Consider the following 140678-nt stretch of genomic DNA (forward strand, 5'->3'; position numbering starts at 1 on the left):
CCTTCTGTACTCACACCATGAATGTGAAGAACACGACTCCAACCCCATCATTCTTCCCTGGCCTGGAGGACCAGAGAGATGGTCCCTTCCACCAATCACCCTCTGCCCATCAAGCTACCCTAGTGTTGTTAATGTGCATTTCCTGAACACCCACCATGGCCAAGCCCAGCTGCTCCTAGCCAATGAACATCAAGCATCTCCTCCTGGGCCCCCAAATCCCTTCCACCTGGCCACTTTCACAGATACCCCTTCCAGGGTACTGCCCTTGCTCAGCTGCACAGAGGAGTTTTCATCCCCTTTTCCTGCCTGTCACTGCCCAGCAGCCCTCTGGCACCATTCCTGAGGGTCACCCTGCCTCACTCTCTTCCTGCCATATTGGGTCCACCAATAACTCATGTAGGAGAGACAGTTCCCATCCTTCATTGTTAAAGGTCAGGCCAGCCAACTAGGGGCAGATGCCCACAGTATCTTTTCTATTGCAGAGCCCAAGCTCAGGGACTTACCATGGGTGCAGGCACAACTGTGCTCCCAGAAAACAAGCCACCAGTGCACAAAGAAGGATGAGAGGACCTACCAAAGCCTGGGATTGAACCAGGAACCTTTAGCTCTTCAAGTATCAGAGGGGTAGCCGTGTTAGTCTGGTTCTGTAAAAGCAACAAAGAATCCTGTGGCACCTTATAGACTAACAGATGTTTTGCAGCATGAGCTTTCGTGGGTGAATACCCACTTCTTCGGATGCAACTGAACAAGCAGCTCCCTCCTTCCAGCCCTGGACACACTCACACTCCCCCTCCTCCCCCCACCCAGGCTAGAGAAGGAACAGAACCCAGGAGTCCGGACTTCTCCTGGGAAACCATTCCCCACTTCAAAGTCCCTCGGCATAGCAAGGCCAGGGCCCCCTCGTTTCCCATTGATTTCCATGCTCAGCAGCTCCCCGGGTCTGGCCCAGCTCAGAGACTCTCAGCCTGGGGAACAGTCTCCCACAAGGGAAGGGCTGGGAGCCCCATTGCTGGGGCCTTGCCAAACACACTGGAGACGGCTCTGGAGAAGCCCCTCCCCGGTCTGAGAGCGAGGGGCTCCTGGGGGCTGTTTGCAAATCCAATCTCCTTTGGGAGAGATTCTCTCCCCCTCTTTCTGCCTCTCCCCAGACAGACAGGGGACGCCACCGAGGAACCCTAATGCCACTCACTTGCTCTGGTGACGGAGCGATGGATGGAGGATGTTCAGGGTCATCCCTCGTCCTTCTCCTCACTCTCCAAGCCCAAGGCAGGCTGGAGGGTGGGGGGGGGGGGGTGACCTGAGGAGTTACCCTGCCCAGCCAGCAGGCAGGGTGATGACACCGGGTGATCGGCTGGCTGGGAAAACAAGAGTCTGTCTTATTGCCAGGGAAAGGAGAAACTTGGCCAGCAGCAGGGGGTGCAGAACATCACCCTAGTGCGGGGGTGACAGCGCTCCGGGATCCTGACATCCCAGCACTTTACACACCTTCCTGGAGCCTCCCAACCCCCCTGGGATGTCAGGACTGCGCCCCCAACCCTACTGATGAGAAACAGGCCTGGGGAGGGGAAGCTAGTGGCTCAGGGTCACACCAAGTGTCAGAAGGATGGATGGGACCCAGCAGTCCTTCTCTCCAGGCCCCTTCGCTAACCACTCCCACAGCTGGCAATTACAAGCAGCCCTCATGGCCGCTCCCCCTGCCTTTGAGAGGGAGTGTGCTCCGCTGGAGTGACCGGGCCAGGGGATTGGGAGTCAGGACTCCTGAGTTCCATTGCTGGGTCTCCTATTGGTTCCACTGCTGGTTGTTTTCCTTTTCCTGTGGGACTTTGGGCAGGTTGCTCCCCCCTCTAGGGCTCTGTCCCCAGCAGTCAAATGGGGATTTCCTACTTTCCCGCTAGTGGAAAGTGCTGGGAGAATCCCCCAGCCAAAGCTGCTCTGACAGCGCTAAGCAGCATCTGAGCATTCCAGGGCGGAGCGCACGGCCCAGGAGGGGGAGGGTTTGGCTCTGGGGTTTCACTTCAGCCCAGTCTAGAGAGAGGAGCCCAGCCATGGAGTTTGGCTCAAGAAGACCAATTCTCCAATTTGTTAAGGGCGTTTTGAATTCCAGTCCTGTGCTCCAAAGTGCTTGGTGTCAGTTGCACATTTTAGCAGCATGCTCTCCACTCCATCTTCCAAATCATTCATGAAAATATTGACTAGTACCGGACCCTGGACTGATCCCTGCCGGACCCACAAGGTGCACCCTCTCCGTTGGACAGCCAGACATGGAGAAGGGCTCTTGGAGTCTGGGCTTTCAACCAGCTCTGCACCCACATGACACTGATTGCATCTAGACCGCATTTCCCTCCTTTGCTTGTGAGAATGTCCTACGGGACTGTGTCAAAAGCCTTAGCAACACCGAGATAGATCCCATCTACTGTTTACCCACCTCCACTAGGCCCGGAACCCTGCCAAAGAAGGAAAGAGGATTGGTTTGGAATGATTTGTTCTTGACAAATCCATGCTCACTAGTCCTAAGAACCAAAGTGTCCTGGAGGTGCTGCTGACAAAGTGATTGTTTAAGAATGTATTCCAGGATCTCCCCAGCTGTGGAAGTGAGGCTAGCTAGTCTGTAAGTCCCAGGGGTCTCTTTGTTCTCATTTTAAAGGTAGGTCCTGTCTTGTTCATGGATGGGAGGATTTTTTTTCCAGGGATCTCAGACGAGAACTGGGGCACAACACCTGGTTTGTTAAAGCCACAAAAATGGAGGCAGGAACCTCTTCTCTCCTGCTGGCAAAGAACCCCAGGTACCTAAAAGACAGGGACTCACATACCTGAATGGGCTTTAAAAAAGGCAGTGGTTAAAAAGTTTGGCCCCGACCATTTCTTGTTTCCGCAGACTAGACATTTTAGCAAACTTTAGAATTCCTTGGTGCTAAACTCTGTGAAACTCCCCTTTCTCCTTCACAGAGGGCTTTAATGCCCCTTATCTCACTCAGGCTCAAAACTGCCCAGAGTTCGAGAATTGTCCCTGTTCCCATTGGGCAGACGAGGAGGAGCCTGAGGTACAGAGAAGGGAAGTGACCTACCCAGCAAGGTGGTGACAGAGCCAGAAAGAGAAGCCACCGGTCCTGACTCCTGTTCTAACAGACAAACACCCCACCACCACCCCGAGGCAGGGATAAAGCCCAGGAATAGAGATGGTGGGGAAATTTCATTGAAACCGTTTCTGTCAGAAAAGCCCATTCAGACTAAACCAGTTTGTTTCTCAAAATCATAACAAGTGGGATGAAAGTTCTTTGCAAAAATATGTTGTTGCAAAACAAAAGCATCTCCTGTTTGTCACAGTGTGTTAAATTGTCTCCTCACACACAAAGAGACACCTAGATCTCAAACATTAGATAATATGCTTCAGTCTGAGCTAAGTAGTTGCTGCTCTTCACAATTTCAAAATAAAAGAATACAAATGAAATAGACTATTTCAGCTATTCTATTATGTGTTAATCTGCTCTGAGTAAATGTGATAGGACACCTCATATTATACACTACTCCTAGTGACGCTCTCCAATGGATCTGCATCCTCCACCCACCGTGAGGTAGGTAGGAGCGGATCATTATTATCCTTATTTGAAAGAGGAGAAGCTAAGGCTGAGAAAGGAGAATTGACTTGTCTTAGGTCACACAGCCAGTCAGTGGCAGAGTTGGGAATAGGACCCAAGAGCCCTGATTTTCAAAGTAACCATCAGATCTTGAATTTCAGACACTGAAGGAACTGAATAAAGTGCTCTCAGATGAGCTCCAGACCAACAACAGTGCACAGTAATTATTCAGCAAGTATTTGAGAACTGCAATGTTAGAGAGAATCATGAACTGCTCAGAGACCATTAATGCAGAAAGCAGCAAAATTTGTCAAACATATGACGGTTATGACTTATTTCCTTGGTCTTAAAAGAGAAGAACAAGGACCTGAGTCTCCTCCTGTCAATAACCCCCTGCTCAGCCAATCAGGGTAGAGACTGAGGACGGGAGGCTGAGGGTTCTCACCAGAGAGCCCAAAGGATGGCCCAGGTCACCGGTGGGGATCACTGCCCGAGCACTATTTCAGCCCCACATTTTTGGGTGGACCACCCACAGTGGGAGCTGCCTGTAGATTGCCATGGACTCGCAGGGGCAAAAGAAAATGCAGGCCTGTTAATTACCAGGCTGTACGTGGCAACAGACTATGTCGGTAAGGGATGCAAGGAGAGTATGGGTCACGATGCAAACTGCAGACACACACACACACTAAAATTAATCAATTTAAATTTTATTGGGGATAATTACAAGGGGTAAGGGAGGAGCGTATGATTAGCTAATAGAGTTAATGAAACTTAAAACACACAATGACTAAAATATCTACTAACAATATTTATAAACAAAGGTGCAGCATTTAATAATAACTGATACTTATAAATACAAACCAACGCATAACGACCGGCAAACGTAGAAGCTCTGTTTGAAACACGTGAGCTGAGAGAGAGGCTTCGAGGTGATCAGGCTCGGTTACGGGTGTACACAGGATTTGTTTTTCTTTCTCCTCTCCCTGCCTGCACATGGCAGGCAGGCGTAAAGTACTAACTATGACATCATAGAAGCAGGGGCGGCTCTATAAAATACCAGACCCCAAGCAGGGCGCCGTGCTGCGCCGCCCTTCCCTGGTCCTGCGGCCGGGGCAGAAGTGTCTGCGGCGGGTGTGGTGGTCCCGCAGCTCCGGTGGAGCATCCGCAGGCATGCCTGCGGGATCTCCCTCCGAGCCGCGGGACCAGCGCACCCACTGCAGTAATGCCTGCGGGAGCTCAAGCGGAGCCGCGGGAAGAGGGGACCTGCCGCAGTCATGCCTGCGGCAGGTCCGCTCATCCCGGGCTCCGGTGGACCTCCCACAGGCATGACTGCGGAAGGTCCGCCGGAGCCAAATGCCGCCCTGCCCCAACAACGCCGCCCCACGCACCTGCTTGGCGCGCCGGGCTCTGGAGCCGGCCCTGCATAGAAGTGTCATAGGGGACGGTGCCCAAAACCTGTTTGTGTCCGTTTCTGATTGGCACAAGCAAAGTTTACACCAAGTAGGGGAGCAGGTGCCTTAAAGTCTGGCTTCGCCCCCAAAAGGTGAGGAAATGCATATTGTCTTAGAATGCGTTCAACACTGAATGACAAAAGAAGAGGCCAGGGCAATACCGGTATGGGCAAGTTTTACAGGATGCAGACAGGAACTCATCTCAACACTGCCAAGCACTCCCCCGCAAAACACACACAGCCCGCTCCTGGTGTTGGGAGCGGAACAGGAGAAAGGACAAAAGAAGCAAGAGACAAAGAGAAAGGAGGGAGGGACGGATGAAGGAAAAGATGAAACAAAAAGGACAAACCCTAATGACCCCAGTGATTCTAAGGGACAAAACCCCAGGTGTAGAATAAAATTCGACCCCCTTAAACTCATGTTTTCCATGCGTAGAATTCAACTGTCACCAGATGGATCAGACTGAACAGGTTTCAAACCTCGAGGAGGCTCTTACCTTCTAAACAGGGACAGTTCTTTTCTAGTAAAATCAGGAAAAGGGAAGGGGAAAACTCGAAAAAGGTTCCTCCTGGCGCTCACGTCCGTGAACCCGAATACTCTCTCAGTCCTCAAAGAGAGACCTGGAGAAGGAGAGTTGCTGAAGCAAAGCCACAGGGGTCTCTGAGGTTTCCCTGGCCCCTCGCCCCTGTACTGCCTGGCTGATGTCAGCATCTCTCTGTGAGGTCACCACCTCCCCACCACCTTTGACCAATAGTCGGAGGTCCTGCAAAAATTCTTTGTGATGTCACTGCCACACCCCTCCCTTGCTGTGCTAATGTCCTGCCCCTGGCCAGGAACTTTGGAGGTTTGAGCTACTCCCTGTGGATCACCCCACTCAAGGAGCATTCGTTCTAGGAAGCGAGCCGGCTAGACAGGAAAACATCAGACACTGCTCCCAATGCTACACTCAGTTTTTCAGAAATTAGTCAACTTTATGGCCAGAAGAGACCATTAGAGCATCTAATCTGACCCCCTGCATATCACAGGCCTCCTGTATGACACAATAGCTACTTTTGGGGCAAATACATTCCAGAAAGGCATCTAGTCTTCATTAAATGACATCAGGAGATGGCAAATCCATCACTTTCCTTGGTAGTTTGTTCCTGTGGTGAATCATCCTCGCTGTTGAATATTTGTGCCTTAGTTGTAATATGAATTTGTCTTTTTTCACCTTCCAGCCATTGGGTCTTGTTATGCCTTTCTCTGCTAGATTAAAGAGCCCTTTAATACCCAATCTTTTGTCTCCATTAAGGCCCTTAAACACTTCAATGAAGTCACCTTTCAATCTTCTTTTGATAAGCGAAACAGGTTGAGCTCGTTCAATAGCTCGCTAGAAGGCATTTTTCTCCAGCCCTCAGAACATTTGTTGGCTCTTTGGTCATCAGACTCCTGAACTGCAGCTGGATGTGGTTCTTGTTCTTCTGCACAGCACAGCCCCTGGAGAAGAGGGATCTGCAAATGTACATTCATATGATCCCTTTGTTTAATTGATGAAAACATAAACTAGACACTTAGAGGATTGGACTGATTTCAGCTGATGGACAGCTTTGCTAGGGTTTTATGCATTTGGACAGCAAAATGTTGAGTGTTTACATTCATATTAAGCATCCACATATAGTGGAGCTCCTGAACATAATGGAGAATGGAAATGAAAATGTTTTCCTTTTTTTAAAAGAAAGTTATAAGAGAGCACTGTGGTTTGAACCAAGTACCACTTGATCAATAGTAAAGTACACTACCACTGAGCTATACCCCCATCACATCAATAAAGTGGAATCGTGATCTCCAGGACTTTGAAGGACAGACCCTGCTTCATCGAGCACCTTTGCCATTCCCAGAACACAGGTGGTTTTAAAAATGGGGTTTGATTAAACTTCTTAAATGTGGCAAACACCACAGCTTGCACACCCACCGATATAGCTTCTCCCACTGACATAGCTGCCACCTCTTGGGGAAGTGGATTAACTGCACCCACATGAAAACTCTCTCCCCTCAGTATAGAGGAGTGGTTCTCAAACTGTGAGTCAGGACCCCAAAGTGGGTCATAACCCTGTTTTAATGGGGTTGCCAGGGCTGGCATTAGACTTCTTGGTGCCTGGGGCTGAAGCCAAAAGTCTGAGCCCCACCAGCCAGAGCTGAATCCTTCAAGCTCTGGTTTTGTCCTCCCCTAACTGGGGCAGGGCTCAGGCTTTGTCTCCCCTGCCTCTGCTCAGTGTGGAGGGGCTTGGTCCCTCTTTCCAGGGCCATGTAGTAAGTATTTTTTTGGCAGAAGGGGGTTGCGGTGAAAGGAAGTTTGAGAAACCCTGGCATAGAGCCTCTGAGTATGTCTAGACTTGGGTCCCTGTGGCACTGTGGGTGATCAGACACTGAAAGTACAGCCGTGGAGACACCACACACCAGCCATGCCTAGCAGGTAAGAATCAAACCTCCACAGAAAGACACCCAGTTGCTTTTCCTAAGCACTCAGCCACCACCACTTAACCAAAAGGCTTTTCTACACTATGGTTCTGGTCTCACTGAAGGGTCATTTCCAATTGTTTGCTCAGACCAGCATTAGGGAAAATGGTGCCCTTGGCAGCTTGTACTTTGGCACTTCCCCATTGCCCCTGGATGATCCCCACTCCCCCCTTTACCGCTAGCTCCTGCACTCCCACCCCTTGCACCTCCTTCACCCCTAACTCCTGCCCCCTCCTGTGCCCCCTTTGCCCTTAACTCCCTGGGCCACCAGCCATTGCCCCTCTCCTGCAGCCCCTTCACATGGCTCCAGTGCTGGGGGCCCACACTTGTTCTCCCTTTCCCTGGGCTTTGGCATCACTAGCCCCTGCTTAGCGAGTAGGGTTCAGTGGTTCCCAAAATGTGGGGCATGACTCCTAGGGGGACACAGAGGAACATTCATGGGGGCACCTCAGGGCCTGAGCCAGCCCCCATGGAGGGAGCAGCACTCAGCCCCACTCTGCCCAGCTATTCCCCAGCCCCACCCTCAGCCTGGGCCTCTGGCTCCTAGCTCGGCCTCGACCCCCTTTCCCCTGTCTGCACCCCTCTCCCCAGCAAGCAACAGCCCCACTCCCACCCTCGGTTCTTGACTGCGGCTTCCGAGGGGTCACAGCCATGGATAAGAGGGCACAGTGTGAAATGTTTGGGGAATCACTGGTTTAGGGTGATGTTCTCAATCACTTCTATGCAGTCCAATAAAAGCTATTCCTCACCCACCCACCCCTCCATCAGGACAGACTAGGTATGTTCTGCTGCCCTTCACTCACGCAGGAAGGATAATAACATTTCATTCCACTCAATCCTAAAGTGATTTGTAACCCACCACCAGCCAAAACTGGTCATTTTGGGAAAGCAGCCCCATCCTGCTGCATAGCTAGGCAGAGTAGGTGTGTCTGTGCAAACACGGTCTGTTCCTGAAGTCTTTCCCCCAGCTCCTCATTAGATGTGAGGGGGAGCTCATTCAGCCCTGCTTCCGCTTAGTATTTAAGTATTTAAGGTGATGGATTGCTAATCCATTGTGCTCTGCATGCATGGGTTCAAATCCCATCCTCATCAGATGCATTTAGTCATCACCTCTCCTTTGTAGACAACCATGTCCCCTTTTGGTACAGTGACAGATCAAACAATGTTGCTTCTTGCAAACAGAAACTCAGAACTCCCTTGCTTTAAATAAAATGTCTAAATCCCAGATTTCTTTAAAAAAAATTCTCTAGTGCTGTATTTCTTAGTTTTTTTCTCCAAAGGGAACATCCTCATCATCTCCCCCAAACACCCTGGGACCTGCCCAAATTATTAAAATACCCTCAACCCATGCAAGGCCAGAGCAGTGAACCAGAGCTAGTGTCCAGGCCAAGCTTTTCTGAAGGAGGCAACTCAAACGTTTTCTCCCTGCTTCCCTTGGCAAGGTCTGACTGAGAAAACAAAATTCCTCAAACTGAAAATTTTCTGCTGAAAAACCAATACTAGTCTGGTTGGGGACTTTGGTTTGCAAGTATTATTGTTATTATTCTCTTCTGATTTCTGAGTCAGTTCAGTTCAGTCTTTGTCCTCCAGGTGTGTTTCCAGCTGCTGAGTTGTGGGGGAGAGAGGCCAAGTCATGATGTCTCTTCCCCTCTTTCATAGTTTCTTCTAACTTGCTAGGAAGCTCCTTTGCTACGATGTGAGTCAAGCAGTGTCCATTGTCGCTGTGCTATCTCGGAGAAGTCTGCATTGTACACGGTTCCTGGGATAGTCCTTGGGAGTGTGGATCCCGTCAATGGGCCAGCCCCGAGTCTGGCTCCTCCCTTGTCACACCTGAAAGGCTGGTGGGGGGCATTTCCCAACCTCATAACATATCTCAGTAACACACACAGAGCAAAACTTCATAACTTCCCAACCAATGCTACACACACAATCCAACACGATATTAATGTTCAACAGATCAAGACTTTTGAAATCATACCTCACCAGGCAGACTTTGTACAAACCATCTCATCATTATATGAGAGTGGTGAATATGGGGCTTGCAGGGTGCTGCTTTGAGCACAGCGTGCCACACCTGGGCTGACACTGCAATGGAGACGTACCCTTAGAGTCCATCTCTCCTGGGATAAAGATGGCAGCAGGGCTGGCCTCGGTCATCAGACTTGGGCTCCTGGACGTAAAGCTGAGGGGCTAAAAACTGTGGTGCAGATATTTTTGTTCATGCTGAAGCCTGGGTTCAGAAAACCTCCCCCCCTCGTGGGGTCTCAGAGGCTGGGCTCAAGCCCGTTTGTCTGCACTGTAATTTTATAGTCTTGCAGCCCGATCCCCATAACCCTGAGTCAGCTGACCCAGGCTTTGAGACAGGTGCCCTGGGTGTGTTAATCACAGTGTAGACATAACATTAGGCTACGTCTCCAATGCAATGAAACACCCTCCTGAGGTTTCTTTCAACCCTAATCTTCTATGATTCTACGTAGCTGCAAATGTCTCTTTGTGTTCACATCTGTAAAGCACCATGGGGACTCTAAGATTCCCATTCACTGAGCTGCTTGATGAGGAAGGACTGGAGAGAAGGATCCCATCAGGGCTCTCTGAGACACAGGGAGGTTTTGCTGTTCATGGATCCATGTAAAGGAAATTGTGTTTCTGTGTGAAAATGGGGAGGGAAATGAAACGCCCACATGGTGGTGCCTAAGGCAGAAGGGACCCCTATAGGATTAGAACAGGACACGTTCTCAAGCAGCATGTTTCTTACTTTGCCCATCTGTCAATTTTGATTATTATTGATGGAAATATTTTGCCATTGGGTCGTGTGTTTACACAGAAATTGACATTCACCAACAAATACGTAATTCTTCCAGTCCTGCCGAGTCTGCTGATGGTGAGTTTAGAGGGACAGAGTCACTCTTCCCACTCCCCATGCCAGGCCTGTGCTCTCCCACACAGCTGGGATCCTTCCCTGATCTCCCTTCAGACGTCTGCCCCCCATCCCCACTTCTGGGATCCCCTCTGAACACTGTCCAACTCCCCTGCTGGCAGGATCCCTTCCCATTCCTTTCATTTCCTGCCTCCCCTCTGAGCAAAAGCTCTGGACTTTTCCCACACTGGGAATTGAACCCAGGCCACCTGGGTAAAAAACAAGAACCCTGACCACTAGACCATATGGGACTTGCACAAGCAATAATCCATTTACACATTCACTAACACATTCACATTCATTAACATTTAAAAGTAGCCTTTCAAAAAACTTCAAAAACAGACTTCAAAGAGAATTTGCAGAGTTACAATTTATTTGCAAACTTAACACCATTAATTTGAGCTTGAATAGAGACTGGGAGTGGCTGGATCACTACAAAAGCAATTTTCCCTCTCTTGGTATTGACACCTCCCCATCAATTATTGGCAGTGGACCACATCCACCCTGACTGAATTGGCCTTCAACACTGGTTCTCCCCTTGTAAGGTCCCTTCATGTCATGTTCCAATAAATATTTATGTCTGTATCTGCAGTTTTCACTCCATGCATCTGAAGAAGTGGGTTTTTGACCCATGAACGCTTATGCCCAAATAAATCTCTTAGTCCTTACGGTGCCACCAGACTCCTCACTGTTTTGGTGAAATAAAACAAAACACATTCTAAGCTGATCTTAACCCTTTCAGTGCCCTTACAAACTTAGATGCTTCTCACCACAGGCTGGCTGGTTGCTTTTCAGCCGGGGTCTCCCCTTTGATCAGCTCCTCAGTCGCTTGGTGTGGTGGTGTCTGTAGGTGGAGGTGGAAGAGAGAGATAAAGCATGGCGAATGTCTCTCCTTTTATCATGTCCTTCCTTCCCCATTGGCTTTGTGGCCCTCTTCAGAGTCAGGTGAGCATCACTGCATCTCTCCAAGCAAGGTTGAGCAATTCCCCTCCTGTGGTCTCATGCAGGTGATGGCTGATTCCCCCAACTTACAGCGTAGTGACAACCATACTACACAATTCTCGTAACTTCATATGCATGAATGGTATACATAGATGGGTAGAGAAATGACTATCAGCAGATCATATCCTTTCCTCTGATACCATACAAGCCATGCTCTATATGTAAGATCATGATTATATGAAAATGAGGAATATGGGGGTTACAGCCCGCTCCCCCAAAGGTCTAGAATGTCACACTAAGATTCTATTTTCATTTACGTAACCAACTTTGACCTCTCTGCCTAACACTTATAATCACTTACAATCTATCTTTCTGTAGTTAATCATTCATTCATTCATGCCCGTCACCCCAACCGGTATGGGCGCCAACCACAGATCTCCATAGTCTTCTATCCTGGGCCATTCGCCTAGCTGGTTCCAGGTATAGCCCATTTTTTGCTATCAACCTGAAGGTCGCGTCGCCAGGTATTTCTTGGGCGGCCTCTTTTCCGCTTGCCTTGGGGGTTCCACTGCAGTGCCTGTCTGGTGATGTTGGTTGGCTGCTTGCGTAGTGTATGTCCTATCCAGCCCCACCTTCTCCTTCTAATTTCTTCCTCTGCTGGGAGTTGATGGGTCCTCTCCAAGAGGTGGATGTTACTGATGGTGTCTGGCCAGCGGATCTGGAGAATCCTTCTGAGGCAGCTATTAATGAAGGTCTGGATCTTCCTGGTGGTTGTTTTGGTTGTCCTCCAGGTTTCAGCTCCATACAGTAAGACTGATTTCACGTTGGAGTTGAACAGTCGAATCTTTATTGCCAAAGACAGCTCTCTGGAGCTCCAGATGTTCTTGAGCTGTAAGAAGGCTGCTCTTGCCTTACCAATCCTTACTTTGATGTCTGCGTCTGTGCCACCCTGCTGGTCGATGATGCTACCTAGGTAGGTGAAGGACTGCACTTCTTCCAGGGGGCTTCCATTCAGTGTGACTGGGTCGTTGCTGATGGAATTGATCCTAAGGATCTTGGTCTTGTCCTTGTGGATGTTGAGGCCAACCTGTGATGACGTGGCTGCCATTACGCTGGTCTTCTCTTGCATCTGCTGTTTACTGTGCGAAAGGAGTGCAAGGTCGTCGGCAAAGTCCAGGTCATCAAGCTGGGTCCACAATGACCATTGATTCCATTCCTACGCTTGTAAGTGGATGTCTTCATAATCCAATTGATGACGAGAAGAAAGAGAAGTGATGACAACAAGCATCCTTGTCTGACTCGTTCGCACCTGGAAGCTGTTTGTGAGCTGCCCTCCATGGATCACTCTACAGTGTATGCCGTCGTATGAATTCTTGATCAGGTTGACCACCTTTGCTGGTATGCCATAGTGCCGAAGGAGCTTCCATGGGGTCTCTCGATCCACGCTATCGAATGCTTTCTCATAGTCAACAAAGTTGATGTACAACGAGGAGTTCCACTCCATAGACTGCTCGACTATGATGCGGAGCGTTGCTATCTGGTCCGTGCATGATCTGTTCTGCCGGAAACCTGCCTGTTCATCTCGTAGCTGTGGATCGACGGCATCCTTCATTCTCTCTAAGAGGACTCGGTTGAAGACCTTCCCTGGCACCGACAGGAGTGTGATTCCTCTATAGTTGGCACAGTTGTTGAGGTCTCCTTTCTTGGGGATTTTGATGAGATATCCTCTTTCCAGTCAGCCGGAATCACTTCTTCTTCCCATATTTTCTCAAAGAGGGGGTACAGCATTTCCACTGAAGCATCCAGGTCTGCTTTCAAGGCCTCTGCTGGGATATCGTCAGGTCCAGCCGCCTTCCTGTTCTTCATCATGGTGATGGCTTTTCTGATCTCGTCTCTGGTTGGTTTATCACAATTGATTGGGAGGTCCTCGTTGGCTGGGTCGATGTCTGGTGGATTTGGTGGTGCTGGTCTGTTCAGGAGTTCCTCAAAGTGCTCCGCCCATCTGTTCATCTGTAGTTCTATTCCTGTTATAGACTTTCCCTGCTTGTCTTTAACGGGACGTTCTGGCTTGCTGAACTTTCCAGACAGTCGCTTGGTAGTATCGCACAGCTGTTTCATGTTACCGCTGTATGCTGCCTGCTCTGCTTCTGCTGCCAGTCCATCCACATAATCTCTCTTGTCCTTCCTAATATTCCTCTTCACTGCTCTGTGGGCTTCAGCATACTCTTTTGAGCTTTGGCCTTTGCTGCTCTAGTCCTGCTGTTGTTGACTGCTGCCTTCTTCTTCTTTCTGTCTTCTATCTTTGTCAAGGACTCTGCTGTGATCCACTCTTTCTGCTGGTGTTTCTTAATTCCAAGCACTTCCCTGGCATGCTGACCTAAGTGTGTCTCTCACTTTCTGCCATCTGTTGAGTACACTGTCTTCCTCTTCTTCAGACCGATCCTGTAGTACTGAAGACTTATTCTTCAGCGTCAATCCAAAATCTTCCTTGGTCTTATGGTCCTTCAGAAGGTTGACGTTGTACTTCGCTCTTCTGTCTGACGCGTCTATCCAGTTCTTCTTCAGCTTCAGCTTCAATCTGGCCACCACTAAGTGATGGTCGGACGCCACGTCTGCTCCTCTTCTAACTCTAACGTCCTGCAAGGATCTTCTGAACTTCTTGCTAATGCAGACATGGTCAATCTGGTTTTCTGTCATGCCTGCTGGCGATACCCAGGTACTCTTGTGGATCCGTTTGTGAGGAAAGATGCTGCCTCCTATGACCAGGTTGTTAAGTGCACACAGATCCACAAATCTCTCTCCATTCTCACTCATCTCTCCCAGAGCATGGGTCCCCATGACTTGTTCGTATCCTGTGTTATCAGGTCCAATTTTGGCATTAAAGTCTCCCATAAAGATGGTAATGTCTTTGTCTGGGAGAGACTCTAATATTTTCTGGAGTCTGTTGTAAAAGTAGTCTTTGTCCTCCTCTTCACTGTCATTGGTTGGAGCGTAGCACTGAACAACATTCATCTTAATCCTCTTCATTTTAGTTCTGAAGGATGCTGTGATGATCCTGGGACCATGTGCCTCCCAACCAATCAGTGCTCTCTGTGCCTGCTTGGACAACATGAAGCCTACTCCCTGTGTGTGGTGTGCGTCGCTCTCTTCATGTCCTGAATACAGCAACAGCTCTCCTGTCAACAGTCGTCTCTGTCCAGCTTGCGTCCATCTTGTCTCGCTAATGCCTAGTAGGGTCAGGTTGTTGCTCCTCATCTCTGCTGCAACCTGCGCCGTCTTTCCTGACTCGTACATGGTCCTCACGTTCCATGTGCCGATGGTAATCCTCCTGGCTGCAAGAAGGGTGATCGGCTTAGTGGCTTCCTCGCGGCTTTCACCACCCAGTGTCATGCATCTTCGAGTTGAAGACCCTTCTTTTTCTAGGCTAAAAGTCTCTGTTAACTCTATTGTTGGCGTTTCTGTAGCAAGCTGATTTTTACAGGGTGGAGTTGCTAGCCCCACGCCCAACCCTCCTCCTTTACCCTGACTTGGGACAGGCAGATGGCCCCAAAGGACCTCTCTGGTGGAGTTCTGTAGTTAATAAACTTATTTTAATGTTTTAAACTTACTTGTGAAATTGTCCAAAGTTCTTGGGAAAGCTGCTCAGATTAAAAAGGCTGGTGCATGTTCACTTTCTTTTTGAGGAAGGGGTGAATTAATTAATGAGCTTGCACTTTTCAAGAGTTTTTGAGCAGTGTAAGATGGTACATTTCTGAGGTGCAAGGCTGAGGGCTGGGGAGATATGCTGGTATCTCTCTACGTATAATTGAGGAGTGGCTTATAGAGCATTCATGCAACTTAGTTGGGTGCATTGCTGCATGTTGTTGGCTGAGTGATCACAGCACATGGAGGGGGTTTTGCTGCTTGTCACTAGTGCAGCATTGTAAGACACAGCCCAGGCTGGAGAGATAAGAGGACAGAGCAGTTCCACAGTTTGGGATTGTACCCTGCGGATCCCACCACACAGATCCTGCTGTGACCAGCCGTGGTAATACTGTGCTTAGTGCTCTGCCTTGTAGCTTCAACAGCTGCACATGCAAGATGAGTTACAGTGACCTTGACCTTGTTTCCATGTTTATCCAAAGCCTCCTTTTGACAGTTGTCAGCAAAAAGACCCGTTTCTTTTGCAAGCATTTGTATGGCTAGCCAGAGTCGGGCTTCTCCGTTAACAAAAAAGATTGACCAAAATGTGACAAGAGGAGGCACGTTCAGCAAGGCAGCACTGGATGCTGGATCCTGAATCTGCTCTTTATCCAGCAGCTCTCTTGGCAAGCTCTGCCATGGTGCCACGCTCTGGGACTTCTCCCCGAACTGCTCCATTTTTCATCAACAATAACATGAAAAGTGAAAGGACAGTCATTCTCCATTTCCTGCAAGCCCTGCAGAGAACCCTCTAGAAGGGGCTCTGTGCACAGATATCCCCAGTGAATTGCATGGCCGCACAACACAGGGTCTCCTGTCACAGCAAATTGCAGCAGAAGCAACCTCCTTGCCAATGCCAATAGCCTTTTCATCAACACCAGACTGAGGATTTGATTCTCTCCAATGCTCCGTTGGAAAGAAGCCTTTTTCTTCACAAGCAATTACTTGGATTGTCAAGGGAGGTCTCTTCTGTTTCCTAGGAAGACACAGGAAAATGTGAGCAGAGGAGACAAAAGCTATAGAACAAGGCACCACTGGGAGTTGAACCCAGGATCTCCTGTTTACTAGACAGGCGCTTTAGCCTACTAAGCCATGGTGCCTTCCCCAACAGGCTGTTTGCAACCACTCCACTTGATGGTCCAAGACTACACCTTCAAATTCCAAAGTAAAAATGTGCCCCATTTCCCTCAAGACTTGCAGACCTTGAGCAGGCTGGCTCAGTGCACAGAAAGCCACAGCTGAGCTGACAGAGGGTTTCTAACATGCACTTCTCCCACAAGCTGCTGTGATCAGATACTGATTAGTGCTCTGTGTTTCAGTCACAGCAGCTTCAGCTCAACTCTGAGTCATGGTAACCTTTCCATCAGCTCCAGACGTACCACTTAATGCTTTCCAAGACTTAGCTGCAAGGAAGGGTCTCTGTGTCTTGAACAAGCACTTACAAGGATTGTGCAGTGAGGTCTTTTCTTTTCATTAGAAGAAATAAAATAAAAGAAAGGAGCCTGAAAAAAAAGCCAGGTTCAGCAAGGAAGAACTGTCAGGCCAAGCCAGGATCTCCTGGTGGGTAGGAAGGCTCTTCAGCCAGCTCTGCCCAAAGATCACTATCCAGAGGCCACTTCCCACAGAGTCCAGTTATGATTACAGACTGATCCTGAAATTAGAGCAGGATATTTTAAAGCTTATTCTCACAGTAAAGTAACACAATTCAGCCATGTCGGCACAGAGGAGAAAGCACTCCTTCATTTCACAGTTATTGCGACTGATCTCACTGACAAACTTCCTTTTCTCAGGGCTGCTCACAGGACTTTAGGGAGTTTTCCTCTTCTCCCTTCCAGCTGTGGTGATGGGACTGCAGCAGCTCCCCAGATGGCCAGCTTTGCTCTTTCACTTATATCCTTCTCTTCTTTGGCTGAAGCTGTGTTTGCCACCAGTTTAATCCATAACTGAGACCTCAGGTACAAGCAGCTAGTTACAAAGGCTCAATTCCCATCACCATCAGTGGGAGGTTATCCAGGGCTGCAGGATTTGGCCCATGGACAGTCAAGGTGCTACAGCAGTTACATTCTTACGTGGTGAGTCCTGCAGCCTATTACCAAACTGCTCTGCCATAGTCTGCAGGGGCCTGACTTTTGAGAATCTGGCAGAAGAGAGACCCTGGAGCAGAGAAGGAAAATGTCCTCAGCAGTCACAGCCGGCAGGAGCAGCAAAGACTGAGTATCAGACACACTTTTTCACCAGGACAATAAATGTGCACGACCCCCTGATATATTCTCAGTTCACTCCCCCTCCCAAGGAAGCCCTATTCTGCTCTATTACACTCTCATGGGATGAGAGGGAAGGTCCTCTCATGGGTAAATAACTGGTTACAAGGTAGGAATAAATGGTCAGTTTTCAAAATGGAGAGAGGTCAATAGTGGTGCCCCCCAGGGCCTCTGGGATAAGAGCTATTCAACATATTCATAAATGATCTGGAAAAAGGGGCAAACAGCGAGGTGGCTAAATTTGCAGATGATCCAAAAATACTCAGGAAAGTTAAGTCCAAAGCAGCCTGTGAAGAGTTACAAAAAGATCTCACAAAACTGGGTGAAAGGGCAACAAAATGACAGATTTGTTGATAAATGCAAAGTGATGCACATTGGAAAACATAATCCCAACTATACATATAAAATGACGAGGCCAAAAATAGTTGTTGCCACTCAAGTGAGGGATTTTGGAGTCACTGCGGATAGTTCTCTGAAAACATCCACTCAGTGTGCAACGACGGGCAAAAAAGCAAAGAGAATCTTGGGAATCATTAAGAAAGGGATAGAGAATAAGACAGAAAATATCATATTGCTTATGGCCGACCACATGCATTGGCCTCCCCTCAGGCAGGGGACTTATAGGCCCTTCTGCCAGTTGGTGTTGGCAGCAGCAAGGGCTGGGTTCAATGTCTAGGGGAGGAGAGCAGCAGAGAGGGAGGAGGAGAGAGAGTCCCAAGAGCAGAGTGCAAACCAACCAGCTGAGGGTCTCACAGGAGTCCTGAAATAACAGCAGCTCCAGGTCCCATCAGGGCTGCCCAGATGGTGGAGTAAGTGGGGCAATTTGCCCTGGTCCCCGCAGGGGCCCCCACAAGAGTTTTTTGGGGCTCCTGGAGCAGGGTCCCTTCACTAACTCCGGGAGCTCTGGAAAACTCTTGTGGGGTCCGGGCCTCCGGAGATACTTCCACTCTGGGTCTTCGGCAGCAATTTGGCGGCGGGGGGTCCTTCATGAATGAAAAGTGACTTCATTGAAGTGTTGAAGGGCCTTAATGGAGAGAAAAGATTGGGTATGAAAGGGCTCTTTAATCTCGCAGAGAAAGGCATAACAAGACCCAATGGCTGGAAGGTGAAAAGAGACAAATTCATATTACAACTAAGGCACAAATATTCAACAGCGAGGATGATTCACCACAGGAACAAGCTACCAAGGAAAGTGGTGGATTCTCCATCTCTTGACGTCAATCAATGAAGACTAGCTGCCTTTCTGGAATGTGTTGCCTCCAACACATTCCAGAAAGGCATCTGAAGAAGTGGGTATTCACCCACGAAAGCTCATGCTGCAGAACGTCTGTTAGTCTATAAGGTGCCACAGGATTCTTTGTTGCTTTTGCCTCCAAAAGTAGCTCTGGTGTCATACAGGAGGCCTGTGATATGCAGGGGGTCAGATTAGCTGCTCTAATGGTCTCTTCTGGCCATAAAGTCGACTAATTTCTGAAAAACTGAGTGTAGCATTGGGAGCAGCGTCTGATGTTTTCCTGTCTAGCCGGCTTGCTGCCTAGAACGAATGCTCCTTGAGTGGGGTGATCTACAGGGAGTAGCTCAAACCTCCAAAGTTCCTGGCCAGGGGCAGGACATTAGCACAGCAAGGGAGGGGTGTGGCAGTGACATCACAAAGGCCTTTTGCAGGACCTCAGACTATTGGTCAAAGGTGGTGGGGAGGTGGTGACCTCACAGAGAGATGCTGACATCAGCCAGGCAGGACAGGGGCGAGGGGCCAGGGAAACCTCAGAGACCCCTGTGGCTTTGCTTCAGCAAGTCTCCTTCTCCAGGTCTCTCTTTGAGGACTGAGAGAGTATTCGGGTAAACGGACGTGAGCACCAGGAGGAACCTCTTTCGAGTTTTCTTCTTCCCTTTTAGTGATTTTACAAGAAAACAGCCGTCTCTGTTTAGAAGGTAAGAGCCTCCTCGAGGGAAGGGGTGTCATGGGGGCATCACAGTTCGGATGCCGGTGCCCCCCCCCCCACAATGTATGGAAGTTCCCGCCACCCTGCTCTGTGTTCGCAGGGCGGGAGAGAGCAGCATCCACGGCAGTGATTTGCTCCTGGCTGCCGGAGCAGAGCAGCAGGCTCAGCTGTCAGAACTTCCCAGCGCGATTAAAGGGGAGGGGCCCATGGCTCTGTAGCAGGAATACAGGGCAGGCGAGTTCACGGCCGGCATTGTGGGATACTGGAGGAGGCCAGTTATGGTGATATAATGAACAGCAGCGTCTACTCTGTCACTTTAAGTTTGCTGCAAAAAGCTCTAGACCTCTCATCAAAGTCGTTTTATTTTGTCACCAAAACAGGGCAGTTTTGTCGCCAGACGTGGCATTGCAGTGTGTGCACCAGCCACAAGCTGCCGACCGAGGGAGTTTTCACACACCTGAGCAATATTATTCTGCTGAAACAACTTTGTAGTGCAGACCTGGCCCCCACACACACACCTTGCAAGGAAAACCTCACCTGCTCCTCTGCTTTGCAGAATCCAAACACAAGCAAAGCTTGTCAGGCCCCAGTGGGGATGGCAGTGAGTCAGGTGTGGGCAGACACTGGGCTGTTGTCACAGGCAGGCACCATGGCGTAGCTAGCTAAAGCACCTGTCTTGTAAACAGGAGATCCTGGGTTCAACTCCCAGTGGTGCCTTATTGATCACCTTTTGGGGCACCTGGTATTGGCTACTGTCGGAGGACAAAACACAGAGCTAGATGGGCCTTTGGTCCAGCCCAGTCTGGCTGTTTAAATTACACTGATAACAGAATTACTGAAAGTTTGGGTGTTAAGAGCTGATAGGTCAGTGTTCCAGCCTGTCACAGATGACCCCTCCTCTGGGACAGGGGCAGGTCTGGGCTCTCACACCAAATGGCTCATTGTGGCTGCCAGAACCTGTGGGCAGCTCATTTGGCTGATGGCAGGGAGTCAGGTGTGGGCAGGGCCGGCTCTGGCTTTTTTGCCGCCCCAAGAAAAAAAAATGGGGTGGGGCCACCGGAGCAACAAAACGGGGGAAAAACGGCAGGGGTGGAGCGGCAAAGTGGGGGTGTGGGGGGGGATACAGCGCGACTGAAGCGGCAAAGCGGGGGGGGACACGACGTGGCTGGAGTGGCAAAGTTGGGGGGGACAACACAAAAACGGTGGGGCTGGAGCAGCAAAGCAGGGGGGTCGGGGGAAAAACAACGGCGCGGCCAGCAAAGCAGGGGAAAAACAAAAAAAACCCTAGCCAAGGGACTCCCTGTGCTGCAGAGTGCGCGCCCGGTCTAGTGGGGGAAGGGGAGGGAGCGGAGGGAGAGAGAAGGGGGGTGGCCAGCGCTTCAGCGGGACACTCACCACATGGCCCCGACCGCCACACTGCCTGGTACCCTCACTCCTTCTCTAGATTAGCCAGTCCTAATATACTGTAACATGGTTATATTCCACCTCCTTCACTGGTTACACCCAACAAAATTAATTATACAGCAGACAGAAACAATCACAGACCCAGACAGAGACCATGCAAATAAACATACAAAACAATACAGAAGGGAGGATTTCACAACTACATCTGTACAACCATAAGGGTTTTCCAGCTGTGTCTATTGATAAGTGAGTTCTTGCCAGACAGGATGCTACCAAACTAAGTTTCCCTTTCTCTGGAGGTGATGGAATATCAGGACAGGATTGTATTCCTCACAGCCCAATAGCACCTTATTTCAATGTGACTAGTTGGGAATGTGTGAATGTGACCATACACTTCCCAGCTTATGGCTGCCTTTGCTGCTTAGCCGAAGAACCAGGCCTCAGACTGTCACAGTAAGAGAAGGCCATTACACAGACAGACAGTGATTTTTTATTCTCTCTTTTATATCTTTATAACTAGCTAAGTGATAAAAATACACCTAAATTCTTAAAGTACAGGCCTTTGCAGACAGGCCTGAATCTCTGTATCCTAACAGTCCTCGAGGTCAGGCAGCCTCTGGGTAAGGGGGTGGGGACTCAGATCCTTCCACAGGCCAATTCCACCAGGGTCATGTATAAACCAGGGAAGTTTGCCACAATAGCCAGACCAGATGCCCCCTTTACACTTGTGCTCTGTTCTCATTGCTTCTCTCTCTCCCTTCCCCCCACCTCTGCTGCTCCCCCTCTGGGCTTTCTCAGCACCTGGCCCCACAGCACTTCCTGCCACCCAGAGACTGCATGTTCTAGGCCTGCTTCTGTGGATGTGGCCTCTCTCCTGATTGCTAAGGAAAGGAACCTTTCCAGGAAATGGCCACAGCTTCTGGGAATCCCTGTGTGGCTGTGAACAGCGTTTGGCTCCTGGCACACAAGGCAACTTAAAAGCTGAGCACCCAGACAGGGGCTTGAACCCTGGACCCTCAGATTAAGAGCCTGATGCTCTACCAACTGAGCTACCTGGGCTTGTTAGGAAACATCTTCACCATTCACCACAAGAGTGATTATCCCAGTGTGCAGGCAAGAGCGAGCAGGCAGGCAAAAGAGAGGCAAAAAAAGTCCCAGGAACCCCTCCTCTTTTTCTGCACAGCCACTGCCTGTCAGCAGGATTCCTCCTCCTCCTCAGGGAGACTAAATCTCTGTGCCTAGACAGCCGGTCCATCCGCTGCACCTCAATCCCCAATGCCCGAGCCTCCCTGCCAAAGCCCTGCACCTGGCTCCATACAGTTAAGTCTCACTTGTCGCTGGGAACTTAATTTCTTGTGCCCAGAGAGTCTCGGCTCCCTCAGCAGATGACCTGAGAAACATCAGCAGCCGCCCTGCATGCCGGTCTGTGGGTGGCCTTCAGTGGGGTTCAGCACAGCAGGGAGCAGGCTGGCCCTGTGGCTGTCTGCTGGCCACACATAGGCATGGTCCTCTCCTCCTCTTGCCCTGGCCTCTGTGGCTTTTAAGCCTTCCCTTGGAGCTGTCAGCACCAGCCGCCTCTGCTCTAGGTGCGCAGAGGAGGAGAGGTGCTGGGCTCCCACCTGCCCAGCCCTGCTTCCTTCAAGCACAGTGGCAAGTGCCAGACTTGTGGGCACCAGGTGAAGCCGTGAGAATCCCAACCCTCAGGTGCCAGTTCTAGAGCCCTGACCCATCCAGCAGGAGGGGAAAAAATGGCTCTTGCAGAGCTAGAGACAGGGAAGTGGAGCAGTGTGAGCTCCAGGGCTTTACCACAAGGCCCCACTGAGATTTGAACTCAGATTGCAGGATTTAGAGTCCTGAGTGCTGCCCATTACACCATGGGACCAGCTCATGCTGCCTTCTCTGGCCATCAGTGACCCTCATGGGGCCGGCTCATGTAAGGGACTGTTGGCCCCTTACTAAAACTTAGTGGGGGTTTTGGTTGGCTAGTTCCCAGTCCCAGTAGAAGGGGGAAGGGCCAATGGGAAATCAGGACCCTGAGACTGACAGTCCCCAGGGGCAATGGGGAGAGGCCAAAGCTCCAAGTTAGCCGCACTGACAGGCCAGGCAGTGTAATGAGGGAGTCACCAGGCCAGGGGGTCCCATCGTCCGTGGGAGCTGGAACTGCCTGGGCCAGAGTGGGGCAGAGCTAAGGAGAGAGCAGGAGCCCGAGAAGAGCCGGGGAGCAGAGCTGCACAGGTGTAGTGCCAGAAACTGCTCCCTGTAGGACTTTGCTACCTGCAGCAGTTACTGAAAACTGAGGTTGTTCTTATTTGCTGACTTGTCCTAATTGGCTAAAACTTGACAGTGGTGGGGGATGGAAGCATAAAGGCTTCATCCTCCAAACGACCCTGCCTGGTGTCCATCTGTATCTATTACCTCTTAACACCGGATTGTAAAAAATAGAGTGAGGTCATTTAAACATCATTTATTTTGCAGCTTCATTTACTGTGCTAACAATGTAGCATCCTGACACCGATACTTCTGCCCACGTGCCCTGTGGGTTGGATTCATTTTAGTGGGACGCGGGACATGTGGAGGATAATTTAAACTCTTAATTTCCTTAGGGTTTCCCTTTAATATACTTCTCTGCTGGTGCAATTTCTGACCATTGCACGTCTATTGTATTTATTACAATAGCACAAGTAAGTCACACAAGTGACATAGTCTAGGGGCTTGGCTACACTTGCAAGTTAGAGCCCATTAAAGCAGCCCCGGGTGCCCTAACTCCTGAGGTGTCCACACTCGCAAGGCACATGGAGCACCTGGGCTCTGCAGCTGGAGCGCTCCTGGTAATCCAACTCCATGAGAAGCATAAAGCTCGCTGAGCCCTGCTGAAATACCCGGGCATCAGTGTGGACGACGTGTTGCATCACTGCACTGTGTTTGGCCTCAGGAAATGTCCCATAATCCCCTGAAGTCAAGTGCCCACTCTGGTCATTGTTTTGAAATCGGTTGCAGGCATGCGGATATCCCCTTTCAAAGCTCCGTTTCTGACAGCCGGCTGCTTATCTGCTCTGGGACAAAGCAACCATTAGTGTGGAATGCTGCTGCTGTTGTGAGTGTGTATGAGGGGAGGTGGGGGTCTGCTGCTCTCTGAACACACAAGACAGCATGCTGACACACTCTCAGCCCCCCAAACACACTGTCGCTCCCCCCACGTACACACAACACACTCCCTGTCACACTCCACCCCGGCCCCCCATTTGAAAAGCACGTTGCAGCCACTTGCACACTGGGATAGCTAACACACTGCACTGCTCTCTGTGGCATTGCCAGAGCTGCTAATGTGGCCACTCCAGTGCGCTTGCAGCTGTCCGTGTGAACACACGGCAGCGGTTTCTGCTGTGGTTTAACTCCCAGTGCTCTACCTCTGCAAGTGTAGCCAAGCCCTAAATTTGCCAGACCAACCGAACTCAGTAACTGCCCCACCCCACCATGTGCAGGGAGTAGGGACACCGTGGAGCACACGCCGCACTTACTGGCTCAGCCTTGTGCATGCTGGGGTGGCCACCTCCCCGTTGATGAGACCTGGTCCCACCATCTCCGCGAGCTCCAGTCTGCCCTGCTGCCATCCCTGTCTGTGTTGTCTTCTCTAGCAGTTGACTGGAAGGTGAGCACTGGCCGCATGCCATGTAGCCATGTTGTCTCGAATGGCGAAAGCAGGAGGAATGATGCCTTCATAGCCCACCCAATATTCCATAACATAGTTAAGGAAAATATTTCTCAATGAACTCTCAGTAAAAGATCAGAAGCAGCCAGTGTCCGCATCAGTCTACGAGCATTGGTATTTTCTTGAAATTTGTCAGACCAACCTATCTAACACCTAACACACATTTGAAGTTCTTCTTTTCACACTGTTGCTCATTCTCAGGTTCTGCTTTGTCTCCAGACAGATCCATTCTCTTTCAGGACAGCCTTGCTCTTTCTGTCTGTGTCACTCACTGAGGTGTCAGAGTAAACACTCCCCTTCCTTCTATTCTCAGACAAACACTAGTATTAAGTGTTTGCTACTGATGGGTCTAGAAAGCATTTGTCATAGTAGAAGATGCCATTTCTGGGGGATTGCTCCCAAGATCCAGTACTTTGGATTCAAACGCCTCCCAGCTTCCTTGGGGAAAATAACACCAAGGCTTCTTTGCAATATAGAACAAAGGAGTTTTACAGTGCTCCTTCCAAGCATATGGACTGGTTAGGGTGGATGTGGGCTCCCACATACCGAATCCTGCCGGGTCCATGGGGAGGATGCATATGGGACTAAATTATTCACCGAGGCATCTGGGAAATTAAACCATTGAGTATGCCTACCTGAGTTATAGTCAGTGCCCCGATCCCTTAGTTGTTAAATGAGCAAGGTTCCACTCTTTTGTCCATGCATTCATTCCTGGGTTGGGGGTGACTAAGCTTAAAAGAGCAGTTGTAAATATTTCTGCAGAGCTTCATTGCTTTTTGGCCTCAAAGTGTGAGAAAACTCAGCCAAAAGGTTTGGTGAGTATTCTCAAAGGGGGGAGTTGTTGGAAAATCATAGTGCTAATGAAGCCTGTTTGTATTAGGCCTGAGTAAACTAAAGTTATGTTATGCTTGTCCAAACTGTGTTGGAAAGCTTACAGAACTCATTAGACTGAAGGCCGTGTATCTACCTAAGTCAGCTATTTCGCTTATCCGTTTTGTTTGGCTCCCCAAGTATATGTTGGCTCCCCAAGTGTATGCAGCTGCGTTCACATGTATGCATCCAAAGTATCTAGTACAAAGGGTCAACGGATGTATCTTGTGTCCCCTTCAGAATGACAAATGTATCCTCAACAGATGTATCTTGTAGCCCCCACAAAATGATATATGTATCCTGCGTATCCAATTATCCCCTAATAGATGCATGTACAGGTTCTACAGGTCAACCAAATGACGTAGACAAACGTAGGCTAAGTTGTTTGTTTCGGGGTATAAAGGTAGGCCCATCTGGCCATGTAAGGTGTGTCTCTTTCTCTGGCACTAGCCGAGAGGAACACCCGCTCAGCTGACCGATCAATAAAGGGTGTGGTACTCGTCTTCCTGTCTCCGTGCCTCCTTGGTGTAATTAGGTAAGCTCCAGGGAGAACGAGCCCTTTTGGCTAACAACTTGACCCCAGGGTTATAAGGCCGACATAATGACCCCCTTACTGGCCTCGGTGACCCCCAAACCCTTGTTACTAAGGGCATCAAGGAGTCTCTGTCCCTTAATAACTTCTGGGAGCTCTGTCAGCCGCCTCCTGCCTCACAGGTTAGACTCTTGGCGCTGTGCCAGCCGCCCCCTCGCTTGCAGGCCCAGTGTAAGAAGCAGGAGGCCTGGTGCTGGCAGAAGAGGGTTTTGATTAATCCACCTCTGTGTGATGGGCACAGGACACTTCCACTCAGTAGCACAGCTGGGGGGGAGCAGGGGGAGCAGCTAAGGGCGTCGGGGTCCTCCGGTGGGGGTGTGGAGCAGCCGTTCGTTTTCCTGTTCACACTCCTCTGCGGTGTGAAAATCGGGGAGGGGAGGCAGAAGCCCCACTTCCCTCCCGAAATGACGCCCAGTGGGGGAAGCCAGGACAACAGGGTGGGGGGTGGGGGGCAAGTGGTGGCCAGACTCTCACCGCCAGGGTCTAGTCTAGCTCAGGGTCCAGCTTAACCTCCTCCCTGTGCCACTGGCCCCCAGTCCCCTTCCACCACCAGGTCAACCCGGGCACTAGGGCAGGAACGGGGTGAGGCAGCAAGTCAAGCTGAGCAAGGCAGGCAAAAGCGAGTCTTGTCTTCATGGGCCGCTCCCAATGACGTCCTTTTTGTGTGCAACTGCGGCAAAAACCTCCTGGATAGAGAAGCATCATACACAGAAATCTTGTTCAGTTGCATGACAATCTAAAGGTCCCTGGTTCAATCCCAGGGTTTGACAGGTACTTTTATCCCTCTTCGTGCAGGGGCAGCTTGTCCTCTGGAAGCTCCTTTACCTGAGGCAAGTACCTGGCTTTGAGCTCCCCAGCAGGACAACAGCGTGGGGGCTTCTGGCCCACCTGCAGGGCCGGCTCCAGGCTTTCTGCCGCCCCAAGCAAAAAAAAAATTTTTGGCTGCCCTCCACCCCAGCCCTGGGCTCTCACCCCCCTCCCACCTGTGCCCCCCCACACCCTCTGCTGCCCCAGTGCTGGGCTCTCCCCCCGACCCCACCCACACCCACACCCACACCCACACCCCTACTGCCCCGGCCCTGGGCACCCCCCCACCAGTGCTGACTGCCCGCTCCCCCCTCGCCTCCAGCTGGTCGGGTGCTGGCAGGGTCGGGGTAAGCAGTGGGGCTCCCGGGCCAGGCCTCAGCCCAGGGTCCCTCCAGCCAGGGCTCCCGCCTCCAGGACCGGCTGGGACCTGGGAGGGCAGAGCCGGGGGACTGTCCCGGCAGGAGGCTGAGGAGCTGGGGCAGGGTAGCTCCAGAGGGAGCACAGCCCCAGAGAGTGGGACACGGGCCCCGCATGGCAGCGCCCCGCCCCCTATAACTCCGCTGCTGCTGCTGCTTTTGGCCGCCCGGCTGTGGTGTTGGGGGGCAACCGCCCTGCAGCACCTGGTGTCCCCTGCTTGGAGCCTGCCCGGGCAAGCCACAAGTGTTGGACAGACAAAGCTACACAGGATCTTTTCAGGGGGCAAGACAAAGATGCCACAATTATTATGATAACAATTTGATTTATGACCAATAACTAATATTTTAATCCGTACACACACACATTATACCTAATACCTGTACACACACACACACACAAACACCCATCAGATGTTCTGCAGCTGCTGCATAGTTACCAGTCCCGAAGACAGCTTGAGTTTGCAGCTTGGGTTCGTAGCTTGTGGCAGTAACTGGCCAGGAAAGCCGGGCACAAGGACGAGCTGGGTCTCTGTTGGGCCTGCACCGATGTCCTTCCATGTTGGCAACAGAATGTTACCCTCCAAAGTCTCCCCTCTCACCCATCCTTTTTGTAGGCTTTAGTTTGAATCCAGAGTCTGTAGGTCTTGCTGTGTCACTGCCTCTGGGTTTGGTGATTGATCACCGGTCAATTGCAGGCATGACTTTCAGCCCGGGACCTGGCATTGATCTTCCTTCTATTGGACCTTTTCTTTTTAGGGTGGCCTCTTCTTACTTTGTTAGGTCTCTTGTCTGCATCTTCAGCCAGCGGGGTTTGAACTTTATTTCATCAGGACAGGCTGGGGCTGGAGGTTGATTCCATCATCCATACATACTTCAGTCACACATCTAAACTAAACTAATAAGATTACAGCAGGGTTTGCAAAAATGAAGGTTGGCGGAAGCTATTACAAAATGGAGTGAGCGTTTTAAAACGGGGTTTGAATTACAATATGGCAAACAGTGAACAGAAGTTACAATATAGACAAGTGTAGTGAATGGTGAACAGAAGTTACATTGATAAAGTGAACAATTAAAAACAATTTCATTCATCAGTTTTACAGGGGTTGCAGGTCAGGAGTGAGGGTCATCAGTAGAGCTCTCAATCTGGAGGTCAGGACTGGGATAGCAGGGGCTGCGGGTCGGGATTGAGGGTCACCACCAGCGCAGTGACTGGGAAGCTCAGCGAGGAGCCCAGGGGGCTGCGGGTCAGAAGTGAGGGGCACCAGCAAAGCTGCGAGTCTGGAGGTCAGGACTGGGATAGCAGGGGCTGCGGGTCGGGAGTGAGGGGCACCAGCAAAGCTGTGAGTCTGGAGGTCAGGACTGGGATAGCAGGGGCTGCGGGTCGGGAGTGAGGGGCACCAGCAAAGCTGTGAGTCTGGAGGTCAGGACTGGGATAGCAGGAGCTGCGGGTCGGGAGTGAGGGGCACCAGCAGAGCTGTGAATCTGGAGGTCAGGACTGGGATAGCAGGGGCTGCGGGTTGGTAGTGAGGGGCACCGCTAGAGCTGGGGGGAACCCAGGGGGCTGCGGGTTGGGAGTGAGGGGCACCAGCAGAGCTGTGAGTCTGGAGGTCAGAACTGGGATAGGACGATGGGCAGAGGGTGATTGGAGGAAGGGCCCATCTCTCTGGTCCTCCGGGCCAGGGAAGAATGATGGGGTTGGAGTCTTGTTCTTCACATTCATGGTGCGAGTACAGAAGGTGCTGGAGCTCTGACCAGGGAGGGCATTAGGAACCCATTACCCTGCAGGGAAACATTCAACCGCTGATCTATACTCTCAACAAGGAGTGTCATGTGTAGCCTAGAGCAGGAACAGTTTTTAATCTGGGGGTTAGTAAACTTTATCTCTGTACAAACACCACAGCTTACAAACTCCCCACCCCCGCTCTGTGTCACCAGAGCACAACAACAACTCTCCTTGGGGCACACACAGCTCCCCAGCTCCCTGCCCGTCAGTCTCTCCAGCATTGCTCCAATCCCTTAAAGCAGGGTCTCAACCTCAATTTACCTTAGGCCAGGCCAGTCCTCCAGTCCTCCCAGTGGGCCAATAATATCACTCATACCACCTAGAACCCGCCCCCAAACCTCTGCCCCACATCTGCCTACGGTTCTGGGAGGGAGTTTGGGTGGGGGGAGGAGGTCTAGGGTGCAGGCCCTGGGCTGGGGATTGGGGTGCAGGCTCTGGGGGGAGTTTGGGTGCAGATGGGGTGAGAGTTTGGGCTCGGGGAGGGTTTTTCAGTGGGGGAGGGGTTCTGGGGTGCAGGCTCTGGGATGTAGTTTGGGTGCTGGGTGCTGGCTCTGGGATGGGGCTGGGGGTAGCGGGGACAGGAAGAGGGGTGGGGTGCAGGCTCTGGGTGGGAGACTGGGGCAGGCAGGACGGGGCATGTGGGAAGGAGAGGGGTGCAGGCTCTGGGAGGGAGTTTGGGGGCTGGGGTATGGAGGAGAGGGGTGCAGGCTCTGGGAGGGAGTTGGGGCAGGGGTGTGTGTAGGGGATCAGGCCTGGAAAGGAGTTTGGGAGTGGGAAGGGGTATGTGGGCAGGGGAGGGTGCAGGCCTGGGAGGAGTCAGGAGTGTGGCGCTACCTGGGGCTCCAAGGCGGGTGGGCTGGGGCCTCCATGTGCTGCTGCCCCCAGACACTGCCCCTGCATCATCTCATTGGCTGCAGGGGCTCGGGGCGGGGGCAGCACATGGAGGCACAGACCCACCCTGCCCTGCCATGGGGAGGGGCCGGCAGCCACTGGAGCGAGCAGGCAGATGCTGCTCAGCTCCACTGCACTGCCGGGGCCCCTGGGGGGGGGAGCGCCTGGGGGCAGCAGGTGGGGCCAAGGGAGTGACCTGGTCCCAAAACTGCTGGAGCCCCACGGGCGAGACCTGGGAACCAGGACTGCCAGCCAGACAAACACCTTTAAGAGGAGGCGTCCCTCTGCCTGTCAAAATCTGATCTTCCTCCTTCAGTTCAGTGTCAGCCTGAATTGTTCCTTATCCCGGCAGAGCCAGAGGACTGAAAGCAGCAACATCAAACCCCTGTGTAGCTCGCAGGAATGGACATAAACACTCCCTGGTATCTGAGGAGATGTTCAGCTTTGCCCTTGGTCAACTACAAGGCTAAAGGGAAAGGAGGTGGCGCCAGGTATAAAGAGTGAAACACGACACATCATAGTTATGCCCAAGGTGGCTGCAAAAAATTTTTATGTCCTTCTTCTTATCAGCAGTGTATTGTTTTCTCTGGAGCCTAGGCCTTGACCAAGAAATTTGTACCTTGATAAAATAATCGACTGCCCCTGGTGAAGGCAATGGACTTGCACCCACTGGGGTGTCCCTACACAGGTACAAGTACTAACAACAGTTGCTGCCTTTTAGCCATAGATTTTAATCAGGGCAATAAATTGATACAAACCCCTGTTAAATCATTTCTCAGCCCGAGTCCTTCACCCACATTCCCTAGAGCATTGGGCCACCATGTGGACGTTTCATTTCTGACCTCAGTTTCACACAGAGACAAAATTTCCTTTGCACTGATCCTTGAACAGTGAAACCTCCCTGTGTCTCTGGTCTGAGCCAGGACATTCGATTCCAGTGAATCCTTCTCTCCTGCAATGTGATGGTCAGACAGAGGGGACGTGGCACCTGCATCCCTGCCAGGGAGATATTGGCTCGGCTCTTTGTTTCTGCTGCTGTTGTTAGTCCATGAAACATCAAGGGTGGAATGCAAGGCTGAGTTCACGCGCCAGCCCCCTGAAAAAATTTCAGTGCCACAGAGAAATCCTGCCCCCTGCTATTGGAACGATGTGCTGGAGATTTGACTAGGAAAGGGACTGTCTGAATTGTCGGAGTGGGGAATGAACAACAATCTACAGCAATGTCATTCACACAAACACACTCTCATCCTGCTCCAGCTGGAAGGGAAATGGGCAGGAATTCTCGCTGTTCAGCCAAGGACACACTTACACTGATGCGCAGTCATGAGTGTGCTGGGGAAGCTGGTCTGAGCAATTTGAAGTGGCAATTCAGTGAGAACAGAATCATCATGTAGGGAAATGGGTGTATGTCAAGTAGTTGTGGCCGAGTGGTTAAGGTGATGTACTAGAAATCCATTGGGGTCTCCCTGTGCAGGTTCAAATCCTGCCAACTACGCAAGCTCTGCACTGTTGTTATGATTACTGTAGTCTTAGTACCTGAGCATCCACAGTGCAAACTGGAGCCAGATCTACTTTCACTCTGTCAACACTTAAAATGCTGCTGTGGCACTGCTATAGCACTTTGGAGTAGACAGTGACTGGAGAGGTTTTCCCATCCCTGTAATAGCTGCATGGACAGAACAATTCTTCCTTTTCTTTAGCACTAACTAACCAGGGCTTAGATCACCTTAACTCTAAGGGTTTGGGGGGAGGGGGGATTCACACCCTGAGAGACGTCGCTCTGCCAGTTCAGTGCCCAGCGTACACCAGCCCTTAGATCCCTCTTGGCATTTCAATGCAGGCACTGACCTGTGAGAGGAAAACATCAGCTCACAAACACAGAGACTGAATTCCCCACATTTAATCTCGCTGCACTTTCCAGAAAGTCACAACATTCAATTCATTCTTGCTAGGACAGAGAAAAAATAAGTGACATTAAGTTTTTGGCTCAGTTAAATAAAATTAAGTGTTTAATCAATATAGTAAAAAAATCTGTCCTGATTCCTCTAACTAACACCACAGCGTGAAATAGGAACAGAGACAAAGCTTGTCAGTGACGACTAATTTTGCAAATGATCTTCCCATTATTAATTTCCACGCTGCCCCTATTGGAGGTCTGGGCATCTCCAGTGTCATTGCTCTGCATTCACCTGCCCCTAGAATTGTTCTCGGACATTCGCCTTCCTCTGCAGCGTGGGGCACGGAGTCACTTGCTGGAGGATTCCCTGCACCTTGAAGTCTTTAAGCCACGATTTGAGGATTTCAGTAACTCAGACATAGGTTAGGGGTTTGTTACAGGAGTGGGTGGGTGAGATTCTGGGGCCTGCATTGTGCAGGAGGTCAGACTAGATGATCATAATGGTCCCTTCTGACCTTAAGGCTATGAATCTATTCCCAAACTTTAGTCCTGCTTTGGGACAGTGTCTCTCATGCAAGAAACTGTCCAGTCTGCGCTAGCAGTGAGGCTCCCTCACTAACAACTGAAATCAGGGAGAGCTGTGTGACGTGCAGGGCCCCAGGGGTGCCTGACCAGGGGGGAACAACACCCCAGGGCTTTTAAAAATGGGAAGGCTCTGAAAGGGGAGGGGCCCAGCCTCTGTAGCAGGACTGCAGGGCAGGCGAGTTCACAGCAGGCATTATGGGATACTGGTAGAAGCCAGTTATAATGATATAATGACCAGCAGCATTTACACTGACAATTTGTCACTTTAAGTTTGCTGCAAAAAGCTCTAGGCCTCTCGTCGAGGTGGTTTTATTTTGTCACCAAAACAGGGCAGTTTTGTCGCCAGACGTGGTATTGCAGTGTGTGCACCAGCCAAAAGCTACCGACCGAGGGAGCGTTGTGTGTTTTTCACACACCTGAGCAATATAATGATGCTGAAATAACTTTGCAGTGCAGACCTGGCCAAAGATTCTCTCTCACACACACACACACACACACACACACACACACACACACACACACACACAGAATATCCCTAAGGAATTAGAATCACCTGCTGCCTTCCCCTGTCCTGCTGGATCCCCAAATGAAGATGCTCTTCAGCCTAAACCCATGTCCCCTCTTTTCCCAGTGCCCCTCAGACCCAACCCTCAGTCCCTCCTATGCTCACTGCTCCTCACTCCCTTACCAGAGCCTGCTCCTCTTCACCCTTCTCCTCAATCCCAATTTAAACAGCCACAGTGGGCTGGACCAAAGGCCCACCTAGCTCTGTGTTTTGTCCTCTGTCAGTAGCCAATACCAGGTGCCCTAAAAGTTAAGCAACAAGGCACCACCGGGAGTTGAATCCAGCATCTTCTGTTTACAAGACAGGCGCTTTAACCAGCTAAGCCATGGTGCCTGCCTGTGGCAACAGCCCACTGTCTGCCCACACCTGACTCCCTGCCATCCCCACTGGGGCCTGACAAGCTTTGCTTGTGTTTGGATTCTGCAAAGCAGAGGAGCAGGTGAGGTTTTCCTTGCAAGCTGTGTGTGTGTGTGTGTGTGTGTGTGTGTGTGTGTGCGTGCGCAAGGGAGGAATATGCTCTATGCCCAGAGGCCTTTATTCCTCCAGGCTGCAAGGACAGAGGGGCTGTCAGGAAGTTGCCCCTTCAAACCCACACACAAAAAGGGCCTTCTGAGGAAAGGGAAAATCCTGAAGAGAGAAAGTAACATCAAAGAGGACTCCAGCACGACAGTGTAAGATCTTGGTGAGTAGTTTATCACCTGACCAGGGACTTGAACCCTGGACCCTCAGATTAAAAGTCTGATGCTCTGCCAACTGAGCTAGCCAGGCTCAGAAACCAAAAGAGCAAGTTGGTGCAGAGGAGAAACTAGTCAAGAAAATGAGCAGGAAACAATAGGGGAAACCTGCTGCTTTCTCTGGCCTGGTCAACACTACGAGTTTATATTGAATTTAGCAGCGTTAAATCACATTAACCCTGCACCAATCCACACAACGAAGCCCTTTATATCAATATAAAGGGCTCTTAATACCGGTATCTGTACTCCTCCCCAACGAGGGGAGTAGCACTGAAATCGGTATTGCCATGTCGGATTAGGGTTAGTGTGGCCACAATTCAATGGTATTGGCCTCCAGGCGCCATCCCACAGTGCACCATTGTGACCGCTCTGGACAGCAATCTGAACTCAGATGCATTGGCCAGGTTTACTGGAAAAGCCCCGCGAACTTTTGAATTTAATTTCCTGTTTGCCCAGCATGGAGCGCTGGATCAGCACAGGTGAGCATGCAGTCCCAGAATCAAAAAAGAGCTCCAGCAGGGACTGTACGGGAGATACTGAAGCTGATCTCTGTATGGGGAGATGAATCTGTTCTATCAGAACTCCGTTCCAAAAGACAAAATGCCAAAGCACTTGAAAAAATTTCCAAGGCCATGATAGTCAGAAGCCACAGCAGGGACTCAACACAGTGCTGAAACTTAAGGAGCTGAGACAAGCGTACCAGAAGGCCAAAGAATGAAATGGATGCTCACGGAGGGAGGGGCGACTGACGTCTGTAGCTATCCCACAGTTCCTGCACTCTCTGAAAACCATTTGAATTCTTGGCTGAGTTCCCAAAGTCTGAAGGGTCAAAAATATTGTCGCGGGTGGTTCAGGGTATATCTCGCCCCCCGCCCCCCGAAAGCAAATGGAAAAAAATTGTTTCTCGCCTTTTTTCAATGTCAACGTATGTCTACTGGATTCTGCTGGCAGACGCGGTGCAGCAGCATCCCCTTCCCTTCCGGACGGCAGACGGTACAGTAGGACTGGTATCTGTCATTGTCGTCCCGCGAGTGCTCCTGGCTGGCCTCAGTGAGGTCGGACAGGGATGCCAGGGCAAAAACGGGAATGACTCCCAGGTCATTCTCTTCTTTAAGCTTTGTCTCCTGGAGATTCAGTCCTGCCTGGAATATCATAGTAGCTGGAGGCTGCCCTCCCTTCCCCCCTTTGAGCTCTACTTGCAGAGGCAATAAAGTCAGTGTTGTTTCAAATCCATGCATTCTTTATTACTTCATCACACAAATGGGGGATAACGGTAGACCAGGAGAGGTGGGAGAGAAGGGAAGCAATGGGTGGGGTTGTTGCAGGGGCACCCCCTAGAATGGCATGCAGCTCATCATTTCTGCTGGATGTCTGGGGCTCTGACCTGAGCCACCATTTGCCTGTCTGGGTCTTTAATTGGCTTACCTGATAGTCTAGACAGGACTGACTCTCTATTAGACAAAACTTAAAGAAGGAAATGACCTGGGGAGTCATTCCCATTTTTGTCCATGCGCCCCCAGCTGATCTCACTGAGGCTGGCCAAGAGCACCCATGACAGCAGCTGATAGTACAGTATAACTTGTAACTGTCATTGTCAATTTGCAAAGCAGCAGACAGTACAGTGTGGCTGGCAACTATCTTTGCTAATTTGCAAAAGGCAAGGGGATGCTACTGTGTAGCACTGCAGTACCATGTCTGTCAGCACCATCCAGTAGACATACAGTGACGGTGAAAAAGGCTGAACGGGCTCCATGATTGCTGTGCTATGGCGTCTGCCCGGGCAATCCAGGGAAAAGGGCGCAAAATGATTGTCTGCCGTTGATTTCATGGAGGGAGGATTGAGTGATGACATTTACTCAGAATTACCCATGACACTGTTTTTGCCCCATCATGCACTGGTATCTCAACCCAGAATTCCAATGGGCGGTGAGACTGCAGGAATTATGGGATAGCTACCCACAGTGCAATGCTCTGAAATTGATACTAGCCTTGGTACATGGACGACACTGCCAAATTAATGTGTTTAGTGTGGCCACGTTCACTTGACTTTATATAATCTGTTTCCAAAAACTGGTTTCTGTAAAATCGGAATAATCCCATAGTGTAGACATACCCTGAGACAGCTTTAGAACCCTCTACCCACTATACGGCCAAGAGACAGCAACTCTCAGATCCTGTGTGGATTGTCTGATGGGCTTAGCCAAGAGCAACTGCACTTCTGCCAGAGCAGGAGAAGTAAAAATAGGAGCTTCCTGAAAATGGGAAGGGAAGAAGAGAGAAGCGGAGGAGCAAGTGGTAAAGGAAGAGAACGTGCAGACACAGGACCCTACCTAAATTCTTAAATAGATTACAAGAAATAAAGAGAGAGAGCAGCATAAAGAAATTTTAAAAAATCTTTCAGTAAGTATTGAATTAGAAACCTTTAAAATATCATTTTCACACTACCTTTACTTTTCTTCTAAATTCTACCAAAACAAACTAAGACTTGCCCCTAAACAGAACTGCACAAAAGCTTTAAATAAATTCAGATAACAGAAAAAAAACCCAAAACATTTATTTTTAAACTTGTTTTATAAGGACTAACCAGTCAGTCTGTGTTCTCTTCCCCTCAGCTTCCCAAAAGAAAAGCAAGAACACTCATCAATAGCAGATACATTAAAGCACCACTATCCACTCACTTCATGCTCAGAAGAGAACACTTTAACTCCTCATCGTGGTTAGCAAGGTCAGACACTTTCAACCACACTTCTCTAGTATCAGAGGGGTAGCCGTGTTAGTCTGGTTCTGTAAAAGCAGCAAAGAATCCTGTGGCACCTTATAGACTAACAGACGTTTTGCAGCATGAGCTTTCGTGGGTGAATACCCACTTCTTCAGATGCAAGTGGTGGAAATTTCCTGGGGCAGGTATATATAAGCAAGCAAGAAGCAAGCTAGAGATAACGAGGTCAGATCAATCAGGGAGGATGAGGCCCTGTTCTAGCAGTTGAAGTGTGAAACCAAGGGAGGAGAAACTGGTTCTGTAATTGGCAAGCCATTCACAGTCTTTGTTTAGTCCTGAGCTGATGGTGTCAAATTTGCAGATGAACTGGAGCTCAGCAGTTTCTCTTTGGAGTCTGGTCCTAAAGTCTTTTTGCTGTAGGATGGCCACCTTAAAATCTGCTATTGTGTGGCCAGGGAGGTTGAAGTGTTCTCCTACAGGTTTTTGTATATTGCCATTCCTAATTTCTGATTTGTGTCCATTTATCCTTTTCCTTAGAGACTGTCCAGCGGAAGAAGCAGCGGCATCAGCGCCAGACAGCAGCTGCATTCAAGCAATCCCGCCTATTCGTGCCGGATTGGAAGAAAACATGGTAAAAATCGTCCTCCAACAATCCCTTTGGCAAGCACGCCTCTAGCTAAGCGCCGCCATTTCTCCTGCAAAGACACCTCCCTGCTGCCAATCCCGGCTACCCTGATTAACGCCGTAATGACTCGTTTTTTAAAACAAGGGGTCACGAAAGAAAATGGATCGGACCTTTGCAAACAGCCTTTTGTCAACAGATGGCCACGTTCTTCACAGCAGTGGGGAGCACACTTTGTAGTTTGTACAGGTCGAGTTTATTGCCCGCCCCGAGGCTCCCAGCACCCTCAATTCCCTCCCGCAAGCTCCCTATGTGCCCTCTCCCATCCCACTCTTTTTAGGGACTCCCTGAAATTCCCCCAATCTCATCCCTTACCAGAGAATCTCCTCACCCTTATTCTCCCCATACCAAGTTCCCCACACTTCTTCCCACACCAATGGCTCTGTTCTCACCCCCATTCCCACTTCCCCATGGCAGGGACTCTGTGTTCCCTCTATTCCCCCATGCCAGGGTCTTTGTGTACCCTCCCTTCCCCCCATGCCAGGTTCTTCTAATCTCCATAGGACGAGGGGTTCTGTGTACCTCCACTTATCCCCTCGCTTCATTTCAGGGCCCCCATTCTCTCCACCACTGTAGAGACTGTGTGCACCCCTATTTGCCTCTTCTCCCCCATTCCTCCCTCCTTCCCAAGTCAAGCTCTCCCAGTCCCCTTACCTGCCAGGGGTTCTGTGGGTCCCATTTTCTCCTCCCCCACTTCCACCTTACGCACTGTATTAAGGGCTCAGAGAGGCTCCGAGAAAGTTGCATACCAACAAACTGGCAGAGCATTAGGGGTAGAAATAGGGGCTACTCGAAACGGGGGAGAGGGTGGAGAAAAGAAGAAAAAGTGGAAAGTGGAGAGAACTTGCAGAATTAATATGCATGAGTCTATAAGTTTAAACTAGAACGAGGGAGGACAAAAGAGAGGGACACTGCATAAAAAGGTGGACTTAGAAGTTTAAGCAATTAGAGGTTCAACTAAGCAACTGTTTACATAAAAAACTGTTGTATTTTTACACTGCATTTTCTTCTCTCATGCTATTAGAAAACTCACTGAAAACACCCACATCCTCCCACAATACAGAAGCAATACATATACTAAAAATTAGTTACAATCACTACATCCCTTCTCTAAATATACACATCAGAAACAGAAGTTAAACACCAACTTCCAAAAAATGTTTTTTAATGTAGTTTATACAGACTAACCACTCAGTCTGTGTTCTTTCCCTTCTACTTCCCCAGAGAGAAGAAAGAAAAATCATCAATAACAGACAACAACTGCATCAAAGCAATACTGCTTACTTGCTTTACACTCAGGCAAAAGCACTTTAACTCATCCTCCTACTTGTCCCTGCCAGCAGGTAGGGATCTTGGGGGGCAATTACTGCACTGGTGGGGTGCAAAATCAACTTTATTAAGAAAATGCAAAAACAGGGAAAATTCACTAGTGAGGGGGGTGGGGTGTGTTATGGTAGACCATTGGGGAGGGGTTTCTTTTGGTGAACAGTAGGGGGGTTTCAATAGTGGGGTACAATACAGTAGGATACAACACGGTGGGTAACCAATTAACACAGAAATATAAATGTAACAGGTAGCTAACAATTTCTATGTAAAGGGTGTGTCACAGCAGCATATAACCAACTAACAGGTTTCAGAGTAGCAGCCGTGTTAGTCTGTATCCGTAAAAAGAACAGGAGTACTTGTGGCACCTTAAAGACTAACAAATTTTTTTTAGCATGAGTTGTGAGCTACAGCTCATTCTGATGCATAGAATGGAACACACACATAAATATCTCCTGTCTGTGTGTTCCATTCTATGCATCCGAAGAAGTGAGCTGCAGCTCACGAAAGCTCATGCTAAAATAAATTTGTTAGTCTTTAAGGTGCCACAAGTACTCCTAACCAACTAACAGTTATGGATAAAATATGTTAAATAGGAAACAATTCTAGGTAAAAATGTGTCACAGTGGTGTAAATGTAGAATGTGAGGTGTATCAGAGGGAAAAAAAGTAACCAATGGGGTTTTATGCTAGATTGGGAGGGGGGACGAGGAGCACAAGGCAAAGGCACTATGGAGGGAGATTTAAACTTAGAGAGACACAGAGAACAAACAGACTGTAAGTGACTGGGAAGCCTGGGGAGGGGGGCTGACAGTGGGAAGACAGACTTAATCACAATTATACAGAACACAGCAAAATCTTATCTATGATCTAACTTAACCAAGACTACACAAATTAGCAAGTAACAAACACAATGCAACAATTCTCTAAGCCTAACTTAACCACAGCTATGCAAAATGAAATTACAATTTATCTAGACTAAAGGCTAAACCTAACCTAATGGGTGCACCTTATACTAGGGGTAGTTCCAGAGGGCACAGTGGTGTGTGCCCAGTGGTGGCTGCAGCAGTGGGGCGGCTGCAAGCAGGCTTATTTCTAGCAGCAAAGGCGCTGTGGAGCTAGAAGCAGATTACAGATACAGACCAAGGAGTTAGCTTGGGTTTGTCTGCTGGGGAAACAAGGCCAGCAGCTAAAATAATAAAATAAAAGTATAGAAAGTTTCTCAGAAGGATTCTTACCAGTCCCCAAGGCAGCAGCAAAGGCAGAGACAGGAACAGCAGCAGCATCAGAGGACACAGAGAGGACTCAATTCGCTTACAATAATCAGGAGATTTCCAGGCAAAATTCATTGTTCGTGGGAGGGGAGTTAAAAATGGGGGTATGCTCAAAAATAAAATGAGAGCGGAGAAAGGACCCCCCAGGACCCCTGGCTGATCAGACCAGGCAGCAATGCAGAAACCTTTCTGAGGTCTGATCAGAAAATGTCTGGTTATAAAGGCAAACTTAGGCAGTTTCCCACCAGTAATCCTGATAGGCTCCCTCTGTCACAGGGGAGGAGACACAGGGAAAAACTGCAGATAGGCACATGACATGCCTGGGCAAGTTCTGAGCTCACAGATATGACTCATATGCTCAGCTATGTGGCCACTTTAGGTCTTGCAGCTCTGGACATTGCCTACCCTACACCAAGCCCAGGTTTAACAAGGTGATAACAGGACTAACCCTTTGAACAGGGCAGTGGTCCCACTTAGCACGCAGCACAAGTGGCCATTCCTTTGAGAAGGGCAATGGCTCTTGGCAACAACTTAAGGGGCCCTCCTTTGAGAAGGGCAGTGGCCCTGGTAAACAACTTAACAGCCAGGAGGGGCGGCCACAGGAGGAGAACAAAACAAAATGGAGTAAGGGGACAGCTGTAAGAAACAAAATGGAATAGGGGGATAGCTGTAACAGACAAAATGGAATAGGGGGATAGCTGTAACAGACACTACTTAGGGAGACCAATCACTTTGTGTTAAAACAACCTCCCACGGCTATAGTCTAACGTCTAGAGTGCCTATATTTAGTGGTTACAGAGTGTAATTTAATACATCAAATCTCACTATGATCACAGAGACAGCGAGACTGACAAACAGCACACTGTATGCATGTCTCATTGTGGCACCTAACATATGAAGAAACTTTTTAAAATGCCTTTTAGGTTCTGTTACAAATAAACGTCTTCTCGAATTTCACCAATCACTTCTTCTAACTAAGAGAGGAACACCTCTTCAGCCAATCAGATATTTCTTCCATAGCTTGTACTCACAGAGGCGGACTAACAAACTGGAACTGGCTACGTTGGAATGACGATCGGAACAGTTACGCACAAGAAGCACACATTGCAAGAGCCAAAGGTGCTAACGTGCTTCAGAAGAGATGTACACACTAAGCAATCTGCTCTAAAGCAATGACGCCTGTTCCCCAGAGATCCCTGTTAGGCCTGCTCTACACTACGCTTATACCAAATTTAGCAGTGTTAAACTGAATTAACCCTGCACCCTTCCACACACCAAAGCCCTTTACCCCCAATCGGGGCTATTGCAGATTGTGTATTCCTTAGGCCACCCGATCTTAAACCGGCTGCCCAGCTCCCAATGGGGTCCAAACTCCAAATAGATCCCTTTTACCCTCTATAAGCTGTAAAATCCTGTGACCAGGGCAGCTGCCTAGCAGCCTGCGCATCTGCCTGCCAGCACGAGAGCTCGTAAGGCACTAATCCGGATAGTGGTGGCTGGGGGGTAAGAGGATGAAAAGCTAGCAGAGTGGTGCAGTGGAAGTGTGCTGGGCCCAGAGGTCAGTGGAGCAAAACCATCCTCTACTACCTGTGTGCTCATTTGTTTTCCCTCTGGGCCTTCCAGTGAGCCGGTGACCAGCAGAGCCCCAAGAGCCTAGGCCGTGAGGCAAGAGGTGGCTGAGGCAAAGCGGTGGCCTGCCAGGGAGCTCCCCGGCACCTCTGGCTGCCTGGGCTGAAGGCAAGAGGCAGGCCTGGGCGTGGCGAGGGCCTCCTGTCCTGGCCTGAGGCTGCAGTGCTTCCTGGTCCCCTTTTCCCACCACCCGGCAGGCGGCTGCTGTGGGAGAACACGAGGGATGCTCTGGGGGCGCTAGGCAGCGCTGTGTGTGTGGCTGTCAGGGGAAAGAGCCGAGGCTCCCGACTCGACCTGCCATTGACTCGCGTGGCTCTGCGCGGCCGTCAGCCGGGGCGGGGCGGGCTGCGGACGTGACTCAGGCTTGGGCCGCATGGCCGTGCTTTCCTGACGAGGCATGAGGCAGGCCAAGAGCTTTGTACAGCGTACAGGGAAGTGGGAGGGAGGTGTCTTTGAGCCGGAGTGTATCCTCCGCTTCTCCCTTGCTGCTTGGGCGGAGGCGGAAGGAGTGAAACGCTCCCGGCTGAAGGTTTTGCGCTCGGCCTTGAGGATTAAACCTGAGGCTCTGGCATGGCTGCTGGGAGATGCGCTTTTGCAGCGCGGCCCCCACACTCTTGTAGGCAGCAGGTGACCCCACTGTGTCCAAGAGGGAGCCTTTGAGGCGGCAAAAGGGGAACATCACGGCTCCCAGCAGACCTTGAGGAGCCCACAAGGAGCCTTCAGTGGCATCCCTGGGGGAGCATAACCCCCCCTCCTTTCCATTAACAGCTGAACTCACTGACCCATGATACCACAGAGACACCTACCAGCAGCTGGTTTGCCAGGGCCGCTGCCCAGCACCCTGCAGCGCTTCCTGCCAGTGCCAGAGCTCACCAGGCACTAGCCTGGAGCCAGGGCCGCTAGGCGCTGCTGAAGAAAAGCCAGCAGCGGGACACAGTGGAAGTGTCCTGTGCCCATAACACAGAGCTCGATTAATAAAAACCCTCTTCTGCCAGCACCGGGCCTCCTGCTTCTTACACTGGGCCTGCAAGCGAGGGGGCGGCTGGCACAGCACCAAGAGTCTGACCTGTGTGGCAGGAGGCAGCTGACGCCCGCAGCCTGCTGGGAGCTCCCAGAAGTTATTAAGGGACAGAGACTCCTCAATGCCCTTAGTGACAAGGGTTTGGGGTTCCCCAAGGCCAGTAAGGGGGTCACTATGTCTGTCTTATAACCCTGGGTGTCAGGTCGCAAGTCTAGGGGCTTGGCTACACTTGCAAGTTAGAGCCCATTAAAGCAGCCCCGGGTGCCCTAACTCCTGAGTTGTCCACACTGGCAAGGCATGGAGCGCCTGGGCTCTGCAGCTGGAGCGCTCCTGGTAATCCACCTCCATGAGAAGCATAAAGTTCACTTTGCCTCGGCTGAAATGCCCAGGTGTGAGTGTGACGACGTGTTGTATTACTGCACTGTGACTGGCCTCTGAAAACGTTCCATAATCCCCTGAAGTCAAGTGCCCACTGTGGTCATTGTTTTGAAATCGGCATGCGGATATTCCCTTTCAAAGCTCTGTTTCCGACAGCCGGCTGCTTATCTGCTCCGGGACAAAGCAACCATTACTGGGGAATGCTGCTGCCGATGATGCAGGGTGTGTGTGTGAGAGAGAGAGGTGGGGGAGGGGTGGTCTGCTGCTCTCTGAACTTACAAGACAGCATGCTGACACTCTCAGTCCCCCAAACACACTGTGTCTCCCCACATACACACTCCACCCCGCCCCATTTGAAAACACATTGCAGCCACTTACACACTGGGATAGCTACCACAATGCACTGCTCTCTGTGGCATTTGCAAGAGCTGCTAGTGTGGCCATTCCAGTGCGCTTGCAGCTGTCAGAGTAAACACACAGCAGCATTTTCCCTGCTGTGGTCTCCGAGGGCTGGTTTAACTCCCAGCGCTCTACATCTGCAAGTGTAGCCAAGCGCTAAATTTGCCAGGCCAACCTACATAACACCTAACATATTTGAACCTCTTCTTTTCACACGGTTGCTCAGTCTCATGGGCTGCTTTGTCTCCAGACAGATCCATTCTCTTTCAGAACAGCCTTGCTCTTTCTGTCTGTGTCAGAGTAAACACTCCCCTTCACTCTATTCTCAGACAAACACTAGTATTAACTGTTTGCTACTGATGGGTTTAGAAAGCATTTGTCAAATGGAAGATGCTGTTCCTGGAGGACTGTTCTGAAGATCCAGTACTTTATACCAGAAGAGAGGAGTTTTTCACCCCAGAGGGGGCTTGAACCCACAATATCTGGATTAGGAAGCTAATGTTTTCGCCATTAGGCCACTGAAGAGCAGTAGAAAGATAGATGGAAATTCCCTCTCATCATTGCACATTTCTCACATTCACTCAGAAGCCAAATACCCATTTAATGGCCTTACAGAAACGTCTGCATCCCCTGGCAGTGAGGCACCTGGGCAGGTCGCTGACAGAGCTGAGCACCACCTTTCTGCCAGCCATCGTTAGAGAAGAACCCCACCCTGAGTCACCCCTCCTTCCTTCAGCACCTCCACGGCTGTGGCTCTGAGTGGCAGTAGGATGATTAGGGGGTGAATCCGGGGCTGGAAGGGGGGTAAGGTCGGCCTGTAAGGAGTAACCAGGTGGGGCAGACCCAGGGGGAGGCTGTGGGCTGCTGGTCAGTTTAGATCAAAGCTGCACAGCGACCTGACACCCAGGGTTCTACCTCGTCAGGAAAGCACGGCCATGCGGCCCAAGCCTGAGTCACGTCCGCAGCCTGGCCCACCCCGCCCCGGCTGACGGCCGCGCAGAGCCACGCGAGTCAATGGCAGGTCGAGTCGGGAGCCTCGGCTCTTTCCCCTGACAGCCACACACACAGCGCTGCCTAACGCCCCGAGAGCCTCCCTCGTGTTCTCCCGCAGCCGCCGCCTGCCGGGGTGGTGGGAAAAGGGGACCAGGAAGCACTGCAGCCTCATGCCCGGACAGGAGGCCCTCACCACGCCTAGGCCTGCCTCTTGCCTTCAGCCCAGGCAGCCAGAGGTGCCAGGGAGCTCCCTGGCAGGCCGCCGCCTCAGCCAGGAAATAAGGAAAAGGGGATGAATGAAGAAGTCAGGGCTGCCAGAGAACAAGCTGCCCCCCTTTACAAAGAGAATGAAAGAACCTGTCAAAGCCTGGGATTGAAGCAGGAACCTTTAGATCTTCAGTCTAACGCTCTCCCAACTAAGCTACTTTGGCAGCTGTATAGCAGCATTTTGGCCTGTTGCTTCTCTGCCTGGGAGGTTTTTGCAGCAGTTGCACACAAAAAGGACGTCATTGGGAGCGGCCCATGAAGACAAGACTCGCTTTTGCCTGCCTTGCTCAGCTTGACTTGCTGCCTCACCCCATTCCTGCCCTAGTGGCCGGGTTGACCTGGTGGTGGAAGGGGACTGGGGGCCAGTGACATGGGGAGGAGGTTGAGCTGGACCCTGAGCTAGACTAGACCCTGGAGGCGAGAGTCTGGCCACCACTTGCCGCCCCACCCTGTTGTCCTGGCTTCCCCCACTGGGCGTCAGTTCGGGAGGGAAATGGGGCTTCTGCCTCCCCTCCCCGATTTTCACACCGCAGAGGAGTGCGAACAGGAAAACGAACGGCTGCTCCACACCCCCACCGGAGGAACCCGGTGCCCTTAGCTGTGGGGAGTAAGAACTAAGAAGTGGCTGTTGGCTGACAGGGCCTGTCCTCGAGGAGTTGGAACAGCAGCTGCCGCCTCCCTCGGCTCCAGGCTGTGGGAAATGCTCATTGCCTGGCTGCATGGGCGGCTGCTGCCCGTGCTCTGGAGAGCGTCTGTATTGCTCTGTCAACCCCGTCTTCACTGAGCCAGTCTGGTAAGGTCCCAAGTGCCCCTCCGGCCTGGCAGCTGAGAGTCTGTGCAGACATCAGCCCCCCTGCCAGCCCCACAGGCAGCAGCAGCACCAGCCCCCCCAGCACCACAGGGGCACTCGATGCACTTCCTGTGGGGAAATGGCTCCTTGGCGTCCAGCTGCTAGAGTGAGAGCCAGGAGAGAGCAGTGTCTGGCTCAGCTTGGGGGAGAGAAGAGACCTGGTGAGTGCAGATCTCCCTCAGCCTCCCCCGCAAGGCTGCTCAGTTTTATTGTCACTGTGATAGTCGGTGCTTCCTTCAGGGCCGGCCCTAGAGGGATCCGGGTATGGGACAAATCCCCTTTCCTCCCCAGGCCCTGCCCCACTCCACCCCTTCCCCAAGCCCCCACCCCTGTCCCATCTCTTCCCGCCCTGCACCTTCCTGCCCCATTCCTCTCCCTCTCCCACTCTCCCTGCTCCTCCCCCGCCAGCGCCTCCTGCACCCCACTGAACAGCTGATCACTGGCAAGTGTGAGGAGCTTGTCAGCAAGGCCTGTAGTGGGGGGGGGGGGGAGCTGGCTGCCAGTGGGCACTGAGCACCTTTTTTTCTCTCTGTTGGTTCTGCAGCCCCGTAGCTCCCATGGAGTCGCTGACTCAGCTCCTTTCACACTCTAGAGAGGAGCAGAACCAGGGCTATGGCTGATCTATGGGGCACCAGGTGAGTGGCAGAGGCTTCAGGCACTGAGAGTTTGCCCAACCCCTCAACAACACAGTGTGAGGTGGTGTCCCAGGCATCTCGATGAAAGGAGCAGAACAGGATTTACTTGGGGTGGGGAGAGAATTGAGAGTGTCTCAGGGAGTTGTACAGAGGTATTGCCCGGGTGAGAGACTGGCTAAAACACAGGCCTCGCTGTGAGCAGGATTTGACCCTGCGCAGGGGAACCCTATTGGATTTCAAGTCCAACGCCTTAACCACTCGGCCATCACAGCTGTGAGCACAAAACTGCCCCAATGCCAGAGAAACTGGTAAAGAATCCCAATGCCCAGGCGTGAAGTCATCTGAACTACAGGATTCCCACAGCAAACCTGGCTCCCAAAGCACAGGGGGGATTTGGGGTTTGTTCTGTTTGCTTAGCCAGGTGCCACAGGAGTCTTTGCTGCTTTTACAAATCCAGACTAACACGGCCCCTCTGATACTCCTAGTGACACTCTCCAATGGATCCCCATCCTCCACCCACCTTGAGCTAGGTAGGAGTGGATCATCATTATCCCTACTTGAGAGAGGGAGAAGCTAAGGCTGAGAAAGGAGAATTGACTTGTCTTAGGTCACACAGCCAGCCAGTGGCAGAGTTGGGAATAGGACCCAAGAGCCCTGATTTTGAAACTAACCATCAGATCGTGAATTTCAAACACTGAATGACCTGAATAAAGTGCTCTCAGATGAGCTCCAGACCAACAACAGTTCACAGTAATTATTCAGCAAGTATTTGAGGAGACCTGCAATGTTAGAGAGAATCATGAACTGCTCAGAGACCATTAATGCAGCAAAGCAGCAAAATTTGTCAACATATAACAGGTTATGACTTATTTCCTTGGTCTTAAAAGAGAACAACAAGGACCTGAATCTCCTCCCTGTCAATAACCCCCTGCTCAGCCAATCAGGGTAGAGACTGAGGACGGGAGGCTGAGGGTTCTCACCAGAGAGCCCAAAGGATGGCCCAGGTCACTGGTGGGGATCACTGCCTGAGCACTATTTCAGCCCCACATTTTTGGGTGGACCTCCCACAGTGGGAGCTGCAGAGCACTCCCCCACAACACACACATACACACACACACACACACACACACCGCTCCTGGTGTTGGGAGGGGAACAGGTGAAAGGACAAAAGAAGCAAGAGACAAAGAGAAAGGAGGGAGGGATGGATGGAGGAAAAGGTGAAACAGAAAGGACAAACCCTAATGACCACAGTGATTCTATGGGACAAAATCCCAGGTGCGGAATAAAATTCTGCCTCCTTAAGCTCGTGTTTTCCATGCCTAGAATTCAACTGTCACCAGATGGATCAGACCGAACAGGTTTCAAACCTCGAGGAGGCTCTTACCTTCTAAACAGGGATGGCTGTTTTCTAGTAAAATCACTAAAAGGGAAGGAGAAAACTCGAAAGAGGTTCCTCCTGGCGCTCACATCTGTGAACCCGAATACTCTCTCAGTCCTCAAAGAGAGACCTGGAGAAGGAGACTTGCTGAAGCAAAGCCACAGGGTCTCTGAGGTTTCCTGGCCCCTCGCCCCTGTCCTGCCTGGCTGATGTCAGCATCTCTCTGTGAGGTCACCACCTCCCCACCACCTTTGACCAATAGTCTGAGGTCCTGCAAAAGGCCTTTGTGATGTCACTGCCACACCCTCCCTTGCTGTGCTAATGTCCTGCCCTGGCCAGGCACTTTGGAGGTTTGAGCTACTCCTGTGGATCACCCCACCAAGGAGCGTTCGTTCTAGGCAGCAAGCCGGTTAGGCAGGGAAACATCAGATGCTGCTCCCAATGCTACACTCAGCTTTTCAGAAATTAGTCGCCTTTATGGCCAGAAGAGACGATTAGAGCATCTAATCTGACCACTTGAGGATCACTTGAGCTGCAGTCAAGCACTCTACCGCTGAGCTATACCCCCACAATGACCTGAGTAGGGAATCGTGATTTTCAGGACTTTGAAGGACAAACCCTGATTCATCAAGCTCCTTTGCCATTCCCAGACCACAGGTGGTTTTAAAATGGGGTTTGATTAAACTTCTTAAATGTGGCAAACACCACAGCTTGCACACCCACCGATATAGCTTCTCCCACTGACATAGCTGCCACCTCTTGCAAAGTGGATTAACTACACCCACAGGAAAACTCTCTCCCATCAGCATAGAGCAGTGGTTCTCAAGCTGTGGGTCAGGCCCCCAAAGTGGGTCATAACCCTGTTTTAATGGGGTTGCCAGGGCTGGCATTAGACTTGTTGGTGCCTGGGGCTGAAGCCAAATTTCTGAGCCCCACCACCCAGGGCTGAATCCTTCAAGCTCTGGTTTTGCCCCCTAACTGGGGCAGGGCTCAGGCTTTGTCTCCCCTGCCTCTGCCCAGTGTGGAGGGGCCTGGTCCATCTTTCCAGGGCCATGGAGTAAGTTTTTTTGGGGCAGAAGGGGGTTGCAGTGAAAGGAAATTTGAGAAACGCTGGCATAGAGCCTCTGAATATGTCTAGACTTGGCTCCCTGTGGCAGATCAGACACTGAAAGTACAGCCATGGAGACACCACACACCAGCCTTGCCTAACAGGCAAGAATCAAACCTCCACAGAAAGACACCTGTTGTTTTCTAACCCATCTCCCTAAGCCCTCAGCCACCACCACTTAACAAAGGGGCTTTTCTACACGATGGTTCTGGTCTCACTGAAGGGTCATTTCCAATTGTTTGCTCAGACCAGCATTAGGGAAATGGTGCCCTGGGCAAAGCTTGTACTTTGGCACTTCCCATTGCCCTGGACGATCCCCACTCCCCTTTACCGCTAGCTCCCGCACTCCCACCCCTTGCACCTCCTTCACCCCTAACTCCTGCCCCCTCCTGTGCCCCCTTTGCCCTTAACTTCCTGTGCCACCAGCCATTGCCCCTCTCCTGCAGCCCCTTCACATGGCTCCAGTGCTGGGGGCCCCACACTTGTTCTCCCTTTCCCTGGGCTTTGGCATCACTAGCCCCTGCTTAGCGAGTAGGGTTCAGTGGTTCCCAAAATGTGGGGCATGACTCCTAGGGGACACAGAGGAACATTCATGGGGCACCTCAGGGCCTGAGCCAGCCCCATGGAGGAGCAGCACTCAGCCCCACTCTGCCCCAGCTCTTCCCCAACCCCAACGTCAGCCTGGGGCTCTGGCTCCCAGCTCAGCCTCGACCCCTTACCCCTGTCTGCACCCCTCTCCCAGCAAGCCACAGCCCCACTCCCAGCTCAGTTCTGACTGCGGCTTCCAAAGGGCCACAGCCATGGCTAAGAGGGCACAGAGTGAAATGTTTGGGGACCACTGGTTTAGGTGATGTTCTCAATCACTTCTATGAAGTCCAATAAAAGCTATTCCTCACCCACCCACCCTCCATCAGGACAGTCTAGGTATGTTCTGCTGCCCTTCACTCATGCAGGAAGGATAATAACATTTCATTCCATTGAATCCTAAAGTGATTTGTAACCCACCACCAGCCGAAACTGGTCATTTTGGGAAAGCAGCCCCATCATGCTGCATACCTAGGCAGAGTAGGTGTGTCTGTGCAAACACGCCTGTTCCTGAAGTCTTTCCCAGCTCCTCACTAGATGTGAGGGGGAGCTCATTCAGCCCCTGCTTCTGCGTAGTATTTAAAAACTCCTTATTGTCCCTAGCTCTGCTGGCCTTAGATTTCTCCTCCTGTCCCTTTTAACAGCTCAGATGAGGTGGCTGAGTGGTTAAGGTGATGGACTGCTAATCCATTGTGCTCTGCACGCATGGGTTCAAATCCCATCCTCATCAGATGCATTTAGTTTTCACCCTCCTTTGTAGACAACCATCTCCCCTTTGGTACAATGACAGCTCAAACGATCTTGCTCCTTGCAAACAAAAACCTTCTCGGAAACTCAGAACTCCCTTGCTTTAAATAAAATGTCTAAATCCCATATTTCTTTAAAAAGAAATTTCTAGTGCTGTATTTCTTAGTTTTTATCTCAAGAGGTAACATCCTCATCTTCTCCCCAAACACCCTGGGACCTGCCCAAATTATTAAAATACCTCAACCTGAGCAAGGCCAGAGCAGTGAACCAGAGCTAGTGTCTAGGCCAAGCTGTTCTGAAGGAGGCAACTCAAACATTTTCTCCCTGCTTCCCTTGGCAAGGTCTGACTGAGAAAACAAAATTCCCCAAACTGAAAATTTTCTGCTGAAAACCAATAATAGTCTGTTTGGGGACTTTGGTTTGCAAGTATTATTGTTATTATTCTCTTCTGATTTCTGAGTCAGTTCAGTTCAGTCTTTGTCCTCCAGGTGTGTTTCCAGCTGCTGAGTTGTGGGGGAGAGAGGCCAAGTCATGATGTCTCTTCCCCTCTTTCATAGTTTCTTCCAACTTGCTAGGAAGCTCCTTTGTTACCATGTGACTCAAGCAGTGTCCATTGTCTCTGTGCTATCTCGGAGAAGTCTGCATTGTACACGGTTCCTGGATAGTCCTTGGGAGTGTGGATCCCTTCAATGGGCCAGCAGCGAGTCTGGCTCCTTCCTTGTCACACCTGAAAGGCTGGTGGGGGGCATTTCTCAACCTCATAACATATTTCAGTAACACACACAGAGCAAAACTTCATAACTTCCCAACCAATGCGAGCACACACAATCCAACACGATATTAATGTTCAACAGATCAAGACTTTTGAAATGATACGTCACAAGGCAGACTTTGAACAAACCATATAATCATTATATGAGAGTGGTGAATATGGGGCTTCCAGGTGCTGCTCTGAGCACAGCCTGCCACACCTGGGCTGACATTGCAATGGAGACGTACCCTTAGAGTCCATCTCTCCTGGGATAAAGATGGCCAACACCTGACTCTCTGCCAATCCCCACTGGGCCCTGACAAGTGTTGTTTGTGTTTGTATTCTATACAGCAGAGGAGCAGATGAAGTTTTGCTCCCAGGTGTGTGTGTGATTCTTTGACAGGTCTACACTACAAAATTAGGTTGGTGTAATTACATGGCTTAGGCTGGCAATGCAGTTCTATCAAGCTAATCCCGGTTAGATAGTGGCTCAGCTGTCAGAACTTTCTGGAGCTATGAAAGGGGAGGGGCCCATGGCTCTGTAGCAGGAATGCAGGTCAGGCGAGTTCACGGCAGGCATGGTGGGATACTGGAGGAGGCCAGTTATGGTGATATAATGAACAGCAGCGTCTACTCTGACATTTGTCACTTTAAGTTTGCTGCAAAAAGCACTAGGCCTCTCTTAGAGGTGGTTTTATTTTGTCACCAAAACAGGGCAATTTTGTCCCAGACGTGGCATTGCAGTGTGTGCACCAGCCACAAGCTGCTGACCGAGGGAGCGTTGTGTGTTTTTCACACAGCTGAGCAATATAATGATGCTGAAATAACCTTGTAGTGCAGACCTGGCCAAAGATTCTCTCTCTCTCTCACACACACACACACACGCACACACACACACGCACACACCTTGCAAGGAAAACCTCACCTGCTCCTCTGCTTTGCAGAATCCAAACACAAGCAAAGCTTGTCAGGCCCCAGTGGGGATGGCAGGGAGTCAGGTGTGGGCAGACACTGTGCTGTTGCCACAGGCAGGCACCATGGCTTAGCTGGCTAAAGCACCTGTCTTGTAAACAGGAGATCCTGGGTTCAATTCCCAGTGGTGCCTTATTAACTAGCTCTTGGGCAACCTGGTATTGGCTACTGTGGGAGGACAGAGCTCTTTGGTCTGGTCCAGTATAGTTGTTTAAATTATACTCACAGGCACTGATAACAGACTTACTGAAAGTTTGGGAGTTAAGAGCTGATAGGTCAGTGGTTCAGCCTGTCACAGATGTCCCCCTCCCTCTGGGACAGGGGCAGGTCTGGGTTAACAAACCAAATGGCTCATTGTGGCTGCTAGAACCTGTGGGCAGCTCATTTAGTTTGCACCGAGGGATGAGTCCTGCTTTGTGCACCGTGTGTGAGAATGAAAATCCTAAACCGCCCTTTGAAATAACAAATGCAGCAGGACGTGTTATTGTCCCTGCCCCAAAGCAGACAGACCAATGGAGAAATGCCATTGAGTCCAGGGTAATACTCCACTGCCATTTTACCTTTTTTGCTTGCTAAACTCCCTCCCAACCTTGAGGGCTCCCAGAGCCCAGTATTGACCCTGAGCCGAGATGTCTACGCTGCAAATTTACCACCTCATGGCCCTTGCCTGGGATCCTGAACTGGCATGGGACACCCGTGGGTGTTTCATCGCAGGGCGGACATAGCCTAGCATTATGTCTACACTGCCATTAACACACCCAAGTCACTATTCTCAAACCCTTGGTCAGTTGATTCAGGCTTGTGGGGCTTGTGCTGCAGGGTTATAAAATGACAGTGTAGACACTTGGGCTTCAGCCCAGCCTCCGAGACCCCACGAGGGGTGAGGGGCTCAAGCCTGGGCTCCAGTCTGAACCCAAATGTCTACGCTGTAGTTTTTAGCTCCACAATCTGAGCCCATAGGAGCCCAAATCAGACCATCCAGGCCAGCGGGATTTTGTCACAGTATAGATGCCCTCTCAGGGTATGTCTACACTGCAATGTAAGCCCAGGGTTAGCAGAAGTCATGTCAGCAGCCCCAACACATAAACATAAACCACGAGGGAAAGACCCACCCCCCAGATAAGCTGGACAGTGTCCTTCTCCCTACGGTTCGTAAGTCCAGCAACCAAAAGTCCTTTAACATGAGCCATCCCCTCTCTGCACCCCACTCACAGCTGTTGTCCTTAGTCAGAGCAAGCCCAGAGGTGCCTCTGTAGAGTTCACCTGCCATCCTGGGTGGAAAGGGGGGGGAAATAAGAAGGCACCGTACTCACTATGTTGTCTAGGGACTCACTCATCCCTCTACAGCCACCCTGTCCTAACGTTGGTCTGATACCTACATTTTAGTACCCGTCCCCTGCCTAGCAAGTGCTATTGAATTGAGGGTGAGTCCCTCAGTCGGGGTCTGCCAAGCACAGTTGTGCTGCCCTCGATTCACACAACAAGGATAACAACCCTTTATTTCTCCTGCCCCTATAACATGGAGACTGGGAGTCCAACACCAACCACAAGTGATCATTTCGGCAAGCAACCCAACCTATTTCCAACATACTGTAAAATCCACATGCAGACTCATACACGAAACCTTGCAAGAAAATCTTCCTGAGGGGGTCTGAAGCACCTGCTGCTGGAGGGAAGGAGGGAGCCGTGGATTGGGATTGAGGAGCAGCATGAGGAGAAGGAGCCTGTGGGTTGGGACAGAGGAGAAGGGTGAAGAGGAGCAGGCTCCGGTTGGGAGTGAGGAGCAGTGAGCATAGGAGGGACTGAGGGTTGGGTCTGAGGGGCACTGGGAAAAGAGGCGACATGGGTTTAGGCTGAAGAGCATCTTCATTTGGGGATCCAACAGGACAGGGGAAGGCAGCAGGTGATTCTAATTCCTTAGGGATATTCTCTGTGTGTGTGTGTGTGTGTGTGTGTGTGTGTGTGTGTGTGTGTGTGTGTGTGTGTGTGTGTGTGTGTGTGTGTGCGTGCAGGGGAGGAACATGCTCTATGCCCAGAGGCCTTTATTCCTCCAGGCTGCAAGGACAGAGGGGCTGTCAGGAAGTTGCCCCTTCAAACCACACACAAAAGGGCCCTTCTGAGGAAAGGGAAAATCCTGAAGAGAAAAAGTAACATCAAAGAGGACTCCAGCAAGACAGTGTGAGATCTTGGTGAGCTGTTTATCACCTGACCAGGACTTGAAATCTGGACCCTCATATTAAAAGTTTGATGCTCTGCCCACTGAGCTAGCCTGGCTCACAAAGAAAAACAGCAAGTTGGTGCAGATGAGAAACTAGTCAAGAAAACAAGAGTGGGAAACAATATGGGAAACCTGCTCTCTCTGGCCTGGTCAACACTACGAGTTTATATCAAATTTAGCAGCGTTAAATTGTATTAACCCTGCACCCATCCACACAACAAAGCCCTTTATATCGATATAAAGGTCTCTTAATACCGTATTCGTACTCCTCCCCGACGAGGAGTAGCGTTGAAATCGGCATTGCCATGTCGGATTAGGTTAATGTGGCCACAATTCGACGGTATTGGCCTCCGGTGCTATCCCACAGTGCACCATTGTGACCGCTCTGACAGCAATCTGAACTCGGATGCACTGGCCAGGTTGACAGGAAAAGCCCCATGAACTTTTGAATTTCATTTCCTGTTTGCCCAGCGTGGAGCGCCGATCAACACAGGTGACCATGCAGTCCCAGAATCAAAAAAGAGCTCCAGCATTGACTGTAGGGGAGATACTGAAGCTGAACTTTGTATGGGGAGATGAATCTGTTCTATCAGAACTCCGTTCCAAAAGACAAAATGCCAAAGCATTTAAAAAAAATCTCCAAGGCCATGATAGATAGAGGCCGCAACAGAGACTCAACACAGTGCTGAAACTTAAGCGTACCAGAAAGCCAAAGAATGAAATGGACGCTCACGGAGGGAGGGGCGACTGACAAGTGTAGCTATCCCACAGTTCTCGCACTCACCAAAACCATTTGAATTCTTGGCTGAGTTCCCAAAGCCTGAAGGGTCAAAAACATTGTCACGGGTGGTTCAGGGTATATGTCATCACTACCCCCATGAACGCAAAGGGGAAAAATCATTTTTTGATTTATGTCGACTGGATGCTGCTGGCAGATGTGGTGCTGCAGCGCTACACAGCAGCATCCCCTTCCCTTCCATTCTGGCCGGCAGACGGTACAGTAGGACTGTTATCCGTCATCGTTGTCCCGTGAGTGCTCCTGGCTGGCCTCCGTGAGGTCGCCCGGGGGCACCTGGGCAAAATGGGAATGACCATTTACTCTCTGGTTCTTTAGTAGGTTTGCCCGATAGTCCAGACAGGACTGACTCTCCCATTAGACAATACTTAAGGAAGGGAATGACCTGGGGAGTCATTCCCATTTTTGTCCCTGTGACCCCAGTTGACCTCACCAAGGCCGGCCAGGAGCACCCATGACAGCAGCAGACGGTACAGTATAACTGGGAACTGTTATTGTCAACTTGCAAGGCAGCAGACAGGACAGTATGGCTGGTAACCGTCTCTGCTAACTTGCAAAAGGCAAGGGATGCTGCTGTGTAGCACTGCAGTACCACGTCTGTCAGCACCATCCAGTAGAGATACGGTGACAGTGAAAAGAGGCTGAATGGGCTCCATGGTTGCCGTGCTATGGCGCCTGCCCGGCAATCCAGGGAAAAGGGTGTGAAATGATTGTCTGCCGCTGCTTTCACGGAGGGAGGATTGAGTGACAACATTTACCCAGAATCACCCACGACACTGTTTTTGCCCCATCAGGCACTGGGATCTCAACCCAGAATTCCAATGGGCAGGAGAGACTGCGGATCTATGGGATAGCTATAGCATAGCTACCCATAGTGCAATGCTCCGAAATCAACGCCAGCCTCGATACATGGACACACACGGCCGAATTAATGTGCTTACTGGGGCTCCGTGCACTCGACTTTATACAATCTGTTTCAAAAACAGTTTCTGTAAAATCGGAATAATCCCATAGTGTAGACATACCCTGTGGTTAACAACTTTGGTGGCTAATTGAAAGGCTGATGGTTCAAACCCAAGTGAAGATGGAGGTGGTTTTTTTTTAGTGATGAGAATCCAGTACATTTTAACAGGCAGAAAATCTTCTCAATGCTGCTCTAGCCTCATTGGGCAAGCATAAGTATTGCTTTTCTTAGATGCATTGGTGGTATAGTAGCGAGCATAGCTGCCTTCCAAGCAGCTGACTTGGGCTCGATTCCCAGCCAATGCAGGGATGTGATGTTTTCTCTCCTGGGAATTGGTTTAATTTCAGTCACATTGTATCAGTTTATCAATGGAATGACAAAATCCATGTGCTGCAGGTCATTCAACACACAATGGAGGAAGAAAGGGGCAGGACTATACAATGAGCTGTTGGAGTTATCCTGGTATTACAATGTTAGGTTTTTTTTTTTTTTTTAAATCCTTTACTTCCCTCTCCCTTTTAGACTCAGATCCTTTAAGGTCAGAAGGGACCAATGTGATCATCTAGTCCAACCTGCTGCACCTTGCAGGCCAAAAGACCCCACCCACCCACTCCTGTAATAGACCCGGGAGCGGAGGCAGCTCTGTGCACTGCCCCTACCCCAGGCAGCACATGGAGGCCCTCTGCTCCCCTCCCCATGGGTGTGCAGAGATGTGCCAGCAGCACTGAGGTGGCTCCCTGCCCACTCTGCCTCCGTCACACTGTGCCGCTTCCAGAAATGGCCAGCATGTCCCAGCATCCCCTGGTGTGGGGGGAGTGTCTCCATTCACTGCCCCTGCCCTGGTACTAACTCCGCAGCGCCCATTGGCCAGGAACTGCAGCCAATGGGAGCTCTGGTTGCGGCGCCTGCAGGCAGCGGCACACGGAGACCCCCTGGCCCCACCCACCTACGAGCTGCTTATGCAGGGTTGTGTGTACCAGTCACTTTGGGAGCTGCAGTGCCCAGGGTAAGCGTCACCCATCCTGCACTCCAACCCCCTCCCCCAGCACAGAGCCCACACCCCGCACCCAAATTTCCTCCCAGAGCTTTGCTTGTCTTCCTTTCACCCAGAACCGCCCTTCTTCTCCTGAGCTGCAAGTAGCCATCCCTGGGAAGCCAAGAGGCAGGCACAGGATTCTACCTCCCAGCAGCCAACCGCACCTCCCCAGGCTTTGCAGAACGAATGGTGATGCTCTACTAACCCTACTTAGCCGCACTGAGGCGCTTAGCTTCTGCCCTGCCTTCCTCAGCTCGACTTTCCTCTTTTGCCCCATTCTTGCCTCACTCCCTCCTTTGGCAAGTCACGCAGAGGAGGCAGCAGGAAGAGCCGGCCGCCATAGGCCAACCTCCAAGGGCAGAGGAGACCAAGCCACAAGGCTTCAAAAGGTGACTGGCCAAGATCCTCTAGCTTTCCCCTGCTGATGCCAAGGCTTTTTCCTCAGCTCATTTCACCACCCTCTGCCATGCAGGGGTTGGGGTTTATCGCAGGTGTTACCCGAAATTGGGCCAGCTAGTCAGCGTAGGGAGGACTAATGACCCACCAGAGTTTGGCAGAAAGCAGCACATTTGTTATAATGACAGCTAAGCTCAAAATAAGCGGGGGAGGGGGTCACACTCGCATACTCACGCTCCCAGGACTGGCAGGGAACTGGAGATGTCAGGATTCTGCAAGGTAAGTGTCCCACAGCACAGCTATGGATGGTGCGATGAAGGTAACTCTCCCTGAGGCACAATGAAATACAATGCAGAGAACCACTGGCCAGGCGGTCCGGGCAAAGGGCATTCACTGGAGGTACAAGCCAGAGTGCTCTCCTGAGCACAGGGCCCCCCCTTTAAGGGCCTGCACCTCATGGCCTGCGACTAGAGATGACTTGGCTGCATCTGGTTGGTCACACTCCACCTTGGGCAGTGTCCATGCTCTGGGTGTGTGATCGCTGCCCAATTAGAGTCCCAGACACCTTGTCTACCTGGGAGCTCTTCTGCTCTTCAACCAGAACATTCATCCCAGGAGCATTCCAGGAGGGAGCAGGAGGGGGAAAACCACTTCACAGGCATTCAGAGAGGAGAGGAGACAAAAGTGGGAGCAGGGGAAGTATAAGAGACCTTCATGCATAGAAATCACTCCTGCTCTTACAACAGCAGAGATAGGCCAGTAGGAGCTGGGAAAATTAAGCCATTGTGTTTCTGTCTGGTTTCAAACCAGGGACCTTTGCGTGTTAGGCAAACATGATAACCACTACACTACAGAAACTCTGTCACAGGGTTTTGCCTCTCCCTTCATAAGAGCATAAGAATGGCCATACTGGGTCAGACCAAAGGTCCATCCAACCCCATATCCTATCTGCCAACAGTGGCCAATGCCAGGTGCCCCAGAGGGACTGAACAGGTAATGATCAAGTGATTTCTCTCCTACCATCCATCTCCACCTCTGACAAACAGAGGCTAGGGATACCATTCCTTACCCATCCTGGCTAATAGCCATTCATGGACTTAATCTCCATTAATTTATCTGCAAAAAGAACAAGGAGTACTTGTGGCACCTTAGAGACTAACACATTTATTTGAGCATAAGCTTTGCTGGGCTAAAACCCATTTAATCGGATGCATGCAGTGGAAATAAAGCAGTAAGATATATATATATACACAGAGAACATGAAAAAAATGGGTGTTGCCATACACACTCTAACAAGAATGAGCAGTTAAGGTGAGCTATTAGCAGCAGGAGAAAAACCTTTGTAGTGATAATCAGGATGGCCCATTTCCAACAGTTGACAGGAAGGTGTGAGTAACAGTAGGGGGACAAATAAACATGGGGAAATAGTTTGACTTTGTGTAATGACCCATCCACTCCCAGTCTTTATTCAAGCCTAATTTAATGGTGTCCACTTTGCAAATTAATTCCAATTCAGCAGTCTCTCATTGGAGTCTGTTGTTGAAGGTTTTTTGTTGTAATATTGCGACTTTTAGGTCTGTAATCGAGTGACCAGGGAGATTGAAGTGTTCTCCGACTGGTTTTTGAATGTTATAATTCTTGACATGTGATTTGTGTCCATTTATTATTTTACATGGAGACTGTCTGGTTTGGCCAATGTACAGGGCAGAGGGGCATTGCTGGTACATGATGGCATATATCACATTGGTAGATATGCAGGTGAATGAGCCTCTGATAGTGTGGCTGATGTGATTAGGTCCTATGATGGTGTCCCCTGAATAGATATGTGGACAGAGTTGGCAACAGGCTTTGTTGCAAGGATAGGTTCCTGGGTTAGTGTTTTTGTTGTGTCATTGCTGGTAAGTATTTGCTTCAGGTTGGGGGGCTGTCTGTAAGCAAGGACTGGCCTGTCTCCCAAGATCTGTGAGAGTGAGGGATCGTCCTTCAGGATAGGTTGTAGATCCTTGATGATGCGCTGGAGAGGTTTCAGTTGGGGGCTGAAGGTGATGGCTAGTGGGGTTCTGTTCCTTTCTTTGTTGGGCCTGTCCTGTAGTAGGTGACTTCTGGGTACTCTTCTGGCTCTGTCAATCTGTTTCTTCACTTCAGCTGGTGGGTAGTGTACTTGTAAGAACGCTCGATAGAGATCTTGTAGGTGTTTGTCTCTCTGAGGGTTTGGAGCATATATGTGGTTGTATCTTAGAGCTTGGCTGTAGACAATGGACTGTGTGATGTGGTCTGGGTGAAAGCTGGAGGCATGTAGGAAATTATAGCGGTCAGTAGGTTTCCGGTATAGGGTGGTGTTTATGTGACCATCTCTTATTAGCACTGTAGTGTCCAGGAAGTGGATTTCTTGTGTGGACTGGTCCAGGCTGAGGTTGATGGTGGGATGGAAATTGTTGAAATCCTGGTGGAATTCCTCAAGGGTTTTGCTTCCATGGGTCCAGATGATGAAGATGTCATCAGTGTAGCGCAAGTAGAGTAGGGGCATTAGGGATGAGAGCTGAGGAAGCGTTGTTCTAAGTCAGCCACAAAATGTTGGCATACTGTGGGGCCATGGTACCATAGCAGTGCCCTGACTTGAAGGTATACATTGTCCCCAAATCTGAAATAGTTATGGGTGAGGACAAAGTCACAAAGTTCAGCCACCAGGTTTGCTGTGATAGTATCGGGGATACTGTTCCTGACGGCTTGTAGTCCATCTGTGTGTGGAATGTTAGTGTAGAGGGCTTCTACCTCTATAGTGGCCAGGATGGTGTTTTCTGGAAGATCACCAAAGGACTGTAGTTTTCAGGAAGTCAGTGGTGTCTCGAAGATAGCTAGGAGTGCTGGTAGCGTAGGGCCTGAGAAGGAGTCTACACAGCCAGACAATCCTGCTGTCAGGTGCCATTGCCTGAAATGATGGGGCATCCAGGATTTCCAGGTTTATGGATCTTGGGTAGCAGACAGAATACCCCTGCTGCTTTTTTGGCCTGCTGCTTCTCTGTCTGGGATGTTTTTGTCAGCACTGGCACCCAAAGAGGACATCATTGCGAGCGCCCATGAAGGCAAGATGAATTTTTCCTGCCTTGCTCAGCTTGACTTGCTTCCTCACCCCATTCCTGCCTTAGATCCTGGGTCACCTGGTGGCTGAAGATGGTCCATTGTCTCTAGCGGTGCCAGAGCCTGACACAGTGCCCCGGGAAGCCTTTGCTTTGCACATGCCGGCCGTGCACATTTGCAAATACTTTAAAACTCCTGTCAGTAAGTTCTGGGCACAGTTGCTCACCTTCAGAGGAAGCTCCTTAAAATTGGCCTGTCTCACCCAGTGGTACATTGATCTCTGTTCAGACTGAGCCGAAGGGGGGGCCTTGCTGTTGTGGCTGCCACTGCTGTGAGGGTGGCCCTGCTGCGGATGAAGCCATCCTACAAGCACCTTCCACCTAGCCACCCACTGAAAATCCTGTAGGATGTAAGGTGGGAATAGAAGAACACTGGGGAGGGGAGGTTTCTAATCTCCTCCCCTTCTGCCACCATCGGCCATCCCATACCTGGTGCTGCACCCAGTGGGGTAAAAAAATACAGCCATATTGGAAGAGTCGGTTGTGTTCTTCGTGGTTGCCCCACCATTCCCCTCGGGCCTGACCTGCCCTCCAGCTCAGCCACCCCCTGAAAATTGAAAAACATAAAATTAGAGCCGTAAAAGTCTTCAAAGCCCACCCGGCCCAACCCTCTTCTAATACAACAGAAAAGCCGCACTTCTGACTAGGTAGGGACGTCCTATGGCCCCACAAGAAGTGGAAGGTCATCGTGTTCGGTCTCAGCAGCACTCGTGGAGCAGGGGGAAATACCTGGCTGAAGATATTCCCCACAGATGGGTCTTGAGCATCACAACTTTGTAGGCTAATGACAAGGTCCACCTACATCACTGGCTGAGTCATTCCTCACAGGCCAGCAACCATTTCTCCCAGTTCGTGTTCCCCACGTCATCCCCAACCGAATGCTAGAAGGCCCAGCTCATCAACCTGCCCACTCTTGCAGCCCTTCTCTTCCGCCTGACTGATGGCGGGGTATTGAGCGTCCTCCCTTAGGCCCTTCAACATCCCTGGGGAAAGACAACACCGCCCGAGTGACTTTGGGCCAGTAGGTCAACCAATAGGGCTGCCTCCTAGGCCAGGCTGCAGTCCAGCTTCAGGACTCAGAGGAAATGGAGCTCGCATCCCTACCTACAGGACTCCAGTCACGGCCAGGCTTCTGGATCAAACATCCCCTCTTGTGCTCAAGTCACAACAGCTAGCGGGTGAAAGACAGGCATTCATGGCATTGGAGAGAGCAAGACAGAGCCTTGGAAGACCCAGCAGGGTTTGTGGCACAGGAATTGTCCTCAGATCCCACTGAGACTTCAACTCAGATTGCAGGATTCAAAGTCCCGAGTGCTGGCCCTTACACCATGGGACCAATAGGAAACACCCAGACCTCTGGTGAGGATGACCCTGTGCAGGCAGCCCTGCATTTGCTCACCAAGTTGTCATGCAGCAGTTTGCTGCAGCTACCAGAGGCCTTTCTTAATCCTGACTGAGAGGCCAGTGGGCATGTGAGGAAGTTGCCTCTTCAGTCCCAGGCAGTACATGACCCTTCCTAGTGAAAAGCCAAGTACTGGGGAAAAAAAGGTGATGCCGAATAACATCCTGGAGAGACACTTTCTTCCATTTTGAGGGGAAGGGGTCCTTCTTCACCTGACCAGGGACTTGAACCCTGGACCCTCAGATTAAAAGTCTGATGCTCTACCAACTGAGCTAGTCAGGCTCACATATAAACAAAAACAAATTTCATGCAGAAGAGAAACTAGTCATGAAAATGAGGGCAGGAAACAATACAGAAAACCTGCTACTCTCGCTCTCTTAGCAGTCCTAGCCCCAGCCTGCTCCTCCATCCAGCGCCCTGAGGCCTTATTGATTTTTTAGTTAAATATCAAATCCAGGAGAAAACACAGTTATACAAAGCAAAACGAAATCACAAACAGAAATGTCATTGGAAATAAAAAACTAAAAAAGGACAATGCAATCCCCATCACTTTATCTTGTCAGGGCCATTCCTGTATCAAGAGCACCTGCTAAGGTCCCTGTGTGCTTACGAGAAACCTGGAGGAACTCATACCACAGCCTGAACATGAAACTCAACTGCTCCCAGGTGCTGCAGTAAAACCCTTTCCCTGCTGTGACGTTGATGATTTTATGAAACTATGCTAATGAGTGTGAATATAATAGGAGTACTTATGGCACCTTAGAGACTAACAAATTTATTTCAGCATAAGCTTTCATGGGCTGCAGATCACTTTAGATGCATCCAAGAAGTGAGCTGTGGCCATGAAAGCTTATGCTAAAATAAATTTCTTATTCTCTAAGGTGCCACAAGTACTCCTGTTTTTTTTGCGGATACAGACTAACACAGCTGCTACTCTGAAACCTGTGAATATAATGTAACTGGAACATGCTTCATGCAAAAGGTCTCTTGTACAGTATCATTACAAAGCTTATTATCTATTGTGTGTGTTCATCCTATTTGTATGACTGAATCATTCTTGTATCTGAAACTAGAAATATGAACTATAACTCTGAGGTCCTGTTGTAATGATGCAAAGTGTGGGCCATTAGTAGTGGTTTGGACTCTTGATGGCTCCCATTAACCAGGACAACTGACTGGAGATGGCTCTGTCCTGCACCATCTGTGAGTCAGGCCAGGAAGAATGAAGGCTTGGGGTCTCACAGGACATGTGACCATGTCACCTGGTACAGGAATCCATCTTAAACCTGGGGCTCTTCCCCAGGAGAGAGACAAAGATTCCTGCCTTGTACCAAAGCTATATAAGGGGTGGAACAGAAGAAAGGTGGCTGTAGTCATGAGACATCCCCTAGCTACCACCTGAGCTGGAACAAGGACTGTACCAGGTGAAAAGATTGGGCCCAGACAAGAAATAAGTCTAGTCTGCAGAAAGAAGCATTGGAAGATCTCTGAGGTGAGATTTGATCTGTATTGAGTTTCATACTGTATTAGGCTTGGACTTGCATGTTTTGTTTTATTTTGCTCTATGGAGAATACAAACTGCAGAGAAGGAAAAGTTAATGCCTTAGAAAAGTCTGTGTGTGTGTGTGAGATGGGTGGGAGGGTGTCTAGAAACCACTCTCCTCTAGTTTCTTTTCTCTGATTTCCTGTAGAAAATCTGAAGCAGGAGCTAAACCCACTGCCTTCTCTGAGGCTTGAACTCAGGACCTTTAGATTATGCAACTGACACGCTGCCAACTGCGCTAAAGGCTTGGAAAAGTTTGAGGCTCAGTGTATATAGGACCCTCCTACAGCCATGACTGGGGCAGGAAAGAGCCAGAAATGTGCTGGAAGAAGCAGGAGCTCTGGTGACCAGAGACTTTTCATGGCAGCTTTCACAGCAGCAAAGAAATCAATTCAGGCTGCCAGTGAACAATCTACTGGAACTAATGGCAGCACAGGGGGGATGTTTCCAAGCTGTGCACCTACTGCCACCTTTAGAACTTACTCTCCTTTTCCTAGTAGGGCACTTTCCATGCAAATTAAGCAAAGCAAGTTGGGAAACTACACAGGTAATAAAACCAGTGCTCCAAATAGGCTTGAATTCATAACCCCAGCAGTAGCCCCTCTGCGCTAACCAGTTGCACCAGTGCAGGTGCTTCTTTAGCAAAGCTGGGAAGCAGGCAGTTATCAGTCTCTGTGATTCACACCTTTGCCTGGTAATTGAAAGGTTGATGCATCAAACCTAACTCAAGATCACGACTTTTCAGCCATGAGACTCCAGGACATTTTGACAGAAGAAAATCTCCTCTGTTTTGATTTTGCCCCATTTGACTCCTTCTGCTCGTCTTCTCCCCTCCCTCCAGTCTCTTTCCTTCCCCATTGGGGCCATGCAGAGAAGGCCCCAGTCAGTCTCTGTCACAGAGTCTGTATCCCATAAAGGGGAGGAGGGTTGCTCCAAAACATTGATAATGGGGAGAGTGGGCATGGTTAGGGGAGAAAGGATGGAGAATTAACAGTGGGGCCCCAGATTCCCCCAGATTAGGAGATCCCTGCTGCCCCCCATCAGCCAGCTGTGGGAAGAACAACTTGGGATTGCTTGGGGAAGCCACCTTTAAAAACACAAGTGTAACATGCTAGTTACATTTTAATAAGACCAAAGCCTCCTCAATCCCAGGGTCACGATCACTGGAATGATTTTGCCTTGATATTTTACCAGCCGCAGACACAAAGCGAGTCAAATTACAGTTTCCGTTCAGAGTCAGTGCACACACAAGAATCCGGAGGCTTTTAATTCCTTAGGTTCTGCTGCTATTTCATTTCTGTCCTGTTCCAAGATTTATCATTGTGCACAACAGCAGTTAGGCCCTTGGGAGTGTCCCCCTCAGTGCTGCCTGCCACCCTTGGGCAATTTAAAGGGCCCAGGACCCCGCCACCCGCCAGCAGCACAAGGGGACTAAGGCAGTTTCCTGCCCGCCCTCACTCCATGTGTACGTCACTCCCGGAGCAGCTGGCACCTCCTGGTGTGGGGAGGTCTCCGTGCGCTGCCCCGCCCTGATGTGCCAACTCTGCCAGCTGTGGCAATGGGAGCTGCGGGGGTGAAGTCTGCGGGCAGCCATGCACAGAGACACCTAGCCCTCCGGCAGGGCTGCTGCCAGAGGAGGGTGCAGGTTGCTTTTTGGGAGATGCCGAGGTAAATGCTGCACCCCTCACCTCTCCTGCACCGACCCCAACGCAGACCCCACACCTGCACCCAAACTCCCTCCAGAGCTTGCACCTGCATCCTCCTGCAGCACAACCCCTGACTGAGCCCAGGCCCTGCACCCAAACTCTCCCAGAGCCCAGCCCCTCCTCCTCCCACACCCAAACTCCCTCCCAGAGCCTTAGGCAGGTGTGTGGGGGTGGGGGTGGGGCAGAGAGACTCAGTCCCATTCTGGGCACCACAAAAGTGTACAAACCTGCCACCCCTGTCAGCCCAACCTTCTGCTGATGCCTCAGCCCACACCCGTGCAGGGTTTGAAGCTTCCATTGCTTAAATTCCAGGACACTGAGGATTTCAGCTCCCCCTTTGCCAGAGGAACTTCACCCCACTCCCAGCCAGGTTCTTGTCCATGGGATCACTGTAGGGGGCTGGGTCCCGCTGGAGTCTTTTCTCTCTCTGTGACAGGCCAGGGTGCAATAACTGGGGCATCTGAGCACCCAGGACCTTCTGTGGGGCTGCCATTCCCCTTCCCCTTCTGTGGTCTCGTCTGTCATTGACTCCAGCCTCTTTTCTATCCATCGTCAGCACCATCCCAAGCCAGCTGCACTCGCCTCAAAAAGACAGTGTCCCCTGTTGGGTGTGAATCACTGACCTCTCTCCTCCCTGAGCACTGACTGCCCCTCTGTTTCCTTGCCTCTCAGTCTGTGCAGCAAAATATAATACCGTCTATTGAAGCAGGCAAGTGCTGCTTCTGACTTTCCACTTTTAATTGACCCTTGTAATCTTGTGGTGCCAACGTGTTGTAGCTTCATTTTATATCGGCTTACAGGGCGGGAGCGGGGGGGGAGGCACCACCAAAAGGTTATACATGCCTGCCACCTCTGGTTGTGCTCCCAGAGAACAAACCACCTCCTGCACAAAGGGGATGAAAGGACCTGCCTTAGCCTGGGGTTAAACCAGGGACCTTTAGATCTTCAGTCTAACGCTCTCCCAGCTGAGCTACTTTAGCAGCTGTGTGACAGCTGTTTGGCCTGTTGCTTCTCTGTCTGGGATGTGTTTGTCAGCAGTTGCACACAAAAAGGACAGGAAAACAGACAGCTGCTCCACACCCCACCGGGAGGAGACCCCCGGCGCCCTTAGCTGTGGGGAGTAAGAAGTGGCTGTTGGCTGACAGGGCCTGTCCCGGAGGAGCTGGAACAGCAGCTGCCGCCTCCCCCTCGGCTCCAGGCTGTGGGAAATGCTCATTGCCTGGCTGCATGGGCGGCTGCTGCTCCGTGCTCTGGAGAGCGTCTGTATAGCTCTGTCAACCCCCCGTCTTCACTGAGCCGGTCTGGTAAGGTCCCAAGTGCCCCCTCCAGCCTGGCAGCTGAGAGTCTGTGCAGACATCAGCCCCCCTGCCAGCCCCACAGGCAGTAGCAGCAGCGCCAGCCCCCCAGCACCACAGGGGCACTCGATGCACTTCCTGAGGGGAAATGGCTCCTTGGCGTCCAGCTGCTAGAGTGAGAGCCAGGGGAGAGCAGTGTCTGGCTCACCGTGGGGGAGAGAAGAGACCTGGTGAGTGCAGATCTCCCTCAGCCTCCCCCGCAATGCTGGTCAGTTGTATTGTCACTGTGAGAGTTGGTGCTTCCCTGCAGGGCCGGCCCTAGAGGGGTGCAGGGCCCAGGACAAATCCACCCCGCTTTCTGTACAGGCCCTGCACTCCTCCACCCCTTCCCCCAAGCCCCACCCCTGTCCCATCTCTTCCTGGCCTGCACCTTCCTGCCCATTCCTCTCCCTCCCCCACCTCTTCCTCTCCCTGCTCCTCCCCCTCCCCGCCCAGCGCCTCCTGCACCCCACTGAACAGCTGATCACTGGCAGGTGGGAGGGGCTGAAGGGGAAGAGGAGGAGCTTGTCAGCAAGGCCTGTAGTGGGGGGCGGGAGCTGGCTGCCAGTGGGCGCTGAGCACCTATTTTTTCTCTGCTGGTTCTGCAGCCCCGTAGCTCCCATGGAGTTGCTGACTCAGCTCCTTTCACAAGCTAGAGAGGAGCCAGAACCACAGCTAATCTGGGGCACCAGGTGAGTGGCAGAGGCTTCAGGTGCTGAGAGTTTGCCTGACCCCTCAGGGACACAGGGTGAGGGTGTCCCAGGGATCTCTATGAAGGAGCAGAACAGGATTTCCTTGGGGTGGGAGGGTGAGAGTGTCTCAGGGTTGGACAAGTATTGCCCGGGTGAGGACTGGCTAAAACACAGGCCTCGCTGTAGGCAGGATTTGAACCTGCGGGAACCCTAGTGGATTTCGACTCAGCATGTAACCACTCGGCCATCACAGCTCTGAGCCTAAAACTGCCCCAATGCCAGAGAAACTGGTAAAGAATCCCAATGCCCAGGTGTGAAGTTATCTAACTACAGAATTCCCACCACAAACCTGCCCCAAAGCACAGGTGGGATTGGGGTTTGTTCTCTTTGTAGCCACGTGCAGTCGCACAGAGAGCACATTTAAAGTCTCCGCTCCACAGGCGGGAAGAAATGATTCTCAACTTGGAGCCTGATGTAGGGTGACCAGGCGTCCTGATTGTGCCGGGACTGTCGATGTTGCTTGTTGTCCCACGTCCCGACTGATGTTTGGTGGGACACTGGACAAACAAATAATTTGCCCTCTGCCCGGCACACAGGCAGATCCTGGAGGGACACTCACCCCCGACCCGCCCCTCCTTCCCCATTGGATCCCTCCCCAAATCCTCACCCTGGCCCTGGCCCCAGCCCCACCCCTCACTGCCCATTGGATCCCTCCCCAAATCCCGCCCTGGCCCTGCCCCATCCCCACCCCTCACTGCCCCATTGGATCCCACCCCAAATCCTCGCCGTGGCCCTGCCTCTTCCCCAAGCAGGCAGCATCCTCCTCCCTCCCAGGTTTGCACACGGGCCATGGCCATGGCCGAGGCAGCAGCATGGAGGCTGCTCCAGCCCTGGAACCTGGAGGGCAGCGCAGTGGGGCTATGGGCTGTGCTGAGCAGGCAGGACCCATGTGGGTGGGGGGCGGGGAGACACGTGAGACAGACACACTCCTCAGACCTGTCTGTCCTCAGCTCTGCAGGCAGAGGAAGGGGCATGATGGGCACACGCCCCATTCAGACACCACGCCAGCATCCACAGGGCTGCAAAGCACGTCACCTTCGTAAAGCCCACCCCCACCCGAGGAGCAAAAAGCCTTTGTGAGCTCAGCACACACAAACCAGGAAAGATTAACACCCCCACAGCCCAGCCACAGTGGGAGCTTCCCCACTTCGGCCACAGGCCCACGGGGCTCATGGATGGAGGAGGTTTGGGGGCTGTGGGGGCCCCTGAAGGACTAGCTCAGCGTGTGAATGAGGACTGGGATGTATGTGGGGGCGGATTGTGGGTTGGGGTGTCAGGAGGACCCCAGGGGAAGGGACGAGGGGATTAGGGATAGAGGAGGGTGGGGTTGCAAGGGGCATTGTGGGAATGTGGGATTTAGAGCCCAGAGTGGATGGGTGGGGCGGGTTGGAGGACCCCAGTGGCTGGGGAACCTGGCAGGTTGGGGGGCAGCAGAGATTGGAGATGAGGAACCTCCCACCCTGGGGATGGACTGGGGCAGTGGGGGGATGGGAAAGTGGGGCCCAGCCATGGGGAAATGGGCTGGATGCAATTAGTGGGGCAGGCGCTGAGGACAGGGATGGGGAGGAGGAGGAGGAAGGGGGCAGGGTGCTGGGAGGATGTCGGGGTGGGGCTAGAGGAGGAGGGAGTTTGGGGCAGGGCACTGAGGACGGGGAGGAGGAGGAGGAGGAGGAGGGCAGAGGGTGAAAGGGAAAGGCCAGGCAGATCGGACAGGGTGGGGAGAGGATGCTGGGGGCGAGGATCCCCACAGATGGGGGTGGGGCTGGCGTGAGGTCACAACAGAGGGGGGGGACATGGGGGCAGGTTGGGGGCTTGAAGGGGCTGTTGGGGCCCTACAGAGGGGATTAGGAGGCAGGGCTGAGCCCTCTCCCCACTGCTGCCCCCAGGCCCAGCTGGGGTGAAGCCCTTTCACTCCGCGCTGCCTCTGCCCTGGGCCCCAGCCCGGATCCACGCGGGATTCAGTCCCAACAGCCGCAGCGCGCTTATCGCCCGGAGGGCAGCAAAGCATGGGGGGGGAACCGGGGCCTCCCCCCACGCGCCGAGTCTCTGTCCCGCGCTCTCTCCGCCAATCAGGGAGGGGCGCGGCGAAGTGACGAGTTACGGCCCCTCCTCCAATAGAGGCCGCGTGTGTGAAAGGAGAACTACGCTTCCCAGGTGCACAGGGAGGGGCGTTGTCTGAGCAACTCTCCGTCACTTCCGCTCTGAGACAGGCCAGGAACTACAACTCCCAGCCTGCCCAGGGGCGCCTCCGTCCTCCCAGCCCAGGTGAGGGCGGGTCCCTGGAGTCCACCTGACACCTCCCCGCAACGCAACTCCTCATCCCCGCCCCGCCCCAGAGGCCCCGGCGCCCCCCGGGCAGGGTGTGAGGCTGCCCCGCGCAGGACCGGGCTGCGCCGCGTCGCCCCTCCCCCCCCCCCGGCACAAAGCAGCGGGGGCGGGAGCGCGCAGGGGGGGCGAAGCTCCCGCCGTCGAAACGCCTCCCCTGGCGGGGCAGGGCGGGGCCAGGTCTGGCTCTGTGCGGGGCTGGATCCACGTGTCCGCCCCGCGGGATGTTCCCAGCGCCCCTTGCCCCGGCTGGGGTGGCAGCGGGTCTGGGTGGGTCCGCCGGGCCCAGGCACCGGCCACGTGTCACCCCCCGACTCCCGCTGCCCCCGGCCCGCCCCGCCCCCTGCCCCGGGGAGCCCGGCTCCAACCACCCGCTGCAGGGACAGCGTCACTGAACAGACCCGCCCCTGGCCGGAATGAGTACTTCCCAGCCCCCGCTGTGGCCCGCCCCTAAAGCCCCGCCCCTCGCTGTGCCCGCCCCAAAGCCCCCCTGCCCACCCCCGCTGTGCCGCCCGCAAAGCCCCGCCCCCTCGCTGTGCCCGCCCCCGGACCCCCTTTCCCCAATGCCCTGCCCCCCCGCTGGTCCTGCCCTCACATCGCCTGTTCCCCCTAATCCCCGCCCCTTTCCCTGAAGTCCTGCCCCGCCCCGTCCCTTCCCGCAAGGCACCACCCTCGCATTGCCCCTTTTCCCCAGCACCCCACCTCACTCTGCCCCTTCCCGACTCCCCACTCCACATTTGCCCCAATACACCTCCCCTGCACCTTCCAAGGTCCCACCCCATGGCCCCCTTCCCCCAGTTCCCACCCTTGAGGCTTCCCTTTCTCCTCGAGACCCCGCCCCCACACCGCCCCCTTCCCCTGAGACCCCGCCCCTGCCGCCCCCTGCCCTGGGACCGCCCCTGCACCGCCCCTTCCCCTGAGACCCCGCCCCTGCACCGCCCCTTCCCCTGAGACCCTGCCCTGCCGCCCCGTCCCCTGGGACCCCGCCCCTACCGCACCTTCCCCTGGGGTCCTGTCCTCACATTGCCCCAAGACCCCACCCCTGCACCACCTGTTCCCTCTAATCCCTGCCCCTGCATCGCCCCTTCCCCCAAGACCCCGACCCCCCCGCGCAGCCACACGCGCCCCAGCGCCCCCTCCCGCCTGCTTCTCCTTGGCCTCCTCTCTCTCCCGACTAGGGGTAGGGAGCTGTTGGATTGAGCCATATGGAAATACAGAGGAGGGGCAGGGCTGAAGCCAGGACTCCTGGGTTCTCCCCCCGCTCTGGGAGGGTAGGGGAGGGGAGGGGAGGGGAGCCAGGACTCTGGGTTCTCCCCAGCTCTGGGAGGGGTGGGGTGAGGAGTAGAGTGGGGAGGGGGCAGGGCTGGGCCAGGACGCCTGGGTTTTCCCCCGCTCCGGGAGGGGAGTGGGGCGAGGGGGGTAGAGTGGGTGAGGGGCTGGGATGCCTGCTGCCCTAGTGGTGACCAGCAGAGCCCCCTGCAGCTTGCCCCCCAACCATGCACTTGGGGTGCTGGTGCCTGGAGCCGCCCCTGGTTCTAGCCCCTCTGCCCAGGCAGCTCCCCCAGCCTGACACACACACACACAGCCCCTGCCGTCCCACTCCAGGTCTCCTCAGCCCAGAGGCCCCCGGCTGAGTGGGAATCAGAACCCCAGAAATTACCTGGGACCAGCATGATCTGCCTCCCGCCCTGCCCTGCTCCGCATGTATTTGGGTGGGTCAGTTTCCCTGTCCCAACATGTGTCCTGCCCTGTGGCTCTTCTCCTCCCCAGTTCCCTCCCAACCACCCCATTTCCCCTGCACCCCGGGCTGGGTCTCTGCCAACCCCCCTTCTCCCCTCCTGCCCCCAATAGCTTCCGGCCCCTACAGGTCTATAGGGCTGGCTCCCTCCCTCCCCCCGTCTCCCCTCCATTCCTGCCTCTGGGGGTCTAAGGAGATGGGTATCTCCTCTGCCATCCCCACTCCTACCCCCCATATCCCGCTGCCTCTAGGGGTCCTATGGGGCTGGGTCTCTCCCCCTCCATCCCTCCCCTGCCCCAATATCCCTCTGGGGCTCTGTGGGGCTGGGGCTCTCTCCTGCCCCTGTGCTTCCCCCCTGCACGATGTCCTGGGAGTGACTCAGTTTCCCTGGACCAACATTTCACACCCCACCCCACACCCGACATGTCTCCCTCCACCCCACCCCATTTCTCCTGCACCCGGGCTGGGTCTCTGCCAATCCCCTTCTCCCCTCCTGACCCCAAGATCCCCTGTCCCTGCAGGTCTATGGGGCTGGGTCTCTCCCTCCCCCTTCTCCCCCATCCCTCATCCCCTCCCCCAATGGCTCCTGCCCCAGTCTGTCTATGGGGCTGGGTCACTCCTGAAGCCCCGCCCCCAGCGTCGAGCTCACAGACAATCCCCGCCGGCGGCTGTGACGTGCGCTGGGCTGCTGTTGATATCCGGTGACGTGTTCCTCTCTGCAGGCGACTCATTCACTGGAGACCAAAACGACAGAAGGTGTCGCGTGTCCATGGGCGGGGTTATGCAGATGAGCAGTGTCTGGCGGCAGGACGGGGAGCAGCGAGAAGGAACCGAAGAGAGCCCGGCGGAGTATTCTCTGCGTGTGGACAGAATCCGGTGTGGGAGTTCGTGCTGTGAGTGCCTGCGCCGGAAGTCACTTCAGGGCAGTGATTGCCACTGAGCTGCATAGTGACCAAGGGGTGTGTGAATGGGGTGTGGTGCCTGGCGAGAGCAGCTCCTGAAATGAAAAGAAGCAGCAGATCCTGTCCCTAGCGGTGGTTTGTGGGGCTGGGTGGGGTTTCTTTGCAACCATGAGTGGGATTGTTGTGGGTGCAACTGGAGCCCAGCTTCTCTGGGGCAGGAGCTCTACTGTCTGCCTTGGGGAGGGAGGGTCCATGATGTCACAGCCCATGGTGGTGGGAGGTTGAATCATGTGGGGGAGTAACTTCCCCTGCTCCCACTCACTCTCCACTAGGGGGCGGGGCTGGGATCTCTAGGGAGGGAAGTACAGAAAAAAACAGTTTCCCCTATGGAACCCAGGAGTCCTGGCTCCCAGTCCCCCTGCTCTGGACCTCCACTCCCTGGGCCAGGGATAGAACCCAGGGTCCTGGTGCCCAGCCCCTCCCTGCTCTGACCACTCGACCCCACTCCCCTCCCAGGGTGGTGCAGGGTCACTGGGTCTGTCCCAGCTCTGCTAAGGGCCTTGACTGATTTTCCCAAAGTGCTTCCTTCTGAATCCAGCACATCTGCCCCCGCCGGTCACTGCCCACCCCGTGTGTGACACCAGCACTGTGCCGGGTCGTGATGAAAGTGTCCAAGCTGGCCCAGGAGAGACGTGTGTGTCCCTGCTGCCCCTGCTGGGGCTGAGCCCAGCTCTGTGTGTGTGTGTGGGGGTGGCTTTGCAGGATTTTGTATCCAGCTGCAAGTGACACACACACACATTGGCGCACAAAGGGACTCAGACAATCCCAAAAACACTCACACACACACACCCAGAGAGGCATGCTGGCCCAACCCACTTGAGAAAGCGATCACCCCCAGCCACACTCACAATCACACACACACAGAATATTCACAACTGTGCTCAGAGACACAACCACACACAGTTCCTCCCTGCTCCCAACACAAGGACTTCCTGCACACAGCGTGTGCAGGGGCCTGTGGAACTCCCTGCCACTGGACAGTTACCAAGGAGAATGGACCTTTCCAGGAGACCAATAGACATGGCCGTGGCGACAGAGGGGCTGGGCTCCCAGGGTCTGACCGGACTGAGACTGGTTCTGACCTAGAGGGTCTATCCAGCAGGGGGCAGCGTGACCCACACACAACCCACCAGAGCGCCTTTCTTAGCGGGTCTCCCAGGCCATCCCCACCCTACCCGGGTTGGGTAACAAAGAGGCAGTATGGGACTCTGGGCTGTGTCACAACCGGCCCCAGCCCCTCGCTCCCACTGCGCTGGTGAGTTGGGTAACTGCCGAGGATTGCACAAGAGAGTCAGAGCCAGGGGAGAGAACCAGGAGTCCTGGCTCTCCCCTGACACCTCTAACCACTGGACCACCTCTCCTCCCAGGGCTGGAGATAGAACCAGGAATTCTGACCACCAAACCCGCCCCACTCTGACCACTAGACTCCACACTCCTTTTAGATTTTAGTCTCGCTGCCTCTTCTATCCACCCACCCCACCTGTCCATCCCTTTGCTGCAGGTTTCTGGGGTGTCACCCTGCTCTCGCTCCCCCAGTGCAGCCCAAGGCTTTTCCTCCCCCAGCCACATATCCTCTCCCCCTCGTGCTGGATTGTCTGGCTGAGCTCCTTCAAGGGTTTGCATTTCTTGGTAGTTTAACCCCATCACCACTTCCTGCCCAGCTCCCTCCTGCTGTGCAAGATGGTTTGGGGATGGGAAGAACCAGGAGTCCTGGCTCCCAGTCTCACCTGTGCTAACATAGGAGACTCCCTCTCTAACCCAGCGCTGGGACTGGAACCCAGGAGTCCTGACACCCATCTTCCATTCCTCTAACCACTAGACCCCCTCCCGCCCTTTTGGGAGCCAGGGCTCCTGGGTTCTGTCCCCAACTCTGGGAGCAGAGTGGGGTCTAGTGAATTAGAGCAGGAAAACCAGGACTCCTGGGTTTTATTCTCAGTGCTGCTGTGTGATACTGGGCCTCTGTTTCTCCTCCCACTTTTTTGGGTGTGGAGCCTGTAAACTCTCTGGGGCATGGCCTGTCTCTCGCTGTGTCTGGGCAGCGCCTGGCCCAACAGGGGCCTTGATTCTGCCGGTCTCTGAAGGTGCTGCTGTTGTACAGATAAATAGTCGTGATAGTAAAAGATGTGGCAGTGCGTGAGTGCACCACCATTACCGTGCAAGGGCTAAATGTGATTCTTATCCCTGTGACCTCCGTGCACCCTTCCCCTCCCGATTCTGCACCTAAGGCCCCTTGTGCCGCTGCCCTTGTCAGCAGCAGTGCAGAAACCACCCAGCCTAGCCTAAAACAAGAAGATGAGAGAGAAAAAATAAAGCTCACACCAACAGGAAACCAGCCCCAGCAGTTTGTGCCCTCACTTCACAAAATATTTTACACACACACACACACACACACACACACACACACACACACACACACACACACACACACACACACACACCCTGCTCAAACAGCCCCCTTTGCCAATGCACCACCTCACCTCGTCCAGGGAGGTCTAGGCGGGAAGCTCCATGTGGGAGCGGCGATGGACGGCACCATCAAGGTAGGTTCTGCAGATGGTCCTCCAGGTACGGGCGTCTCGGCTCCAACTGGCACTGGGCTCACGCTGGGCTGTGTTCAGTTCCTGTCTCTGGTGTGCGCCCCGGCTCCACAAACGCCCCCGCCCCCTGCTCTTTCCTTCTGGTACAAAAAATATCCTCTTCCTTCGCCCCAGAGAGAGACACCCACGGTGCTGCTCAGCACACGCCTACCCCCCACCTTCCCCCATTCCCAGGAGCGTGCGGGAAGTGGGTCAGGATTGGGGAGAGCCCATGTCCCGAGGGGAGGGTATGGGGGGGCTTGTCCCCTGCTCAGAGCATGGGGGTACCAATAGGCACCTATGGATGGTCCCCCCAAGCAGGGCCAGGACTGAAATGGGAGGCCTGTGCCCCCAACATGGAGAATCGGGTGCAACCTTACTTAACGGGTCAGTCTGTCCTTTCTCTGACTCTCCCATTCCAGCTTCAACTAGCGCTTGTGGTTCATTCGTTCTTTTTCATTCCTTTCCTTCTCTAGCTTGTATGTTCTTGCTTTCTTTTTTCCCCTCTGCCTTTCACGCTCTTCCTTTCTTTCCTTCTTTTTCTAATATTTTTTCTCTCCCTTTATTTCTTTCTCTGCCTTTCACATTCTTTTCGCTTGCTCTGTCACAAGTTATTTTGTTCACTTGCTCTTTTTCCTCGCTCCTTCTGAGCCAAGCGGGTTCTCCTCGCACACAGATTTTGACAGGTTTTCCTCCTGATCAGCAAGTGGATTAAGCACGTCTTCAGTAGGGGTTTGCCATGCCAGGGAGCAGGCTGACCGAGTGTCTTTGTGGCCGTCTGCTGGCCACACATAGGCATGGTCCTCTCCTCCTCTGGCCCTGCCCTCGGTTGCTCAGTAGCTTTTAAGCCTTCCCTTGGAGCTGTCAGCACCAGCTGCCTCTGCTCTAGGTGCCCAGAGGAGGAGAGGTGCTGGGCTCCAGCCTGGGACTCTGCCTCCCTCCTGCCTAGCCCTGACTATGAAGCCTGGCCCTGGCCCTCCTTCCTTCAAGTGCCAGGTGGACAAGAGGTAACGTGGCTGAAAGCAAAATGGCCAAACTTGTGGGCCTCATGTGAAGCAGCAAGAATCCCAACCACCTGGTCAAACCACAGGAATCAGGGTCACAAGTTCTAGAGCCCCAACCAATTTTGGCCATTCACCACCCAAGACCTAGCTCCAGTGGGCGAGTCACACAGCAGGAGGGGAAAGATTGGCTCTTAGACAGCTGGAGACAAGGAAGTTGAGCACTGGGAGCTTTACCACAAGCCAACACAAGGTCCCACTGAGATTTGAACTCAGATTGCAGGATTCAGAGTCCTGAGTGCTGCCTGTTACACCATGGGACCAGCTTGTGTTGCTTTCTCTGAACAGTGGTGACCCTCACAGGGCTGGCTCATGTAAGGGACTGTAGGCCCCTTACTAAAACTTAGTGGGGTTTTTGGTTGGCTAGTTCCCAGTCCCAGTAGAAGGGGGAAGGGCCAATGGGAAATCAGGACCCTGAGACTGACAGTCCCGAGGGGCAATGGGGAGAGGCCAAAGCTCCAAGTTAGCCGCACTGACAGGCCAGGCAGTGTAATGAGGGAGTCACCAGGCCAGGGGGTCCCATCCTCTGTGGGAGCTGGAACTGCCTGGGCCAGAGTGGGGCGGAGCTAAGGAGAGAGCAGGAGCCCGAGAAGAGCCGGGGAGCAGAGCTGCACAGGTGTAGTGCCAGAAACTGCTCCCTGTAGGACTTTGCTGCCTGCAGCAGTTACTGAGACCTGAGGTTGTTCTTATTTGCTGACTTGTCCTAACTGGCTAACACTTGACAGTGGTTTCTCTAGCAAAGGCCAGTCCCTGCCCCCTTGGTCCAGACGTCCTCATTCACATCAGGCTGGGGTGACCAGATGTCAAAGATGAAATATCGGGACGTGGGGCAGAGCAAAAAAAAAGCCGGAGGCTCCCCTCCCCGCCAGGCGGCAGTGGCACAGCCCGTCTCCACCCAAGTCTCGGCTCCGACCCCTGATACACCCCCAGCTCCCCTGTCCCCTCGCTCCTGGGCCCAGCCTGGGCTCCGAGCTCTGCAGCCGAGCCGCACTCCAGGTCCCTCCTGCAGCTCCCGGGCAAGGGGCGAACCAGGCAGCCGGGCCCGGGCCCTCCTGGCAGAAGCGTGTCTGCCCCATGTGTGTCTCTGCCCCCCACCCACATGGGTCCTGCCCGCTCCCCACTGCCCCCAGCCCCACTGCGCTGCCCCGCAGGCTCCAGGGCTGGAGCAGCCTCCATGCTGTGCTCCTGGCCATGGCCCGTGTGCAAACCTGGGAGGGAGGAGGATGCCGCCTGCTTGGGGAAGAGGCAGGGCCAGGGCGGGGATTTGGGGAGGGATCCAATGGGGCAGTGAGGGGGTGGGGCTGGGGGAAGCGCCAGGGCGGGGATTTGGGGAGGGATCCAATGGGGGAAGGAGGGGGCGGAGTTGGGGGGGCGAGTGTCCCTCCGGGCTCTGCCTGTGTGCCGAAGCAAAGAGCAAAATTGTTTGTTTGTCCAGTGTCCCGACCAAACATCGGTCGGGACGCGGGACAAACAGGCAAATATCGGGACAGTCCCGTTAAAATTGGGAAGTCTGGTCACTCTGCATCAGGCTTCAAGTTGAGAATCATTTCCCCTTCCCGCTCTGTGGGAGGGGAGACTTTTAAATGCGCTCTCTGTGCGACTGCACATGGCTAAGCAAAGAGAACAAACCCCCAATCCCCCCTGTGCTTTGGGGGCCAGGTTTGCGGTGGGAATTCTGTAGTTCAGATGACTTCACGCCTGGGCATTGGGATTATTTACCAGTTTCTCTGGCATTGGGGCATTTTTGTGCTGATGGCTGAGTGGTTAAGGCGTTGGAGTCGAACTCCAATAGGGTTCCCCTGTGCAGGTTCAAATCCTGCTCGCAGCGAGGCCTGTGTTTTAGCCAGTCCCTCACCCGGGCAATACTTCTGTCCAACCCCCTGAGACACTCTCAATTCTCTCCCCACCCCAAGTAAATTCTGTTCTGCTCCTTTCACAGAGATCCCTGGGACACCCCCTCACACTGTGTCCCTGAGGTGTCAGGCAAACTCTCAGCACCTGAAGCCTCTGCCACTCACCTGGTGCCCCATAGATCAGCCATAGCCCTGGTTCTGCTCCCCCCGCACCCTGATCCTCATCCCCAGCCAGAGCCCTCATCCCCCCGCACCCTGATCCTCAGCCCGAGCCAGAGCCCTCATCCCCCCGCACCCTGATCCTCAGCCCGAGCCAGAGCCCTCATCCCCCTGCACCCTGATCCTCAGCCCCAGCCAGAGCCCTCATCCCCCTGCACCCTAATCCTCAGCCCCAGCCAGAGCCCTCATCCCCCCGCACCCTGATCCTCAGCCCCAGCCAGAGCCCTCATCCCCCTGCACCCTAATCCTCAGCCCCAGCCCTGAGCCCTCATCCCCCCGCACCCTAATCCTCAGCCCCAGCCAGAGCCCTCGTCCCCCCACACCCTAATCCTCAGCCACAGCCCTGAGCGCCCCCCCATCATGAACCCTTCAGCCCCACAGCCCTCACCCCACACCCCAACCCTCTTCCTGAGCCCTCCTGCATCATGAACCCCTCATCCTCAGCCCCACAGCCCTCACCCCTGCACTCCCTCCTATCCCCAAACTCCCTCCCAGAGTATGCACCCCTTCCCAGAGCATGCACCCTCCCCTTCCTACACCCCCACCCCCAGCCCAGAACCTGCACCCAAACTCCGTCCCAAAGCCTGCACCCTTCACCCCCTCCTGCACACTCACCCCCTGCCCCAGCCCAGAGCCTGCACCCAAACTCCATCCCAAAGCCTGCACCCTGCACCCCTCCTGCACCCTAATCCCCAGCCCAGGATCTGCACCCTAGACCTCCCTCCCCCCCAGAGCCTTAGGCAGGTGGGGGCGGAGTTTGGGGGGGCGGAGTTGGGGGGCGGGTTCTGGGCACCACCAAAATTTCTACAAACTTGCCACCCATGAATGTGTTAGTGAATGTGTAAATGGATTGTTGTTTGTGCAAGTCCCATATGGTCTAGTGGCCAAGATTATTGGTGTTTTCATGCAGGCAGCCTGGATTCAATTCCCAGTGTGGGAACTGTCCAGAGCTTTTGCTCAGAGGGGAGGCAGGAAATGAAAAGAATGGGAAGGGAACTGGCCAGCAGGGGAGTTGGACAGTGTTGGGAGGGGATCCCAGAAGTGGGGGTGGAGGGCAGAGGTCTGAGGGGAGATCAGGGAAGGATCCCAGCTGTGTGGGAAGTTGACACTCTGGAGAGCACAGGCCTGGCATGGGGAGTGGGAGGAGTGACTCTGTCCTTCTAAACTCACCACCGGCAGACTCAGCAGGACTGGAAGAATTACGTATTTGTTGGTAAATGTCAATTTCTGTGTAAACACAAAACCCAATGGCAAAATATTTCCATCGATAATAATCAAAACTGACAGATGGGCAAAGTAAGAAACATGCTGCTTGAGAACGTGTCCTGTTCTAATCCTATAGGGGTCCCTTCTGCCTTAGGCACCACCATGTGGGTGTTTCATTTCCCTCCCCATTTTCACACAGAAACACAATTTCCTTTGTACAGATCCAAGAACAGCAAAACCTCCCTGTGTCTCTTGTCTGAGCCAGGGCATTCGATTCCATTGAAACCTTCTCTCCTGCAATGGCAATGGTCAGACAGAGGGGATGTGGCCACCTTCCCCCCCATCCCCTCCGGCAGTGAGATATTCCCTCTCCTCTTTATGCTGCTGTTGTTATTCCATGAGACTTCAAGGATGGAATAAAAAACTGAGTTTACTCCAGGAAAGAAAGGAGCCACCAACTCCCTGAAAAATCTCAGTGCCCAGAGAAAACCTGACCTGCTATTGGAATCACAGAGGTGCTGGCGATATGACGGGAAAAGGGACTGTCTGAATTGCAAAGGCAGGGAATGAACAATCTACAGCAGCATCATTAACCATAAACACACTCTAACCATGCTTCAGCCAGTAGGGAAATGGGCAGGAATTCTTGCTGTTCAGCCATGGCCACACATACAGAGCTGCACAGCAGTGAGTGTGCTGAGGAAGCTGGTCTGAGCAAACCATTGGAAATGACCCTTCAGTGAGAACAGAACCAGAGTGTAGAAAGGCCCCTGTGTTAAGTGGTTGTGGCTGAGAGCTTAGAGAGCTGGGCTAGAAAACCATGGGTGTCTTTCTGTGGAGGCTTGATTATTGCCAGCAAGCCAAGGCTGGTGTGTGGTATCTTCATGGCTGCACTTTCAGTGTCAGATCACCCACAGTGCGTCAAGTCTAGACGTATTCAGAGGCTAAGGACAAGTCAACATTTCAAACACTGTCTCTATGTCACTGCAGCTCATTAATGGAGATGCTCCATGCCAGGGTTTCTCAAACTTCCTTTCACTACAACCCCCTTCTGCCAAAAAAATTACTACATGGTCCCTGGGAAGGGAGGTGGAAGGATGCCATATCTTATACTGACATGGGCCAACTTCTCATAAACTCAAGGTTGGATCTGTGGGAAGACCGTCTCCCTACAGAAGAGACTAACACAATAGGAACAGGGATTCTTTGTTCAATCTGCAACTCTGAATAAGACACAATTCTTTAGTTCTTAGCTCCAACACCTGGCAATTTGCTGACCAGGCCTATCTTAGCAAGCAAGGCTTTCTGTTTACCCAGCTTTCTCTTAGCTGATCACGATTTGCTAGGCCTCTGGTCCCTTGACCACACTCTGGACTTTGGGTCTGGAAAAGAGCTAGCAAAATCCATAGACCAGGTTGTTATACAAAATGCAGATGGATTTTAACCCTTCACATTTAGTAATGGCAAAGTTCTTGGTTCAGGCTTGTAGCAGTGATGGAATAAACTGCAGGTTCAAATCAAGTCTCTGGAGTCCATCCACAGCTGGGATGGGTCATTCAGTCCTTTGTCTAGAGCTTCAGTTTGTAGCAAAGTCCCTCCAGAGGTATGAAGCAGGACTGAAGACAAGATGGAGATGAGGCATCAGCCTTGTATAGTCTCTTGCCAAGTGGTCTTTGCTTTCTTTGTCTCAAGGACACTCTATCCAGCATGTGGCATAGAAAAACCTTAGAGTTCTGTCCATAGGCAGGTCCCTGCGTACCTTGCTGAGGCACAAGGCGTATCTGCCTTCTCTCAATGGGTCGATTGTACAGCTGATGGTCCTTAATGAGCCATCAAGCAGGCTAGGCAGAACTGACACCAACTTGTCTGGCTGGGGTGTTCCCCGGAAGCGTAGCACAAGTTTGAAATATGGGCAGCATAGACCCAATATTCATAACGTCAACTACAAAAATGATACACCTATAGAAATAGCATAATTATAATCAGCCAATCAGAACCTCTCCATAGACCCCTTACACGACAACCTTTCTACCATATTGGCTGCAAATATAGAACAGTGGTCGCAACAGTGATCTATACCGTTACAGATTATGTCAATAACATCACAGGAGGTTGAAAAAGATGTTGTGAAATTGGAGCTGGGGCAGCAAAGAGCCACCAAATGTTCTGAGGGCTGGAGAAAAATGTCTTCTAGGGAGCAATTGAAAGACCTCAACCTGTTTAGCTTATCAAAAGAAGATTGACAGGTGACTTCATTGAAGTGTTGAAGGGCCTTAATGGAAAGAAAATATTGGGTATTAAAGGGCTCTTGAATCTAGCAAAGAAAGGCATAACAAGACCCAATGGCTGGAAGGTGAAAAGAGACAAATTCATATTACAACTAAGGCACAAAAATTCAACAGCGAGGATGTTTCACCACAGGAACAAGCTACCAAGGAAAGTGGTGGATTTGCCATCTCCTGATGTCATATAATGGAGACTAGATGCCTTTCTGGAATGTGTTTGCCCCAAAAGTAGCTCTGGTGTCATACAGGAGGCCTGTGATATGCAGGGGGTCAGATTAGATGCTCTAATGGTCTCTTCTGGCCATCAAGTCGACTAATTTCTGAAAAACTGAGTGTAGCATTGGGAGCAGTGTCTGATGTTTTCCTGTCTAGCCGGCTTGCTGCCTAGAACGAACGCTCCTTGAGTGGGGTGATCCACAGGGAGTAGCTCAAACCTGCAAAGTGCCTGGCCAGGGGCAGGACATTAGCACAGCAAGGGAGGGGTGTGGTAGTGACATCACAAAGGCCTTTTGCAGGCCCTCAGACTATTGGTCAAAGGTGGTGGGGAGGTGGTGACCTCACAGAGAGATGCTGACATCAGCCAGGCAGGACAGGGGCGAGGGGCCAGGGAAACCTCAGCGACCCCTGTGGCTTTGCTTCAGCAAGTCTCCTTCTCCAGGTCTCTCTTTGAGGACTGAGAGAGTATTCAGGTTCACGTACGTGAGCACCAGGAGAAACCTCTTTCTAGTTTTCTCCTTCCCTTTTCCTGATTTTACTAGAAAACAGAAGTCCCTGTTTAGAAGGTAAGAGCCTCCTCGAGGGAAGGGGTGTCCTGGGGGTGTCACAGTTCAGATGCCAGTGGCCCCCCATGTAAGGAAGTTCCCGCCTCCAGCTCTGTGTTCGCAGGGCGGGAGAGAGCAGCATCCACGGCAGTGATTTGCTCCTGGCTGCCGGAGCAGAGCAGCAGGCTCAGCTGTGAGAACTTCCCGGAGCGATGAAAGGGGAGGGGCCCAAGGCTCTGTAGCAGGAATGCAGGACAGGCGAGTTCACGGCGGGCATTGTGGGATACTGGAGGAGGCCAGTTATGGTGATATAATGAACAGCAGTGTTTACTCTGTTAATTTAAGTTTGCTGCAAAAAGCTCCAGACCTCTCATCAAAGTCGTTTTATTTTGTCAGCAAAACAGGGCAGTTTTGTCACCAGACGTGGCATTGCAGTGTGTACACCAGCCACAAGCTACCGACCGAGAGAGCTTTGTGTGTTTGTCACACACCTGAGCAATATAAGTCTGCTGAAACAACTTTGTAGTGCAGACCTGGCCAAAGATTCACACACACACACACACACACACACACACACACACACACACACACACACACACACACACACACACACACACACACACACACACACACACACACACACACACAGAGCTTGCAAGGAAAACGTCACCTGCTCCTCTGCTTTGCAGAATCCAAACACAAGCAAAGCTTGTCAGGCCCTGGTGGAGATGGCAGGAAGTCAGGTGTGGGCAGACACTCTGATTTAGCCACCCACAGGCACCATGGCTTAGCTGGCTTAAAGCATCTGTTTCATAAACAGACTATCCTGGGTTCCACTCCCAGTGGTGCCTTGTTGACGGGTTGTTAGGGCATCTGGTATTGGCTACTGTCAGAAGACAAGATTCAGAGCTAGATGGGCCTTTGGTCTGGCCCAGTGTGGTTTTTCTTATGGTTTAAATTACACTCACAGGCACTGATAACAGAGTTACTGAAAGTTTGGGAGTTAAGAGCTGGTAGGTCAGTGGTCCAGTCCCCACACAGATGACCCCTGTCTCCCTCTGGTACAGGGGCAGGTCTGAGCTCTCACCCAAATGCTCATTGTGGCTGCCAGAATCTGTGGGCAGCTTGTTTAGTTGATGCCAAAGGTTGGATCCTGCTTTGTGCACCGTGTGTGAGAATGAAAATCCTAAACCGCCCTTTGAAATAACGAATGCAGCAGGACGTGTTATTGTCCCCGCCCCCAAGCAGACAGACCAATGGAGAAATGCCGTCGAGTCCAAGGTAATACTCCACTGCCATTTTACCTTTTTTGCTGGCTAAACTCCTTCTTATCTGCCCGGCCCAGGCTGTCCTAAGCTGCTGCTCCCGGCCTGCTCTAGAGTCAAACACGCAGGGCCCCCAGGGGAACAGAGGCTGGGACAGGGCAGCAGCCTGGGCTGGGCTGGGAAGATGCTGGGAGTTCTCGTTCCCTGAGAACTGGCCCGGCTCCCTTCTCAACAGCAAACAAATCAATTCCACGTTCCCTCCCCAGAAAAACCAGCCTGGAGCCAAGGGCAGCAGGGGACGATTCCCTCCAGTTCCCACTGAGGCAGGAGAGAAGCCAGGGTGTTTCTAGCAGAGCTTATGGAACTGACGTGGGGAAACCAGCCTTTAATAACAGGCAGTTCCTGTTTAAGCTCAGTGTTTTTAACAATTTCTACAACATTAAAAAACCCTTTAATCGTGGTGTCACCATCCATAAAATTGCTTCAGCCTTACAGGTTCCCAAGTGCACAACTAAACATCTCTTCAAATCCAAGGGAGTGGAGATCAGTCAGTGTTCAGAGTCATCCCACATAAAAGAACCATATTGTGGTACATACTGGCCCCATCATGTGGCCATCACCTTTCCCTCCTCCTCCAGAGTCAGAATGTGACCAGCTCACACTGAGGGGGTGCAACACCCCTCCCTTGGTCTCTGTGCCAGAGCTCCTATCAGCTCAGTGTCCTTCCCACAAGAGTTGGCTGCTGAGAGGCTTGCAATGGGGTAAATGAAGGCAGAGGAGGATTGTTCCTGATGGGTTTTCTTTGTGTTGCTCTGTGATCCTGCTGAAGGAAGCATCATTTGTGTTTGTTTCAGTGTCTTGGGTTGGGCTCAGGTTGTGACCCTGAGTACAGGGATTCCTGTACTTTCTGCTCTTAGCCCCATAGGGAATGGACAATGGAGCAGCTTCAGAAATTGGATAGAAAGTAGCCTAAGAAGAGCCTGGTCTACACTAGGCGTTTAAATCGGTTTTAGGAGCGTAAAACTGATTAACGCCACAACCGTCCACACTAGGAGGCACCTTATATCGATTTTAATGGCTCTTTAAATCAGTTTCTGTACTCCTCCCCGACGAGAGGAGTAGCGCTAATATCGGTATTAACATATTGGAATAGGGTTAGTGTGGCCGCAAATCGACGGTATTGGCCTCCGGGCGGTATCCCACAGTGCACCAGTGACCGCTCTGGACAGCACTCTGAACTCGGATGCACTGGCCAGGTAGACAGGAAAAGCCCCACGAACTTTTGAAATTCATTTCCTGCTTGCCCAGCGTGGAGAGCTCATCAGCACAGGTGACCACGCACAGCTCATCAGCACAGGTAACAATGCAGTCTCCTGAGAATCGAAAAAGAGCCCCAGCATGGACTGCATGGGAGGTACTGGATCTGATCGCTATATGGGGAGAGGATTCAGTGCTAACAGAACTGTGTTCCAAAAGACGAAATGAAATAGTATTTGAAAGAATTTCTAAGGCTATGACGGATAAAGGCCACAGCAGGGACTCAGTGCAGTGCAGAGTGAAAGTTAAGGAGCTCAGACAAGCCTACCAGAAAACCAAAGAAGCAAACAGAAGGTCCGGGGCAGGTCGAAAAACATGCCGCTTCTATGCTGAGCTGCATGCAATTTTAGGGGGCTGCGCCACAAGTACCCCACCGCTGACCGTGGATTCCGAGGTGGGGGTTGTAATCTCTGCCATGGCTGAGAATTATGCAGACGGGGAAGATGAAGATGAAGAAGAGGAGGAAGACCTAGCAGAGAGCACACAGCACTCCGTGAGCCCCAGCAGCCAGGAGCTTTTTCTCACCCTGACGGAATTACCCTGCTCCCAGCCCTCCCAAGCAACTATCCCAGACAATGACGCCATGGAAGGGACCTCTGGTGAGTGAACCTTTGCAAATAGCAAACATTGTTTTTTAAGCAAGCGTTTTTTAATGATTGATTTGCCCTGAGGACTTGGGACGCATTCGCAGACAGTATAGTTACTTAGAAAAGTTTGTTAACATGTCCGGGGATTGAAAGGAAATCCTCCGGGGCATCTCGATGAAGCGCTCCTGGAGGTACTCCAGAAGCCTTTGCAGAAGGTTTCTGGGCAAGGCAGCCTTGTTCCGCCCACCATGGTAGGAAACTTTACCACGCCATGCATGTAGCAAGTAATCAGGTATCATTGCATGGCAAAGCATAGCAGCGTATGGTCCCGGTGACTGCTGGCATTCAAGAAGCATCCGCTCTTTATCTTGTTGTGTTATCCTCAGCAAAGTGATATCGTTCAGGATAACTTGGTTAAAAATCAGGAATTTAAGTAAGGGGGGTGGCCATTTTACTACTGGGTTCGTGGACTGCAGCAGCTTAAAAAAAAACCTTTCCTGCACGTAGCGAAGCGGGGGGAGGGGAGGAGTGAAATGCCAATGATATTTTTTGTGTTTGGTCACCGGCGATCTTCCCCAAGCTACCAGCCACACAGTGGGTGGGGGGGTGGGAAGGTTGTTGATTAGCAGGGAGCTAGCATGGTATTAGCCATGCGTTGGGGGGGAGGGGTAAATCACTACAGAAGCCGAAAGACAGTGGCTTACCATGGCCGCATGCAAGCTGAATTCTGATGCCTGGACCTGTGTCTGTGAGATCTGTAACTCCAGGGCTGCAAGCAGTCAGTATTAAGATGAAAAATGCGACCTTGTAGGGAAATCACATGTGCTATGTAAGGTGAATAGTGCTGTTCACTGTGAAAGAGTATAACCATTGTTCTGTAAAATGTATCTTTCTAAATATTTCTCTCCCTCATGCAGCTGCAAATTTTTCAACCATCCCTCCTCCATCCCAAAGGCTAGCACAGATAAGGCGGAGGAAAAAGAAGACGCGAGATGAGATGTTTTCGGATATTATGGAAGTTACACACAATGAAAGAGCTCATATGAATGAGTGGAAGGATGTGATATCAAATTACAGGAAAGAGGCCAGTGAACGTGAGGACAGGAGGGATGAACGTGAGGACAGGAGGGACAACGGAGATGAGAGGTGGCGGCAGGAAAATCAGCGGTGGCGGCAGGAAGATCAGCGGTGGCGGGATGCAACTCTGGGGCTGCTGCGTGATCAAACTGACATGCTCCGGCGTCTGGTGGAGCTTCAGGAACGGCAGCAGGATCACAGGGTGCCGCTGCAGCCCCTGTATAACCACCCTCAACCCTCACCATGTTCCACATCCTCCTCACCCAGACGTGTAAGGCAGCGTGGGAGGCTCCGTGCACCCGCCCACTCCACCCCCGTGGACAGCCCAACCAGAAGGCTGTCGTTACTGTGAATTTTTTTTAATGGCCTTCTCCATCCCTCCTATCCTCCTCCCAAACCACACCCTTACTTGTCTCCCTCTTTTTATAATGAATTGATAAAGAATTCATGCTTTTTAAATGAGAGTGACTTTATTTGCATAAGTAAGCTGTACTCGAAGGGGGAGGGGGAGTTGCTTACAGGGACTGAGTCAATCAAGGGGGTTGGGTGTTCATCAACAAACACAGCAGTCACACTGTACCCTGGCCATTGATGAAGCTCGTTTTCAAAGCTTCTCTGATGCGCACTGCTTCCTGGTGTGCTCTTCTAATCTCCCTGGTGTCTGGCTACGCGTAATCAGCGGCCAGGTGATTTGCCTCAGCCTCCCACCCCGCCATAAAGGTCTCCCCCTTACTCTCACAGAGATTGTGGAGAATACAGCAAGCAGCAATAACATAGGGACATTGGTTTGGCTGAGGTCTGAGCGAGTCAGTAATGTGCGCCAGCGAGCCTTTAAATGGCCAAATGCACATTCCACCACCATTCTGCACTTGCTCAGCCTGTAATTGAACAGATCCTGACCACTGTCCAGGCTGCCTGTGTATGGCTTCATGAGCCATGGCATCAAGGGGTAGGCTGGGTCCCCCAGGATAACGACAGGCATTTCAACATCCCCAACTGTTATTTTCTGGTCTGGGAAGTAATTCCCTTGCTGCAGCCATTTAAACAGAGTAGTGCTTCTGAAGACGCGAGCGTCATGAACTCTCCCTGGCCATCCCACGTGGATGTTTGTGAAATGTCCCTTGTGATCTACCAGTGCTTGCAGCACCATTGAAAAGTACCCCTTGCGGTTTACGTACTGGGTGCCCTGGAGCTGCGGTGCCAAGATAGGGATATGGGTTCCATCTACCACCCCCCCAGAGTTAGGGAATCCCAGTGCAGCAAAGCCATCCACTATGGCCTGCACGTTTCCCAGAGTCACAACCTTTCGTAGCAGCAGCTTAGTGATTGCTTTGGCTACTTGCATCACAGCAGCCCCCACAGTAGATTTTCCAACTCCAAATTGATTCCCGACTGACCGGTAGCTGTCTGGCGTTGCAAGCTTCCACAGGGCTATCACCACTCGCTTCTCTACTGTGAGGGCTGCTCTCATCTTGGTATTATGGTGTTTCAGGGCAGGGGCAAGCAAGTCACAAAGTTCCATGAAAGTGCCCTTACGCATGCAAAAGTTTCGCAGCCACTGGGAATCGTCCCACACCTGCAACACAATGCGGTCCCACCAGTCAGTGCTTGTTTCCCGGGCCCAAAATCGGCGTTCAATGGATAGAATCTGCCCCATTACCATCAGGATCTCCAAAGCGCAGGGGCCCGTGGTTTGAGAGAATTCTGTGTCTACATCCTCATCACTGTCATCGCCGCGCTGCCGTATCCGCCTCCTCCTCGCCTCGGTTTGAAGGTCCTGGTTCACCATAGACTGCACAAGAGTGTGCGAGGTGTTTAAAACATTCACGATTGTGGTATGGAGCTGAGCAGGGTCCATGCTTGCTGTGCTATGGCGTCTGCACAGTTCACCAAGCAAAAAAGGCGCGAAACGGTTGTCTGCTGCTTTCAGGGAGGGAGGGGTGAGGCTGTACCCAGAACCACCCGCGACAATGATTTTTGCCCCATCAAGCACTGGGATCTCAATCCGGAAATGCCAAGGGGCGGGGGAGGCTGCGGGAACTATGGGATAGCTACGGGATAGATACCCACAGTGCAACGCTCCAGAAATCGACGCTAGCCTCGGACCATGGACGCACACACCGATTTAATGTGTTTAGTGTGGCCGCGCGCACTCGATTTTATACAATCTGTTTTACAAAACCGGTTTATGTAAATTCAGAATAATCCCGTAGTGTAGACGTACCCAAAGTGTAACATAAGTGAGAAGAAAAACAACAGCATCACCTCCCTAGTGGTGAGTTAGGATTTGGCACTTTCACTGCCAAGACCTGGGTTCAATTCCCGGGTTCAATTCCCAGTGAAGGAAAAGTGACTTTAAACCAAAAATGCTTCAGTTATTCTTCACATACAACATAAACAAATCCATGTTATTTTCCTGATTCCCCCCATCTTCCCAGTGTCTCCATGGCAGGGCTGGCACCAGCGCAGAAAGCAGGTCCCTGGGGCGGTCAATGGAAAGGGGAGGCTTCAGCAGCAATTAGTCCCTCTCAGAGGGAAGGACTAGATGCCAAAAGCAGCAGAGGTAGAGCTGCAGTTGATTGCAGCTTTTTTTTCCCCCACTTGGGGTGGCAAAAACACTGGAAGTGGCCCTGCTCCAGGGAAGACAATTTGTTAAATCCCAGATGAGTGGGGTTATATCAGTTCTCAGCCTGAGTCCTTAGGTCTTAATCCTGAGGAAATTGTCCCATCATGGGGCCATTTCCCGCCTCTCTTTCCTAGGGAAGCACAATTTTCCTTGCACAGACACAGGAACAGCAAGATCTTTCTCTGTCCCTTGTGCAAAGCAGGGGGCCAAATTCCATGGAAACAATGGACAAGCAGGGGGCCCTGGGCACATCCAGCCCTGGCCATGAGATGTTCCCTCCCCTTTTCTTTATGCCCCTGTTGTTATTTCATGGATTGTCTGGGATGGGGGAAAAGCTGAGTTCACTCCAGGTGGAGGGGAAAAGAACCCTGAAAATCTCAGGCCCCAACCCCTGCTACCAGGATCACCGAGGTGCTGGGAATCTGCATGGGAAAGGGACAGTGTGAATTGTCAAGGTGGGGAATGAATAACAATCTACAACTAGACCCACCTCATTAACCACCGACACAGGCCACCACTTGCCACCCCATCCTGGTGTCCCCCAATGGGAATCATTTTGGGAGGGAAGTGGGGCTTCAGCCTCCCCTCCACGATTTTAGCTGCTTCCCCTGCTCCCCCCCAGCTATGCTACTGAGTGGAAGCGTCCTGTGCCCATCACACAGAGCTCGATTAATCAAAACCCTCTTCTGCCAGCACCGCGCCTCCTGCTTCTTACACTGGGCCTGCAAGCGAGGGGGCGGCTGGCACAGCACCAAGAGTCTAACCTGTGTGGCAGGAGGTGGCTGACGCCCACAGCCTGCTGGGGAGCTCCCAGAAATTATTAAGGGACAGAGACTCCTCAATGCCCTTAGTAACAAGGGTTTGGGGGTCACAGAGGCCAGTAAGGGGGTCACTGTGTCAGCCTTATAACCCTGGGTGTCAGGTCACTGTGCAGCTTTGATCTAGAGCTCGGATCCCAACAACCGACCAGCAGCCCCCAGCCTCCCCCTGGGTCTGCCCCACCTGGTTCCTCTTTACAGGCCGACCTTACCCCCCTTCCAGCCCCGGATTCACCCCTAATCATCCTACTGCCACTCAGAGCCACAGCCGTGGAGGTGCTGAAGGAGGGAGGGGTGACTCCAGGGTGGGGTTCTTCTCTAAGGATGGCTGGCAGAAAGGTGGTGCTGAGCTCTGTCAGCCACCTGCCCAGCTGCCTCGCTGCCAGGGGATGCAGACTTTTTTGTAAGGCCATTAAATGGGTATTTGGCTTCTGAATGAATGTGAGGAATGTGCAATCCTGAGAGGGAATTTCCATCCTTCTTTCCACTGCTCTTCAGGGCCCCAGTGGCCTAATGGATAAGGCATTGGCTTCCTAAGCCAGAGATTGTGGGTTCAAGTCCCATCTCAGGTGGAAAAACTCCTTTCTTCTTATATATTGCAAAGAAGCCTTGGTGTTATTTTCACCAAGGAAGCTAGGAGATGTTTGAACCCAAAGTACTGGATCTTGGGAACAATCCCCCAGAAATGGCATCTTCCACTTGACAAACGCTTTCTAGACCCATCAGTAGCAAACACTTAATACTAGTGTTTATCTGAGAATAGAAGGAAGGGGAGTGTTTACTCCAACACCTCAGTGAGTGAAACAGACAGAAAGAGCAAGGCAGTTCTGAAAGAGAATGGATCTGTCTGGAGACAAAGCAGAACCTGAGAATGAGCAACAGTGTGAAAAGAAGAACTTCAAATGTGTGTTAGGTGTTAGTTAGGTTGGTCTGACAAATTTCAAGAAAATACCAATGCTCGTAGACTGATGCGGACACTGGCTGCTTCTGGTGTTTTACTGAGAGTTCATTGAGAAATATTTTCCTTAACTATGTTATGGAATATTAGGTGGGCTATAAAGGCACCATTTCTCCTGCTTTTGCCCTTCGAGACAACACGGCTACATGGCATGCGGCCAATGCTCACTTTCCAGTCAACTGCTAGAGAAGACAACACAGACAGGGATGGCAGCAGGGCAGCCTGGAGCTCCACGGAGATGGTGGGACCAGGTCTCATCAACGGGGAGGTGGCCACCCCAGCATGCACAAGGCTGAGCCAGCAAGTGTGGTGTGTGCTTCACTGTGTCCCTACTCACTGCACATGGTGGTGGAGGGCAGTTACTGAGTTCGGTTGGTCTGGCAAATTTAGGGCTTGGCTACACTTGCAGATGTAGAGCACTGGGAGTTAAACCACAGAAGGGAAACCGCTGCCGTGTGTTCACACTGACAGCTGCAAGCGCACTGGAGTGGCCACATTAGCAGCTCTGGCAATGCCACAGAGAGCAGTGCACTGTGGTAGCTATCCCAGTGTGCAAGTGGCTGCAATGTGCTTTTCAAATGGGGGACGGGAGTGGAGTGTGACAGGGAGTGTGTTGTGTGTACGTGGGGGGAGCGACAGTGTGTTTGGGGGGGTGAGAGTGTGTCAGCATGCTGTCTTGTGTGTTCGGACAGCAGCAGACCCCCCCTCTCTCACACACACTCACAGCAGCAGCATTCCACACTAATGGTTGCTTTGTCCCGGAGCAGATAAGCAGCCGGCTGTCGGAAACGGAGCTTTGAAAGGGGATATCCGCATGCCTGCAGCCGATTTCAAAACAATGACCAGAGTGGGCACTTGACTTCAGGGGATTATGGGACATTTCCTGAGGCCAGACACAGTGCAGTGATGCAACACATCATCCACACTGATGCCTGGGTATTTCAGCAGGGCTCAGCGAGCTTTATACTTCTCATGGAGGTGGATTACCAGGAGCGCTCCACCTACAGAGCCCAGGCGCTCCATGTGCCTTGCCAGTGTGGACACCTCAGGAGTTAGGGCACCCGGGGCTGCTTTAATGGGCTCTAACTTGCAAGTGTAGCCAAGCCCTTAGACTATGTCACTTGTGTGACTTACTTGTGCTATTGTAATAAATACAATAGACGTGCAATGGTCAGAAATTGCACCAGCAGAAAAGTATATTGCAGGGAAACCATAAGGAAATTAAGAGTTTAAATTATCCTCCACATGTCCCGTGTCCCACTAAAATGAATCCAACCCACAGGTCACATGGGCAGACGTATCGGTGTCAGGATGCTACATTGTTAGCATAGTAAATGAAGCTGCAAAATAAATTATTTTTAAATGACCTCACTCTATTTTTTACAATCCGGTGTTAAGAGGTAATAGATACAGATGGACACCAGGCAGGGTCGCTTGGAGGATGAAGCGTTTATGCTTCCATCCCCCACCACTGTCAAGTTTTAGCCAATTAGGACAAGTCAGCAAATAAGAACAACCTCAGGTCTCAGTAACTGCTGCAGGTAGCAAAGTCCTACAGGGAGCAGTTTCTGGCACTACACCTGCACAGCTCTGCTCCCCGGCTCTTCTCAGGCTCCTGCTCTCTCCTTAGCTCTGCCCCACTCTGCCCCAGGCAGTTCCAACTCCCACGGAGGATGGGACCCCCTGGCCTGGTGACTCCCTCATTACACTGCCTGGCCTGTCAGTGCAGCTAACTTGGAGCTTTGGCCTCTCCCCATTGCCCCAGGGGACTGTCAGTCTCAGGGTCCTGATTTCCCATTGGCCCTTCCCCCTTCTATTGGGACTGGGAACTAGCCAACCAAACCCCCCACTAAGCTTTAATAAGGGGCCAACAGTCCCTTACACGAGCAGGCCCCATAATGGTCATTGATGGCCAGAGAAGGCTCCATGAGCTGGTCCCATGGTGTAATGGGCAGCACTCAGGACTTTGAATCCTGCAATCTGAGTTCAAATCTCAGTGGGACCTTGTGGTAAAGCCCTGGAGCTCTCGCTGCTCCACTTCCCTGTCTCCAGCTGTGCAAGCACCATTTTTTTCCCCTCCTGCTGGATGGGTCAGGGCTCTAGAACTGACACCTGAGGGTTGGGATTCTCATGGCTTCACCTGGTGCCCACAAGTATGGCACTTGCCACTGTGCTTTCCCTCTTGCCCACCTGGCGCTTGAAAGAAGCAGGGCCAGGGCCAGGCTTCATAGTCAGGGCTGGGCAGGCAGAAGCCCAGCACCTCTCCTCCTCTGGGCACCTGGAGCAGAGGTGTCTGGTGCTGACAGCTCCAAGGGAAGGTTTAAAAGCCACAGAGGCCAGGGCAAGACGAGGAGAGGGTGAAGGAATAAGCCCTCTAACACTGTCATTTGTTGCTCTAGGCTCCATTCACATCCCACTTTTGACACAATCACTGTCTTCTATCTGATGAAATAGCTTAATTTCAACCTCTCCTGTAACATTACACCACCAACTATTTAGCATTTGTATGAGAGAAGTTGGAGGGAATTCAAACATCTTCAAAAGTGGTGCGTGTAGAGCCCCTAGCTGGGTAAATTCCAAGCTCCTTACCCAGAAGAGTCTTGGCCTGGCTTGAGGGGGGCAGGCTTGGCTGGTCAATATAGAGCGGGAGGGAGAAGGGTACATGGACAGTGTAGAATGTGAGACTCATAAGCTGTGGTTATGTGCTCTGAGAGTTAGCCCCTTGCTTTCCATTTAAGGTCAGGGAGGGATATTATAACCAAGTGTTCTGGCAAAACTTTTCCCCCGGCCTGGTCAGTGAATCCTATGGTGAGAAACTTTCTGTGCATTTCAGTTTCTTGTATTGTTGCATGGGGCCTGAGGTGCTGGAAGGGAAATGTCCATGGAAAACTTGGACATCACTGTTGTCCGAAAAAAGGCAGGTGTTAGGCACTATCGCTTCTCGTATTCCCGTGGAATCCGAGTCTAGCTAAAGAATTTCTGTCTATCCTAGAGAGAATCATTCCATTGTAAATACAAATGAAATGAGATCTTCAGGTCGAGTCAGCGCCTTTTAAAAATATTTACTGAGAAAAAAGCCATTCTTTGCCTTGTTGATATGGACAAGAAGCCCTCTTTTCCTTTCCATTTCAAATGCGAAATGAATGGAGATTTTCATTGAAAAACTTCTGGTTTTTAAAGGAATTGAACCCAGGCCATGGCTGTTAAAACACCAGAACCTACTGCTTAAAGTACCAGGGAGGGCTGTTTTTTTTTGACAGCCAGTGTTGTTTTTCTCAGCCTCCTACTTCACCAGTGTCAGATGCTGAGTGCAGTTAAGCTCTGGAATAGGCTCCCAAAGGCGTCTGTGGTGTCTCTGTCCTCAGAGGTTTTTAAGAACAGGTTGAACAAACCTCTGTCGAGGATACTCTGCATATACTTGGTCCCATAGACAACCTGCTCTGGCTCTATCTGCTACCTTCATCGTGTTTGGATGTAAAGGTGGGAAATGATGGGGAAATTGGCCCCTCGTTCAAGTTTAAATGTTGTAACTTCTACATCTAGACCGGGGTGGCCAACCTGAGCCAATGTAACTGCCAAACGTGCACCTTTGTATGCAACTGCTGAGTCAGTTGTGAACCTTGCTACCATTATCATTATCCCTTTGAAATGATGATGGTGATGGACACTTGGCTCTATATCCCAGAGTGCCCTGGACGTCTACAGGCTGCATTAGCCAATCCAACCATTTGGCACTTACAGATGGGCACCTCTCTACTGTGCCTGAGTCTTGTACAGCTATGAATGGCTGGTAGATGCCGATATTTTCCCGTCTTTTTAACCAGCACTAATACCCAGCCAGGCCAGGGCTGGGAAGAGAGAGAGAGCATCAGGTTTCCCCTATTGTGGCCATCTCGCTTTTTCTTGAATAGCTTCACCTCTGCACCAACTTGTACTTTTCCTATGTGAGCCTGGTTAGCTCAGTTGGCAGAGTGTCAGACTTTTAATCTGAGGGTCCAGGGTTCAAGTCCCTGGTCAGGTGAAAAACTTCTCACTGTGAGTATAAAAATCTGTCTTTCTGGAGTCTTGTTCAGTGTTACTCTTCCTCTCCAGGATTTTGCCTTTCCTAAGAAGGGCCTTTCTGTGGGGGGGATTGAAGGAGCAACTCCTTGACATCCTCTCTGTCCTTGCAGGCTGGAGGAATAAAGTCCTCTGGCCATATAGCATGTTCCTCCCCTGCAGGCACAAACACACAGAATATTCATAAGGAATTAGAATTAGAATCCACCACATTCCTTGGGAGCTTGTTCCTGTCATGAATCATCCTCGCTGTTGAATATTTGTGCCTTAGTAGTAATATGAATTTGTCTCTTTTCACCTTCCAGCCATTGGGTCTTGTTATGCTTTTCTCTGCTCAATTAATGAGCCCTTTCATACCCAATATTTTCTCTCCATTAAGGCCCTTCAACACTTCAATGAAATCACCTTTCAATCTTCTTTTGATAAGCTAAACAGGTTGAGCTCTTTCAATAGCAAAGAGCCACCAAATGTTCTGAGGGCTGGAGAAAAATGTCTTCTAGGGAAAGTGGTGGATTCTCCATCTCCTGATGTCATTTAATGAAGACTAGACGCCTTTCTGGAATGTGTTTGCCCCAAAAGTAGCTATTGTGTCATACAGGAGGCCTATGATATGCAGGGGGTCAAATAAGATGCTCTAGTTGTCTCTTCTGGCCATAAAGTCGACTAATTTCTGAAAAACTGAGTGTAGCATTGGGAGCAGCATCTGATGTTTTCCTGTCTAGCCGGCTTGCTTCCTAGAACGAACGCTCCTTGAGTGGGGTGATCCACAGGGAGTAGCTCAAACCTCCAAACTGCCTGCCCAGGGGCAGGACATTAGCACAGCAAGGGAAGGGTGTGGCAGTGACATCACAAAGGCTTTTTGCAGGACCTCAGACTATTGGTCAAAGGTGGTGGGGAGGTGGTGACCTCACAGAGAGATGCTGACATCAGCCAGGCAGGACAGGGGTGAGGGGCCAGGGAAACCTCAGAGACCCCTGTGGCTTTGCTTCAGCAAGTCTCCTTCTCCAGGTCTCTCTTTGAGGACTGAGAGAGTATTCGGGTTCACAGACGTGAGCGCCAGGAGGAACCTCTTTCGAGTTTTCTCCTTCCCTTTTAGTGATTTTACTAGTAAACAGCCGTCCCTGTTTAGAAGGTAAGAGCCTCCTCGAGGTTTGAAACCTGTTCAGTCTGATCCATCTGGTGACCACTGAATTCTAGGCATGGAAAACACGAGCTTAAGGAGGCAGAATTTTATTCCGAACCTGGGATTTTCTCCCTTAGAATCACTGGGGACATTAGGGTTTGTCCTTTTGGTTTCACCTTTTCCTCCATCCATCCCTCCCTCCTTTCTCTTTGTCTCTTGCTTCTTTTGTCTTTTCTCCTGTTCCCCTCCCAACACCAGGAAGGCATTTTTCTCCAGCCCTCAGAACACTTCGTGGCTCTTTGGTCATCAGACTCCTGAACTGCAGCTGGATGTGGTTCTTCTTCTTCTGCACAACATAGCTCCTGGAGAAGAGGGATCTGCAAATGTACATTCGTATGATACCTTTGTTTAACTGATGAAAACATAAATTGACACTTTGAGGATTGGAACTGATTTCAGCGGATGGACAGCTTCGCTAGGTTTTTATGCATTTGGACAGCGAAATATTGAGTGTTTACATTGATATCAAGCACTCCTGTATAGAGGAGCCCCTGAACATAATGGAGAATGGAAATGAAAATGTTTTCCTTTTTTTTAAAAAAAGAAAGAAGGTTATAAGAAAACACAGGGCTTTGAACTGAGGACTATTTGAACTGCAGTTAAGCACTCTAACACTGAGCAATATCCCCAATGACAACAGGAGTATGGAATCGTGATGTCCAGGACTTTGAAGGACAAACCCTGATTCATCGAGCTCCTTTGCCATTCCCAGACCACAGGTGGTTTTAAAAATGGGGTTTGATTAAACTTCTTAAATGTGGTAAACACCACAGCTTGCACACCCACCGATATAGCTTCTCCCAGTGACATAGCTGCCACCTCTTGGGAAGTGGATTAACTGCACCCCCAGGAAAACTCTCTCCCATCAGCCTAGAGGAGTGGTTCTCAAACTGTGGGGCAAGACCCCAAAGTGGGTCATAACCCTGTTTTAATGGGGTCACCAGGGCTGGCATTAGACTTGTTGGTGCCTGGGGCTGAAACCAAAAGTCTGAGCCCCACCACCCAGGGCTGAATCCCTCAAGCTCTGGTTTTGCCCTCCCCCAACTGGGGCAGGGCTCAGGCTTTGTCTCCTCTGCCTGTGCTCAGTGTAGTGGGGCTTGGTGTGTCTTTCTAGGGTCATGTAGTAAGTTGTTTTTTTTTGGCAGAAGGGGGTTGCAGTGAAAGGAAGTTTGAGAAACCCTGGCATAGAGCCTCTGAGTATGTCTAGACTTGGCTCCCTGTGGCAGATCAGACACTGGAAGTACAGCCATGGAGACACCACACCCCAGCCTTGCCTAGCAGGCAAGAATCAAACATCCACAGACAAATGCCTGTAGCTTTTTAACCCATCTCCCTAAGCCCTCAGCCCCCACCATTTAACAAAGGGGCTTTTCTACACTATGGTTCTGGTCTCACTGAAGGGTCATTTCCAATTGTTTGCTCAGACCAGCATTAGGGAAAATGGTGCCCTGGGCAAAGCTTGTACTTTGGCACTTCCCCACTGCCCCTGGACGATCCCCACTCCCCCTTTACCGCTAGCTCCTGCACTCCCAACCCTTGCACCTCCTTCACCCCTACCTCCTGCCCCCTCCTGTGCCCCCTTTGCCCTTAACTCCCTGGGCCACCAGCCATTGCCCCACTCCTGCAGCCCCTTCACATGGCTCCAGTGCTGGGGGCCCCACACTTGTTCCCCCTTTCCCTGGGCTTTGGCATCACTAGGCCCTGCTTAGCGAGTAGGGTTCAGTGGTCCCCAAAATGTGGGGCATGACTCCTAGGGGGACACAGAGGAACATTCATGGAGTCAATGAAATCAATTGAGCTTCTTCAGTTTCTCGCTGCAGATATTTCCCTTGTTTTTAAAGGCAAAAATCCTGATCTTTCCAATGGGAGCTGCTGCTTCAATGTTGAGTTTGGGGAGGGATTTGGCTGCGCTCAGAGATCTGCCCGCGGGTTACAATCTGCGAGCCGAAGGGCCGAACGCAAACAGCGTTTAGATGGGACCGTTACTGCCGCCCCCGTGTGGCCAAAGACTAGAACTGACCAGCAGAGTTTACAGCTGGAGCCTGGGACGCTCCTGAACAAACTAGGCACGAAGCCTCTCGCGTGGGATCCTCGCTGTGCAGCAGGAGGCGGAGGGAAGCTGATTGTCAGGGCTCAGGGCAGCTCCCTGCCAGGCTGAGCCGGTGTCTGTGCTAAGCTTGGCATCAATCAGGTGATTCTGGGAAGTTCAGGGTCCCCGGGCTCCCACAGGACGGTGAAGCAGGTCACCCCTGGAGCAGGGTAAAGCTGCAGGTTGACAGTGGGGCTGCTGCCCCTGTGAACAGCTGCTGTAGCACCACCTGGGCAGGACAGGGAGAGCCAGTTATACCCCCCCCCAGCCTGTATCGGGGGATGGGAGCACTCACACCCTGGGGACCCACCCACCAGAGATCTGCTGGGGGGGGAGAGTGGCACCCACACACCCAGGATGTTGTAGGGGGGACAAGGGCATCCACACTCCGGGATCCTCTGCAGAGGGACGGACACCCACACATCCAGGATTCTGTCTGGGGGGCAGAGGTACCCGGACACCTGGGCGGGGGAAGGGGGCACCGAAACATCCGGGATCTTACCTGGGAGGACAGCGGCGCCTGCAGCTCGACATGAGACGGGGGCGGGGGGAGCAGGAGCATTTCCCAGTTCCAGGCTGTGCCCGTCTGGCCAAGGCACAGAGCTCACAAGCAGAGTTTAAAGCTCCAGCTGCCAGGCTGAGAAACAAGCCGGGCCCTGTGGCTGGTGCCTGTGATCCCAGCTCCTGGGGAGCCTGAGGCCAGTGGATCGCTTGAGCTCAGGAGTTCTGGGCTGCAGGGGGCTGTGCTGATCGGGTGTCCGCACTAAGTTCAGCATCAATATGGTGATCCTGGGGGAGTTTGGGGTCTCCAGGTTGCCTAAGGAGGGGTGAACCGGCCCAGGTTGGAAACAGAGCAGGTCAAATCTCCTGTGTTGATCAGTAGTGGGATCACACCTGTGAATAGCCCCTGCAGTTTAGCCTGGGCAAGACAATGAGACACAGTCTCTTTTTAGACACACACACACACCCGCAGAGCCTGGAAGGGGGGATGGGAGCACCGACACGATGGGGAGTCTGACTTGGGGGGAGGGATGTCCCCCTGCAACACGGATCTTGAAAAGGGGAACAGAGACACCCACAGATCCCGGATGGGGGCAGGCAGGGGAAACCACACACTGGAGCTAGTTCATGGGGTGGGGGACAGAGACACCCACCAGAGATCCTGGATGGGAGCATCCACATGATGGGGATCTTGAACTGGGAGGAGGGAAGCACCATGTACCAGAGGTTCTGAAGGGGGAACAGGGACACCCACACACCAGGTGTCTTGCAGCAAGAGCTGCGGTCTTCATTTACACAGAGCAGTGATGGGGAATTAACCACGTCCCTTACGGAGCTTGTTCCACTAGATGATTAGCCTCATTGCCAGGGCGGCTTCAGGAAGTGCGGGGCCCAATTCGAACAGTTTCGATGGGGCCCCGGCAGGGATGACTAAAACAAAAAAACACTTAAAAAAAACCCTTTCGTTTCTTCCATGTATTATTTACTTTCCATGACTATATAAATAATAACAAAATTATCTATTACATACATTGCATCATATATTAATTAGCTGATTTGCACTTTCATATCAGGAAAATAATTTGTTTTGATAGTTGTACAACTGATTTTCTTCACTAATGTTTATTTTATTAAAATTTATAAAACATTTCCTTATTAATATAAAATTGCCCCCTTCTTCCCCCCCCAGCGCCGCCCAGCCCCGTGGAAACAAACCCTCCTTCCCCAGCTCCGCCCCATCGAAACAAGGTTCGGTGGGGGCAGGAAGAAACTGCACATGGGGTGACCAGATCACAGCAGTATAATAGGACCTGCCCCCTCCCTGCTGGGCCCCACCATCACACCCCTCTTCACCCCTAGCCCCCGCTGGCTTGCTGCGTCCTCCTAGTCAGTCCCCACCCACCACTCGCCTCCTTTCACCTTCTCCCTCGCCTGCCAGAAACCCCCATGCCCGCCCATAGGCGACAGGTTTGTATAATTTTTGGTGGGGCCCAAAATGGTGGTGCCCCCGCGCTCCCGCCCTGTAAGCCGATATAAAATGAAGCTACAACGCGTCAGTGCCACAAGATTACAACGGTCAATTAAAAGTGGAAAGTCAGAAGCGGCACTTGCCTACTTCAATATATGGTATTATATTTTGTTGCACCTGTTGTGACAAAGTGGGAATGTTCTTAATGTTTTCTCTGAATACTGTGTGGGTGCCTCAGTTTCCCCTGCAAGATGCCAACTGAAGGTGTTGGGGACAAAGAGATCAGGTGACCTCCTTGTCCAGAAGAGACACAGAGGCCAGAGGAGGGAGTGTCAGTTTGGAGCTGGCTGGGGAAATGGGGAGAGACACAGAACTTGGTTCTGGGCTCCCCACCCCACAAGATGGGCCTGACTGAGGGGTCCTGTTTTCTGTACCAACAAGCTCTGTTTAAACTGTGTTCCCGTCATCTAATAAACCTTCTGTTTTACTGTCTGGCTGAGAGTCACGTCTGACTGTGGAGTTGGGGGTGCAGGGACCTCTGGTTGCCCCAGGACCTGCCTGGGCAGACTGGCTGCGTAAGGCGCACAGTGTGGAAGGGCTGAATGCTTCGAGGTCAGACCCAGGAAGGTGTAAGCTTCCTGCACTGGAGACAGTCTGCTCCGAGAGAGAAAGCTCCCCCAGAGTCCTGACTGGCTTTGTATGGAGTTGTTCCAAAGCATCCCAGCATCCCCTTCCACACCGTGCGCTTCCCGGAAGTCTGCACAGGCACTGACACTCCTCCTCTGGCCTTTGTCTCTTTTCCAGGCATTAGGAGGCCACCCGATCTCTCTGTTCTCCAACACCTTCAGTTGGCACCTTGCAGGAGAGCGGCCCAGGCCATCAGTATCCAGGAGACAGGGTTTCAGCCATTCTCTGTGCAGACGGCATCACACTAGCACTCTAGGGCTCTACAACAATCACACCCCCTTATCACACCATCTAGATCCTTGAGAAATGCACAGGGGAAACTGAGGCACCCACACTGTATTCAGAGAAAACATTAAGAACAGCCCCACTTTGTAACACCTGTATACAACTAGTTATACACTTTAAAGGGGTGTAAAATAGTCAAGTATTGTGCTAAACAAAATGATACTCCAAACTGACCACCAAATTTAAGTTGCATGTTTTTCCCCTCAGGTGTGGGCTCTGGGGTTGGGCTGGGGATGAGGGGTTCACAGTGCAGGAGGGTGCTCAGGGCTGGGGGTGCAGGGACTGGGGTGGGGCAGGGCTGGGGATAAGGAACTTGGGATGCAGACAGGCTGCCCCAGGGCTAGGGCCAGAGAGGACCCCCCTCCCTGTTACCGGCAGCCGCAAGCTCCAGAGGAGGGACCCATCGTCCCCACCTCCCGCAGCACACTCACTCTGCACCACAGTCACTGCACATGCTCCTAGGGACTCTCTCAGGTCCAGAAAGCCCACTCGCCTCCCCTGTGGTGGGTACCGGGTGTCACGGAGTCCCTGGGCGCTGCTCTGGAACTGCTCCCCACCAAGCCAGGCAGGACTCTGGGGAGCCTCCTCTCCCTCGGAGCAGACTTTTTCTGGGCAAGAAGCTCACACGGCTTCACCTTCCTGGGTCTCTCCTTGGAGCATTCAGCATCCTCTGCCCCTCTGTGCGCTTCCCACAGCGAGCCCGCCCAGGTGGGGTCCTGGGGAAGCCAGAGGGTCCCGCCCCCCCACTTTGCAGTCAGACGTGACTCTCAGCCAGCCAGTAACACAGAGATTTATTCGATGACAGGAACAGGGTGTAAAACAGAGCTTGTAGGTACAGTGAACTGGACCCCTAGGCCGGGTCCATTCTGGGGGCAGTGAGCCAGACCCCCCTTGTCTGCACTTCACGCCTGGTCCCCAGCCAGCTCCAGACTCCCAAACCCCCTCCAGCCCCCACTCCTCTCTGCTCACCTGATCTCTTTGTCTCCAACACCTTCAGCTGGCACCTTTGCAGGGGAGGGGCTCAGGCCATCAGTTGCCTGGAGACAGGGTTTCGGCCATTCTCTGTGCAGACACCATCACACTGGCCCTCTAGGGCTTTACAACAATCACACCCCCTTATCCCACCATCTAGAGCCTTAAGAAATGCATTGGGGAAACTGAGGCACACAGACAGTATTTAGAGAAAACATTAAGCACATTCCCACTTCGTAACACCTGTATACGACCAGTTACATACTTTGAAGGGGTGTAAAATAGTCAAGTATCATGCTAAATAAAATGATACTCCAAACTGACCACCAAATTTAAGTTGCATGTTTTTCCCCTCAGGTGAGGGTTCTGGGGTGGGGCTGGGGATGAGAGGTTCACAGTGCAGGAGTGTGCTCGGTGCTGGGGGTGCAGGCTTTGGGGTGGGGCAGAGCTGAGGATGAGGAACTTGGGGTGCAGACAGGCTGCCCCAGGGCTAGGGCCAGAGAGGACTCCCCATCACCACCACTGGCAGCAGCAAGCTCCAGGGGAGGGACCCCTCCTCTGCCCCTCTGCTCCCACAGCACACTCACTCTGCACCACAGTCACTGCACATGCTCGTAGGGCCCCTCTCAGGTCCAGAAAGCTCACTCACCTCCTCTATGATGGGTACTGGATGGGGGAGTTGCCATCACAGGTGGCCTTCCATGTTGCTGCCCCTCACCATAACTTCACTGTGGATGGGGGATGGGGCTGCCCCTTCCCCAGCATGGGGCGGGGGCGGAATCATAGGGTCAAACACTCACAGAAGCCCCAGCAGCTGCTAAGGTGAGTGATGTCCGTCTCCTGGCCGGAAGTCCCCTTCGTGTCTCCTCCAGGTAGCGGGAGAGGAGGGCTGCCAAAAATGGCAGGGTCCCCTCCCTCCTGAGGTGCTACAGCAGCTAGCACTGCTCTTATGCTGTAGCCCTTAGGCGCGGCAGCAGCAGCAGCAAGGAGAGAGACGCTGCGCAATCTTTACGTTCAGGCTGGGAAGCTCCGGGGTGGAGGGGGGGAAGATGCCATTTCTGGTGGATTGTTCCCAAGCTGCAATACTTTGTGTTCAAACATCTACCAGCTTCCTTGGTGAAAAATAACACCAGGTTTCTTTGCAATATACAAGAAAGAAGGAGTTCTTCTTTGAGTGATTGCTCATATGCATTCCAGTTAGGTGTGCGCACGCCGTGTGCACGTTCGTCGGAAGATTTTTACCCAAGCAACACTCGGTGGGTCAGATGGGTGCCCCCTGGAGTGGCGCCGCTATAGCGTCAGATATATACCACTGCTGACCCACCCGCCCCTCAGTTCCTTCTTACTGCCCGTGTCGGTCGTTGGAACAGTGGAGCGTGGCTTAGCTGACCTCCACTTCCCTAGCTACTCGTAGTTTCTCTCGTTAATTCTTGTATATATAGTTCAGATTTATATAGTTGTAGTTAACTTTATTCGTTTGTAGTATAGTTAGTGTATATAGTTCATACTATATATATGAATGGGTCACAACCTTAGCCCAACCGAAGGCACTGAAACAAACTCAAATGATGCTTCAGCTGCCTCCCTCAGCATCACAAGACCAACAGAAAGAAAACTCCTGAGGAACGGGGCTCTGAGCATTGCCAGGTTGTGAGTTCCGTCCCCTCAGGAAGCAGCCAAAATGCTCGAAGCCCCACCCGCTTCTCTTGGACCGCTGGCAACATGGTGTTTGCACAGGAGCCGCAAGCCCGTCTTTCCTGTCTTTGTCTATTCCGGCCCCTTCCCCCCAAATGCTTTCATCGGACGCTGGAGGGACCTAAGGACCTGCAGGTTCCCGCACCCACCTCCTAAAGCAAACAGTCCTTCCCTTCTCTGACATTCCTGGAGCCGCACATCCTTGGAAGAGTTTTACCCCAGGGGGTTCTGATTCCCTGCGAAAGATGTGTCTGGCGGCCGGCGGGAACTGTCTTCTCTGCCCTCTTTGGGCGCTGAGAAGCTTTTTCTGAGAAACAGCACCTCCTCCTGCTGGGAGAATCCTAAATTCCACCCTCTCACCCAGGTTTCTCTGAGCAGCTGCTAGATGATTTTCCCACTTCTCTGGTCTAGACACCAGCATCTAACTAGCCTTGGAACGGGCCCTGGTTGCTAGCTGGAGAGCGAAGGAACCAGGAAAGAAGGCAAATGTCAGGAAACGAATCTCAGCACGCAAAGAAACTTCCTTCGCTCTTCTTTTGCACTGTCTGTGCCTTTGCTACCCTTGAGGCCTAGCCCGACTAGCTCAGTCGGTAGAGCATGAGACTCTTACTCTCAGGGTCGTGGGTTCAAGCCCCACGTTGGGCATTTCATCTTGCACTCTTCGACATCACTCTCTCCCTTAGAGTCTCAGAGCATAACGGAATCCACTCTTTGTCCTCTCAACCAGCTGAGGCGGTCTCGGACCTTTAGTACATCATGAAGACAAGACACATTGACAATTCCATGGTCCTAAGAGAGTTGAGTCTCTTCTAGCCCAGGCAAGAGAGGGAAAAATAACCTTTCAGAAGCTGATTGCCCTCCCCTGAGCAGCCATCTAGAGCTTCTCTACTTATTTCTATATCTTCGCCAGCGCTCAGTAGTTGAGATAACTGCTTCTTTCTCAAATCCTCCACCAGCCCTCTTCATTGGGATGGAGATTGCTTAAGGCTGACGATTCCACCACATCTTATTCATCCCTCATACATTTCTGTAAGCCCATGGAGAGTAAAACAAGATAGCAACAAAACTGTTTTTTTTTTAAAAAAAAGACATGGCCTCAATGTATAACAATACAGGAAATTGTCTTAATATGTTTTCTGTTTCTTTTTCATATCAGTGCTAAAAATAGGAAGGGAACCGTAAGGAAACGAAGAGCTCAGAGCTTGTGTTAACCTCCTTTGAAGACGAACGAATGGCCTCAGTTGGACAGAAAGTAGGCCTAGAAAGTTATGCCCAACCCCCCCAACTGTCATCTCCCTGGTGGTCTAGTGGTTAGGATTTGGCGCTTTCACCGCCACAGCCCGGGTTCGATTCCCGGTCAGGGAGTTATCCTCTTCAACAAAAGTCTACCTTGCCTTCCTCGCTTGGAGTTCAACCAGAAGAAGGCAACTTCCTGGCCTCCTTCAGAATGCTCGGAAACTCTTTAGAGGCCATGGGGAAAGCAAAGCTTGCAACTACTACAATATGGCTATCTGCCCCTTAAAGCCCAGCCTCTGCACCCTTTTACACAAATACACTTACTTGTGCAAACAATTTAGTTTTTCCTTCTTACCGAGCCTAACCTAAATTAGAACAACATTGCACTTTGACCCAAGATCTTTTTCTTTTCTTTTCACTTTTCTTGGTGAAACCAAACCAAACCAAACAATCATTTTGGGTCCACCAAAATATTTCACTAAATATAATATTCATCCAAAAACCTTTCACCCAGCGCTATATACAAGTCTTTGGAAGTAACACCCCGGAGAAAGATCATTAAGCTTTTCCATTCCTAAGATCTAGCCGCTGAAGGCTTCTGAGCATGGGCTATGGGCCTTTCACCTCTAGGCTAGTGGTTACCCTCTTGCTCAGGTGGCTACTGATGAAAGGCAACGTGGTTTAGTGGCAGATCCATTTCAGCCTCCCCCTTCCAATGTCTACAGGAGGGTGTTTGTTTCGCATTGCATCTAAGAATCAAATCAATTCTCTTGAAACCTTAACCTGGAATCAAGGTGATTGTAGGTCAAGGAAGGAAGGTTTTGTTCATCCTGTTCTAGTAAATGCTCAAAGTTGCGATGCTTCTTGGAGCTTCCAGACACATTGGCCAGAATTTTCAGAAGGTCTCACACCCACCGCTAGGGCCAGATTTGCAGAAGAACTAGGCTCCCAGTTAGGCACTAAAATCTTTAGCCAGATTGTCAAAAGGCTCAACCTATTTTTCCAAAAGATGAGTTATTTTGGAAAAAAGCTTGTAAAGATTGTGGGTGCTGGTTACTTGTCTATGTGGCCCACACTGCTGGAGTTGGAGGTTCACCATTGTTTTCTCAGAATGCGGTGTCCGTAGTCTGCCTCAGTTCTGGTGTCCATCTTTTATTCTCCTAATAAATCAGCAGGGAGACTAAAACAACATCGGACTCACAGGGCTCCCGGAAACCTGCCACTTTGGCTCACGGTGAAGGTGTATACAAATCATCTGTGCTGTAGAAGGGCTCTGGGAGTTGAAAGAGTTGTGAATTTAACCTTCTAGGTTTCGGGCCTAATCTGAAACTGTTTCAAAACCAATTCCTTAAATAGACCATAGTTTGAAGCATCAGCAATAGGCATCTTACTGAATATATCCAGAGCTTTCCCAGCCAATTTGGCAACCAAAGTTGTCATCTTCCCTTTCCCGAATAAGCACTTTGTCTGTCCTCCGGGCAACACGCTTAAAAATCACTACCAGTGTCTCAAAGCAATCAGCTGTGCACATATCCTGCTCGACTACGCCACTGTGATGGGTTCGGTCACAGAGATCCCCTTGGGACTGAAATTACTTCCGAGCCCGTTTTCCCTGCCAGCTTGGGACTCCAGAACCCTGCCTTGTTGAGCCAGACACCCTAGCCTGCTGCAACACAGACCCAGGCTCTGGGCCACACCCCCAAAGCTGCAGACTTTAACTCAAAACAGCTCAGCACCTGTCTCCAGCACCCAGCTCCCAGTGGGATCCAAAACCCCAAATAAATCCCTTGTACTCTCTATAAAGCTTATACAGGGTAAATTCCTAAATTCTTCACCCTCTAGATCACTGATAGAGAGAGATGCACAGCTGTTTGCTCCCCCAGGGATTAATCACTTCCTCTGGGTTTATTAATAAACAAAAGTCATTTGTATTAAGGTTAAAAAGTAGGAGTGAAGTGATTTCAAGTAATAACAGACAGAACAAAGGAAGTCACCAAGCAAACTAAAACAAAACACGCAAGCCTAAGCCTAATACATTAAGAACCTGATTCCAGGGAATAGCTCACCCTCAGAGGTGTTCCAATCAGCTTCTTTCACAGACTAGACTCCTGCCTAGTCTGGGCCCAATCCTTTCCCCTGCTTCGGTCTTTGTTACTTCCAGCAGACATCTTAGGTTTTCTCATGACTGGCAGGGGTTTTCTCATGACTGGCAGCCCCTTTGTCCTGCTTCACCCCCTTTTATAGCTTTGGCATAAGGCGGGAATCTTTTGTCTCTCTGGGTCCTCACCCTTCCTTCTAAACGGAAAAATACCAGATTTAAGACGGATTCCACTATCGTGGTCTCTGTAAGACCCCCTAGTTTCCATTCTTCCTGGGTTGGCCCACACGTACACAGGAAGGTTTGCAGGTCAATAAACCATTTACAACCAATTGTCAATGGGAGCCGTCAAGGTTTTAAACCGCCATTAGTGGCCCACGCTTTGCACAATTACAATAGGACCTCAGAGTTAGACTTCATATTTCCAGCTTCAGAGACAAGAATGAGACATGCATACAAATAGGAGGCATATATTCAGTAGGTTAGAACCTTTGTTATGATACCTTACAAGAGACCTTTGCATCAAGCATATTCCACTTACATCATACTCACACTTATAAGCATCTTTTCATAAAACGTATGGAGTGCAACGTCACTGGTGCCCTACCTACCCTGCTTTCGCTGCTTCCTGATGGCACAGAATTGACAACAAAAGAGCCAGGCTAGGAGGCTTCTAAAACCGGGAGAGCTGTTCTATCGCGTCCACATCCTCTCAGGAGGTGTCAAACCCCTCTCTCCGTTTCCATCCCCAAATCCTATCAGCTCAATGAGTTTTGTCCCTGGAAGAGCCTCGAGGAGGCAGAAGAAGCGGAGAGGATTGCGTTGGGGGTAACTAAAACAGAGACGAGTTGTTCCTCTTGGGATTTTGGTGTGTTTCCTGGTGATCCTGACGGAGGAACGGGAAGCATAATTCCATTTTTTTCAATGCCTCGGATTGGGTTCAGCTGGTGAACTCTCTGCTCTTGTTCTCACAGGGGAATGGAGACTGGACCGGTTTCCCAATTTGGACAGAAAGTGGCTTGCCAAAGCCGAGGAGAGCCTGCTTCCTGCCTGCACCGAGTTGACAAACTGGGGAAGCCAAAGCTGAGAGACCTGAGACGAAGTCAGAGTGCTATCCGCTCACATGGAGGGGGAGCACAAGCCCTCCCTGGGTTTCTCTGCCCAAATTATAATCAGTTGAGTGATTTTCCTGGACGAGCCTCTAGGTAGGCAGAAGAAGAAGTGAAGAGGGTTGCGATGGGGTAAATGAAAACCGAGGACTCTTCCTCTTGAGATGTCTTTGTCTTGCTCTTGTGATTCTGATGGATGAACCTAAAGCGTCATTTGAGCGTGTTTCAGTGCTTTTCCTCGGGCTCAGGTTGTGATGCTGAGCACAGGGGTTCCTTCACTCGCTCTGCTTGGACCCTCTGTAATGGGGAACGGACCAGCTTTCGAAAGAGCCTAGTGGAGCTGAACGAAAACAGCAGTAAACATCCAGGTTCACCCTAGATTAATCTTTTGTCCCCAATTTTCTTGGGGAAACAAAACAAAAACAAGGTTTTCTTAAGAACTCAACACCCATTCAGGCTCCAAACTCTTTTGCAAGATTTCCAGAAGGGCTCAACACCCTGAGTGCTGAGCTAGTTTGGGAAAAAAACCCAAACAAGGCCGGTACCGATTGTGAGTGCTGGCTGCTTGACTCTGTGGTCCACCGTGCGGGAGTTTGAGGTTCTCATTAAGCTAAGTGTCTCTATTCTGCCTCTGTCCTAGTGTCCATCTAATAAGTGAGGGGGGAGATTAGAACACCTCAGAAGGCACAGGGTTGTAGGAAACCTGAAACTTTAGATGAGGGTGATGGTGTCTAAAAAACCAGATGTGATGTAGGTGTTGAACGAGAGATGCTGTCTTGGCCTCCTTGAGCGGCTCATACAATATTGAAGAAAAGGAGGGTTGAGAGAGCTGCTTTTGTCCCAGCGTCAGGATGGCTGAGTGGTCAAAGGCGCCAGACTCAAGGCTCTGTCTTTCCCACAACTGGGGCTTCTGGTCTCCTGCAGGAGGCGTGGGTTCAAATCCCACTCCTGACACAACCTCTTGATTCCACCTCAAGAGGTGGCCTGGTTTCAATTGCCCTTGTAACATATTGGAAGAGCCCTTGTTTAGGAGCTTTCTTAGAGTAGCGGCAAGAGAAGTTAGAGGGAATCGTAAATACCTTCGGAATCCATGCGCTCAAGGCACCTAGTTGGGTAAATTCCAGTTTATTCCCCACCAGAAAGTTGGCATTGCTTGATCTTGGGCAGGTATGGGTGTCAAACATATACAGGTGGAGGAAGAAGGGAGCAGTACAGTAGACACTGATAAAGGGAAGGTAAGACTCTTAGTCTCAGCGTTTGGGCTTGAGCCCTAAACTGGGTGCTCTACGTACTCTGGTTTGGCTGCTTCATGAGGGCACAGAATTGACAACATAGGGAGCAGAGACAGGAGGCAGCTACAACCAAGAGCCCTGTTAGATTGTGTCAACATCCTATCAGGAGGTCTCAAAGCCTCTCTCTCAATTTGTATCTCAGAAATTCTATCCGCTCCAGGATCTTTCTCCATCAAAGAGCCGCTAGGTAGGCAGAAGAAGAGGTGGAGAGGGTTGCGATGGAGGTAACAAAAGCAGAGAAGAATTGTTCCTCTTGGGATTTTTTGTGTTTCTCTTGTGATCCTGTCGGAGGAACCGGAAGCATCATTAGATTTTTTTCTGGCTACTTTCTGTCCAACAGATTAAGTTGGTCCATTGTCCATTCCCCTCAGGGGTTAAGAGCTGGAACCCCTGTGCTCAGGGTCACAACCTTAGCCCAACCGAAGGCACTGAAACAAACTCAAATGATGCTTCAGCTGCCTCCCTCAGCATCACAAGACCAACAGAAAGAAAACTCCTGAGGAACGGGGCTCTGAGCATTGCCAGGTTGTGAGTTCCGTGCCCTCAGGAAGCAGCCAAAATGCTCGAAGCCCCACCCGCTTCTCTTGGACCGCTGGCAACATGGTGTTTGCACAGGAGCCGCAAGCCCGTCTTTCCTGTCTTTGTCTATTCCGGCCCCTTCCCCCCAAATGCTTTCATCGGACGCTGGAGGGACCTAAGGACCTGCAGGTTCCCGCACCCACCTCCTAAAGCAAACAGTCCTTCCCTTCTCTGACATTCCTGGAGCCGCACATCCTTGGAAGAGTTTTACCCCAGGGGGTTCTGATTCCCTGCGAAAAGATGTGTCTGGCGGCCGGCGGGGAACTGTCTTCTCTGCCCCTCTTTGGGCGCTGAGAAGCTTTTTCTGAGAAACAGCACCTCCTCCTGCTGGGAGAATCCTAAATTCCACCCTCTCACCCAGGTTTCTCTGAGCAGCTGCTAGATGATTTTCCCACTTCTCTGGTCTAGACACCAGCATCTAACTAGCCTTGGAACGGGCCCTGGTTGCTAGCTGGAGAGCGAAGGAACCAGGAAAGAAGGCAAATGTCAGGAAACGAATCTCAGCACGCAAAGAAACTTCCTTCGCTCTTCTTTTGCACTGTCTGTGCCTTTGCTACCCCCTTGAGGCCTAGCCCGACTAGCTCAGTCGGTAGAGCATGAGACTCTTACTCTCAGGGTCGTGGGTTCAAGCCCCACGTTGGGCATTTCATCTTGCACTCTTCGACATCACTCTCCCTTAGAGTCTCAGAGCATAACGGAATCCACTCTTTGTCCTCTCAACCAGCTGAGGCGGTCTCGGACCTTTAGTACATCATGAAGACAAGACACATTGACAATTCCATGGTCCTAAGAGAGTTGAGTCTCTTCTAGCCCAGGCAAGAGAGGGAAAAATAACCTTTCAGAAGCTGATTGCCCCCCTCCCCTGAGCAGCCATCTAGAGCTTCTCTACTTATTTCTATATCTTCGCCAGCGCTCAGTAGTTGAGATAACTGCTTCTTTCTCAAATCCTCCACCAGCCCTCTTCATTGGGATGGAGATTGCTTAAGGCTGACGATTCCACCACATCTTATTCATCCCTCATACATTTCTGTAAGCCCATGGAGAGTAAAACAAGATAGCAACAAAACTGTTTTTTTTTTAAAAAAAAGACATGGCCTCAATGTATAACAATACAGGAAATTGTCTTAATATGTTTTCTGTTTCTTTTTCATATCAGTGCTAAAAATAGGAAGGGAACCGTAAGGAAACGAAGAGCTCAGAGCTTGTGTTAACCTCCTTTGAAGACGAACGAATGGCCTCAGTTGGACAGAAAGTAGGCCTAGAAAGTTATGCCCAACCCCCCCAACTGTCATCTCCCTGGTGGTCTAGTGGTTAGGATTTGGCGCTTTCACCGCCACAGCCCGGGTTCGATTCCCGGTCAGGGAGTTATCCTCTTCAACAAAAGTCTACCTTGCCTTCCTCGCTTGGAGTTCAACCAGAAGAAGGCAACTTCCTGGCCTCCTTCAGAATGCTCGGAAACTCTTTAGAGGCCATGGGGAAAGCAAAGCTTGCAACTACTACAATATGGCTATCTGCCCCTTAAAGCCCAGCCTCTGCACCCTTTTACACAAATACACTTACTTGTGCAAACAATTTAGTTTTTCCTTCTTACCGAGCCTAACCTAAATTAGAACAACATTGCACTTTGACCCAAGATCTTTTTCTTTTCTTTTCACTTTTCTTGGTGAAACCAAACCAAACTAAACAATCATTTTGGGTCCACCAAAATATTTCACTAAATATAATATTCATCCAAAACCTTTCACCCAGCGCTATATACAAGTCTTTGGAAGTAACACCCCGGAGAAAGATCATTAAGCTTTTCCATTCCTAAGATCTAGCCGCTGAAGGCTTCTGAGCATGGGCTATGGGCCTTTCACCTCTAGGCTAGTGGTTACCCTCTTGCTCAGGTGGCTACTGATGAAAGGCAACGTGGTTTAGTGGCAGATCCATTTCAGCCTCCCCCTTCCAATGTCTACAGGAGGGTGTTTGTTTCGCATTGCATCTAAGAATCAAATCAATTCTCTTGAAACCTTAACCTGGAATCAAGGTGATTGTAGGTCAAGGAAGGAAGGTTTTGTTCATCCTGTTCTAGTAAATGCTCAAAGTTGCGATGCTTCTTGGAGCTTCCAGACACATTGGCCAGAATTTTCAGAAGGTCTCACACCCACCGCTAGGGCCAGATTTGCAGAAGAACTAGGCTCCCAGTTAGGCACTAAAATCTTTAGCCAGATTGTCAAAAAGGCTCAACCTATTTTTCCAAAAGATGAGTTATTTTGGAAAAAAGCTTGTAAAGATTGTGGGTGCTGGTTACTTGTCTATGTGGCCCACACTGCTGGAGTTGGAGGTTCACCATTGTTTTCTCAGAATGCGGTGTCCGTAGTCTGCCTCAGTTCTGGTGTCCATCTTTATTCTCCTAATAAATCAGCAGGGAGACTAAAACAACATCGGACTCACAGGGCTCCCGGAAACCTGCCACTTTGGCTCACGGTGAAGGTGTATACAAATCATCTGTGCTGTAGAAGGGCTCTGGGAGTTGAAAGAGTTGTGAATTTAACCTTCTAGGTTTCGGGCCTAATCTGAAACTGTTTCAAAACCAATTCCTTAAATAGACCATAGTTTGAAGCATCAGCAATAGGCATCTTACTGAATATATCCAGAGCTTTCCCAGCCAATTTGGCAACCAAAGTTGTCATCTTACCTTTCCCGAATAAGCACTTTGTCTGTCCTCCGGGCAACACGCTTAAAAATCACTACCAGTGTCTCAAAGCAATCAGCTGTGCACATATCCTGCTCGACTACGCCACTGTGATGGGTTCGGTCACAGAGATCCCCTTGGGACTGAAATTACTTCGAGCCCGTTTTCCCTGCCAGCTTGGGACTCCAGAACCCTGCCTTGTTGAGCCAGACACCCTAGCCTGCTGCAACACAGACCCAGGCTCTGGGCCACACCCCAAAGCTGCAGACTTTAACTCAAAACAGCTCAGCACCTGTCTCCAGCACCCAGCTCCCAGTGGGATCCAAAACCCCAAATAAATCCCTTGTACTCTCTATAAAGCTTATACAGGGTAAATTCCTAAATTCTTCACCCTCTAGATCACTGATAGAGAGAGATGCACAGCTGTTTGCTCCCCCAGGGATTAATCACTTCCTCTGGGTTTATTAATAAACAAAAGTCATTTGTATTAAGGTTAAAAAGTAGGAGTGAAGTGATTTCAAGTAATAACAGACAGAACAAAGGAAGTCACCAAGCAAACTAAAACAAAACACGCAAGCCTAAGCCTAATACATTAAGAACCTGATTCCAGGGAATAGCTCACCCTCAGAGGTGTTCCAATCAGCTTCATTCACAGACTAGACTACAGCATAGACTGGGCCCAATCCTTTCCCTGCTTCGGTCTTTGTTACTTCCAGCAGACATCTTAGGTTTTCTCATGACTGGCAGGGTTTTCTCATGACTGGCAGCCCCTTTGTCCTGCTTCACCCCTTTATAGCTTTGGCATAAGGGGAATCTTTTGTCTCTCTGGGTCCTCACCCTTCCTTCTAAACGGAAAAATACCAGATTTAAGACGGATTCCACTATCGTGGTCTCTGTAAGACCCCCTAGTTTCCATTCTTCCTGGGTTGGCCCACACGTACACAGGAAGGTTTGCAGGTCAATAAACCATTTACAACCAATTGTCAATGGGAGCCGTCAAGGTTTTAAACCGCCATTAGTGGCCCACGCTTTGCACAATTACAATAGGACCTCAGAGTTAGACTTCATATTTCCAGCTTCAGAGACAAGAATGAGACATGCATACAAATAGGAGGCATATATTCAGTAGGTTAGAACCTTTGTTATGATACCTTACAAGAGACCTTTTGCATCAAGCATATTCCACTTACATCATACTCACACTTATAAGCATCTTTTCATAAAACGTATGGAGTGCAACGTCACTGGTGCCCTACCTACCCTGCTTTCGCTGCTTCCTGATGGCACAGAATTGACAACAAAAGAGCCAGGCTAGGAGGCTTCTAAAACCGAGAGAGCTGTTCTATCGCGTCCACATCCTCTCAGGAGGTGTCAAACCCCTCTCCGTTTCCATCCCCAAATCCTATCAGCTCAATGAGTTTTGTCCCTGGAAGAGCCTCGAGGAGGCAGAAGAAGCGGAGAGGATTGCGTTGGGGGTAACTAAAACAGAGACGAGTTGTTCCTCTTGGGATTTTGGTGTGTTTCTGGTGATCCTGACGGAGGAACGGGAAGCATAATTCCATTTTTTTTCAATGCCTCGGATTGGGTTCAGCTGGTGAACTCTCTGCTCTTGTTCTCACAGGGGAATGGAGACTGGACCGGTTTCCCAATTTGGACAGAAAGTGGCTTGCCAAAGCCGAGGAGAGCCTGCTTCCTGCCTGCACCGAGTTGACAAACTGGGGAAGCCAAAGCTGAGAGACCCCGAGACGAAGTCAGAGTGCTATCCGCTCACATGGAGGGGAGCACAAGCCCTCCCTGGGTTTCTCTGCCCAAATTATAATCAGTTGAGTGATTTTCCTGGACGAGCCTCTAGGTAGGCAGAAGAAGAAGTGAAGAGGGTTGCGATGGGGTAAATGAAAACCGAGGACTCTTCCTCTTGAGATGTCTTTGTCTTGCTCTTGTGATTCTGATGGATGAACCTAAAGCGTCATTTGAGCGTGTTTCAGTGCTTTTCCTCAGGCTCAGGTTGTGATGCTGAGCACAGGGTTCCTTCACTCGCTCTGCTTGGACCCTCTGTAATGGGGAACGGACCAGCTTTCGAAAGAGCCTAGTGGAGCTGAACGAAAACAGCAGTAAACATCCAGGTTCACCCTAGATTAATCTTTTGTCCCCAATTTTCTTGGGGAAACAAAACAAAAACAAGGTTTTCTTAAGAACTCAACACCCATTCAGGCTCCAAACTCTTTTGCAAGATTTCCAGAAGGGCTCAACACCCTGAGTGCTGAGCTAGTTTGGGAAAAAAACCCAAACAAGGCCGGTACCGATTGTGAGTGCTGGCTGCTTGACTCTGTGGTCCACCGTGCGGGAGTTTGAGGTTCTCATTAAGCTAAGTGTCTCTATTCTGCCTCTGTCCTAGTGTCCATCTAATAAGTGAGGGGGGAGATTAGAACACCTCAGAAGGCACAGGGTTGTAGGAAACCTGAAACTTTAGATGAGGGTGATGGTGTCTAAAAACCAGATGTGATGTAGGTGTTGAACGAGAGATGCTGTCTTGGCCTCCTTGAGCGGCTCATACAATATTGAAGAAAAGGAGGGTTGAGAGAGCTGCTTTTGTCCCAGCGTCAGGATGGCTGAGTGGTCAAAGGCGCCAGACTCAAGGCTCTGTCTTTCCCACAACTGGGGCTTCTGGTCTCCTGCAGGAGGCGTGGGTTCAAATCCCACTCCTGACACAACCTCTTGATTCCACCTCAAGAGGTGGCCTGGTTTCAATTGCCCTTGTAACATATTGGAAGAGCCCTTGTTTAGGAGCTTTCTTAGAGTAGCGGCAAGAGAAGTTAGAGGGAATCGTAAATACCTTCGGAATCCATGCGCTCAAGGCACCTAGTTGGGTAAATTCCAGTTTATTCCCCACCAGAAAGTTGGCATTGCTTGATCTTGGGCAGGTATGGGTGTCAAACATATACAGGTGGAGGAAGAAGGGAGCAGTACAGTAGACACTGATAAAGGGAAGGTAAGACTCTTAGTCTCAGCGTTTGGGCTTGAGCCCTAAACTGGGTGCTCTACGTACTCTGGTTTGGCTGCTTCATGAGGGCACAGAATTGACAACATAGGGAGCAGAGACAGGAGGCAGCTACAACCAAGAGCCCTGTTAGATTGTGTCAACATCCTATCAGGAGGTCTCAAAGCCTCTCTCTCAATTTGTATCTCAGAAATTCTATCCGCTCCAGGATCTTTCTCCATCAAAGAGCCGCTAGGTAGGCAGAAGAAGAGGTGGAGAGGGTTGCGATGGAGGTAACAAAAGCAGAGAAGAATTGTTCCTCTTGGGATTTTTTGTGTTTCTCTTGTGATCCTGTCGGAGGAACCGGAAGCATCATTAGATTTTTTCTGGCTACTTTCTGTCCAACAGATTAAGTTGGTCCATTGTCCATTCCCTCAGGGGTTAAGAGCTGGAACCCTGTGCTCAGGGTCACAACCTTAGCCCAACCGAAGGCACTGAAACAAACTCAAATGATGCTTCAGCTGCCTCCCTCAGCATCACAAGACCAACAGAAAGAAAACTCCTGAGGAACGGGGCTCTGAGCATTGCCAGGTTGTGAGTTCCGTGCCCTCAGGAAGCAGCCAAAATGCTCGAAGCCCCACCCGCTTCTCTTGGACCGCTGGCAACATGGTGTTTGCACAGGAGCCGCAAGCCCGTCTTTCCTGTCTTTGTCTATTCCGGCCCCTTCCCCCCAAATGCTTTCATCGGACGCTGGAGGGACCTAAGGACCTGCAGGTTCCCGCACCCACCTCCTAAAGCAAACAGTCCTTCCCTTCTCTGACATTCCTGGAGCCGCACATCCTTGGAAGAGTTTTACCCCAGGGGGTTCTGATTCCCTGCGAAAAGATGTGTCTGGCGGCCGGCGGGGAACTGTCTTCTCTGCCCCCTCTTTGGGCGCTGAGAAGCTTTTTCTGAGAAACAGCACCTCCTCCTGCTGGGAGAATCCTAAATTCCACCCTCTCACCCAGGTTTCTCTGAGCAGCTGCTAGATGATTTTCCCACTTCTCTGGTCTAGACACCAGCATCTAACTAGCCTTGGAACGGGCCCTGGTTGCTAGCTGGAGAGCGAAGGAACCAGGAAAGAAGGCAAATGTCAGGAAACGAATCTCAGCACGCAAAGAAACTTCCTTCGCTCTTCTTTTGCACTGTCTGTGCCTTTGCTACCCCTTGAGGCCTAGCCCGACTAGCTCAGTCGGTAGAGCATGAGACTCTTACTCTCAGGGTCGTGGGTTCAAGCCCCACGTTGGGCATTTCATCTTGCACTCTTCGACATCACTCTCTCCCTTAGAGTCTCAGAGCATAACGGAATCCACTCTTTGTCCTCTCAACCAGCTGAGGCGGTCTCGGACCTTTAGTACATCATGAAGACAAGACACATTGACAATTCCATGGTCCTAAGAGAGTTGAGTCTCTTCTAGCCCAGGCAAGAGAGGGAAAAAATAACCTTTCAGAAGCTGATTGCCCCCCTCCCCCTGAGCAGCCATCTAGAGCTTCTCTACTTATTTCTATATCTTCGCCAGCGCTCAGTAGTTGAGATAACTGCTTCTTTCTCAAATCCTCCACCAGCCCTCTTCATTGGGATGGAGATTGCTTAAGGCTGACGATTCCACCACATCTTATTCATCCCTCATACATTTCTGTAAGCCCATGGAGAGTAAAACAAGATAGCAACAAAACTGTTTTTTTTTTTAAAAAAAGACATGGCCTCAATGTATAACAATACAGGAAATTGTCTTAATATGTTTTCTGTTTCTTTTTCATATCAGTGCTAAAAATAGGAAGGGAACCGTAAGGAAACGAAGAGCTCAGAGCTTGTGTTAACCTCCTTTGAAGACGAACGAATGGCCTCAGTTGGACAGAAAGTAGGCCTAGAAAGTTATGCCCAACCCCAACTGTCATCTCCTGGTGGTCTAGTGGTTAGGATTTGGCGCTTTCACCGCCACAGCCCGGTTCGATTCCCGGTCAGGGAGTTATCCTCTTCAACAAAAGTCTACCTTGCCTTCCTCGCTTGGAGTTCAACCAGAAGAAGGCAACTTCCTGGCCTCCTTCAGAATGCTTGGAAACTCTTTAGAGGCCATGGGGAAAGCAAAGCTTGCAACTACTACAATATGGCTATCTGCCCCTTAAAGCCCAGCCTCTGCACCCTTTTACACAAATACACTTACTTGTGCAAACAATTTAGTTTTTCCTTCTTACCGAGCCTAACCTAAATTAGAACAACATTGCACTTTGACCCAAGATCTTTTCTTTCTTTTCACTTTTCTTGGTGAAACCAAACTAAACCAAACAATCATTTTGGGTCCACCAAAATATTTCACTAAATATAATATTCATCCAAAAACCTTTCACCCAGCGCTATATACAAGTCTTTGGAAGTAACACCCCGGAGAAAGATCATTAAGCTTTTCCATTCCTAAGATCTAGCCGCTGAAGGCTTCTGAGCATGGGCTATGGGCCTTTCACCTCTAGGCCAGTGGTTACCCTCTTGCTCAGGTGGCTACTGATTAAAGGCAACGTGGTTTAGTGGCAGATCCATTTCAGCCTCCCCCTTCCAATGTCTACAGGAGGGTGTTTGTTTCGCATTGCATCTAAGAATCAAATCAATTCTCTTGAAACCTTAACCTGGAATCAAGGTGATTGTAGGTCAAGGAAGGAAGGTTTTGTTCATCCTGTTCTAGTAAATGCTCAAAGTTGCGATGCTTCTTGGAGCTTCCAGACACATTGGCCAGAATTTTCAGAAGGTCTCACACCCACCGCTAGGGCCAGATTTGCAGAAGAACTAGGCTCCCAGTTAGGCACTAAAATCTTTAGCCAGATTGTCAAAAAGGCTCAACCTATTTTTCCAAAAGATGAGTTATTTTGGAAAAAAGCTTGTAAAGATTGTGGGTGCTGGTTACTTGTCTATGTGGCCCACACTGCTGGAGTTGGAGGTTCACCATTGTTTTCTCAGAATGCGGTGTCCGTAGTCTGCCTCAGTTCTGGTGTCCATCTTTTATTCTCCTAATAAATCAGCAGGGAGACTAAAACAACATCGGACTCACAGGGCTCCCGGAAACCTGCCACTTTGGCTCACGGTGAAGGTGTATACAAATCATCTGTGCTGTAGAAGGGCTCTGGGAGTTGAAAGAGTTGTGAATTTAACATTCTAGGTTTCGGGCCTAATCTGAAACTGTTTCAAAACCAATTCCTTAAATAGACCATAGTTTGAAGCATCAGCAATAGGCATCTTACTGAATATATCCAGAGCTTTCCCAGCCAATTTGGCAACCAAAGTTGTCATCTTCCCTTTCCCGAATAAGCACTTTGTCTGTCCTCCGGGCAACACGCTTAAAAATCACTACCAGTGTCTCAAAGCAATCAGCTGTGCACATATCCTGCTCGACTACGCCACTGTGATAGGTTCGGTCACAGAGATCCCCTTGGGACTGAAATTACTTCCGAGCCCGTTTTCCCTGCCAGCTTGGGACTCCAGAACCCTGCCTTGTTGAGCCAGACACCCTAGCCTGCTGCAACACAGACCCAGGCTCTGGGCCACACCCCCAAAGCTGCAGACTTTAACTCAAAACAGCTCAGCACCTGTCTCCAGCACCCAGCTCCCAGTGGGATCCAAAACCCCAAATAAATCCCTTGTACTCTCTATAAAGCTTATACAGGGTAAATTCCTAAATTCTTCACCCTCTAGATCACTGATAGAGAGAGATGCACAGCTGTTTGCTCCCCCAGGGATTAATCACTTCCTCTGGGTTTATTAATAAACAAAAGTCATTTGTATTAAGGTTAAAAAGTAGGAGTGAAGTGATTTCAAGTAATAACAGACAGAACAAAGGAAGTCACCAAGCAAACTAAAACAAAACACGCAAGCCTAAGCCTAATACATTAAGAACCTGATTCCAGGGAATAGCTCACCCTCAGAGGTGTTCCAATCAGCTTCTTTCACAGACTAGACTCCTGCCTAGTCTGGGCCCAATCCTTTCCCCTGCTTCGGTCTTTGTTACTTCCAGCAGACATCTTAGGTTTTCTCATGACTGGCAGGGGTTTTCTCATGACTGGCAGCCCTTTGTCCTGCTTCACCCCTTTTATAGCTTTGGCATAAGGCGGGAATCTTTTGTCTCTCTGGGTCCTCACCCTTCCTTCTAAACGGAAAAATACCAGATTTAAGATGGATTCCACTATCGTGGTCTCTGTAAGACCCCCTAGTTTCCATTCTTCCTGGGTTGGCCCACACGTACACAGGAAGGTTTGCAGGTCAATAAACCATTTACAACCAATTGTCAATGGGAGCCGTCAAGGTTTTAAACCGCCATTAGTGGCCCACGCTTTGCACAATTACAATAGGACCTCAGAGTTAGACTTCATATTTCCAGCTTCAGAGACAAGAATGAGACATGCATACAAATAGGAGGCATATATTCAGTAGGTTAGAACCTTTGTTATGATACCTTACAAGAGACCTTTTGCATCAAGCATATTCCACTTACATCATACTCACACTTATAAGCATCTTTTCATAAAACGTATGGAGTGCAACGTCACTGGTGCCCTACCTACCCTGCTTTCGCTGCTTCCTGATGGCACAGAATTGACAACAAAAGAGCCAGGCTAGGAGGCTTCTAAAACCGAGAGAGCTGTTCTATCGCGTCCACATCCTCTCAGGAGGTGTCAAACCCCTCTCTCCGTTTCCATCCCCAAATCCTATCAGCTCAATGAGTTTTGTCCCTGGAAGAGCCTCGAGGAGGCAGAAGAAGCGGAGAGGATTGCGTTGGGGGTAACTAAAACAGAGACGAGTTGTTCCTCTTGGGATTTTGGTGTGTTTCCCTGGTGATCCTGACGGAGGAACGGGAAGCATAATTCCATTTTTTTCAATGCCTCGGATTGGGTTCAGCTGGTGAACTCTCTGCTCTTGTTCTCACAGGGGAATGGAGACTGGACCGGTTTCCCAATTTGGACAGAAAGTGGCTTGCCAAAGCCGAGGAGAGCCTGCTTCCTGCCTGCACCGAGTTGACAAACTGGGGAAGCCAAAGCTGAGAGACCCCGTAGACGAAGTCAGAGTGCTATCCGCTCACATGGAGGGGGAGCACAAGCCCTCCCTGGGTTTCTCTGCCCAAATTATAATCAGTTGAGTGATTTTCCTGGACGAGCCTCTAGGTAGGCAGAAGAAGAAGTGAAGAGGGTTGCGATGGGGTAAATGAAAACCGAGGACTCTTCCTCTTGAGATGTCTTTGTCTTGCTCTTGTGATTCTGATGGATGAACCTAAAGCGTCATTTGAGCGTGTTTCAGTGCTTTTCCTCGGGCTCAGGTTGTGATGCTGAGCACAGGGGTTCCTTCACTCGCTCTGCTTGGACCCTCTGTAATGGGGAACGGACCAGCTTTCGAAAGAGCCTAGTGGAGCTGAATGAAAACAGCAGTAAACATCCAGGTTCACCTAGATTAATCTTTTGTCCCCAATTTTCTTGGGGAAACAAAACAAAAACAAGGTTTTCTTAAGAACTCAACACCCATTCAGGCTCCAAACTCTTTTGCAAGATTTCCAGAAGGGCTCAACACCCTGAGTGCTGAGCTAGTTTGGGAAAAAAACCCAAACAAGGCCGGTACCGATTGTGAGTGCTGGCTGCTTGACTCTGTGGTCCACCGTGCGGGAGTTTGAGGTTCTCATTAAGCTAAGTGTCTCTATTCTGCCTCTGTCCTAGTGTCCATCTAATAAGTGAGGGGGGAGATTAGAACACCTCAGAAGGCACAGGGTTGTAGGAAACCTGAAACTTTAGATGAGGGTGATGGTGTCTAAAACCAGATGTGATGTAGGTGTTGAACGAGAGATGCTGTCTTGGCCTCCTTGAGCGGCTCATACAATATTGAAGAAAAGGAGGGTTGAGAGAGCTGCTTTTGTCCCAGCGTCAGGATGGCTGAGTGGTCAAAGGCGCCAGACTCAAGGCTCTGTCTTTCCCACAACTGGGGCTTCTGGTCTCCTGCAGGAGGCGTGGGTTCAAATCCCACTCCTGACACAACCTCTTGATTCCACCTCAAGAGGTGGCCTGGTTTCAATTGCCCTTGTAACATATTGGAAGAGCCCTTGTTTAGGAGCTTTCTTAGAGTAGCGGCAAGAGAAGTTAGAGGGAATCGTAAATACCTTCGGAATCCATGCGCTCAAGGCACCTAGTTGGGTAAATTCCAGTTTATTCCCCACCAGAAAGTTGGCATTGCTTGATCTTGGGCAGGTATGGGTGTCAAACATATACAGGTGGAGGAAGAAGGGAGCAGTACAGTAGACACTGATAAAGGGAAGGTAAGACTCTTAGTCTCAGCGTTTGGGCTTGAGCCCTAAACTGGGTGCTCTACGTACTCTGGTTTGGCTGCTTCATGAGGGCACAGAATTGACAACATAGGGAGCAGAGACAGGAGGCAGCTACAACCAAGAGCCCTGTTAGATTGTGTCAACATCCTATCAGGAGGTCTCAAAGCCTCTCTCTCAATTTGTATCTCAGAAATTCTATCCGCTCCAGGATCTTTCTCCATCAAAGAGCCGCTAGGTAGGCAGAAGAAGAGGTGGAGAGGGTTGCGATGGAGGTAACAAAAGCAGAGAAGAATTGTTCCTCTTGGGATTTTTGTGTTTCTCTTGTGATCCTGTCGGAGGAACCGGAAGCATCATTAGATTTTTTCTGGCTACTTTCTGTCCAACAGATTAAGTTGGTCCATTGTCCATTCCCCTCAGGGTTAAGAGCTGGAACCCTGTGCTCAGGGTCACAACCTTAGCCCAACCGAAGGCACTGAAACAAACTCAAATGATGCTTCAGCTGCCTCCCTCAGCATCACAAGACCAACAGAAAGAAAACTCCTGAGGAACGGGGCTCTGAGCATTGCCAGGTTGTGAGTTCCGTCCCCTCAGGAAGCAGCCAAAATGCTCGAAGCCCCACCCGCTTCTCTTGGACCGCTGGCAACATGGTGTTTGCACAGGAGCCGCAAGCCCGTCTTTCCTGTCTTTGTCTATTCCGGCCCCTTCCCCCCAAATGCTTTCATCGGACGCTGGAGGGACCTAAGGACCTGCAGGTTCCCGCACCCACCTCCTAAAGCAAACAGTCCTTCCCTTCTCTGACATTCCTGGAGCCGCACATCCTTGGAAGAGTTTTACCCCAGGGGGTTCTGATTCCCTGCGAAAAGATGTGTCTGGCGGCCGGCGGGGAACTGTCTTCTCTGCCCCCTCTTTGGGCGCTGAGAAGCTTTTTCTGAGAAACAGCACCTCCTCCTGCTGGGAGAATCCTAAATTCCACCCTCTCACCCAGGTTTCTCTGAGCAGCTGCTAGATGATTTTCCCACTTCTCTGGTCTAGACACCAGCATCTAACTAGCCTTGGAACGGGCCCTGGTTGCTAGCTGGAGAGCGAAGGAACCAGGAAAGAAGGCAAATGTCAGGAAACGAATCTCAGCACGCAAAGAAACTTCCTTCGCTCTTCTTTTGCACTGTCTGTGCCTTTGTTACCCCTTGAGGCCTAGCCCGACTAGCTCAGTCGGTAGAGCATGAGACTCTTACTCTCAGGGTCGTGGGTTCAAGCCCCACGTTGGGCATTTCATCTTGCACTCTTCGACATCACTCTCTCCCTTAGAGTCTCAGAGCATAACGGAATCCACTCTTTGTCCTCTCAACCAGCTGAGGCGGTCTCGGACCTTTAGTACATCATGAAGACAAGACACATTGACAATTCCATGGTCCTAAGAGAGTTGAGTCTCTTCTAGCCCAGGCAAGAGAGGGAAAAAATAACCTTTCAGAAGCTGATTGCCCCCTCCCTGAGCAGCCATCTAGAGCTTCTCTACTTATTTCTATATCTTCGCCAGCGCTCAGTAGTTGAGATAACTGCTTCTTTCTCAAATCCTCCACCAGCCCTCTTCATTGGGATGGAGATTGCTTAAGGCTGACGATTCCACCACATCTTATTCATCCCTCATACATTTCTGTAAGCCCATGGAGAGTAAAACAAGATAGCAACAAAACTGTTTTTTTTTTAAAAAAAAGACATGGCCTCAATGTATAACAATACAGGAAATTGTCTTAATATGTTTTCTGTTTCTTTTTCATATCAGTGCTAAAAATAGGAAGGGAACCGTAAGGAAACGAAGAGCTCAGAGCTTGTGTTAACCTCCTTTGAAGACGAACGAATGGCCTCAGTTGGACAGAAAGTAGGCCTAGAAAGTTATGCCCAACCCCCCCAACTGTCATCTCCCTGGTGGTCTAGTGGTTAGGATTTGGCGCTTTCACCGCCACAGCCCGGGTTCAATTCCCGGTCAGGGAGTTATCCTCTTCAACAAAGTCTACCTTGCCTTCCTCGCTTGGAGTTCAACCAGAAGAAGGCAACTTCCTGGCCTCCTTCAGAATGCTCGGAAACTCTTTAGAGGCCATGGGAAAGCAAAGCTTGCAACTACTACAATATGGCTATCTGCCCTTAAAGCCCAGCCTCTGCACCCTTTTACACAAATACACTTACTTGTGCAAACAATTTAGTTTTCCTTCTTACCGAGCCTAACCTAAATTAGAACAACATTGCACTTTGACCCAAGATCTTTTCTTTTCTTTTCACTTTTCTTGGTGAAACCAAACCAAACCAAACAATCATTTTGGGTCCACCAAAATATTTCACTAAATATAATATTCATCCAAAAACCTTTCACCCAGCGCTATATACAAGTCTTTGGAAGTAACACCCGGAGAAAGATCATTAAGCTTTTCCATTCCTAAGATCTAGCCGCTGAAGGCTTCTGAGCATGGGCTATGGGCCTTTCACCTCTAGGCCAGTGGTTACCCTCTTGCTCAGGTGGCTACTGATTAAAGGCAACGTGGTTTAGTGGCAGATCCATTTCAGCCTCCCCCTTCCAATGTCTACAGGAGGGTGTTTGTTTCGCATTGCATCTAAGAATCAAATCAATTCTCTTGAAACCTTAACCTGGAATCAAGGTGATTGTAGGTCAAGGAAGGAAGGTTTTGTTCATCCTGTTCTAGTAAATGCTCAAAGTTGCGATGCTTCTTGGAGCTTCCAGACACATTGGCCAGAATTTTCAGAAGGTCTCACACCCACCGCTAGGGCCAGATTTGCAGAAGAACTAGGCTCCCAGTTAGGCACTAAAATCTTTAGCCAGATTGTCAAAAAGGCTCAACCTATTTTTCCAAAAGATGAGTTATTTTGGAAAAAAGCTTGTAAAGATTGTGGGTGCTGGTTACTTGTCTATGTGGCCCACACTGCTGGAGTTGGAGGTTCACCATTGTTTTCTCAGAATGCGGTGTCCGTAGTCTGCCTCAGTTCTGGTGTCCATCTTTTATTCTCCTAATAAATCAGCAGGGAGACTAAAACAACATCGGACTCACAGGGCTCCCGGAAACCTGCCACTTTGGCTCACGGTGAAGGTGTATACAAATCATCTGTGCTGTAGAAGGGCTCTGGGAGTTGAAAGAGTTGTGAATTTAACCTTCTAGGTTTCGGGCCTAATCTGAAACTGTTTCAAAACCAATTCCTTAAATAGACCATAGTTTGAAGCATCAGCAATAGGCATCTTACTGAATATATCCAGAGCTTTCCCAGCCAATTTGGCAACCAAAGTTGTCATCTTCCCTTTCCCGAATAAGCACTTTGTCTGTCCTCCGGGCAACACGCTTAAAAATCACTACCAGTGTCTCAAAGCAATCAGCTGTGCACATATCCTGCTCGACTACGCCACTGTGATGGGTTCGGTCACAGAGATCCCCTTGGGACTGAAATTACTTCCGAGCCCGTTTTCCCTGCCAGCTTGGGACTCCAGAACCCTGCCTTGTTGAGCCAGACACCCTAGCCTGCTGCAACACAGACCCAGGCTCTGGGCCACACCCCCAAAGCTGCAGACTTTAACTCAAAACAGCTCAGCACCTGTCTCCAGCACCCAGCTCCCAGTGGGATCCAAAACCCCAAATAAATCCCTTGTACTCTCTATAAAGCTTATACAGGGTAAATTCCTAAATTCTTCACCCTCTAGATCACTGATAGAGAGAGATGCACAGCTGTTTGCTCCCCCAGGGATTAATCACTTCCTCTGGGTTTATTAATAAACAAAAGTCATTTTTATTAAGGTTAAAAAGTAGGAGTGAAGTGATTTCAAGTAATAACAGACAGAACAAAGGAAGTCACCAAGCAAACTAAAACAAAACACGCAAGCCTAAGCCTAATACATTAAGAAACTGATTCCAGGGAATAGCTCACCCTCAGAGGTGTTCCAATCAGCTTCTTTCACAGACTAGACTCCTGCCTAGTCTGGGCCCAATCCTTTCCCCTGCTTCGGTCTTTGTTACTTCCAGCAGACATCTTAGGTTTTCTCATGACTGGCAGGGGTTTTCTCATGACTGGCAGCCCCTTTGTCCTGCTTCACCCCCTTTTATAGCTTTGGCATAAGGCGGGAATCTTTTGTCTCTCTGGGTCCTCACCCTTCCTTCTAAACGGAAAAATACCAGATTTAAGACGGATTCCACTATCGTGGTCTCTGTAAGACCCCCTAGTTTCCATTCTTCCTGGGTTGGCCCACACGTACACAGGAAGGTTTGCAGGTCAATAAACCATTTACAACCAATTGTCAATGGGAGCCGTCAAGGTTTTAAACCGCCATTAGTGGCCCACGCTTTGCACAATTACAATAGGACCTCAGAGTTAGACTTCATATTTCCAGCTTCAGAGACAAGAATGAGACATGCATACAAATAGGAGGCATATATTCAGTAGGTTAGAACCTTTGTTATGATACCTTACAAGAGACCTTTTGCATCAAGCATATTCCACTTACATCATACTCACACTTATAAGCATCTTTTCATAAAACGTATGGAGTGCAACGTCACCGGGTGCCCTACCTACCCTGCTTTCGCTGCTTCCTGATGGCACAGAATTGACAACAAAAGAGCCAGGCTAGGAGGCTTCTAAAACCGAGAGAGCTGTTCTATCGCGTCCACATCCTCTCAGGAGGTGTCAAACCCCCTCTCTCCGTTTCCATCCCCCAAATCCTATCAGCTCAATGAGTTTTGTCCCTGGAAGAGCCTCGAGGGAGGCAGAAGAAGCGGAGAGGATTGCGTTGGGGGTAACTAAAACAGAGACGAGTTGTTCCTCTTGGGATTTTGGTGTGTTTCCCTGGTGATCCTGACGGAGGAACGGGAAGCATAATTCCATTTTTTTCAATGCCTCGGATTGGGTTCAGCTGGTGAACTCTCTGCTCTTGTTCTCACAGGGGAATGGAGACTGGACCGGTTTCCCAATTTGGACAGAAAGTGGCTTGCCAAAGCCGAGGAGAGCCTGCTTCCTGCCTGCACCGAGTTGACAAACTGGGGAAGCCAAAGCTGAGAGACCCCGTAGACGAAGTCAGAGTGCTATCCGCTCACATGGAGGGGGAGCACAAGCCCTCCCTGGGTTTCTCTGCCCAAATTATAATCAGTTGAGTGATTTTCCTGGACGAGCCTCTAGGTAGGCAGAAGAAGAAGTGAAGAGGGTTGCGATGGGGTAAATGAAAACCGAGGACTCTTCCTCTTGAGATGTCTTTGTCTTGCTCTTGTGATTCTGATGGATGAACCTAAAGCGTCATTTGAGCGTGTTTCAGTGCTTTTCCTCGGGCTCAGGTTGTGATGCTGAGCACAGGGGTTCCTTCACTCGCTCTGCTTGGACCCTCTGTAATGGGGAACGGACCAGCTTTCGAAAGAGCCTAGTGGAGCTGAACGAAAACAGCAGTAAACATCCAGGTTCACCCTAGATTAATCTTTTGTCCCCAATTTTCTTGGGGAAACAAAACAAAAACAAGGTTTTCTTAAGAACTCAACACCCATTCAGGCTCCAAACTCTTTTGCAAGATTTCCAGAAGGGCTCAACACCCTGAGTGCTGAGCTAGTTTGGGAAAAAAACCCAAACAAGGCCGGTACCGATTGTGAGTGCTGGCTGCTTGACTCTGTGGTCCACCGTGCGGGAGTTTGAGGTTCTCATTAAGCTAAGTGTCTCTATTCTGCCTCTGTCCTAGTGTCCATCTAATAAGTGAGGGGGGAGATTAGAACACCTCAGAAGGCACAGGGTTGTAGGAAACCTGAAACTTTAGATGAGGGTGATGGTGTCTAAAAACCAGATGTGATGTAGGTGTTGAACGAGAGATGCTGTCTTGGCCTCCTTGAGCGGCTCATACAATATTGAAGAAAAGGAGGGTTGAGAGAGCTGCTTTTGTCCCAGCGTCAGGATGGCTGAGTGGTCAAAGGCGCCAGACTCAAGGCTCTGTCTTTCCCACAACTGGGGCTTCTGGTCTCCTGCAGGAGGCGTGGGTTCAAATCCACTCCTGACACAACCTCTTGATTCCACCTCAAGAGGTGGCCTGGTTTCAATTGCCCTTGTAACATATTGGAAGAGCCCTTGTTTAGGAGCTTTCTTAGAGTAGCGGCAAGAGAAGTTAGAGGGAATCGTAAATACCTTCGGAATCCATGCGCTCAAGGCACCTAGTTGGGTAAATTCCAGTTTATTCCCCACCAGAAAGTTGGCATTGCTTGATCTTGGGCAGGTATGGGTGTCAAACATATACAGGTGGAGGAAGAAGGGAGCAGTACAGTAGACACTGATAAAGGGAAGGTAAGACTCTTAGTCTCAGGGTTTGGGCTTGAGCCCTAAACTGGGTGCTCTACGTACTCTGGTTTGGCTGCTTCATGAGGGCACAGAATTGACAACATAGGGAGCAGAGACAGGAGGCAGCTACAACCAAGAGCCCTGTTAGATTGTGTCAACATCCTATCAGGAGGTCTCAAAGCCTCTCTCTCAATTTGTATCTCAGAAATTCTATCCGCTCCAGGATCTTTCTCCATCAAAGAGCCGCTAGGTAGGCAGAAGAAGAGGTGGAGAGGGTTGCGATGGAGGTAACAAAAGCAGAGAAGAATTGTTCCTCTTGGGATTTTTTGTGTTTCTCTTGTGATCCTGTCGGAGGAACCGGAAGCATCATTAGATTTTTTTCTGGCTACTTTCTGTCCAACAGATTAAGTTGGTCCATTGTCCATTCCCCTCAGGGGTTAAGAGCTGGAACCCCTGTGCTCAGGGTCACAACCTTAGCCCAACCGAAGGCACTGAAACAAACTCAAATGATGCTTCAGCTGCCTCCCTCAGCATCACAAGACCAACAGAAAGAAAACTCCTGAGGAACGGGGCTCTGAGCATTGCCAGGTTGTGAGTTCCGTGCCCTCAGGAAGCAGCCAAAATGCTCGAAGCCCCACCCGCTTCTCTTGGACCGCTGGCAACATGGTGTTTGCACAGGAGCCGCAAGCCCGTCTTTCCTGTCTTTGTCTATTCCGGCCCCTTCCCCCCAAATGCTTTCATCGGACGCTGGAGGGACCTAAGGACCTGCAGGTTCCCGCACCCACCTCCTAAAGCAAACAGTCCTTCCCTTCTCTGACATTCCTGGAGCCGCACATCCTTGGAAGAGTTTTACCCCAGGGGGTTCTGATTCCCTGCGAAAAGATGTGTCTGGCGGCCGGCGGGGAACTGTCTTCTCTGCCCCCTCTTTGGGCGCTGAGAAGCTTTTTCTGAGAAACAGCACCTCCTCCTGCTGGGAGAATCCTAAATTCCACCCTCTCACCCAGGTTTCTCTGAGCAGCTGCTAGATGATTTTCCCACTTCTCTGGTCTAGACACCAGCATCTAACTAGCCTTGGAACGGGCCCTGGTTGCTAGCTGGAGGCGAAGGAACCAGGAAAGAAGGCAAATGTCAGGAAACGAATCTCAGCACGCAAAGAAACTTCCTTCGCTCTTCTTTTGCACTGTCTGTGCCTTTGCTACCCCTTGAGGCCTAGCCCGACTAGCTCAGTCGGTAGAGCATGAGACTCTTACTCTCAGGGTCGTGGGTTCAAGCCCCACGTTGGGCATTTCATCTTGCACTCTTCGACATCACTCTCTCCCTTAGAGTCTCAGAGCATAACGGAATCCACTCTTTGTCCTCTCAACCAGCTGAGGCGGTCTCGGACCTTTAGTACATCATGAAGACAAGACACATTGACAATTCCATGGTCCTAAGAGAGTTGAGTCTCTTCTAGCCCAGGCAAGAGAGGGAAAAAATAACCTTTCAGAAGCTGATTGCCCCCCTCCCCCTGAGCAGCCATCTAGAGCTTCTCTACTTATTTCTATATCTTCGCCAGCGCTCAGTAGTTGAGATAACTGCTTCTTTCTCAAATCCTCCACCAGCCCTCTTCATTGGGATGGAGATTGCTTAAGGCTGACGATTCCACCACATCTTATTCATCCCTCATACATTTCTGTAAGCCCATGGAGAGTAAAACAAGATAGCAACAAAACTGTTTTTTTAAAAAAGACATGGCCTCAATGTATAACAATACAGGAAATTGTCTTAATATGTTTTCTGTTTCTTTTTCATATCAGTGCTAAAAATAGGAAGGGAACCGTAAGGAAACGAAGAGCTCAGAGCTTGTGTTAACCTCCTTTGAAGACGAACGAATGGCCTCAGTTGGACAGAAAGTAGGCCTAGAAAGTTATGCCCAACCCCAACTGTCATCTCCCTGGTGGTCTAGTGGTTAGGATTTGGCGCTTTCACCGCCACAGCCCGGGTTCGATTCCCGGTCAGGGAGTTATCCTCTTCAACAAAAGTCTACCTTGCCTTCCTCGCTTGGAGTTCAACCAGAAGAAGGCAACTTCCTGGCCTCCTTCAGAATGCTCGGAAACTCTTTAGAGGCCATGGGGAAAGCAAAGCTTGCAACTACTACAATATGGCTATCTGCCCCTTAAAGCCCAGCCTCTGCACCCTTTTACACAAATACACTTACTTATGCAAACAATTTAGTTTTTCCTTCTTACCGAGCCTAACCTAAATTAGAACAACATTGCACTTTGACCCAAGATCTTTTTCTTTTCTTTTCACTTTTCTTGGTGAAACCAAACCAAACCAAACAATCATTTTGGGTCCACCAAAATATTTCACTAAATATAATATTCATCCAAAAACCTTTCACCCAGCGCTATATACAAGTCTTTGGAAGTAACACCCCGGAGAAAGATCATTAAGCTTTTCCATTCCTAAGATCTAGCCGCTGAAGGCTTCTGAGCATGGGCTATGGGCCTTTCACCTCTAGGCCAGTGGTTACCCTCTTGCTCAGGTGGCTACTGATTAAAGGCAACGTGGTTTAGTGGCAGATCCATTTCAGCCTCCCCCTTCCAATGTCTACAGGAGGGTGTTTGTTTCGCATTGCATCTAAGAATCAAATCAATTCTCTTGAAACCTTAACCTGGAATCAAGGTGATTGTAGGTCAAGGAAGGAAGGTTTTGTTCATCCTGTTCTAGTAAATGCTCAAAGTTACGATGCTTCTTGGAGCTTCCAGACACATTGGCCAGAATTTTCAGAAGGTCTCACACCCACCGCTAGGGCCAGATTTGCAGAAGAACTAGGCTCCCAGTTAGGCACTAAAATCTTTAGCCAGATTGTCAAAAAGGCTCAACCTATTTTTCCAAAAGATGAGTTATTTTGGAAAAAAGCTTGTAAAGATTGTGGGTGCTGGTTACTTGTCTATGTGGCCCACACTGCTGGAGTTGGAGGTTCACCATTGTTTTCTCAGAATGCGGTGTCCGTAGTCTGCCTCAGTTCTGGTGTCCATCTTTTATTCTCCTAATAAATCAGCAGGGAGACTAAAACAACATCGGACTCACAGGGCTCCCGGAAACCTGCCACTTTGGCTCACGGTGAAGGTGTATACAAATCATCTGTGCTGTAGAAGGGCTCTGGGAGTTGAAAGAGTTGTGAATTTAACCCTCTAGCGAGATGGCCCTCTTCTGCTTCCCAAAGGCTTTGGCTGCAGTAACAGCCCTGGGAAAAGCCCTGGCCCTCCTCACCTGCCCTTTCCCAGCACAACGCGTTTCGGGCCTACACAGCTCCTCACACAACACCCGCCTGGGACCTTACCCTCACCTACCAGCTCAGCAGCACCTTTTTTCCTCTCAAAACCTCCTCTTGCCACCCTCCCCCTTCCACACTTCATACTCACCTCATCGCAAACTCACCCATAGCCCCTTTGGCTTCTCAAGCGCCTCTGGAGGGACGCAGCTTCCCAGGCACGCAGATCCTTCCCTTCAATGCACACTGGATGGACATTCGAAACACAGCCCTTTCCAGTAGGTAATGTGTTGCTTTTGGACCCTGACGCCCAGCAAGAAGTCCTGGTACTCTTTTTCTGACCAATGGACCCCACTGACTTGCCTTTACCAAGCAGAAACTAAGGACCGGCTGATGGCTCTCTTTGCAAACGGACGCCATCAGACTGAGCCACGAGGCGTGCTGCAGGATAGCCCCTCCCCACCAAAAAGCAATGCCGTGACGCGGATTCGAACCTAGGCTGCTGCGGCCAGAGCGTAGAACACTAACCACTATACGATCATGGCCAGGCGCTGAGGGTGGAGCCAGCAACCTAGTGGAAAATGCTCAGCTCTGTGCTCTCGGGGCAGCCACCTACCTCACCAGCATCACAGGTATTTCTCAAGTCTCCCCATTACAGTCACAGGTAAAATGCTGAGCAAAGGAAAAAAGACAGGAAGCCAATCCCATGCCTGTCCCTTTTTCTGTCTTCCTCCACCCCTGGACCAAGTCCCTCCCTCTTTGTCTGGGCCATTGTCCTCATGGCCCTGGCCAGCCTATTTCCCTTTGCATTTTTCCGTGGAGAGGAATGTTTATGAGTTTGTACCCATTTTTTTAAGGCTTTGCTTTGGCAAGGCTGTTGCCTGCTGTGAGAAAAACAGAAGGGGGCTACCTGAACTGGTGTCACTGGCTGAAGCTTATCTATAGTATATGAAAAAAGCTCAGAGCTCTGAAAATGGTTTATTTACTTTAAGATTCTCATGTTAGTGAGATTGTTTCCTAGCTAGCAGGGGACTGTTTTGTGATGTACATTCTACTGGCTCTTTGGTTTTGTATGTTTTTGGGAGGAACGGTGGAGGAGAGTATCACGGTTGAAGAGCAGCAAAGAAATGTGTTGTTGTTTGTGTTAACGTTTGGTTTTTCCTAAAAGTGTCTGGTTTGGAGTCATTTGTAACTCTTTGGTTAGTTATTGGTAACGGCTTCTTATTGGGCCCCTGAGTTGAAAGGCTGCTCTTGCAGATTTTAGTTTGTCATTGTTGGAAGGTCAGTTCAAGAGCTGCTTTCTTAGTCTAGTCCGTGAGGGCTCTTCCGCCGCCCTCCTTAATATACCTTCCAGAAGGTGATTGCATGGTTTCCCTCATCTTCCCACAGAAGAGAAATTGTCCATCCCTTTCCTGTGGGGAAAACACCAGTGTTTTAACTTAGGAAACGGTCAACGTTTTGCCCAGATGAGTGCTAGTTCATAGGCGCAGAAGAAGAGGAAGGCTGTGGCCCTTTGAGTCAGATTCCTAGCGTTTCAGGCCAGAAGGAACCAGCCGATCACCTCAGAGGGACTATGGGGCACCAATGCCCCAAATGGCAAGGAATTGCTGTGATGCAATTGACTGTCTGTTTGAGCTAGTTCTGTGGGAAGGAGCAGAAAAGAGCCTCGGGGCTGTGGAATAGCACCTGCATAGGCTTTCTTTACCCTGTTTTGCTGTAAGAGTTAACCGTGAGAGATTGGTAGTCCAGGTCAGTGGGTGGCTTTATGGAAATTAGGAGTATAGAGGGGAAACTAGGGAGAGGAAGGCATCTGCAAGACTTGTCTGTCTTTGAACAGAATTGTGTGTTAAGGGTTCTTGCTTCGAAGTCTTCCACTGGAGTCATTTTGGGGAAGTGATTCTCAGGTAGAGTTCCCGAGTTGTGGTGGTTGTTGCGGTTCTGGGAGCTCGTCCTGGTGAGGTCGAAATGGGTGGGCGCAGGGGTGTGCGTGCATAGCAGAATGTGAGTATTGTTTTTGGGCTCCTTGGAGCTCAGATCAAAGTGTTGTGTCTGTTCTTATCAGTTTAATCTCTGATACATCCTTGATGTGAGGACTGTATATTAACTTGATTTTTGAAGCAGGGGGGGTTAGAACAGAAGCTTGCTTTGTCTGCCCTATGCATTGATCTGGTATTGCAGTGCTTCCAGGATCGGTGTATCTCCTTTAGAGGAGAACCTTCTGGTTAGAAAAGCAGAAAAGAGTTGAACTGTGATACTTTCTTTAAAGCAAATGTTTTTTGAAGTAGCAGAAAAATCTGGGTGTTTTTCTTTCTTTACAGTTTCTTGGAAGTGTTTTGTGAGTCTATAGATGTGAGAGGTTCTTCTTTGTCTTGCTAGAGAGTTATTTAAGAAGCTGGACTCCTTCTTTCTGCTGTGAGTCTTTTCAACAGTATGAGGGACAAATGCTTTCCAGATTCTGGGTCTGTTGGGGAGATGGGATTTTTTTGTTTTTTTTTTTTTTGTATTTTTGGGGGGTGGGGCGGTTGGTAATATTTGAGGTCACGTGTATATCCACAACTGCATGAGTTACACAGACTTCTCCCCACCCGGCCTACGTTCTATGTATCTTGGTTCGTAAGATCAAGACAAGGCACTAGGTGTCGTGCTGCACCCAGCACACAGGGGCCCCAATCCTGATTTCCCCCGCCCAGGCCTACTGTAATCTAAATGCTACATAATAACCCTTAGCTTCTCATTGTTGTCATCCTCGCTATTGGAAAATCCCCCAAATCATGACAGTGGCTTACAAATCAGGAGGATTCTTTTTTTTAAAAATGTAATGTGGGTTCTCTTTCTTTCCCTTCTGGTTTTCTGAACCAGGCAAGCTAGAAACTTACCTTTCTAGTGTGGCCAGAGCCCCAGAGAGCAGCAGCCCCCGGCGCCTGGGGCTGGCAGGCAGCGGGGCTCCTCACTTTAATTTCACCCACCAAGTATCAAGTGTGAACTCCTCAGGCACTAGAACAGCCTTAACATGGAGTCACAGACAGACCCCTTGGGCACCCTGACTCTATCTTGCCACCCAGGGGTAGTAGAAGCTGCTGTAACACGCAAGCGCTGTATGTCCTTTAGGGCTAACCCTAGCCAAACAGCCAGGATCCCTTGCTGCTGCTTAGAAGGTGTGCCATCTCCCTGAAGTCCAAGCAGCATCGTGGGGAGGGGGGAACAACAGTTTCTTCCTGACAGGGATTTTTATTCCATTCCCCCAGAGCTCAAGCTGATGGGGGCAAGTGTTTGTGCAGGGCTCTGCCTCCTCGGAGGTGTGTGAGGAGGAGCAATCAGCCAAGTCTTTTGTCCACGGATGATCCACAGTGGCTTGCCTGATGTCTCAGTCAGGGCCTTCTCTTGTTGGAAAGGAGATGACGCCTCTTCTGGTAAACTGGCATTTCACACTTGGTAATGCTTCTCTCCTGACTGGTGGCGTGGTGGCGGCAAGGGGTTTTTTACAGCTTTAGTGCCAACGCTTATATATCACCTTACAACATGGGCTACGGCTATTATAGGTGAGAATAATGCATGCAGCAACTCACGAGCTTGTCATAAACTCTAAACACGTTTTTATAAAGCTAATGCCTGTTTTAACGACACTAACAAACAGGTGAGCAAGACTAGTTTCCAGCCATGCGTTTGTCACTTTTCAGTAAGGCCTAGGGGCCTTGGCATGAGCTGGCACCTGGTCTGCCAGTGTCAGAAGAGGATCTTCCCTCTCTTATCCCCGGGTGTCTGTACTGGGAGCAGTACTGTTCAACTTATTCATAAATGATCTGGGGAAAGGGCTAATCAGTGAGGCGGCAAAATTTGCAGATGATACAAAATTGCTCAAGAGAGTTAAGTCCCAGGCAGACTACCAAGAGCCACAAAGAGATCTCACAAAACTGGGTGACGGGACAACCGAATGGCAGATGAACGTCGGTGCTCATAAGTGCAAAGTAATGCACATTGGCAAACATAATCCCAACTATCCCTATAAAACGATGGGGTCTAAATTAGCTGTTACCACGCGAGAAAGAGATCTGGAAGTCGTTGTGGATAGTTCTCTGAAAACATCCACTCAATGTGCAGCGGAGCATTGGGAATCATTAAGAAAGGAACAGGTAATAAGACAGAAACTATCATATTGCCTCAATATCAATCCATGGAATGCCCACATCTTGAATACTGCATGCTGATGCGGTAGCCCCAATCTCAAAAAAGATATATGGGAATGGGAAAGATTCAGAAACGGACAACAAAGATGATGAGGGGATGTGGACCAGCTTCCATCTAAGAAGAGATTCATAAGATTGGGACTTTTCATCTTGGAAAATAGACGACTAAAGGGGGATACGAGGGAGGTCTGTAAATCTATGACTGGCGTGGACCAAGTAAATAAGGCAGAGTTATATACTCCTTCTCATAACACACGAACCAGGGGTCACCAAACCAAATTAATAGGCAGCAGCTTTAAAACAAACAAAAGGAAGTCTTTCTTCACGCACCACACAGCCAACCTGTGGAACTCTTTGCCAGAGGATGTCGTGAAGGCCAAGACTATAACAGGGTTCAAAAAAGCACTAGATAAATTAATGGAGGATAGGTCCATCTATGGCGCTTTGCCAGCGGTATCCCTAGCTAGGTATCCCTGTTTGCCAGAAGCGGGGCATGGGCGACAGGGGATGGAGCACTTGATGATTCCCTGTTCTGTTCATTCCCTCTGGGGCACCTGGCATTGGCTGCTGTCAGCAGACAGGATACTGGGCTAGGTCTTTAACTTTGATGGGTAGCTGGGAAGACAGTCAATCAGACAGAACCCGTTCGACAAACCTCTTCATTTCCTTGTTATTGCCTGACTCCTTTAATTCATTTCCTTTTCCTTATTTCCCAGCAGACTGACTAGCCACCAGATTTGGGTGCTAGCAGAGGGACCTGACGAGCTCCTTCTTTTCGGCAGTGTTGAACTTGCCAGGGCACAGTCAGATTCTGGATGCTCATCTGAATGTAACGCCTAGCGCTCACCTTTATTTCTGTTTCTTAGCTCTTTTGGGCCATCGATCTTTGGTCTGACCCATAGGATCCCTGCATTAGGAGAGATGGCTAATTAATGAGCCCATAAACCTTGGAAATCAAATGAAACCTGAAGTCCGTAGAAGACCTCGAAAGGCCCTTGGGGGGTGGAGTGCGAGCTGAGGAAGAGTTCCCTGCACAGCTTACCTCTCCATTCTCGTTTTCCTGTCCTGAGCGCAAAAGCCAGGAAGCAGCTCCGGGTAGGGAGGGGATACGATATGTGTGCAGTGGTTAGACAGGAAACAGCGAGGAACTGGACTCGTATGGAGTGAAACTGTAAGCATCTTCTGTATGCCTGATGACTGCAGGTTTGAGAGAGTTATGTGGGAAGTGGAGGCTTTCGATGGCTTTCAGAGGAAATGGAATGGAAAGGCAGCCGAAAGTGGAATCCCAGGTTTTTAAAAAATCCTCCACTAACACACCAAACAGCTCAGGTCTAGTTACTCATTGAAAATTAGAATAAAGTTACAGCAAGATTTCATCATAAATGAATTCAAACCCTAAAGATTTCAGAACACAACTGCTAAAAGGAGCCACGAGGGAAGCAATACAAAGTCAACCTTGCCTCAGAGAAAGGCAGTTAAACAATTTCTCTTTTTTAAAGCAGCATAATCTCCCCAAACGGAAGGGCCCTGTTCCCGGAGAAGGGTCCTGGAGAGGGTTTTCCTCGTTGGTGCCGGCCATCCACCTCCCCGAAAGGCAGGAGCTAGGTCGACGGAAGAATTCTTCCGACCAAGGCGCGGACTGATGTAGCCGCGCCGATTTACGTTCCCCGTGCAGCCCAGGCCCGAGGGTCGGTGCATGCTGAACAGTTAAGTCAAAACAGCTCCGTCCGTCAGAGGTGTGCAAAAGGGAAAACCCGCTCCTGGGCGACACAGCCACGCCGCCCTAACCCGCAGCGTAGCTAAGGGCATTCGGGGAGGCGGTGGGTGGGCCTCAAGCGACGGAAAGCCCTCCTCCAGCATGGGGTTGTGACAGCCTAGTCTCCGTAGCACAGACAGGGTGGCCACCAAGAGACAGGAACAGACAGCAAAAGCCAAAGCGGCCCCAGGGCAGGGGGCGAGGCTGCCTGTTGGACGAGGAGACCAGGTGGGACAGGCGTTTTGGACAGGCCGTCCTCCCGTCAAAGGAGGAAGAGCCCGAGAAGAAGGGCCGGGCAAGAAGCTACAAGCAGGGAAAGAAGCAGAGCAGGCAGGCAGCTCCCCTTAGAGCCAAAGAAGGCACCGGTCCAAGCCCCCCCAAAAGCAGACTAGAGAGCAGATCAGCTGCAAAAGACCAGGGAAAGCCAAGAACACAGAGAGACCCAAGTAAAGTTCCAGAGCTGAGCTTTGCTTACAAGGAGGAATGTGTGACAAAGATACCTAGAAGTACAGGGCCTGTAGAAAAGAGCACTCCCAAAGACCCAGACTGACAACTGCTTTCCCGAGAGTCTGCTTTGCGGTGCACTAAGCCTAAGCAGCCCACTGTCGGTTTTCTGTTGTTCAAACCAATCACCAGGGGAGAGCGCGAACGCAGTCCCCCACTACCACAAACTATGCAGTTGAGTTTCCCGCATTTGGGGAAATCGCAGGGGTCAGCACACCCACAGTGCAATGGATGAGCCTCACCCTGGGAAAACCACCTTTGTGATCATCAATAACCAAACTTCCATACAAACGGACTTCACTAAAATAAGACAGGAGATCTACATCACTCACTTCACCTCTCTAAAAAGGAAAAAGGACTGTAAGCTGTCTAAACTCCTACCTGCCACATGGGGCCACAACCGTGATACCCCTAACCCACCGAGCAATATCGTCAATCTATCCAGCCACACACTCAGCCCAGAAGAACAGTCTGTCCTATCTCGGGGACTCTCTTTCTGCCCTGCCACCCCCACCAACATGATACAGTTCTGCGGCGATCTGGAAGCCTACTTTCGCCGTCTCCGACTCAAAGAATACTTCCAGGACAACACTGAACAGCGCACTGATAAACAGTTACCCTCCCACCAACAGCACAAGAAGAAGAACTCCACAGGGACTCCTCCTGAGGGTCAAAATGACAGTCTGGACCTATACATTGAATGCTTCAGCCGAAGTACACAGGCAGAAATTGTGGAAAAACAACATTGCTTGCCTCACAACCTAAGTCGTGCAGAACGCAATGCCATCCACAGCCTCAGAAACCATCCTGACATTATAATCAAAGAGGTTGATAAAGGAGGTGCTGTTGTCATCATGAACAGGTCTGACTACCAAAAGGAGGCCGCCAGACAACTCTCCAATACCAAATTTTACAGGCTACTTCCCTTAGATCCCACTGAGGAATACACTAAGAAACTGCACCATCTACTCAGGACACTCCCTACACTAACACCGGAACAAATCAACATACCCTTAGAACCCCGACCAGGGTTATTCTATCTATTACCCAAGATCCACAAACCCGGAAATCCTGGATGCCCCATCATCTCTGGCATTGGAACTCTCACTGAAGGACTGTCTGGATATGTGGACTCTCTACTCAGACCCTATGTTACCAGCACTCCCAGCTATCTCCGTGACACCACTGATTTCCTGAGGAAACTACAATGCATTGGTGACCTTCCAGAAAACACCATCCTAGCCACTATGGATGTAGAGGCTCTCTACACAAACATCCCCCACACTGATGGAATACAAGCTGTCAGGAACAGTATCCCTGATGATGCCACAGCACAACTGGTTGCTGAGCTCTGTGCCTTTATCCTCACACACAACTATTTCAAATTTAATGGCAATATATATCTCCAGATCAGTGGCACCGCTATGAGCACCCGCATGGCCCCACAATATGCCAATATTTTTATGGCCGACCTGGAACAATGATTCCTCAGCTCCCGTCCACTCACGCCCCTTCTCTACCTACGCTACATTGATGACATCTTCATCATCTGGACCCATGGGAAGGAGACTCTGGAAAAATTCCACCATGATTTCAACAGCTTCCACCCCTCCATCAACCTCAGCCTGGACCTATCTACACGGGAGGTCCACTTCCTAGACACCACGGTGCAAATAAGTGGTGGTCACATTAACACCACCCTATACCAAAAACCTACCGACCGCTATGCCTACCTTCATGCCTCCAGCTTCCATCCTGGGCACACCACAAGATCCATTGTCTACAGCCAAGCACTGAGGTACAACCGTATCTGCTCTAACCCCGCAGACAGAGACCAACACCTAGAAAATCTCCACCAAGCATTCTCAAGACTACAGTACCCACACGAGGAAATAAGGAAACAGATCAACAGAGCCAGATGTGTACCCAAAAGCCTCCTACTGCAAGACAAACCCAAGAAAGAAACCAACAGGACTCCACTGGCCATCACATACAGTCCCCAGCTCAAACCCCTCCAACGCATCATCAGGGATCTACAACCCATCCTGGACAATGATCCCACACTTTCACAGGCCTTGGGTGGCAGGCCAGTCCTCGCCCACAGACAACCTGCCAACCTGAAGCATATTCTCACCAGCAACTGCACACCGCACCATAGTAACTCTAGCTCAGGAACCAACCCATGCAACAAACCTCGATGCCAACTCTGCCCACATATCTACACCAGCAACACCATCACAGGACCTAACCAGATCAGCCACACCATCACCGGTTCATTCACCTGCACGTCCACCAATGTAATATATACCATCATATGCCAGCAATGCCCCTCTGCTATGTACATAGGCCAAACTGGACAGTCTCTAAGGAAAAGGATAAATGGACACAAATCAGACATTAGGAATGGCAATATACAAAAACCTGTAGGAGAACGCTTCAACCTCCTGGCCACACAATAGCAGATTTTAAGGCGGCCATCCTGCAGCAAAAAACTTTAGGACCAAACTTCAAAGAGAAACTGCTGAGCTCCAGTTCATCTGTAAATTTAACACCATCAGCTCAGGACTAAACAAAGACTGTGAATGGCTTGCCAATTGCAGAACCAGTTTATCCTCCCTTGGTTTTCACAGCTCAGCTGCTGGAACAGGGCCTCATCCTCCCTGATTGATCTAACCTCTTTATCTCTAGCTTGCTTCCTTATATATACACCTGCCCTGGAAATTTCCACTGCTTGCATCCGAAGAAGTGGGTATTCACCCACGAAAGCTCATGCTGCAAAACTTCTGTTAGTCTATAAGGTGCCACAGGATTCTTTGCTGCTTTGTGATCATGGTATTTCCCCTGCCAGGTAAGTATGAGTTCCTGCTGCCTGGCCACCGCCTGCCCTCGCTCGCCCTGCACTTATAACACACGGGGCGGACCGACCACCGCCTCGCCCACACCGCCCCCACTGCCGACAGCTGCCCCGACGCGTCCCCGGAGCCCTCCCTTCTCCACGCCGAGCTCCCGGTGCCAAAGTCGGGCCCTGCCTGGCAGCCTGCGTCCGCTCCCACAATGCTCTGCTCGCACACAGATCTGCATACCCGCTCACGCGGCTCCGCCTCCGCTCGGGCCCCGCCCCTGCCCGCCCGGGCCGCCACTCTTGCCTGCCCTGTAGTGGTAGCCGGGTCCCGTCCGGGAAGCCAGGCCAGCAGAGAGACGGCGTGGCCCACCTGCTGCTGGGGAAAGAGCACAGCTTACATTTTGCTTCTCTCTCGCTCTCTCCCACCGGAAGCTGGTCCAATACAAGAATGAC

General features: G+C 50.9%; 24 non-coding genes and 2 pseudogenes across 24 annotated transcripts; 18 read left to right on the forward strand and 8 right to left on the reverse strand.

The window, feature by feature from the left end:
- Positions 1 to 16088: 16088 nt before the first annotated feature.
- TRNAT-AGU lies at positions 16089 to 16162 on the reverse strand. The gene has a single exon. It is a non-coding gene; the product is annotated as a tRNA-Thr (tRNA).
- Positions 16163 to 21656: 5494 nt separating this feature from the next.
- On the reverse strand, positions 21657 to 21729 carry TRNAK-CUU. The gene has a single exon. It is a non-coding gene; the product is annotated as a tRNA-Lys (tRNA).
- Positions 21730 to 33480: 11751 nt separating this feature from the next.
- On the reverse strand, positions 33481 to 33553 carry TRNAK-UUU. Its single transcript has one exon. It is a non-coding gene; the product is annotated as a tRNA-Lys (tRNA).
- Positions 33554 to 36101: 2548 nt separating this feature from the next.
- On the reverse strand, positions 36102 to 36300 carry LOC120389431 (annotated as a pseudogene).
- A 1811-nt stretch (positions 36301 to 38111) lies between these two features.
- On the reverse strand, positions 38112 to 38243 carry LOC120389436 (annotated as a pseudogene).
- A 7635-nt stretch (positions 38244 to 45878) lies between these two features.
- Positions 45879 to 45960, reverse strand: TRNAS-UGA. The gene has a single exon. It is a non-coding gene; the product is annotated as a tRNA-Ser (tRNA).
- A 3447-nt stretch (positions 45961 to 49407) lies between these two features.
- TRNAS-GCU lies at positions 49408 to 49489 on the forward strand. Its single transcript has one exon. It is a non-coding gene; the product is annotated as a tRNA-Ser (tRNA).
- Positions 49490 to 51288: 1799 nt separating this feature from the next.
- TRNAT-UGU lies at positions 51289 to 51362 on the forward strand. The gene has a single exon. It is a non-coding gene; the product is annotated as a tRNA-Thr (tRNA).
- A 10025-nt stretch (positions 51363 to 61387) lies between these two features.
- Positions 61388 to 61460, reverse strand: TRNAK-UUU. The gene has a single exon. It is a non-coding gene; the product is annotated as a tRNA-Lys (tRNA).
- A 15463-nt stretch (positions 61461 to 76923) lies between these two features.
- TRNAS-CGA lies at positions 76924 to 77003 on the forward strand. Its single transcript has one exon. It is a non-coding gene; the product is annotated as a tRNA-Ser (tRNA).
- A 15077-nt stretch (positions 77004 to 92080) lies between these two features.
- TRNAQ-UUG lies at positions 92081 to 92152 on the forward strand. Its single transcript has one exon. It is a non-coding gene; the product is annotated as a tRNA-Gln (tRNA).
- An 11506-nt stretch (positions 92153 to 103658) lies between these two features.
- TRNAK-CUU lies at positions 103659 to 103731 on the forward strand. The gene has a single exon. It is a non-coding gene; the product is annotated as a tRNA-Lys (tRNA).
- A 648-nt stretch (positions 103732 to 104379) lies between these two features.
- Positions 104380 to 104451, forward strand: TRNAE-UUC. The gene has a single exon. It is a non-coding gene; the product is annotated as a tRNA-Glu (tRNA).
- Positions 104452 to 108374: 3923 nt separating this feature from the next.
- TRNAL-CAA lies at positions 108375 to 108483 on the forward strand. Its single transcript has 2 exons — positions 108375 to 108412; positions 108438 to 108483. It is a non-coding gene; the product is annotated as a tRNA-Leu (tRNA).
- Positions 108484 to 109971: 1488 nt separating this feature from the next.
- On the forward strand, positions 109972 to 110044 carry TRNAK-CUU. Its single transcript has one exon. It is a non-coding gene; the product is annotated as a tRNA-Lys (tRNA).
- A 649-nt stretch (positions 110045 to 110693) lies between these two features.
- TRNAE-UUC lies at positions 110694 to 110765 on the forward strand. The gene has a single exon. It is a non-coding gene; the product is annotated as a tRNA-Glu (tRNA).
- Positions 110766 to 114676: 3911 nt separating this feature from the next.
- TRNAL-CAA lies at positions 114677 to 114785 on the forward strand. The gene is made up of 2 exons: positions 114677 to 114714; positions 114740 to 114785. It is a non-coding gene; the product is annotated as a tRNA-Leu (tRNA).
- Positions 114786 to 116270: 1485 nt separating this feature from the next.
- Positions 116271 to 116343, forward strand: TRNAK-CUU. Its single transcript has one exon. It is a non-coding gene; the product is annotated as a tRNA-Lys (tRNA).
- Positions 116344 to 120984: 4641 nt separating this feature from the next.
- Positions 120985 to 121093, forward strand: TRNAL-CAA. Its single transcript has 2 exons — positions 120985 to 121022; positions 121048 to 121093. It is a non-coding gene; the product is annotated as a tRNA-Leu (tRNA).
- Positions 121094 to 122577: 1484 nt separating this feature from the next.
- Positions 122578 to 122650, forward strand: TRNAK-CUU. The gene has a single exon. It is a non-coding gene; the product is annotated as a tRNA-Lys (tRNA).
- A 650-nt stretch (positions 122651 to 123300) lies between these two features.
- TRNAE-UUC lies at positions 123301 to 123372 on the forward strand. Its single transcript has one exon. It is a non-coding gene; the product is annotated as a tRNA-Glu (tRNA).
- A 3925-nt stretch (positions 123373 to 127297) lies between these two features.
- TRNAL-CAA lies at positions 127298 to 127405 on the forward strand. The gene is made up of 2 exons: positions 127298 to 127335; positions 127361 to 127405. It is a non-coding gene; the product is annotated as a tRNA-Leu (tRNA).
- Positions 127406 to 128892: 1487 nt separating this feature from the next.
- Positions 128893 to 128965, forward strand: TRNAK-CUU. The gene has a single exon. It is a non-coding gene; the product is annotated as a tRNA-Lys (tRNA).
- A 645-nt stretch (positions 128966 to 129610) lies between these two features.
- Positions 129611 to 129682, forward strand: TRNAE-UUC. The gene has a single exon. It is a non-coding gene; the product is annotated as a tRNA-Glu (tRNA).
- Positions 129683 to 132946: 3264 nt separating this feature from the next.
- LOC120389488 lies at positions 132947 to 133142 on the forward strand. Its single transcript, XR_005590962.1, has one exon. It is a non-coding gene; the product is annotated as a U2 spliceosomal RNA (small nuclear RNA).
- Positions 133143 to 137512: 4370 nt separating this feature from the next.
- On the reverse strand, positions 137513 to 137677 carry LOC120389477. The gene has a single exon (XR_005590951.1). It is a non-coding gene; the product is annotated as a U1 spliceosomal RNA (small nuclear RNA).
- Positions 137678 to 140678: the final 3001 nt, after the last annotated feature.

The sequence above is a fragment of the Mauremys reevesii genome, linkage group 23 (genome assembly GCF_016161935.1).
Source record: "Mauremys reevesii isolate NIE-2019 linkage group 23, ASM1616193v1, whole genome shotgun sequence".
NCBI lineage: Eukaryota > Metazoa > Chordata > Testudines > Geoemydidae > Mauremys > Mauremys reevesii.